Consider the following 124,953-nt stretch of genomic DNA (forward strand, 5'->3'; position numbering starts at 1 on the left):
ATAAGTCAGAGGGGGAGATGAACCAGGAGAGATGATGGACTCTGAAAAACAAACTGAGGTTTCTAGAGGGGAGGAGGGTAGGGGGATGGGTTAGCCTGGTGATGGGTATTAAAGAGGGCACATTCTGCATGGAGCACTGGGTGTTATGAACAAACAAGGAATCATGGAACACTACACCAAAACAAATTATGTAATATATGGTGATTAACATAACAATAAAAAATTAAAAAAGAAACAAATTTCTGCAAATCAATCAATGTGATACAAAACATTAATAAAAGAAAGGACAACCATATGATCCTCTCAGTCGATGCAGAAAAAGCATTTGACAAAGTACAGCATCCTTTCTTGATCAAAACTCTTCAGAGTGTAGGGATAGAGGGTACATACCTCAATATCCTAAAAGCCATCTATGAAAAACCCACAACGAATATCATTCTCAATGGGGAAAAACTGAGAGCTTTCCCCCTAAGGTCAGGAACACGGCCAGGATGTCCACTGTCACCACTGCTATTCAACATAGTATTAGAAGTCCTAACCACAGCAATCAGACAACAAAAAGAAATAAAAAGCATCGAAATCGGCAAAGAAGTCAAACTCTCACTCTTTGCAGATGATATGATACTTTATGTAGAAAACCTAAAAGACTCTACCCCAAAACTGCTAGAACTCATACAGGAATTCAGTAGAGTGGCAGGATATAAAATCAATGCACAGAAATCAGTGGCATTCCTATACACCAACAAGACAGAAGAAAGAGAAATTAAGGAGTCGATTCCATTTACAATTGCACCCAAAACCATAAGATACCTAGGAATAAATCTAACCAAAGAGGCAAAGGATCTGTACGCAGAAAACTATAAAATACTCATGAAAGAAATTGAGGAAGACACAAAGAAATGGAAAAACGCTCCATGCTCCTGGATTGGAAGAACAAATATTGTGAAGATGTCAATGCTACCTAGAGCAATCTACACATTCAATGCAAACCCTATCAAAATACCATCCACTTTTTTTCAAAGAAATGGAACAAATAATCCTAAAATTTGTATGGAACCAGAAAAGACCCCGAATAGCCAGAGGAATGTTGAGAAAGAAAAGCAAAGCTGGTGGCAGCACAATTCCAGACTTCAAGCTCTATTACAAAGCTATTATCATCAAGACAGTATGGTACTGGCACAAAAACAGACACATAGATCAATGGAACAGAATCGAGAGCCCAGAAATGGACCCTCAACTCTATGATCAACTAATCTTTGACAAAGCAGGAAAGAATGTCCAATGGAAAAAAGACAGTCTCTTCAACAAATGGTGTTGGGAAACTTGGACAGCCACATGCAGAAGAATGAAACTGGACCATTTCCTTACACCACACACAAAAATAGACTAAAAATGGTTGAAAGACCTAAATGTGAGACAGGAGTCCATCAGAATCCTAAAGAACACAGGCAGCAACCTCTTTGACCTCAGCTGCAGCAACCTCTTCCTAGAAACATCGCCAAAGGCAAGGGAAGCAAGGGCAAAAATGAACTATTGGGACTTCATCAAGATAAAAAGCTTTTGCACAGCAAAAGAAACAGTCCACAAAACCAAAAGACAACCGACAGAATGGGAGAAGATATTTGCAAATGACATATCAGATAAAGGGCTAGTATCCAAAATCTATAAAGAACTTCTTAAACTCAACACCCAAAGAACAAATGATCCAATCAAGAAATGGGCAGAAGACATGAACAGACATTTTTCCAAAGAAGACATCTAAATGGCCAACAGACACATGAAAAAGTGCTCAACATCGCTCGGCATCAGGGAAATCCAAATCAAAACCTCAATGAGATACCACCTCACACCAGTCAGAATGGCTAAAATTAAGAAGTCAGGAAACGACAGATGTTGGCGGGGATGTGGAGAAAGGGGAACCCTCCTACACTGTTGGTGGGAATGCAAGCTGGTGCAGCCACTCTGGAAAACAGTATGGAGGTTCCTCAAACAGTTGAAAATAGAGCTACCATACAATCCAGCAATTGCACTACTAGGTATTTACCCCAAAGATACAAATGTAGGGATCCGAAGGAGTACGTGCACCCCAATGTTTATAGCAGCAATGTCCACAATAGCCAAACTGTGGAAAGAGCCAAGATGCCCATCGACAGATGAATGGTTAAGGAAGATGTGGTATATATATACAATGGAATATTATGCAGCCATCAAAAGGAATGAAATCTTGCCATTTGTAACGATGTGAATGGAACTGGAGGGTATTATGCTGAGCGAAATAAGTCAATCAGAGAAAGACATGTATCATATGATCTCACTGATATGAGGAATTCTTAATCTCAGGAAACAAACTGAGGGTTGCTAGAGTGGTGGGGGGTGGGAGGGATGGGGTGGCTGGGTGATAGACATTGGGGAGGGTATGTGCTATGGTGAGCGCTGTGAATTGTGTAAGACTGTTGAATCACAGACCTGTATCTCTGAAACAAATAATACATTATATGTTAAAAAAAAGAAGAAGAAGAAGAAGATAGCAGGAAGGGAAGAATGAAGGGGGGGAAATCGGAGGGGGAGACGAACCATGAGAGACTATGGACTCTGAAAAACAGAGTTCTAGAGGGGAGAGAGAGCCTGGTGATGGGTATTAAAGAGGACACGTTCTGCATGGAGCACTGGGTGTTATGTGCAAACAATGAATCATGGAACACTACATCAAAACCTAATGATGTAGGAGCACCTGGGTGGCTAAGTCGTTAAGCATCTCCCTTCCGCTCGGGTCACTAGCCCAGGGTCCTGGGATCGAGCCTGGCATCAGGTTCCCCGCTCCACGGGAAGCCTGCTTCTCCCTCTCCTACTCCCCCTGCTTGTGTTCCCTATCTCGCTGTGTCTCTCTGTCAAATAAATAAATAAAATCTTTAACCAAAAAAAAAAAAAAAACTAATGATGTAATGTATGGTGATTAACATAACATAATAATGATAAAAAAAGATACATGCGGACATATTAGAGTGTTTGCCAGTAGAGGGCACCAAAAGCGATTGAGATATGGGGATGGATATAAGGGAATAAGTTAAATTTAAAACAAGAGATATCTTGTGGGGAATAATGAGCTGAGGGTATGGAATTAACTCAGCCGGTGACACCTGGGATCTGAAGAAGACAGTGCAAAGGTTGTGGAGGATGATGAGCCCCAAATGTAGTAATGAAGTTATCTCTGGTCTTGTCTTGAAAATATATTATTCAATTCCACTCACACACTGAGGCCTGCTGAGACCTGCTCTAAGCAAGGTGAGAGAGGTGTTTAGGACACAGCATCAGACCACTGAGCCTTTCTCAATGGCACCATCGAGATTGGAGGATTAGAACTAGATCATTTTCCCATTAGATATCAGTTACGTAGGTTCATACCATTTCAAGTCCATAAACAGCCTAAAATCAGCTCTTGTGCACCCTTTGGAAAACACCCCTTTGACACATCGAATATATTTCTTCGAAAAGGTTTTACCCTCTTTGGAACACATTGTAATTCAGAATATATACATATTCACAGAGAAATGCACTTATGGTGACTGTACAGCTAGACAAATTGTCACAATCTGAGCACCCCATGTAACCAGTGTCCAAACCAAGAAAGAGAAATCCCCTCCCTGTCCCTCTAGTCACAATGCTCCCAAGGGTAACAACTCCCCTGACTTTTATCTCCCTAGATTGGTTTTGCCTGTTTTCAAACTTCATATCTAGAATCATACATTTACAGTCTTTTGAATGTGGCTTTTTTCATTTAATGCTTTTTTTTTTTTTAATTCATCCCTGTACTTGCAAGTACCAATAGTTCATTGCCTTTTATTGCTGAATAGTATCCCCTGTATGTATGTACCATAATGTACTTACCCATTCTACTGGGAAGGAGCATTTGGGTGGTTTCCAGTTTGGGACTAATATGAATACATTCAGAGCATTTAGTAGACAGAAATGGGGGGATTCCCAGGGACAAATGACTGGATCACAGGATAATCGTGGATAGGCAACAGTCCTCTTTAGGAGATCTTGGCATTGTGACTTTTTAAAAAAAAATTTTTTTTTAGAGAGAGAGAGCACACACAGGTAGGTGGGGGGCTCGACCCCACGACCCCAAGATCATGACCTGAGACAAAATCAAGATTCGGACACCTAACTGACTGAGCCACCCAGGCACCCCAGCATTGTGATTTTTTAGAGGAGGTAATTAGCACTTCAACATGTATTGTTTGAAGACTGGCTTATATAATGAGAAGAAGGAATCGTGAAAGTTAATGTTTGATATCACACTAGAACAGGGCACCTGGGTGGCTCAGTTGGCTAATCATCTGCCTTCAGCTCAGGTCATGATCTCAGGGTCCTGGGATCGAGTCCCGCATCGGGCTCCGTGCTCAGCAGGAAGCCTGCTTCTCCCACTCCCTCAGTACTCTCCCTCTCTCTCTCTCTGTCTCTCTCAAATAAGTAAAATTTATTAAAAATTTTTTAAAAGGCTTTAACATCACACTAGAACAAAATGGATCCCTTTTATGACTGGTGACAGTAATGCCCCATTGATGATAACTTTTTGCTTTTACCAGGCATTTTACACTTGATCTTGCCAAAAGGCTGAGACATTTTATATAACTTCCAACTACTAACAGTTACCAACTATTTGAAAATAAAAGTATTTCATGTCGTTAGCATGGCCCTATTATTACCAAGTTATTTTAGCTAAAGCTCATAAAATGTACTTGACAGGTCATGTACGTTATTATTTAAATTTTCTTATTACTCCTTAATATAAATGTAAATCAACAGAGAAAAACTATCTTAAATGTAAAGTGGATTGGCTAAAAAACAAATGACTCATTTTAATTTTAATCGGAACACATCTCATGTGTTTTATTACCAAGCCATTGTCTTAACACTGAAATTTTAAGTTCCATTTGTTTGCCCATTTCACATGCCCCAAGGGAGCTGCAGCTCAGAGAGAAAATACAGTCAGTGCCTTGGTTCTTGAGAAGTTCTGGGGAAGGACGGGGTGCCCCAAGCCATTTTCACCTGAGGAACCAGCCTTGTGACACTAGGGGGCACCATCGGAGGAAAAGTGGGCCCCCGGGAGCGTTGCTGGTGTCGCCTGGCCTCTTGCTGTACACCAAGCCAGAGGACATCCTTTGCACATATCCCTGCGCTCAGTTCCCACTGCTACTGGGGCGAGTCGTCCGATGATACTCATTCTACAGATGGGCAAACGCACATACCAAGTTACGCAGCCCAGAGGAGGCAGAACTGGGATTTCAACCTCGGTCTCTTTGATTCTGCAGCCTGAAGACATTTCCACCTATGGCTCACTGTAGCCCTGCTTTGTCTGTATGCATGGGTGGGGGGGTACTTTTCTCCCACCAAGCCCATTCCATGTGCCCTCTCTCTTTTTCTAGCACACTCTCTTCATCTCCCCCTCATACACTCATCTGGAACTCCCCTCCCCCACCCATCTCAAGCCACTGTCTCCCTTCAGCCTATGGCCCATATAATCAGCCTTCTGAGCTGCCCTCCCTCCTGCCCCTTCATCTCCTCCCCACCTCCTTGTCTCGGTCCAGCTCTGACCTAGCCTGCTGGGGTCCCTGTCTGGACCTCCCCCTGGGCTCCCAGCCTGAGATGTGGAGCCACCAGCACAAGAGGCAGTTCTGGGATTCAGGATTCACATGAGGATCCAACTTGGATCTCTCCCCTGCTCCCAGGAAGGCCCACGTCCAAAGGAGAGAGATCAAGTGGTGCACTCACCCTCCCAACCCCAGCCTCCTCCACCACCACGGCAGCCTGGGAGCTGGAGGCCTGGGGCACATCACCCTGCTCATGCAGCCAGACATTAGCACAATCTTGAATTTCAGGTCTATAAATCACTTGGGTTGGGGGGGGTGGTGCTCATAAAACTCTTCTTCCATGCTGGTCGGCCTGCTTGACCTCTTGTTTCTTCCTCCAGACACCCTTCCCCCTTCCTGGGGACTGGCTCAAGGAGGGGCCTGGGCATATATAGGGAGCCACTGTGGGAAGAGCTGGCCACAGAGGCTTCGGAAAGAGAAGGTGAGGAGGGGGCTCGGGGGGTCTGGATGAGCAGGGGAAATTGGGAAGCTCTGAGGTACAGGGAGCCCAGCGCTGAGCTCTGGCCAGTGACTGCCCTGCCTGAGCCTTGGTTCCTTCTTCTGTAAGATGGCCCACCATCAGCGTTGTGGGAGGATTCGTTCAGTTCCAGTCTGGGCCCAGCAGAGAGCTGGGAGCATCCCCTGGCAGCTGGGGTGTGGAGGGAGGGTGGTGGGCCTGGCTGGGGCTGCCCTCCCATCCGGCCTCTGCCTGGCCTCATTCCTGCTCATGTGTCCCAGGCAGGACCATGGCATCCGCAGCAACAGAGGCAGAGAAGGGGTCTCCAGTTGTGGTGGGCCTGCTGGTGGTGGGCAACATCATTATTCTGGTGAGACCTCCCCCAGTGCTGGGAGCCCAGTGGGTGGGTGGGGAGGGACAGCCCAGGCCTGGGGGTGGAGACTGAGGGCCCAGGACTCCCATAGTGATGAGTACTAACCATAGTATTTCATTAATAGTTAATTTTTTAAAGTGTGATACCTGTACATGGCTCTGGAGCCAGACAGCCTGGGTTCAAACCCCAGCGCTGCCTCGTTCTACTGTGGGACCTGGGGCCAGCAATGTAACCTCTCTGGGCCTCGGTTTTCTCCTCTGTAGGCGGAGAGAAAATAGGAATGCCGGGAGGATGAGTTATTGGATTCATGGGCTCAGACCAGAGTCTGGCACGTGTGGTTGCTGTCTGTATTGGCCTTAGCAGGAATAGTGCCCTGCAGCGGGTAACAGGGATCATCGCACAGGAAGCTGTTACTAGGACTGACACGGGGCGCGCACACACTACGTGCCCTATGACAATTAGCTTGATTGGGGTCAAAGGTATCCACTGAGAAGCCTTCCCCTCTCCCTGTTCCCCATCTCTCATCCCTATAGGTACCTAGATCTTTAGTTTCTCCAAAGTTCTTTAAGCACATACAAATAGGAACGTATATACCTATTTTCTTCCCTTTTTGTCCCAAATGTAGCTCATTCTGCATCCTGTTCTGTGCTTCCCTGTTTCTCCCGCTCCCATAGTCTGGAGGTCACTCCACGTGAGTCCTCAGAGAGCCTCCCCGCCCTTTTCCACCCCTGCAGAGCACTGCCTTGTGCGGCATGGTGGTGCCTTTGACACGGAGGTGCGGAGAATGACCTTGTGGGTTTGTGATTTTCCTGCACGGGTAGGATTGATTTCTGCAAGCAGCATCGCTGGATCAAAGGGTTGATGCATTTGTTTGTTTGTTTGTTTGTTTGTTTTTAAGATTTTTATTTATTTGAGAGAGAGAGAATGAGAGATAGAGAACACGAGAGGGAAGAGGGTCAGAGGGAGAAGCAGACTCCCTGCTGAGCAGGGAGCCTGATGTGGGACTCGATCCCGGGACTCCAGGATCATGACCTGAGCCGAAAGGCAGTCGCTTTACCAACTGAGCCACCCAGGTGCCCAAAGGTTGATGCATTTGTAGTTGCTCTGGCTCTGGCCAGATTCCCCGCTCGGGAATAACAACACTGTTTGAGGGAAGGCAGGGTGACCAAATGAGTGTCTCCTCTGTTCCAGTCATGCGGTCTGGGCTTCTCATGTGGCATCTCATGGTATCCTTGAAGCGTCAGGCAGCTGGGGCGTGGGCGGGGGGCAGGGATCTAGCTGGGCAGCCCTTCCCTTCTGGCCTCTGCCCAGCCCCGTCCCTGCTCATAGAAGGCGATGTCCTTGTCCCTCGGACATGCCCACCTTACGGAGGGCGGTGGAGGCTCAGGAGGGGAACTTGCTCAGGGAGAGTCCCGCGGCCCCAGCTGCTGTACCCTCTCTAACCTGATGCCCTGCCCAGCTGTCAGGCCTGGCCCTGTTTGCCGAGACGGTGTGGGTGACAGCCGACCAGTACCGCGTGTACCCACTGATGGGCGTCTCGGGCAAGGATGACGTCTTCGCTGGCGCCTGGATCGCCATCTTCTGCGGCTTCTCCTTCTTCGTGGTGGCCAGCTTTGGGGTGGGCGCAGCACTGTGCCGCCGCCGGTCCATGATCCTCACGGTGAGGCCCCAGGGGGAGGGCATGGGGCCGGGCGGGCACAGGGATGGTCACCACAGTCACCTCAAGCGCGGCTGGCAGAGCCGCGAGTGTGTGTCCAGCGTGTGCCGCACTCGGGCCTCGTGGCAGTCACTCTATTTCATCTTTCCATAACCCAGTAAGGCAGGCTCAGCTGTTACCCTCAATCTACAGAGAAAACTGGGGCACAGAGAGGAAGGGAAGGGTGCTCTGCCCCGGAGGACGGCTCTTGAGTGGCAGGACTGAGATGCGAACCTCAGCTAGTTGATCCCCAGAGTCTGTGCACATGAGCTCTGTGAAAACAACAACAACAACAATAATAATAGCACAGCTGCCATTTCAGGAGTGCTCATTATATTCTAAATACTTTACATGGATGGGTGCGTTTACTCCTCACAGCCCGCCAGGAGGTACCGTCAGCATGGTGAGCCCATTTGACAGAGTTGAAACTGAGGCTCAGAGAAGTGACATCACTTACCCAGGGTTGCACAGCGAGTGGGTGACGGCTGGATTTAAACCTGAGCAGTTCAGCTTGAGCCTTGCTCTTCATTTCTTTTTCTTTTTCTTCTTTTAAGATTTTATTTATGGGCGCCTGGGTGGCTCAGTTGGTTAAGCAACTGCCTTCAGCTCAGGTCATGATCCTGGAGTCCCGGGATCGAGTCCCACATCGGGCTCCCTGCTCTGCGGGGAGTCTGCTTCTCCCTCTGACCCTCTTCCCTCTCGTGCTCTCTATCTCTCATTCTCTCTCTCTCAAATAAATAATAAAATAAAATCTTTAAAAAAAAAATAAAAAAAAAAAAAGATTTTATTTATTTATGTGACAGAGAGAGACACCGTGAGAGAGGGAACACAAGCAGGGGGAGTGGGAGAGGGAGAAGCAGGCTTCCCGCTGAGCAGGGAGCCTGATGCGGGGCTCGATCCCAGGACCCCGGGACCATGACCCGAGCTGAAGGCAGACGCCTAACGGCTAAGCCACCCAGGCACCCCCTTGCTCTTCATTTCTGCCAGTGATAACCACCACAGCAAGAACCCACACTTCCCAAGGACGACTCATGTGCCTGGCACTAGGCTAAGCAGTTCAGAAAATGAGCTCCCTCAGTGTCCCCAGCAGCTCTCTGGAATTAGTGCTTCTCTACCCATTTACCAGACAGGAAAATTGGGTCTCAAAGAAGCCAACAGCCCAGGTGATAGGGAAGGCAGGGGTTCCGATCCTGGCCACCCGACATAGAGCCAACATTGTGCGTGGTCCACAATTGAGGGCCTCTTAGATTCCCAGGAGCAGCTGCTTATTCAATCAACAAATGTTGATGGAGCAAGAACCATGGGCCAAATCCTGCGCTAGGCACTGGGGCTATCTAGAGAGAAAACAGAAAAGCCCTTGCCCTAAGGGTAGGATGCCCCCAATGCGACAGTGGACAGTGAGGAGGGAAGGGAGATCTGGAGCTGGAGAAGTGGGAGGGGAGGCCTGCAGCCAGAGAAAGGGAAGGCCTGGGGGAGGTGAGGGAGTGCGCCTTGTGTCTGCAGGAAGAGCATTCCTGGGGGAGGGAACAGCAAGAGGGAGCCAGGAGTCCAGTGTGGCCAGAGCCAAGAGGGGGTGGGGATGAGGGAGAGGCAAGGAGGGTGGAGGGAAGGGGGGTACCGTGGGCGGTGGGCACGGAGGATGAGGGCAGGAAAGGGGAGGTGGGCCTGTCAGTCGGGTCTTGCTAGGCTTGATAAGGACTTTGGCTTTACTGGGAGTAAGATGGAGCCTTGGAAAGGGTCTTTTCCTTCTCTTTTGCTTTCTTTCCTGCATGTAATTCTCTGACATAACAGTTTAACCAAAGCCCTAAAAGCTCAGCCAACCAGTTAAGAAAAAAAAAGGTTTGTGTCTGTGTCTGTCTCCCCTATTGGTTTGTCATTAACTAAGACATGGAATTTAAAAACAAAAAATCTATTATGGGAAATTTCAAACATAGAGTGGAGGAAATGGCATGAACTCTGCGTACCCATCACCTGGTTTCAACAATATCGACCACAGCACAGCCCAGCCAACTTGGTCCCCTCGGCTCCACCCTCTGCCTACCCACATTGTTCTTTCTGGGGTATTTTGAAGTGCATTCCAGACACCAAATCATTTACCTGTAAATACTTGAGTGCACGTTTCTCTGAGTGATAAGGACGTTGTTGAGAGCAGTCAGGCGTGTTGTGCCACATCATCTTAACTTTTGGCAGAGGTGTTGGCATATCCCCATTCCACCCCCTGTTGCTTTAAGGGTGAGGGTGAAGGGCGAGGAAAGAGCTTTTTTTTGTTTTGTTTTTATGCGTAACAACCATGCCACCGTTGAGCCCTACAAAATTCACCCAAGTTCCTTCATGTCTATGTTGCAGTACCTAGTCTGTGTTCAAATGTCTCTGGTTGTCTCAAGAGTGTCTTTTTTTTTTTCCTATAGTAGTTATTTATTTTACTACGTCCAGACCAATAGTAATTTCAGGCAATACTTTACATATTTTGTTGATTTCATTTTTTCCCTAACATTTTGTTATAAAAAAATTTCAAACATACAGAAAAGGTGAAAGCCTTGAACAGGGAACACCTGTACACCCACCACATAGATGCCGCCATTTACGTTGTCCTCCACTTCCTTGAGGGGGTGTGGCTCCACAGGCTTTGCCCTGACTGGGGGGTCCCTCTGTCTCTCCCTCCATCTCTCCCCAGTACCTGGTGCTCATGCTCATCGTCTACATCTTTGAGTGCGCCTCCTGCATCACGTCCTACACTCATCGTGACTATGTGAGCTGGGCAAAGGCCAGGGGAGGGGCATGACTTGGGGCAAGAGTGGCAAGGATCTGGGTCTGAGTCTGGGGATGGAGCGGCGGTCGACTCCCCCACCACCACACGGCCCCACTGGACCCTGTTCTTCCTGGACCTCCACAGATGGTGTCCAACCCATCCCTGATTACCAAGCAGATGCTGACCTTCTACAGTGCAGACACAGACCAGGGCCAGGAACTGACTCGCCTCTGGGACCGTGTCATGATTGAGGTAGACAAGGCGGGGGGATGAGGAGATGAGGTGGTGAGGGGGGAGGGAGGGCTGGAGGACCTGGGGCTCTGACCACAGAGGTAGATAGGGGCCTCCCATTATGCCCACTGGTAGATGATACCCACTCCTGTGGTTCTTCTGGGGGGCGAGGCTGGTCATGGTCATTTTCCAGATGAGTAGACAGGCCCAGAAAAGGGAAAAGGGAACATCACTTGCCCAGTGTCACATGGTTGGTAAGCTGGGATCAAAGTCTGACAGCCTGGATCCAGAGCCTCTGTTCTTGACCATTACAGATACCTTCTTAATCATAATAATGAACATTTAATGAACACTAACTTTTGTTTAGTACTGTTGGAAGCACTTTTAAAGCTTATTTAATCCTTACAACCACCCCATAAGGGAGATCAGCTTTTTAGCCATGAAGAAACCAAGGTAAGAGTTTGAGTGGCTTACATAAGGTCACACATCCAGTAGGTCACAGAACCAAAAGGATTCAAACCCAGGCCACCAGCTTCCAGAAGCCACATTCTTTTTTTTTTTTTTTTTTTTAAGATTCACTTATTTATTTGAGTGAAAGAGAGAGAGAGCATGCACATGTGCGGGGGGTGGGGAAGGGCAGAGGGAGAGGGAGAGAGAGTCTCAAGCAGACTCCGTGCCAAGTGCGGAGCCCAACATGGGGCCCGACCCCACGACCCCGAGATCATGACCCATCATGACCCGAGCCAAAACCAAGAGTCAGACGCCCAAGTGACTGCACCACCCCGGTGCCCCAGAAGCCACATTCTTAATTAAACCCAACGTGATATGGCAGAAGAGAATATTGAGGACCCAAGGGGAAGTAAGGTCCCAATTGGTTTCAAGTCATACCACTAGCCAGGATTGGAACTCATACGTGAAGGAGCCAATGTTTTCATCATTCAGGGCCACTAGTTGTACACCCACAGGGGCCAGAAAAAAGCCAGAAATCCTTTTTTTGGTGTCATTTACCTCAGATTTTGTTGACAGCTAATTCAAAAGAATTTTAAAATGAGTCACAAGTGTGGGTTTGACTCAAACCCCCATCAGCCTCTTGGTGCTGGGACAAATATCTTCTGCTCCTTGTTCACACGCACAGACACTGCCCGCCCCCCACTTCGAGGCCCAGGACATGGGGAAGTCGGCCCCTTCCTCCCTCTGGGACCTCAGGCGAGTGGCTGTCCTCTCTGAGCCAGAGCCTGCCTGATCCTCCTCCCACTTCTCTCCAGCAAGAGTGCTGTGGCACATCCGGGCCCATGGACTGGGTGAACTTCACATCAACCTTCCGGGCAGCCACCCCGGAGGTGGTGTTCCCCTGGCCCCCACTGTGCTGTCGGCGGACTGGCAACTTCATCCCCCTCAGTGCAGAAGGCTGCCGCCTGGGCCACACAGACTACCTGTTCACCAAGGTGTGTCCGCTCACTGCCACTCCCCTGTCTGTGCATCGGTCCAGCCCCTCTGCTCCTTCTACCTCAGCCTCCCTCCCACTTTCTTCTCCTCCTCCCTCTCTGGCTTCTTTCTCTCTCTCCCGTCTCTCCGGCTCTCTCGACTCTCTCCCCTGCTCCCTCTGCAAGTCACTGGGAGGCCCAGGGTCTGTCTGATCCTGAGCTGGCACCTGCCACTTTTCTCAGGTCGCCTGGGAAGAAGAGCAACAGGAATCATAGCAATAGCGTGCCCGCCTTAGTAACAACGTTCATTGAGCCTTTATGTCGTTCTTCGTCGTTCTGTGTCGTTCCCGGCGTTCTTCTAAGGGCTTTAAGTCTTTGTCTTATTTAATTCCCACCACGGCCTGTGAGGTGCAATATTATCAATGAGCCCATTTTAAGGATGATGAAACTGAGTTCACTCTCTAGTGAGCGATGGAGCTGGGACTGGATTTCAGGAGCTTTAACCAGTGCAAGGTGAGTGCAGAGGCAGAGAGAGGAACCAGAGGAGGTTAGACTAGGAGGAGAACCAGTTCCAACGGTCCCTCTGGCTGCTTTCGGCTGCCTAGGGGCCCTTCAGCCACATGTCTTAGATCAGGTGTCACAGGGAGGGGACCTGCGCCAAGCATGACGGCTATCAGAGCCAGACGGCCATTTCTGAAGCCCAACTCTGTGCAGAGTGCACGCATGCGTCATTTCATGGACTCCCCACGACCACTTTCAGAGGCCAGTGCTGTCAAGATTGTCACCTCACAGATGGGCAAACTGAGGCTCAGAGAGCCAGAATCGTTCCCAGGCCCTAACAGCTAACAAATGACGGGGATGGCCCCCAACTCAGTCCCGCCTGACTCCAGGACGCGCACCCTCAACCTTTGTTCGTGGCTGCTTCCAAGTCGAGGCAGGGGTCTACCTGAAGGTGACTCTGTTGTGAGGCTCAGGCCCCACTTGGCCTCCTTCCTAAATGGGGACGTATCAAAACTGCACTGCTCCTAAAGGCAGATTTCAAACCCTTGGAACTTGTGGGCAGTGTGGAAAGCCAGCTCTGCACAAAATCGCCCTCAGACTGTCATAGCCACCGCCAGGGTAGTACCTACTTGCCTGGGGCCTGGGTTCAACATCACATCCCTGGCTCCCCAAAAACCATTCTGGGAGGTAGACACTGCCACAATCCCCATTGCATGGCTGAGGGGAAGGCAGGGACTCTCCCTCAGTGCTAGCCCTACTGGGCATTTTCTCAAACCCCTGTCCCCCCCCCCCCCCCCCCCCCCGCCCAGGGCTGCTTCGAGCACATCGGCCATGCCATCGACAGCTACACGTGGGGTATCTCATGGTTTGGGTTTGCCATCCTGATGTGGACGGTGAGAGGCGGGAAGCCTGTGGGCGAGGGGGGGATGTGGGTGTGGGGCTGGAGCGCCCCTCACCTGACTGCCTCCTCATCCAGCTCCCTGTGATGCTGATAGCCATGTATTTCTACACCATGTTGTGAGGAAAAAGGAGGGAAGGCCACGTGCGCACCTCGGCCGCCTCCTCCTTCTCCCGTTCCGGTTTCCTCCGGCTGAGGTCTGGATGCCTGCCTCACGTCTCCCCTTCCCACCTCCCTTAACCTTCCCTCCTTCCTCTCTTTTACCTCTTCCTTCTCTCTTTTACCAACTTTCTGAGCCCTGCTGAGACTTGGGGGTGCCCTGAAGCCCTTGGACATGTGTACAGGGACCCTTAGCCCTTGACCTCATTTCACTCTGCTGATTCCTGGCGCATCTTTCAGTGTCAGCTTAAAGTCCTGTGCTCAAGGGACCCTTCCCAGATCCCACTACCCACATCACCAATGCCTCTGTTGTAGCTCCCCGAGCTCCTCCCTCATGGCAGGTGCTGCCATTTTTGCTAAGTAGTTTGTGATTGTTTATTCTCTGGTTGACGGAGATTGCCATGAGGGGAGGGACAAGCTCTGTCGTGGTCACTTTATTGTCCCCAGCATCACCCAGCAGAGGGAGGAGCATCGATATTCAATAAATACTGGTTGAATGAATTAATTTGTTTTCTTCTGGGGCAAAGGCGAATGAACAAGAATGGAAGTGGCAGAAACCCAACTGGCACTGACTGAAACATAACATGGAACTTCTTGACTCGTGTAACTGAGTCAACATTGCTGGCTTCAGGCACATCTAGATCCAGGAGTTCAATCTAAGTTTCCAGGAAACCTGCTTCATTCTCAGGCAGGATTCCTCTGGCAACGCCAGACTTACATCTTGATAGCTAAGCCACGGAGCAGCAAGAGAGGCCTCTCTCCCAACAGCTTGAGCCAAGGTTGAGGATTCAATCTCACTATCTTAGCGTCTAGGCCCATCCTTTGGTTGGGGAAAGGAGGGTACCTGAATTATTACTGCTGCTAAGGATGGTGTTGGGAAGTGGGGGTGATTCATCAAAGGAAAATTAGAGTGCAGGGCTGTTGGGCTGGTACAGGTGGCAGATAGCCTCCTTCGAGGGGCTGTAGCTTCCAGCAAGTTCTCTAATGGATGCATGACAGCAAACACTCTAGGAATTTCATCCTCACTGTTGTCCTCACTCAAGCAGGCCAACCTCTGTCCATTTTATAGCAATTAGGCCCTGCCAAGAGGGCCTGACTTCCTTCCCAACCAGATGATGTTTCTCAGGGTCCCCATTTACTCCACTGGTCTGCAGATGGTCTGCAAAAGCTGAATTTAGATTTCAGCTTTTTAAAAATACACTTTTGTTTATTTTTTTAAAGATTTTATTTATTTATTTATTTGACAGAGAGACACAGCGAGAGAGGGAACACAAGCAGGGGGAGTGGGAGAGGGAGAAGCAGGCTTCCCGCTGAGCAGGGAGCCCGATGCGGGGCTCCATCCCAAGACCCTGGGATCATGACCTGAGCCAAAGGCAGATGCTCAACCAACTGAGTCACCCAGGGGCCCCTTAAAATATACTTTTAATAATCTGTAATGGTCAAAGAGGTTTTTTGTTAGGGTGAAGAATTGGAAACATCCCTCAGCAGGGAGTGGGTTGTACGGCTCATGTTCTATCCTTGGCCTGGATTCTCTGTGGCTGTTTAAGAAGAAGATGGAACTATGTGAGCCAATACAAAAAGATGTCATAATGGCATAAATAATTGGAAAGTATATATAAAGATGTTCATTACAGTGACCTAAATGAGCCTCTGTAGGGGACCAGTTAAGTTAGCTATGCTACGTCTGTAGTCTAGAATACCACACATTAGTAAAAGGTACTGTTCTAACATGGAGAAATCTCCAAGAGATGCCGAGTAGAAAAACTTGCAAACCACATGCAGTACTTTTATTCTTGTAGATACATTTTCAGGGCTGGTCTTTTCTTTTTAAAGAAATGGGCCAATGTTTTTAGAATAATGTTTTAAAAAATGGGAAAAAATGGAAATGGAAAAAAAAGAATACTTAAAAAAAAACCAAAATCATTCATAACCCTTCTGCTTAGAGATTATAAAAATTTAGAAATGGAAACGTCCCATATTTCATTCCCCACACCACACCTCCCCAAATCTGGTCCAACCCCCCCCCCGAATAATTAACACATGATGAATGTCCTTTTTGGCTTTTCAAAAGTTTATATTGACACATCTATAGATATTTACATAAGCACAAGCACATGCTTAATAGAATCATGCTTTAAAATATTGCTTTGTAACTTGCTTTCTTTACCTAACTATATGTTATGGTCAATTTTCATGTCAGTATTTATGACATTCACCTCTGGTTTTTTGTTTTTGTTTTTTACTGTTGTAACGCGTTCTAGGGTATAGATGCGTCATAGATCATCTTGATCTGTCGTTAAGTAAACAAGGCAAGGAGCAGGAAGGGGATACATAACTGATCTCATTTTTATAAAAATCATATATATCTTCCCCATGAAGGACTCCATACATATCTTTATAATGTTTGAGAAACTTTGTATAAAGATTATTATTTTTCAAAAACAAGAAAAGTGGTTTCTAAAGTACTGAACAACATATAGTTTACTTTGCAAGCCAAAATTTTAAAATAGCATGTAGATGTGATACACACCATTATTTATTTATTTTTATTCTTTAAAAGATTTTATTTATTTATTTATTTATTTGAAAGAGAGAGAGAGAGGGAGAGAGCACAAGTGAGCAGGCGGAGGAGCAGAGGGAGAGGGACAAGCAGACTTGTGCTGAGCAAGGAGCCCGACTCGGGGCTTGATCCCACCACCCGGAGATCATGACTTGAGCCGAAATCAGGAGTCAGACACCTTAACGGACTGCGCCAGCCAGGCGCCCCTACACACCATATTTAACACACAAGAGCTGCTCCCAGTTAACTGACGTAACTGGCTTTCCTGCAGGCTCTGGAATGAAAATCTCCCTGATCCTGTGCACATATTTGACTGCCTTGTAAACGTGTCAAGGAAAGGGGGGATTCTGGCCTAATCTGCTTTCACATTCAGGTCATGAGCAAGTTCACAGTGACCTCGTCTGTGACTCAGAGTCTCTGAAGGAGGCAAAGAGGCCTCACCAGCTTCTCACAAGCCCCACCACACTGTCTCAGCCACAGTGTGCCCCTCTGTGAAATGGGGATTCCAACAATCCCTGCCTCAGGGCATAGGGCCCCATTCATTCTAAGAGTTCAGAAACTAACAGAATTTTTTATTGTGAATCAGGAATTTTCTCCATTCTGTGTAATCAGAATCAAGTGCAGAAATACACCATCCGCTGAGGCTGCGTGAGTCCCAATTGCAAATGTCTGGGCTCCACCATACCTAATGTACAGAGGCTGACTCACCAAGGTGACTCCCATACTTGTACTTTAAACAGTAAAGTCACACTTGAATATGCTTCGTGCTTTTGCTGAGGGATGCAACCCAAGGGCTCAGCGTACATCAGAGTTAATGATACTTTTTATCTGAGGGTCTTTAAAGAGTGTTTGTGGAATTAATGGAGATTGGTATGCATAAAATCAGGTTTTCCCTTAAAAATCACAGTGCAAAAGAATATTTGTCATGGGAAAATACTTCGGAAATTATTCAATGCAAAAAGATTACAAAAGAGCATGCTAAGTATGATTGCTTTTCTTTTTTTTTCAGATTTTATTTATTTATTTGACAGAGGGCATGAGAGAGCACAAGCAGGGGGAGGGGCAAAGGGAGAGGGAGAAGCAGACTCTCCACTGTGCGGGGAGCCCAATGTGGGGCTCGAACCCAGGACCCTGGGATCATGACCCGAGCTAAGGGCAGACGCTTAACAGACTGAGCCACCCAAGTGCCCCTATGATTACTTCTCTGATAAAAATATAAATATGTGCACATTAGCATTAAAATTGTAAAACAAAGTCCCCCAAGGTTGTCATTGGTTATGAAGGAAGAGGAGATATGTGCAGGGGATTTTTATTTCATTCCTTGGACATTTTGGTATTTTCCGAATATTCTATGATGATTATTGCTGTCCTCCCAAACCAATAAATAAATGTGAATCAAAATGTCACCGTGGGATGTGAGATGTGCACTGAAGAAAGAATGATTCTGCTAAACATTTTCAAATTTTACCTGAGTCGTGAAAACAGGTCAGGCCCTGCCAAATGCTGGGGCCTGGAGCTTGAGCTGGCCTCTGGGAGGGCAGGGAGGCTGGTTTCCACCTCTGTCCCAGATATGTCACTGCCTTCCTTGGCTCCATCTGGTCACATACCTGCAGAATGTGGCTCACTCAGCCAGACTGGCAGCAATGTGGCCTGGTCAAGGCAGACCTCACCTAGCAAAACAGGTATGTCTGTCCCCACCCCTCCACTCAGATGCCTGCTCCTGTAGGTGAGAGGGAAACAGAGAGATGAGGGCCAGGTGAGGCTCTCAGGACTGTTTAAGGGAGAGGTAGCCATTTGATGGCTCTTCCTACCACATCTCTACATGACCACATCTGTCCATGGCTTGATCAAGCCTCTATCCCTCCATGGCTCCACAGTGCCCTCAGGACAACATCCAGCACCTCTGCCTGGCACCGAGGGGCCCTTATGGCCTGTCTCCTTGCCACCTGCCCAGGCTTATCTCCCTCTCTTGCCCCACTGGGTCAGTCTCTCTTTGACCCATCTAAGATTATAGAATGGAAAGAATAAACTGTACTAGCAATCAAGCAGGCACACACCTCTGACTACATCCACTGTTGTTTATATTCCTTACATGAGGGCAGGTTGGCTTAGTCACTAAAATGTAACACTCTCACCCCTTTGACCTCCTGATTCTCCCTCTGGGAACCCATTCTGCAAATGCACTCACAAGTGTGTGCAAAGACCTATGTACACGAACAACTAAAAAGCCATACCTAGGAAACAGCCTAAATCATGTCAGAAGAGAAGGAGTTATATAATTCATGTGCACACCATGCAATACTATGCAGCTAGGTTTAAAGGGAGCCACATTTACATTTGCTGATATGAAACCATTTCCAAGATACATTGTTCATTGAGAAAAATGCAAGGCTCAAAACTGAAGGTATGCTAAATGCAACATGGTATCCTAGATTGGAGCCTGGAAGACAAAATATATTAGTGGAAAAACTAGCATGATCCAAATGAAGTCTGGAGTTTAGTTAATGGTTTGCACCAATACTAATTTCTTGGTTTTGATTATTGTACCATGGCTATGTAATACGTTAACATTGGGGGAACCTGGGTGAAGGGTATACAAGAATTCTCTGTACTGTCTTTGTAACTTTTCCGCAAATCTTAAATTCTTCCAAAATAAAAAGTTTAGGGGCGCCTGGGTGGCTCAGTCAGTTAAGCGTCTGCCTTTGGCTCAGGTCATGATCCTGGGGTCCTGGGATCAAGCCCTGCATTGGGTTCCTTGCTCAGTGGGGAGCTGGCTTCTCCCTCTCCCTCTGACCCTCCCCTACTCGTGCTCACTCTCTCTCAAATAAATAAAAAAAAAAAATTTAAGTTTATTTGAAAAAAACTAAATATTTCTATATTTGTAGAACTCTAAAAAAGGAGAAAAAAAAGGCAAAGTTTGTGTATGCACGGGAAATGTCCTTTTCGGAGTGATTTTCCTTAATTCAGGAATGATTATCCACTTTGAAAACTGATGAATAGTTTAAAAATAAGTTATACTCACACTCGTGTCATGATTTTTTCAGAGTACCTACCTGACCAATGTCATTATTTGAAATATTTTATCTGATGGCATAATTTCAAAATGTCTTCCAATTTGGATTGTAGAAAGAAATTACACATGGTTGAGGACGGAAGTGCAAAAAAGGACACAGGGCAATTCACTAGAAACCAACTCATAAAATGTTCATGGTATCAAATGGGCAACTCACTGAATTTGTCAAAAAATCTTTTACCGGTATTGACCCAAATGGCTTAACACATCGTAGGGAAATGAATTCTTAGTTGCCGTCCCCTAAGAACTGAGCTCAGAGTCCTGTACCAGAGGCAGAGCAGACAGCAGGGAACAGGCTTCCCAGAAGAGTGGAGACCTGGAAGCAATAACAATCTTCAGAAAAATCTGGCCGCTGAAGTCCCTGGCTCCCCAGTGTGGCCTTGCTTATCCTGAGTTAGGGGTGAGCGCCAAGAGTCCAGTGTGGGTTAACATCTCTTAAATGGAAAAGCTTACATTGTTACATAAGTTCTTCCGGAATGGTGATGTAAAGCCCTGGGTATTCAAGGCGCTGCAGAATTATAAGAACCAAATTTTCCAGATCCAGCGAGAACCAATCTTTTTTAGATTTTTATTTGAGAGAGAGAGGGAGAGCATGAGTTGGGGGGAGTGGCAGATGGAGAAGCAGGCTCCCCACTGAGCAGGGAGCCCAAAGTGGTGCTCCATCCCAGGACCATGGGATCACCACCTGAGCTGAAGACAGACGCTTAACTGACTGAGCCACTCTGGTGAGAACCAGTCTTATGCAGACAATGTCACTGATCCCTTAAGCCCCAGGGACTAGGGGCCCAGGAACCTATGTTGATGAGACAAGTTGCATCTGCCCCTGTCCTGAGTGGTAAAATTGTGAATCTTTCCAGTAACATGACTCATTCCAACATTCAAATATTTATTGCTTGCCTAACATGGGCACACACTGGGCACTGGTCTAGATCTGGGGACCCAGCAGGGAACAAATCAGACCTCAATCTCTCCCTTTATAAACGCTTACCTTTTGAAAGAGGAGATCAAGAAAACCAAGAAGGGAAATACACGTGTCGGAGGAAATAAGCGCTAGGGAGAAAAATAAAATTTTAAAACGAGCAGAGAAGAGAGGCAAGCCGTTCCAGCACCACATCCACGTCCTGTCTGGATGTCTGAGTTTCCAGAAGTGGCAAGGCCCCTCCTCTGGATTATTTCCCATTGTCCATTGTTCCATCACCATGTGTGGGGGTTGGAGAGAGCTCAGACTGACAATCCCTGGGGCACGTGCCTGCCTTGGAGCAGAGATGGATTCAGCGCCACCCAACGGGCCTGGCCTGCCAGGGGGAACAGTTGGCTACTCAGAGGGACTTGGGCTCTGAGCCTAGGGAAAGATGAACCGACACTGGGAGCAGAAAGGACCACTATCTTCTCTCCCCATAAACCTTCTCCTGGGGCGCCTGGGTGGCTCAGTTGGTTGCGCGACTGCCTTCGACTCAGGTCATGATCCTGGAGTCCCGGAATCAAGTCCCGCATCGGGCTCCCTGCTCAGCAGGGGGTCTGCTTCGCCCTCTGACCCTTCCCCCTGTCATGTGCTCTCTCTCTCATTCTCTCTCTCAAATAAACAAATAAAATCTTTAAAAAATAATAATAAACCTTCTCCTGATGATTCAGAGATAAATGACACAAAAAGCACTGAGAAGTCAATGTTAGCCATTGTCACGGCTGTCGTTTTCGTTAGTATTTGGGGACCCCATCACTTACTGGGCCAGTTATCCATTTATTGCGTCTTAATCCCAGTATTTGTCAGCAGGCATGAGGTTAGGCCTTGTCAGTAGGGGGCGCTAGACGGACACTGCGAGTTAGTGGCTTCTCTCCAGATTCCAGGGCTTTGTTCCCGTTTCCCCTGGGCTGTGACCAGCAGGTGGCTGTTACTCTTTTCCACATTGTAGCTGGCCACGTCCAGCACCTTCTTGAGCCCAGCTAGGAACACACCATTTAACCCAAGTAAGAGATGTGTTGAAAATATGAAATAGAATAATTTCTTCCTTAACTGACTGCCTTTTCAGATGCTCTGCAAATGGAAATAGAAAGATGCAAAACAGAGCAAGTGTGTGTGTGGTTTTTTTTTTTTTTTTGAAGAGCTACTGCCAGTCCTACTGGGGAAAAGAATGATCAAAAGCTCTCTGGCATTAAAGTTCATCTCATAAAAATTCATTCAGAAAATTGAACAAGTCTGTAAACGGAAGGAATTTTTCAACTTTTTTTTTTTAAGATTTTATTTGAGAAAGAGAGCCCGAGCATGAGGAAGAGGAGGGCAGAGGGAGAGAGAGAAGCAGGCTCCCCGCCGAGCAGGGCCCCTGATGCAGGGCTCCATCCCAGGACCCTGGGATCATGACCTGAGTCAAAGGCAGACGCTTAACAGACTGAGCCACCCAGGTGCCCTCGAATTTGTCAATTTTCAGGATCCAGAATCAAGGCAAGTGATATTTGTTGCCTAGAAACTACTCTGGTCCGGGGTATGTCAGTTGGCTTTTTTAACCACCCCAAACCCAGTGACTTAAAATGATTATTTTTTAGCTCCGGATTCTTTGGGACCATTTGCGCTGAGCCCAGCCAGACAGTTCTTCTGTGGGTCTCACCTGGGTTGACTCTTGCAGCTGCAGTCAGCTAGTGGGGTGGCTGGGGGCTGTTTGGTCTTGGGTGGTTCCCCACACATGTATGGCTGGCTGGCAGTTGGTGTAGGTGGCTGGGGTAATGGCTCTCCCTGGGCCATGTGTCTTTAGCAGGCCAGTTCAAGCCTGTTCACATGGCCGTGCTCGTAGGGTTCCCAGGAAGGTCTCTGTAAAAAAACACCTCTTCCTGTGACTTTGCATGGATCTTAGGAAATGCCAGCACTCCTGAGCATGGCCTACTAGGCCAGGCCCTGCCCACTACATCCAGCCTCACTCCCCCGTGGCCCCTCACTTTTCTGTCTCCACTCCAACAACAGTGGACTTCAGGGCCATGCTTCCTCCCACCCCAGAGCTCTGCAACCTATTTTCCTACTGCCTGGAGGACTCACCCCTCTCCTAGTCAGCTTAGTAATTATTCGTAAAATCTTAGCGCAAGCATCACTTCCTCCAGGAAGCCTTTCGGAAAACCCTGGCCACGTTAAGAGTTCTGTTTTCCCTTCTTAAAGTAGCTATCTCGTGATTTTTCTTCAGAGCACATAGCATAGTTTTAAGTTTTACTTGCAACTAATAACCATAGCCAACACTTAATCCGCCCTTGCTCTGCACCCAGGGCTGTTTTAAGAACTTCACGGGTGTCTGTTCATTCGATTCTCTCAAGGCACAGAAAGGAGAAGAAACTTGCTCCAGTTCACACAGTTGAGGAGTGGTACAGGCAGGTCTCAAACCTGTCAGTCTGGTTGCAGAGCTAACATCTTAACCATTCTTTTTTTTTTTTTAAGATTTTATTTATTTATTTGAGAGAGAGAGAATGGTAGAGAGAGAGCACGAGAGGGGAAGAGGGTCAGAGGGAGAAGCAGACCCCCTGCCGAGCAGGGAGCCCGATGCGGGACTCGATTCCGGGACTCCAGGATCATGACCTGAGCTGAAGGCAGTCGCTTAACCAACTGAGCCACCCAGGCGCCCACATCTTAACCATTCTGCTCTGTTCCCTCCCTCTGAGGTAAATAATACGCATCTCCCTACCAGAATGTGAGCCGGCCAATGGTAGATATTCTGTGTGACGGACTGAACCGCGTCCCCTCCAAAATTCATATGTGAAAGCCTTAACCCACAATGTGGCTGTATTTGGACATAGGGCCTTTAAGGAGGGAATTAAGGTTAAATGAGGTAATAAGAGTAGGGAGGCCCCTAATCCAATAGGACTAGTGTCCTTATGTCTTAGTCCGCTCAGGCTGCATAGTAGAACGCCATGGACTGGGCAGCTTATAAACAAGGGAAATCTACTTTTCTCAAGATCACAGTTCTGGAGGCTGGGATGTCCCAGATGAAGGCATTGGCAGATTTGGTATCTGGTGAGAACCTACTTTCTGGTTCATAGATAGCTGTTTTCTTACTGTAACATCACATGATGGAAGGGGCAAGGGAGTTCTCTGGGGCATTTTTATAAGGGCGCTAATGCTATTCATAAAGGCTCCACCCCTATGACCTAATCATCCCCTGAAGGCCCCTTCTCCAAATATCAGCACAGTGGGGATTAGGATTCAGTATATGAATTGACACAAATGTTCAGCCTATGGCACCTTATTAAGAAGAGGAATAGATACAGGAGTGTGCATGCACAGGGCCAAGGCCATGTGGGCCCAGTGAGAAGGAGAGAGGCCTCAGGAGAAACGAACTCTGCTGGCCACTTGATCTTGGACTTCCAGCCTCCAGAACTGCGAGAAATAAATTTCTGCTGTTTAAAATACCCCATCTGTGGAATTTTGTTACGGCAGCCCAAGTACACATACATTTGGTCTCTTCTTGCTTGCCATGATATACTTTTTTTTTTAAGATTTTATTTATTTATTTGACAGAGAGAGACACAGCAAGAGAGGGAACACAAGCAGCTGGGGGAGTGGGAGAGGGAGAAGCAGACTTCCCGCTGAGCAGGGAGCCTGATGAGGGACTCGATCCTAGGACCCTGGGATCATGACCTGAGCCGATAGCAGACACAACGACTGAGCCACCCAGGTGCCCTGCCATGATATACTTTGTACCAAGCACCATATCTAGCACATTAACAGGTGCTCCAAAAATATATACTCTGGAGCCACCACTGGAAAGTCTTTGTTCACCCTTCTCCCTCTCCCATGCCTGGCTTAAGTGTCCCTTCTGGGCTTTAGTTGCTACACTTTTCACTTGGTTCTGGAAGGATATGTTTTGAGGTCGAATTATTCCTTTCTAGAAGGTTACATCTTTGAATCTAAAGATTTCAGAGGGGCTGAGTCTTCTCCAGGGCTCAGCCCAGATGGTATACGTTGTTGGGAGTTTAGTAAATATTTGAGTGAATGCAAGTCTCCTGAGCCCCACACACAAGCCCTGGATGGAGAGCAAGAAGGTTTGAGTTCTAAGTTTCATCTCTAAATTCCTGAGCAGCCTTGGATCCTGAAACCTCAAAAGTAATCATGGCCTTGCGTTTCTCCAGAGATCAAAGCTTGGGGAAAAGTTATGCTCTAACAAGCATAAAGTACAGGGTCGTTTTTACATCTAACACCTGTGCAGTCGAACTGCACTCCTGAGGCTTAGTAATCTGCCTAGCTCTAGCCAGACTTCTTGGTATATCTCAAACATACTAAGTTCATGCCTGTCTCAGGGCCTTTGCACTTGCTGTCTCTTCTGGGAACACACTTCCTCCAGAATTTTCCATTGCAAATGGCCTTAGTTTACAGTGTTTATGCCAAAGTCAGGGAGGGGTAATGGTGATTGCAAGAAAGCAACTCACTTTCAGGACACTGGAGACAAAAAGAGATGTCACTGTTCTATTAGTTCGTTGAATCTTCTCAACAGTCCTGAAAGGTGTTTACTGTCATTATCCCCATTGTACAGATGAAGAAATTGAGGCCAAGAGAGGTTAAGTAACTTGCTAAAGGTCTCACAACTAGAAAGTACCAGGTCCAGGATAGGAATCCAGGCAATTTGGATCCAGTGTCAAGTTGCTTAAGCACAAAGCTCCCTGCTTCTCAACATACATTGCAGCTTAGTTAACACAGGGTCTGGCATGGGGGCAGTGCTCAACAAGCAACAGTTATTTCTCTACTCCCCTCACTTGACTCTCCTCATCAGTCCAACCCCCAGAACCAAGCCGATAACCCTTCCTAGTCCATCTTGCCAGAGCTCAGAGTCCCTCACTCCACCTTCTTATGCCTGCACATGCTAGGTAGCTAGGTTTGAGGGCTCTAAAGTCAGGTTCTCTGGCTTCCCATCTAGGCTCCAACTTTCACAAGCTCAGTAAACATAGGAATGTTACATCCCTCCCTGGTCTCAGTTTCCTCACCTATAAAATGGGGACGGTAACAATCATTATGTTCTAGAATTACTATAGGGATTCAGCGAGATGATGTGTGCAGAATGCTTCCCAGCTTGCCCGGCTCATAAAAATGGCTCAATAAATTGTAACATTTATGATTAGAGCGTCTCAGTGAGAAGCCCCCCAAAGTTCTGGGGCTGTGAAATACACTGCCCACAACCTTTAGGGCCAAAGTTAGGACCAGATGAACTCATTGTTCGTAGACAAGGTTGGCTGGTGTAAGCGGACTCCTTAACCTGATCCAAGCCAGGATCTACCAGACAGTTACTTCTTAGAGGCAACGTGATTCAGAGGGGTAATCTCTTGGGTCTGATAGACCTGGGTCTGAATTCCAGCTCTGATTTCTCCTCAAGACCTCAGTTTCTTCATCTGTCAAATGGGAAGAGACTAGTGTTAAGATTAAGAATGTGACTTCAGATTCAGAAGGTTATGTGATATTCATTCTACTCCTCGCTTAGCTACAGACCAGCTACATGAGCTGGTATGAGTGTTTTCAACACTATGAGCCTTGGTTGTCTGCTCCAGTGGGTGTTGTCACCAGTCCTATTCCTGGGGTGGCTATGAGGATTTCCCAGGACCATGTGTGCCTACACTCTGCACCCTGTAGCTGTTGGGATGGGAGGCAGTATATACCAAGAGTTAGGAGTTTAGGCTCTGGAGTCAGACTGTGACAGGCCTAATTCAAATTCCAGCTCTGACAATTACTCCTGGTGAGATCTTAGGAAAATCAATTTCTTCTCCCAACCTCAATTCATTTATCTGCGAAGTGAGACTAATAGCAGTAAATGTCCAGTAGGGCTTGTTATAAGAATTCCATTAGCTGATACATGTAAAGCACTTAAAACTGGCTTGGTTCAGTGTGGCAAAGATATTACGAGGACGATTTTTAAAATATCCTTTCCTAGGAGGCAAATGCATTTGCCCAAAAGTTTGAGGACTTGAAAATATGAACGGAGTGAAGCCTTCAGGATCAGATTCAAGTCCAAAACAAAAACAAAAAAAAAAACCCCCTCATTTGTAGATGAGGTAAACCAGGGCCACGTGATCACATCAGACCCCCCCCACCCCACATCTACAAGATCAACCCTACTTAATCATAGTGTAGCTCGAATGCCAGACTCTCACCAGAACGAGGTCAGAGTCCCGGCAATGGCCATTCTCGCCGGGGGACGTGAGACAAGTGAGCCTCAGAGGTTAACCAGCAGAGTAATCTGCTTCCTCGCAGGATTATTTAGCAGGAGTCAATGAGATGACGCACACAACGCGGCACCCCGAAAGGGTTCGGTGAACGGGAGCCGTTGTTACTATTGCTACAGCACCTGTCTTCTCCAGCTTTTTGAGGGGTTCTCCAACCGGCCTGCCACTCGCCTCAGTCGGTCTCCGTCCCGACTTTTGGCTGCAGCTACTGTCCCAGGCCCTCCTCAGGAGGGTCCCCCCGCGCCCGTCCTTCGTCCCCAGCTCCTCGGCTAGCTGCGGGGAGGTGGGCGCCAGACAACACTCCACCAAGCCCCGGAGCCGAACTTAAAGCTCAGGGACAGAAGTCCAACTGCCGCCTGAAACCGTTGGACTGGGCTCCCGCCTCCTGAAAACGCTGATCAATCAAAAGAGAAGAAGCAAGCCCCCAGACCAATCAGAAGTGGAAGCGGTCGAGCAATGCCCGCCTCCTTAAAGCGCCCTAGCTTCTCATTGGATGTGCCCGAGCGCGAACCCAAAGCTAAGCCTCTTAGAAGGGAGTGGGGCCGGCCAATCAGCAGTGCAACCGCAGCCGGGCTCCTGGGACTGGAGAGGCAGTATCAGCTTACAGACTGGCGCGGTGCGGGCTCGCCTCCTGTCCGCACCAAAGCCCTGCATGGACAGAAAGCCAGCTGGCTGAGCTCTTAGCCCTGGCCAGTTAATGGCGAGGCAGAGCAATGGGCCATTCTCTCTACGGTGTGGAGTGTGTGTGTGTGTGTGTGTGTGTGTGTGTGTGTGTGTGGAGATGCCTAGTATGTGAAGTACGCAGTTAACCCTGGTTCATCTGACAGGCGATGAGCATTCGAAGCGTGAGCATCTAGACCAGTCACGGGTCAAGGCACTGCCCCCTCTTGTGCTTTCCCTGTCCCCGCATACTCCCGGGTGAGGCGGGGTGTGTTCTGCAACCAATCAGTGGTGGGCAGGGCAAGAGGCGGGAAAGGGAAGCTGCCCACAGGCACCCAAAGCCTGGCTGGCTCTTGAGGGCCTCCCAACCAATCACAGACACACACTTCATAGACTGTCAAGGGTTAAGACAGAGGTGAAAGGGTTTGCAACGAGAGCTACTTAGGGTGGCAAGACAGCAGCAAGAAAGCGGTGGTATCCTGAACCCTTGCGGAGGGAGCTTCCAAGGCTATTGAAGCGAAGGAGGTTCCGGGCCCAGTCTCTTCACAGAGAGGGTGGGAGGAGGGCAAATTCCACAGCCACTCAGCAGGAGAGGGGGGCAGGCTGGAGGGTAACATCTCAGCCTTAGAGACCTGAAACCCAAGTCCGCGGACCCATCAGACTCCAAGGCCCTGCCACCCCACAGAGCCAGCAGGGTGGGTGGGAGCTCCGCAGCCAACCAGGGGTGGGCGCGAGGTGGGAGACAGCAAGTGGAGCTGCTCTAGGTGTCTCCCAGAACGCTGAGCATGCTCAGCAGGATGCGGCCAGCGCTGCAGCCAATCAGCGTCCGCCTCGGAATCCGGGCACGACCGGCAAGCTGTGCACGCGCCCGGGGCCTCGAGCTCCGGGGCTCGCGCCGCTCACCACTTTCTAACGGCCCCTCGAGCTCGCGCTGCCCGCAGTGTATGTGAGACTGTGGGAAGAGGAACGGGGTCCGAGTCTGTGAGTGCCACGGTTTTTCTTACACTTCTTCAGGCTTGGGACTGGCCCAGGCCAAGCTGGGGTATGAGGGCTTGAGTGGTCCCCGTGAGGATTGAGGGCCTCAGTCCCTGCGGTCTCCCTTTGCTCTGGCGAGGCTGGCAGCGGGACCTCCCGGGCGCCGTTGGGCCCAGGCTGGTCAGAGGCCAGGCCAACTTGCCCTGAGTTGGTCCATGGTCCCTGAGGCTAACTTGGTTTGGAAGCGTATTGTGGGGCAGTTGGAGGCCCTTGGAGCTCTGCGTGGCGTCATTGGCCATGAGGTATGGCCTCTGAAGTGTGACAGGTTGTCTGAGGGCTCTGGACTGAGTCTGGACCTGGTGACTGGAAGGAGAGGCCTGTGGCCCTCCAGAGGTTATCGGGAGTCACTGGCCAAAAGATGAAACTAGTGTGTCCTTGAGAGGTTTTCTGGGGTCTTAGGACCCAGCCTGGGCTGAGAGTGAGAGTTGCCAAGGTTGAAAGCCCAATGGGAAGTTGTCAACGGCCATTGCATCCAGGCTGTGCTGAGAACAGGTGGCTGCAAGGCTTTGGGGCAGTCGTTGGACTCCAGGTTGAGGTGCAGATTTTCCAGTATCGGGTCCAGGTTAGACAACCTGGCCAGGAGGTTAGGCCCAGGGTCTTCTGGAGGTTCTTGAGGAGGGAGTTTCTGAATCTCAGAGGTTGTTTGCCCTCCATGAAATATTTTTGCCATGTGACTTAGAAAAAAAACCAGGATTGGGTCATGTTAGGGCCTTTTGGTCCACTCTTTCCTAAACCCTGGTCATTCCCAGAGGATACCAGGCAGCAAGAATGGGACCAGATGCATAGGGAAAGTAAGAGGTATGTGAGATATCCTGCTCCTTAGGAAATCACCCAGGTTGTCTTTACAGAAGATTTTGTATTCTTATGGGGCAGGGTGTGATATCTAATTTCACTCAGCTGTTCAAGTTCTACATAGTATTAAAGCTTTCAGAGTGCTTTCATGTACACCCAGTGTTCTTAAACCTTGGATAGGGATGCAAGGGAGTGGTCCATGAGTGGATTTCAAGGGGTTTTGAGCTCCTGGAAATCATAAGAAAAACTGTATGCATGTTGTTGGCGGGGGGGGGGGCGGGGGGGGGCATGCAAAGCAGCCACAAGGATAAACAAGGAGTATTTAACCTGTCCAAGGACTGGCTTCAGTCTATGAATCCCTTGTCATTCACATGCACAATGGTATGAGTATCTATAATTTTCTGATGTAAAGAGTTGATTCCATAGCTTACAATTTTAAAAAAAGAATGGCAATCCCTTTAACCTATGACCTTAAGAACCATTGGAATTAAGCAGGCTTCCGTATCTAGGCCAAACTAGAAATGAAGATTTCCCCTTTTCTTCCCACACCTGGTGTTGGTGCACACTTCAAGGCACATTAGTCTGCATGTCTGAGCTGTCTACCTGCCCCTCACATACAACCAGGGCCTGGGGTGTGTACATCAGTCACACAGTTCATCCTCCTGAGTCTAGACCTGGGGTTAAGGGCTGTGTAGGTCCAGTAAGTGGGCCATTTAGGTGAGGAAGTCCAGGGTTCCAAGTTACCAGAGCACAGCCTAGAACTGGGGGACACATGTTCCAGGTGGGCCCTTCCTAGATGCCCTTAGGATCCTTGGCCCAAGGTTGGGGGGAGGGGACACAGCCAGAGGGGGTCAGAGTGGGTTTAACACAATATTGGCATTCAGTACTGGTCTTGAAAACAGCCCCCGTGAGCAAATTGAGGATCTCAGAAGAGTTAGCCCCATATTAGGGCCGAAGAAAAAGGCCACCCACAGAGAAGATGCAGTGGAACCTAAATTTTTTTACTTCTAGTTCTTTTTCCACTTGATTCACAAAAGATATGCTAGGATAGGTTCTCTGTGACCTAGATGCTATGATTATTCTGGTTCTTGAGGTATACGAAACATAGATTTAAGGGAAGAAAGAAACTAATTTACTCCACGGTGTCTCTTCTCTGTGTTGGATGTACTTAACTAGGAAGAGTAGGCATTTGAAAGTTTATGTAAGATTTGGATAATTGGTCTTTATCTGCAAAAAATGCTGTGGGGGAATTTACCTTAATTTGAAGAAAGAGATGTGTTCCTAGAAAAAGTGGAAAGTCCATATAATTTTTCTAAATTGAATCTTGTTTAATTTGGCTTTGGAATACTCACTATTTAAAATAAGTGAGATAAAGGGAGAACATTTTTCATAAAACAAATAGTCATGCCTCTAGTTGGCCTATTCTGATGGTTTAGTTTTAATTATTATTTTTTTATTTTTTATTTATTTTTTTTAAAGATTTTATTTATTTATTTGACAGAGAGAGCGAGAGAGGGAACACAAGCAGGGGGAGTGGGAGAGGGAGAAGCAGGCTTCCTGCTGAGCAGGGAGCCCGATGCGGGGCTCGATCCCAGGACCCTGGTATCATGACCTGAGCCGAAGGCAGACGCTTAGCCAACTGAGCCACCCAGGCGCCCCAGTTTTAATTACTTTTAAAGAGAATCCATACTTGTATTGCTGTGTTGACATTTTTATATCAACCTGGGTTGTACCTGCAGGGGCATATGAAGGAGCTTATGGTCATACCTATCAATTAGAATTAAAAAACAGCAGATTTTAAACTTTATTTAGTAATATAAGTATTGGGACTGAGAGACAAAAATCATACCTCTTTTTCCCACATACTTCCTTCTGGTTATGTCCTAACTAATCTCTCCCACCCACTCTACCCTGTCCCAGGATGCAGGTTTGTGTCCTCAGAACCAATGGTTTCCTGGGTCCACCCCAAGAGACAGCTGCAGGGGATTCCTACAGAGTCATCCTGGGAAGTGGAAGGTGGACAAGGTTTTTGAGACTGTGATGGGAGACTTTTCAAGAACAGAGTTATCAGTTTCCCTACCCTTCCAAGTCAAAGTGCTATTTGCTTGTGCTTCTGCTGTCACTGCTCAATGCAAGATGGCTTGGGCTGTGTAGTCAAGAATGTACGGAGAGAAAAGGGCCTAGAGTATCACCAGCCTCAGGGCTGAGGTGTAGAGGACCCTGGAGATACCTCTAAGGAGGCAGTCTCTAAAAGGATATCCTCAGGTGGGGTAGCTACCAAGTAGGAGGCAAAATGGGGTTTCCCACTCTTGGGGGGCTTTTGTTCACTGAATGGGGAGTCCCCTTGCCCTTCTCCTCCCTATTAGGTTTCCTGAAAGCCTGCTGACACTCCCTGTCAACTATACTTGGCTTATAGAGGACACTGCCCTTTGAGCATAGTCGCCAATATTTTTGATCATCAATGAGCAAAATCATACCAGTGGGGGAGCTGAGTCACAGGCACATGACGTAGGGCTGGGAAGCAAGGCCACTGGGTGATGATGTAATCTTCCAGACCCCTGTACCTTTTCTTCTACACTTGGGGTTTCTCTCTCATGATTTTCCCCACTTATTCCATATCTTCAGGGACTGTATTACTGTGTTGAAGAAAGGATGTTTTTCTCTGTATACATACATATCCAGGATTGGTGCTTTTATATGTCCAGGCCAAGTGCTTTTTATATGGGTGTCTAATGAGTCCCTGGGTGTGGTGGTATGAGGAGTCAGAAAGCTCAGAAATGGAAAATATTTAACGTTCAGAGTAGCACATGAATAAGGCCTGTCCATTTGCATTTTCCCTTTCACTCTGAGTCATCTTCCCCTCTCCCCACCCTATTATTGCCCCTCCACCAGCCCCACCCATTGGCACACCCTGCCTGATCTAGGAAGGGTTAACATCTGTCTATACTCAAGCTAGAACGAGAGAGGTAGAGGGGGAAGGCATATTAAGTCTGGAGGGAGAAAGTAGGGGGCTGTCTGAACATTTTGGGGTCCTGGAGCCAAAGGGAGAAACGGGAGTTTAGGGACATAATATTTGGGTCTAAGAGGGGCCAGGACCTAAAGGACAAGCCTAGGGTGAACCAGACTGTGTCAGGGCACCAGAACAGCCTACCAATGCCTGATTTTTTTATCTTCCAGTTATTTATGGGGCATATATGATATACCAGGCACATATCATAAATGATTTCTCTACGCTTGTTGAATGAATAAAAAAACTGCCACAGGATGAAGGTTAATGGAATAATAAAAAACAGGAAAAGAAATTTGAGTCTCTCAGACCTCATCCTTTCCCAGGTTAACAAGTGCTAAAGTGTGAAAACAGGGGAAATCTCCTGAGAGTTCGACCCTTTTGACAGGAAGTGAAAGAAACCCCGGAGTTCTGATTTCAGAGAAATATCATTTGTCATCAACCCAAGAAAAGGGAGTTTTCTCTTCGAAGACCACCGCAGGCCCTTTCTGGGGTTGCCCCCTTCAGAGCTTGATGGGAGAATCTGAGTCACTTGTACATTCAGTCCCCAGTGGTGGCCCAGATGACAGGGGTCGTTTCCACAGAGCAGTTAAGGCTTCCTAGTACTAAGTCAGGGAGAGGAAGGACAAGGCATGCTTTTGGCTCTCCTTCACTCTCTCCTCAGAATCCAGATGTGTCAGTCCTTTTTACTTCTGAGGTAGTAGAAACAGCTTCCAGCTTCTAGAGCTCCGACACTTCTCAAAAGAACTAATCTTATTTGAATGATGCTATATACTGACAAACCACTTTCACATTCATCATGTCATTTCATCTTCACCCTTACCTCCAAATGAGGTAAGCAAAGGTTATCCCTATTTCATGGATGAGGTAACTGAGGCTCAGAAAGATGACTTGCCCAATGTGGCTCAACTAGTAAATGGCAGAGATGAGGCTCTAAACGCAGGTCTGATTATTCCAAGGTTCTTGTTGCGAGATGAACTTTATTTTTTAAGATTTTTATTTATTTATTTGAGAGACAGCAGAGAGAGTGCACGAGAGAGCGCATGAGTGGGGGGGGGGTGGGCAGAGGGAGAGGGAAACGCAGACTCCTGGCTGAGCACGGAGCCTGATGCATCGCAGGGCTCAATCCCAGGACCCCGAGATCACGACCTGAGCCGAAGGCAGACGCTTAACTAACTGAGCCACCCAGGCGTTCCTTGATTTTTATTTTATTCTTTTAAAGTAATCTCTACACCCAGCATGGGGCTCGAACCTACAAGCCCAAGATCAAGAGTTGCATGCTCTACAAACAGAGCCAGCCAGGCACCCCCTCACATGAATTTCTTTGACTCTAGAAGTTCACAAATGAAATGAGACAGGAAGGGAGGCAGAATATCTTGAATCTGGAAGTAGATGAGGTGGTCTCTCCTAGAGGGGTGAAGCAGAGCCAGGGGTATAAAACCACACCCCCTTGGGGGACTGTGGCAGACTGATACTTGGGACACCCAATGGAAGACTGTGAGGTCAGGGGCGGGGCTAGCTCCAGGGGGGCCCCAGGCGCCCCAACAGCAGTTCAGAGCATGCGGTGTCCAGGAGGAAGCTACAACCGGTGAGTGGTTGCTTCTCCCCAGCTGAGACTTTCCTCCCATTACACCCCTTCTTCTGTCCACTTCCTACCAACTTGTAGCCTTCTCCCTGAGGGGTCCAAGTAGTAATCCTCCCCACAAGGGTCCTTACTCATGGTGAGCCCACACTGAGGAATATGCCTACTGGGCACTGGGACACTTAGGTCTGTCTCTTAGCATCTGGGTTCCCAGCTTTCTTCTTAAAAGTCAGTGTGGTAGTTTTGATGTGCGATAAATTTCTGCCTTGTTGGCTCTTTCTATTCTTCGCTTTTGGCTTATGAAAAACAAAATTAAACCATCTCCTTATCCTAATCTGGAAAGAAAATAGCCTCTCCCTATATATATAGTTCCCATTTTCCTTTCTCCCACTTCCTCAGGGGTCAAAACTTTCTTCAAAATCTCTCTCCATCCTTGATGGGAACCTTCTCTTCTGTGGCTTCTGCACCTGCTCTCTCAACCCACTGGATGGGATTCTCTTCCAGGTCCTTCTCTGAGGACATGTTCTAGAAGTTTCAGCTGTAGGGAGATAATCGACTGATGCCTTAGGGCATGCCCTCCTGCAGCTGTGACCTCAGTCTTACTGTCCTTTCTGCCTCTCAAGACTACTCAGCAAAGTGTGATGGGGTGGGGGTGAAACTAGCTTTCAAAACTCTCCCATGAAGCTGTGTCTTGCTCCATCCCTAACTGCCAGGGCTGACTGGGTCTTATGGTGATCTCTTTGTCTGGAAAGAAGAAAGCCTGGCCTGCTCCAAGGTCTTTCCCTGCAGAAGGGCTTAGAGTAGCAGAAGTATCAGTGTCTGCTCTCTTTTAAGTCAGAGACTGCCAATTGGCAGGACCCATCTATACTAGCCTTAAACCCACTCTTTGATATGGTTGTTAATGGTCTGGTTCTTATTCTTTAAGTCCTGAATATGGTCTAATTTCCATTCTCCTGCCATCCCCACCCTCACCCCTACCCCCTGGTCCATTATGATTCTGGATAAGCTCGGGTCCTCTCTTGGGTTAGTTTCTTTGTTCCATTCAGGGCACAGAGAGCTCTGAACCAGCAACTCACTCTTTCTCCCCTCACCTCCACAGGCTTGAGAATATGCTGTTCCTCCCTCCCCTTTCCACCATGGACCCCACACTGTGGCCTTTCTTTCAGGTCCTCTGAGATTGGTACCCAGGCAAAGCACAATGCCCCTGTTCCCGACGACAAGACTGCCTAGCCCCTATGGCTCTGATCGGCTGGTACGGCTAGCAGCCAGGCTCCGGCCAGCACTATGTGATACCTTGATCACTGTGGGAAGCCAAGAATTCCCTGCGCACAGCCTGGTCCTGGCAGGTGTGAGCCAGCAGCTGGGCCGCAGGGGCCGCTGGGCTCTGGTGAAAGGCATCAGCCCTTCTACCTTTGCCCAGCTTCTGTACTTTGTTTATGGAGAGAGTGTAGAACTGCAGCCTGGGGAACTGGGACCCCTTGAGGAAGCGGCCAGAACCTTGGGGGTGCAGTCCCTGGAAGAGGCATGCAGGAGGGCTCGACGGGACAGGGCTAGAGAACTGGGTCCAGGGCTCAAGGAACATCAGGAGGAGCCAGAGAAACTCACAAGGGATTCTGAGAGAGGACTGGAGGGACATGGAGAGCAGAGACCAGAGAAATTTATTAGAGCTGGTTGGAGAGAACGAGAGATACTGCATGAGCAAAGGCCTTCGAGAGAGAGCCCTGAGATAGCAGAGGCAAGGCAGGAGGGTGCGGGGGAGCAGATGAGATCAAAGGAAAAACTCAAGCAATCCCCTACTGGCTATGGGGGAACAGATGGGAAGCAAGAAGTGATTATGTGGGTGACGGAGAGTCCAGGGGGCTCTGAGGAAAGTCTGCGGGAGTTCTCTGGCCACCTTCCCCCACCAAGTTCCCTCCAAACAAGCGTCATTCCTAGGCCCTGGTGGCCTGAGGCCCCTTGGTTGGGGGAGGGCCAGCCTGCCCTGTGGAGCATCCTGCTGTTGCCACCCAGATATGGCACTCCCTTCTCCCATAGCACCCCCATCACTGGAGCCTGGCAGGAGGTCTGGCCTCGGGACCAGAGGTGAGTGAGGAGCCTAAGGGAAGACCTCCCGGGCTGGGAGGGAGTGGCTCAGGAGAGGCAACAGGGATGGGTAGAAGAGCACCATGTCTCTTATCTCTGCTGTACATTTCCGGAGCTGATGGTAGGACAAGAAGCTTCCATCACAGGGGATTTCAAAGCCCAGCCTCTGAGGAGGACTCATGACACCTCCCTCTCCAGGAAGGGTCTGGCCAGGATCCCAGGTTTTGCCAAGGCTAACTCTTCCCCACCCCATCCCCAGGATCCCACTGTCCCTGAACCCTGAGAAAGGTCTCCGGAACCAGAACCAGTTGGCCAACTCCAGTCCTGCCCCAGGTAAGCCCCTCAGTGCCCTCCCTGTACAAATGCTATAACATGGTCTCTCTTTCCTTAGGCTGGGACTCCAGGAGTCCAGCCTGAGTAGGGCACCTCCTTCACTCTGCTCCCTCCAGGTTCCCTCCCCCAGGGCTCCACAAAGTTCAGCCCTGGGGAGATGGAAGAGTCTGATCAGAGGCACACAGGTGAGTAGGGTGAGGGCACGTTTGCCTCAGCCCCACTGTAGCTCCCGATGTCTTGTCTGGGAGTACCAGTGGTCCAGCTCTGGGATTCCCAGCCCTGCCCTCCTCTGCCTTCTCTGTCCCCACAGGTGTACTTGCAACCTGTGTGGGTCATGTGAGTACAGCAGGCCCATCCCACCAACAACCTCCCCCACCCCCACCTGCTCGGTCTCGGCCCTATTCTTGTTCTGTCTGTGGAAAAAGGTTCTCACTCAAGCATCAGATGGAGACTCACTACCGAGTCCACACAGGTATGGGCTCCCCGCCCAGTGCAAATATTATCTGCTCCCTTCCAAACTCCGGTCTGTCTGCTCCTGAGTCCTTCTCTGTGTGCTTGGCTCCCACACAATTCCCTTGCCCAGTCGCCCAGATCAACCCCTACGCCAGCCTTCACCCCCTTCTTTCCTTTACCGGCCTCCCCCTCCACCTGCCCTAGGAGAGAAGCCTTTCTCCTGTAGCCTCTGCCCCCAGCGCTCCCGGGACTTCTCAGCCATGACCAAGCACCTGCGAACGCATGGGGCCGCACCCTACCGCTGCCCTCTGTGCCGGGCCGGCTGCCCCAGCCTGGCCTCCATGCAGGCGCACATGCGCGGCCACTCGCCCAGCCAGCTCCCACCTGGATGGACCATTCGCTCTACCTTCCTCTACTCCTCCTCTTCGAGGCCGTCCCGGGCCTCGACCTCTCCCTGTGGGTCCCCTTCCTCCACCACCTGACGGCGTTGGTAGCTTCTTTGGCTTCAGCCAACAATACAATTAAAGAATGAAAGACGGGCCGACGGGGCTGGCTAGGTTTCTGATCCAGCACCGCAGCTATTGGCAGCCTAGCAAATTCGGCTCCAAGAAGCACCGCAGGAAAGGCGCTGAAAGCCTTCTCCCAGATGGCCCCGGGCCCCAGAAGTCTGGGCCAGCGAGCCCGTGTGGGGTGTGGGCAGTGAAGTTTGCACGAGTTAAAATTAATTGTGCGGGGACTGGCGATTCCATCAAAATAAAGAGTTTCCTGTGCCCTCTCAGGACCAGAAGCCGAGTCCAGATTTTAGTCTGTGAGCGGGGGAGAGGGAAAGGCAGTCTTGCCCCTTGTCCTGTGGCGGCCCCTCGTGGCTGTGCATCCACTGTTCAGTGCGGGGGCCACCTCCAGCTCCCGGGTCTCCCTGTTCTTCCCCATAGGTAGGGGCCCGCGAGGGCCGCGAAGTCCAGGCTGACTTAGCAGTAAGCCCTGTTGGCGGAGGCTGTGAGAAACCAAGTTATCCGCCCCTTCCACAGCAAGCAACGGTGCGCAGAATCTGAGTCTGGGAACCCCCAGCCCGGGGCTCGAGGAAGGCGTGCTCCACCCTCCTCCTCTCCTTGAGCAGAAGGACCTCAAAGCTGCGGCCTCTCGAGCATCTTCCCTCCATGCTCTGCAGAACGGCAGCCAAGTGGCGCCTCCAACTGAAACTAATCCTTTGCGGCGGCCCCTTTCCCACCCCACGCCTCCTGCAATCGCGAACTTCATTTCCCAGTGTCTCTAGGATTCCCAATGTCTCTAGGATTCCCAGGGTCCAAAGCCCACTGCACCCTGGGAGTGGTAGTTCATGCGTGCCCCGGCCTCGCCAAGAACAATGGGAGGAGTTTGGGGCGAGAACCACACCTCCCGGCGGCCCCGGAGATGGTTTTCTGGGTCCGGCTAGGACCCTATAGTCCCAGCTCTCGCGGCCCCAGCTCCCGGCGGAAGGAGCGAGGCGCCCGGACTACATTTCCCGAAGGTTCCTGCGCGTCACTCCTCTTCGGCCGCAACACGGGGTCTATGCTCTTCTGGCGCGGTCTAAGGGTGACTGCCGACTGGCCTCGGACTCCCGCTCCCGTGGTGCCCCGCGCGTGGCCGGCCCAGCCCCCGGCTCCCGCTAGCCCCGCTGCGGCGCTGGTTGCTGTCGTGAGCCGCAGCCGCCCCGCCCCACCTCTCCCTCCCCTCCCCCCCGGCCCTGCGCACGGGCCGCCCCTCCCCCCGCCTCCCCGGCCCCTCTCACGGTGCCAAGATGGCGGCGGCGGCGGGCGGCGGCAGTTGCCCCGGGCCTGGCTCCGCGCGGGGCCGCTTCCCGGGCCGGCCGCGGGGCTCCGGCGGGGGCGGGGGCCGCGGCGGACGGGGCAGCGGGGCCGAGAGAGTGCGGGTAGCTCTGCGGCGCGGCGGCAGCGCGGCGGGGCCGGGCGGAGCCGAGCCCGGGGAGGACACGGCCCTGCTCCGTTTGCTGGGGCTCCGCCGGGGCCTGCGCCGGCTCCGCCGCCTGTGGGCCGGCCCGCGCATTCAGCGGGGTCGGGGCCGGGGCCGGGGCCGGGGCTGGGGCCTGAGCCGAGGCTGCGTGCCGGAGGAGGAGAGCAGTGACGAGGAATCCGACGATGAGGTGAGGCAGTCGGAGGCGTCCCCAACGCCGGGCGGGGCGGAGGCCGGGGGCTTCCAAGGGTCTGGGTGGCCCTGAGGGGTGGAGTGGAGAAGCGAGGTTCTCAGGGCCCCTGCGGAGGGAAGGGGCCCTGGAAATAGGCCTGGGGGGAGATAGGCTGCGCGGAGCTGTCCGTGAAAAAGGCCTCTGAAAGTATATAGAGAAGCCCAGGCTGCAGCTGGGTACTTGGGCCTGAGGCACGTCCTGCAGAAGTGTCCCAGGCTGATGATTTTGGTAGTTGGCAAAGCTGTTGGGGTAGAGGTTTGAGCGAGAAGGCTATGGGTACTGCATGCCCGACCAGTGGTGGTTGACAGCAGCAGCGTGGCTTTAGTGGACCCAGGCTAGGGCTCTCTGGGCACTTATCTGTAGGCTGCTCCACCTGGCCTCATAATCTCTTGACACATCGCTGGTTTCACTAGTACCCGGATTCCACTTACTTAAAGTGGAGAGATGGTAGCATGATGGAGGGCTTCTTCTTGGGGGCACAGGTTGAAGAAAAATGGAGTAAAGGCTGAGGCTGGGAACTCTAGCAGGTCCGAGTACAGCTCAGGATTTATCCCCAGCCTCTCAGAAAAATCAGGAGAGTGTGGGTTGTATTATTTAGGACAGTTTGTAGTCACCTGAGGGCTCAGAGTAGAGCTTATTACGGTAAACCATTTGAAACACACACACACACACACACACACACACACACACCGTTTGAAACACACACACACACACACACACACACACCGTTTGAAACACACACACACACACGCACGCACACACGCATACCCCGGACTTGAGTGCCCCTATTCCCATCTTCATTCAGGAGGAAACTGCATCCTGAGAATGTGTAAACAGTAGTTCCACCTTTTTCTGAATTGGAGGATGAGGGAGTCTGAGGGTAGTGTCTACTGCCTGGCCTGAGAAGACCCAGTTCTGTTCCCTTCTGGGCCAGCGAACCACTGATGGCTGTGCTGGTGTAGTCTGCTACAGGGGATGGGGGTTCAAAATACCCTGTGCCTCCATCCCTAGGATGAGAGGGAGAGACTCTTTTCTATTCTTCTTAGCTTCCAGTCATAAGTTTTTCTCTAAAGTAGGGGTATGGTAAGGGGGAAACTGGGGGGATATACCTCCATACCTGAGTCTCAGGTGGAACAAGGGCTTTGGCACTGACTGCTGTTTCTCCCCTCCACCCCTGGTCCCCTAAATCAGGAGTTTCAGGGTTTTCATTCAGATGAAGATGTGGCCCCCAGTTCCCTGCGCTCTGCGCTCCGATCCCAGCGAGGTGAGTGACGGGGAAACTCTACCTCTATAGCTTTACAGGAATGTTATTCTTGCTCTTCATGTCAGCTCTTCCCTGTTTAAGTAGAGTCTCCATCAGTTACATAGCGTGTTCTGTGTTCAAAGCTCAAGCTAGCCTGGGCTGCGGGGGATACAGACAAGTAAAACTTAGTCCTTGCCCTCCTGGAGTGCCTTGTTCAGTCTGCAGGGCTAGCTTGACCCATCTCCCCACGCCTATTCTCCTTTTAGGTCGAGCCCCCCGAGGTCGGGGCCGCAAGCATAAGATGACCCCCATTCCGCCTCCTCGCCTAGCAGATGTCGCTCCTACCCCCCCAAAGACTCCTGCCCGGAAACGGGGTGAGGAGGGCACAGAACGGATGGTGCAGGCACTGACTGAACTTCTTCGCCGGGCCCAGGCACCCCCAGCCCCGCGGAGCCGGGCATGTGAGCCCTCCACTCCACGTCGGTCTCGGGGACGGCCCCCAGGACGGCCAGCAGGCCCCTGCAGGAAGAAGCAACAAGCGGTAGTGGTGGCAGAAGCAGCTGTGACAATCCCCAAACCTGAGCCCCCACCTCCTGTGGTTCCTGTAAAACATCGAACTGGCAGCTGGAAGTGCAAGGAGGGGCCTGGCCCAGGACCTGGGACCCCCAAGCGTGGAGGACAGTCTGGGCGAGGAGGCCGTGGAGGTAGAGGCCGAGGCCGAGGCGGGCTCCCTCTTGTGATCAAGTTTGTTTCAAAGGCCAAAAAAGTGAAGATGGGACAGTTGTCCTTGGGACTTGAATCAGGTCAGGGTCAAGATCAACATGAGGAAAGCTGGCAGGGTGCCCCCCAAGGAAGAGTTGGATCTGGACAGGGAGAGGGCCCTTGCTGGAGAAAGGAGCAAAAGCTGGAGGAGGAGGGAGAGAAGGAGACAGAAGAAGAGAAGGACAAGGAAGAGCGAGAAGAGACGGTAGAGAGAGCCGGACCTGCAGAAGGGGTGATGCCAGCAGAGGAAAAGGAAGACGCAAAGCTGCCATCCCCACCCTCCACTCCGCCAGCCCCTGCAGCCCCTGCCGCCCCTCCACCCCCTCCACCTCCTCCACCATCTCCACCTCCTCCACCCCCTCCACCCCTCCCACCCCCCTCCACTTCTCCTTCATCCCCACTTTGCCCTCCACCACCCCCAGTGTCCCCTCTGCCCCCACCATCGCCTCCACCGCCTCCTGCCCCAGAGGAGCAGGAAGAATCCCCTCCTCCAGTGGTCCCAGCTACATGCTCCAGGAAGAGGGGCCGGCCTCCCCTGACTCCCAGCCAGCGGGCAGAGCGAGAAGCTGCTCGGGCAGTGCCGGAGGGTACCTCTCCCCCCACTCCAACCCCCAGCACCATCACAGGAGGCCCTCTGGAAGACAGCCCCACTGTGGCCCCCAAAAGTACCACCTTCCTGAAGAATATCCGGCAGTTTATTATGCCTGTGGTGAGTGCCCGCTCCTCCCGAGTCATCAAGACACCCCGGCGATTTATGGATGAAGACCCCCCCAAACCCCTAAAGGTAGAAGTCTCACCTACTCTGCGGCCTCCTGTTGCCACCTCCCCACTCGCCCCCCCAGAACCAGCACCAGCTCCCTCTCCACCGCGTGCCCCAACTCCCCCATCTACCCCAGTCCCACTCCCTGAGAAGAGACGGTCCATTCTGAGGGAACCCACATTTCGCTGGACCTCGCTGACCCGGGAACTGCCCCCTCCTCCTCCTGCCCCCCCACCGGCCCCGCCCCCACCTCCTGCCCCTGTCACTCCATCCCGGAGGCCCCTGCTCCTTCGGGCACCCCAGTTTACCCCAAGCGAAGCCCACCTGAAGATCTACGAATCGGTGCTTACTACTCCTCTTGGGGCCCCTGAAGCCCCTGAGCCAGAGCCTCCTCCCGCCGATGACTCTCCAGCTGAGCCTGAGCCACGGGCAGCGGGCCGCACCAACCACCTCAGCCTGCCTCGATTTGCCCCCGTGGTCGCCACTCCTGTCAAGGCCGAGGTGCCCCTTCCTGGGGCTCCAGCTCTGAGCAACGGGCAGCAGTGTCAGGCTCAGCTGCAGCAGCCCCTACAGGCCTTGCCAACCCAGCTGCTGCCCCAGGCGTTAGCACAGCCGCCGCAGGTACAGCCGCACTTGCACCTGCAGCCGCCATCGCCCCTGGACAAGGCCCGTACCGCGGCCTCGGGCTCCTTACCGCTGTCTGGTGTGGAGGAGAAAATGTTCAGCCTTCTCAAGAGAGCCAAGGTGCAGCTGTTCAAGATCGATCAGCAGCAGCAGCAGCAGAAGGTGGCGTCTTTGATGCCGGTGAGCATGGCGCTTGGGCTAGGTTTCTGCACCCAGCCGTCCGGCCCCAATTCTCTCCATTCTCTCAATTTTCATTCGCCCCCTGTCTCCTCAGACTCCCTCCAGTATTTCAAGGAACCCTTAGAGCCCGTCCTTCCGTTTCTCAGCTGCCTGTGTCCCTGCCCTGGTCCTGGCCCTGGCCCTCCCCCCATGCTAGTCCCCCCGGCCCTATCTTTTCTCACTCTTCAGCCTCTGACCCTGTTTATTCCCCTACCAGCCAAGCCCTGGAGGGCCGATGGAGGAAGTCGTGGGGACTGTCAAGCAGATCTCGGATAGAGGTTCTGTCAGGCCTGAAGATGAATCGATGGAAACTAAGAGAGAGAGACCGTCGGTATGGAGTGGGAGCAGGGCCCTCTGAAGAAGGCTGGTTGCAGGAGCGCAGGGGGCAACTTCCCACACGTATTCCTGGTTTCTCCTCCCCTAGGGCCCCGAGTCCCCTGTGCAAGGCCCCCGTATCAAACATGTCTGTCGTCATGCTGCTGTGGCCCTAGGTCAGGCCCGGGCCATGGTGCCCGAAGACGTCCCCCGCCTCAGTGCTCTCCCTCTCCGGGATCGGCAGGACCTCGCCACGGAGGGTAGGGGCGGGTGTGTTGTGGGAAGATTTGACAGCTGTGTCAAGTTCGGGGGCGAGCACATGCACCAAGAGCCGAGGAGAGAGGGAGCTGAGTTGGATGCTTGGGGCAGGTGGCAGGTGGGTTGGGGTGCTAGGTCCTAGAGCAGATTTGGGGGCACCTGGGGCCTGAACACCGTGGGAAAGGGAGGGCCAGAAGGCCAATTGAATGAGATCTAGGGGAGAACAGGGAACTGAGGTAAAAGGCCTAATGGCCTTGTGGCTCCATCCTTTTCTCTCCATTGCACTAGATACATCATCGGCGTCTGAGACTGAGAGTGTCCCATCACGGTCTCGGCGGGGAAAGGTGGAGTCAGCAGGGCCTGGGGGAGACTCAGAGCCTGCAGGGTCTGGAGGGACCCTGGCCCATACACCCCGGCGCTCGCTGCCCTCCCATCATGGCAAGAAGATGCGGATGGCACGGTGTGGACACTGTCGGGGCTGCCTGCGTGTGCAGGACTGTGGGTCCTGTGTCAACTGCCTGGACAAGCCCAAGTTTGGGGGCCCCAACACCAAGAAGCAGTGCTGTGTGTGAGTAGCCAGGGCGCAGCCTCTTGTTGCCACCCATGGTTGTCAAGTCACCCAGGCCTCCTGCCCCGCCAGAGCAGTGGGATTGGCATCCTTGTGGAGAGCTTCCTCTCTTCCCCCAGACCACCAGTCCCCTACCCTGGTGACGTGCTGCTCCCCTCCCCAGATACCGGAAGTGCGACAAGATAGAGGCTCGGAAGATGGAACGGCTGGCTAAAAAAGGTAACGAGGTTTGAGGAGTCTTTCTTTACACAACCTTATTTAGATCGTGGTGTGGAAGAAACAGTGTTTTCTTTGCTCTCCTTCCCTTATCTTTGCAGTCTGTTACCTTTGTCATCTCTCCATCCTGTGCTTCCGTGTCTCTCCTGTACTCGTTCTCTTTTGCCCCACTTCTTTTTGGCTTTTCTGTATCCCAATGTCCCATGTCTCTGGCTGAGCTCAGATCCTACTAAGTCCCCTGTTCCCACAGGCCGGACGATAGTGAAGACGCTGTTGCCCTGGGATTCCGATGAATCTCCTGAGGCCTCCCCTGGTCCTCCAGGCCCACGCCGGGGGGCGGGAGCTGGGGGGCCCCGGGAGGAGGTGGTGGCCCCCCCAGGGCCCGAGGAGCAGGACTCCCTCCTACTGCAGCGCAAGTCAGCCCGGCGCTGCGTCAAACAGCGACCCTCCTATGATATCTTCGAGGACTCGGATGACTCAGAGCCCGGGGGTCCCCCTGCTCCCCGGCGTCGGACCCCCCGAGAGAATGGTGCGAATTGCTCGTTGTTTCCCCTTTCAGTCCTGTGTCTTGTGTAGAAGGGGGGTGGGGTTTCCAGGCCAGGGGCTGTATTTGTGTGATAGAGAAAGTAGCTGAGTGCAGAGGAAGAGGTAGTTTGGGGTGGACAGGGAAAATGGGTGCGTTCGAGCCAGGCCTAAAAGTCATCCTACTGGTTAGTTAAAGGCGGCCATGGGGATCCAGGTAACGGGGGGTGTGGAGGAAAGGGAATGGGGCAGGGAAGGAGGGGGACCCTCACCACTTCTGTGTGCTGCCTAGAGCTACCGGTGCCAGAACCCGAGGAGCAGAGCCGGCCCCGCAAACCCACCCTGCAGCCTGTGTTGCAGCTCAAGGCCCGAAGGCGCCTGGACAAGGTCAGCACAGCCCCACACCAAGAACCCTGAGCCCTGTGGAAGGCATGGCTCCTGCCCTTCAGGAGCTTCCTAGCAAGTCAGGGTAACGGGCTCACCTGAGTGCCGTGTTGTGTCCACAGCAGAGGACAGGCCCTGAGGGGTAAGGCAGGTCTGTCCTTCTGGAAAGCAAAGTAGGATCTGGGCAAAAGACAGGGTTGGGCAGGCCGGGGAAGAGAACAGTGTGCAGAGAAGTCTGCAGAGGGCGAGGCCGGCCGCCTTCTGACCACCACCATCCTCCCTAGGATGCTTTGGCCCCTGGCCCCTTTGCTTCTTTTCCCAATGGCTGGACTGGAAAACAGAAGTCCCCTGATGGAGTGCACCGGGTCCGTGTGGATTTTAAGGTATGGCATTGAGGGAGAGGGTCTCGAGGACGGTGTTTGAAAGAAACCTGTTGGTTGTAGCTGAGAAACCAGGGCTTTAAAGATGGCTTTGGCTCCTCTCTGATCCCGTGTCCTCTCTTTCCTCAGGAGGATTGTGACCTGGAGAACGTGTGGCTAATGGGTGGCCTCAGCGTGCTCACCTCCGTGCCAGGGGGCCCGCCGATGGTGTGCTTGCTGTGTGCCAGCAAAGGCCTGCATGAGGTTGGATCCCCGCCTTTTTCCACAGCCCCCCAGGTCTCCATTGGCCCTTACTGCCTGATTGCTTGGGCCCTCTCAGCAGGGTCTCATCCCTTGGCCTCTTGGCCTCACACTGTGCCCATTGTTCACCCTCTCCACCCCCAGCTGGTGTTCTGCCAAGTCTGCTGTGACCCTTTCCATCCATTCTGTCTGGAGGAGGCCGAGCGGCCCCTGCCCCAACATCATGACACCTGGTGCTGCCGCCGCTGCAAGTTTTGCCATGTCTGTGGGCGCAAAGGCCGGGGATCCAAGGTTCGGGCACAGGAGCCGTGAGAGTGGGTGGAGGCACGGAGGAGAGGGGTATGCTTGTGCCGATAGGTTTTGCCATTGCTGTTTTTCTCCCAACTTCCCAACAGCACCTCTTGGAGTGTGAGCGCTGCCGCCATGCTTATCACCCAGCCTGCCTGGGTCCCAGCTACCCAACCCGGGCCACACGCAAACGGCGCCACTGGGTGAGAGATGAGGCCCACACCCCTTGCATTGGAGTTCTAATTAAAGCCGCTACCACCCCCAGGCTGGAAGGTTGGAGGTCCTTGTGAGAGTTTATCTGATAAATAGCATTTTCTCTTTCAAAACTTCACATAGATGAGACTTATGTGCAGAATTTGTACAGAGTGGTTGCAAAACGCAGAAGGGTTCATGCATTCTCTGGTCCTGGGCTCAGAATCCGCTGCCCCTTCCTGACCTCCTCTCCTCATCTTCCTCTGTGGGTCTCCCCTACTTTGGTCTTGCCCCCCCCACCTCTCTCCTGCACCTTTTCTCCTCTTACTCGTCCTTCCTCGTTTGTCTCTCGCTTACCATCCACTCCTCTTTGCCCATCTCCTCCCACTGTACCCCCCACTGCTCCAGCCTGCTCCCCCTAACTTCACCCTGCCCCCCCCCCCCCAGATCTGCTCAGCCTGCGTACGCTGTAAGAGCTGTGGGGCAACTCCAGGCAAGAACTGGGACGTCGAGTGGTCCGGAGATTACAGCCTCTGCCCCAGGTGCACCCAGCTCTATGAGAAAGGTGGGGACCTGTCCGGGAACCTGGACCCTGAGGGACACCGGGCAGTGGGCCAGGCTCGTAGACAGGCAAGACAGACACAGTTTTCTAGCGGCTCTCTGTGCCCTCTCGTAGCCCCGGAACCTTTCCTTCTGTCAGGGTAGTCTCCCGCAGAAGGCTCTCTAGTGCCTCAGGGAGAGGGACGCGGTTCCCCTCAGGGCAGCGGGAGCCGGCCTGCACCCCGTTGTGGCAGTGGTCCCTCACCTGCCTCGGGGCACCTCGAGTCTCCACTGGTCACTTTGAAAACCTGGAATTCCCGTTTGTTCAGGCGGCAAGTTCGCAAGGTTCTTTGGGCGGCGCTGGGGCCGTAGGGCTAGAAGAGGGTGTGTTCTCAGCCAGCGTTTCAAGGGTGGTAGGGACCCGAGACGGGGCATAGCGGAGGCAGCCCTCACAGCAGCCAAGGGGCAGGTCGTGGCCCCAGCCCCTGACTTGCTCTTCTCCTCCCTTTTGTGCAGGAAACTTCTGCCCCATCTGCACGCGCTGCTACGAAGACAACGACTACGAGAGCAAGATGATGCAGTGCGCGCAGTGTGACCACTGGGTGCACGCCAAGTGCGAGGGGCTCTCGGGTGAGCAGGCAGAGCGGGCCGGGCTGCCGCCTCTGCCCCGAGGGCGGGAGCACGGGGTGCCTGTCCTGCCCCGAGCACAGGCTCTCCTGGGACAGGTGTCATCAGTGTGCGTCCTTGGCAATTCCTCTGGGCTGCTGAGAGCCCTCACGTCCTCCCGAACCATTCTGTCCTGTCCCACCCCGGCTATTTTAGATGAAGACTATGAAATCCTTTCTGGGCTGCCGGACTCAGTGCTGTACACCTGCGGACCGTGTGCAGGGGCCACGCACCCCCGCTGGCGAGAGGCCCTGAGTGGGGCCCTGCAGGGGGGCCTGCGCCAGGTGCTCCAGGGCCTGCTGAGCTCCAAGGTGGCCAGCCCACTGCTGCTGTGCACTCAGGTCTGGGGCCGGGGGGTTGCTCGGGAGGTAGGATGGGGTGGGGCCAGGCCCAGCACCAGCCCTGCTGACTTTCTCTCTCTACAGTGTGGGCAGGCTGGAAAGCAGCTGCACCCAGGCCCTTGCGATCTGCAAGCCGTGAGTCGGCGCTTCGAGGAAGGCCACTACAAGTCTGTGGTGAGTGGGACACTGAGAGGAATAGGTGGGCTCCAGGAGGAGGGGGTTGTGGGTGGGGTGGGGGCTCTGATCCTGATAAGCCCCCTTACAGCACAGCTTTATGGAGGACATGGTGGGCATCCTGATGAAGCACTCAGAAGAAGGAGAGACCCCAGAGCGCCGGGCTGGAGGCCAGATGAAGGGGCTCCTACTGAAGGTGGGAACTTTGGGGGATGTCTGTGGAGTGGCTTGAGTGGTAGTGGGGAGGAGAGTGTGGGTCCTTCAGATGCTGCCCCTACCAGCTTTTCCTGGGGGAAGCCAGTTCTTCTCATTCTGTTAACCCACTCCCCAGCTGTTGGAGTCTGCGTTCGGCTGGTTCGACGCCCACGACCCCAAGTACTGGCGACGGAGTACCCGGCTGCCAAAGTGAGCAGGGCTGGGTAACACGAGGGGAACCAGGGAATAAGGGCAAAAGCAAGGGCACCTGGGAAATCCAGGGTCTGGATCCTGGGCTGAGAATAGACAAGGAACAGAGTTAGGGTCTGGAGGGTGGTGGAACCAGGATGAGCATCCTCAGGGGTTCTAGGCCAGCAAAGACTCAGATTGTGCAGTTAGCTCACCTCGTTTCTACTTTGTGCAAGGTAGTGTTGGGGAATAGCAGTGAGTAAGCCATGTTTGGGGGCTGGAGGAGGCACATTAGTGCCTGATGATCCAGATGGTCAGGGTGGTTATGAGAACGTCAAGGGAGCTGTGGGAGCCCAGAGAAGGTGCTTAGGGTTAAGGCTTCTCGGAAGAGATGACATCCGAGCCAAGATGTGGAGAAAGAGTATTCCAGGCATGAGGAGCAGCATTTCATGTGTCATAGGTGGCATGAGGGGTCCTGGCTTATTTGGGAGACTGGGAGAAATGCCACATGGAGAGAGGACCAAGTGTGTCATGGCATGTTAAGGCTAAGATTGTGGGTGGCCACCCTTGTTAGACGTGTCAGATGCTGACCCTGCCTGTCCACAGCGGAGTTCTTCCCAATGCCGTGTTGCCCCCATCCTTGGACCATGTCTACGCTCAGTGGAGGCAGCAGGAACCAGAGACCCCAGAATCAGGGCAGCCTCCAGGGGACCCCTCAGCAGGTACTGGGAAGTGGGGACTGGAAGCCAGGGCCCCTGACTTGGTGGGGCAAGCTCTAGGTCCTGATTCTGGGACTTGCCTTCCCACACCTCTTCCAGCTTTTCAGGGCAAGGATCCAGCTGCTTTCTCACACCTGGAGGACCCTCGTCAGTGTGCGCTCTGCCTCAAATATGGGGATGCGGATTCTAAGGTGAGGGCTACCATGTGAAGCTCCAGGCTGTGGGGCCTAGTCCCTGGGGCCTGCCCTCACACCATTTCTCCTCTGCCCCCAGGAGGCAGGACGGCTCCTATACATTGGGCAGAATGAGTGGACACACGTCAACTGTGCCATTTGGTCAGCTGAAGTGTTTGAGGAAAATGATGGCTCCCTCAAAAACGTGCATGCTGCTGTGGCTCGAGGGAGGCAGATGGTGAGAGCCCGGGCCTAGAGAGGTGGGCAGCCCCAGGGTCTCGGGTAGCCCCCCCAACCCTCTGCAGGGGAAACCGCTCTTGTTTCACAACTTCTACCCCACCATATCCTTTCACTGCTGGTCCTGGGTGCCGTTTTTGGTTGTCCCAGGACTCTGGTGCTTCAGGGATAGTGGCTCTCCCTCCCCCATATTTGGGCCCGAAGCCTGGGAGATTAAAAGTTAGAAGAGCTTCTGTTGATTGATCCTGTGCTGGAGGCTTTCTCTACTGTGTGACGTTTAGCTCCTGCTGGGTCCCCGTGAGGTGAGGTATGGCCTGGGTTAGAACCCCCTCCTCGCCAGTGTGGGACGTGGTGCCGTATAACATCTCAGGCTCAGGAAGTGAGACATGAGGTGATACGTACTGGGGGCGTGGGGGGGTGGTGCAAATGTGAAGATTAAATAAAATGATACAGGTTTTATATTAAAATAGCATGAGAGGGGAAGAGCATGCAACTCTTGATCTTGGGGTCACGAGTTCAAGCCCCACGTGTAGAATGTAGTGATTACTTAAATATATTTTTTTAAATGGTGTGAGAAAGATGGTAGATGTTGCTTGGTGTTAGATGTTATTTTTCTTCCTATTGCTTCAGAAAATCTGAAGTAGTTTTGATGTGCACCTGGCCCTGGATGCAGCTAGGGAAGAGGGTATGTTTGATGAGTGCCTTTGCTTTGCGAGGCTCTGGGCTAGACGGGCCCAAGCAGAGTCTCAAGGACAGTGATGCTGAGCATCAGACGCTGGTCTCGGTCACTGGCTTCTCCCCTCAGCAGCCCCTTCCTCCCGCAGCGCTGTGAACTCTGCCTGAAGCCTGGAGCCACAGTGGGCTGCTGCCTTTCCTCCTGCCTCAGCAACTTCCACTTCATGTGTGCCCGGGCCAGCTACTGCATCTTCCAGGATGACAAGAAAGTTTTTTGCCAGAAACACACAGACCTGCTGGATGGCAAGGTGAGCCAGAACCACGGGGGAGACAGCTCCCTGCTGCTTTCTCTTCCCTTTACACTCGTAGACCCCTGCACCCCCCCCAGCCCTGTCCCCAGCTGCCTCTTAGTGTCTTCCTTGTTTTCCTGAGTCCTTGAGCCAAGCCCCCAGCTGTCCAGTCCCTGCCTCAGAGCCTTCCCTCACATCCCCCTTGCCCCTCACCAATCTAGCAACCCCATTTGCCACCCACCTTCCAGGAGATTGTGACCCCTGATGGTTTTGATGTTCTCCGCCGAGTCTATGTGGACTTCGAGGGCATCAACTTTAAGCGAAAGTTCTTGACGGGGCTCGAACCTGATGCCATCAATGTGCTCATTGGTAAGCCTCTTGCTCTCTACCCTGGTCTTCCTGACCCTGTCTGGCCCACCCTCCTGATCTCTTTGCATCATAGGCTCCATCCGAATTGACTCCTTGGGTACCCTGTCTGATCTCTCGGACTGCGAGGGACGGCTCTTCCCCATTGGCTACCAGTGAGCAGCCCAGGGGGCCTGGGTGGGGTGGAAGGACTCCGGGACAGGAGCCCAACGCCCGAGTTGTCTTGACCCTCTTACCCGCACGCCCACCTGACAGGTGCTCCCGTCTGTACTGGAGCACAGTGGATGCTCGGCGGCGCTGCTGGTATCGGTGTCGTATTCTGGAGTATCGGCCGTGGGGTCCGAGGGAAGAGCCAGTTCACCTGGAGGCAGCAGAGGAGAATCAGACCATTGTGCACAGCCCCGCCCCTTCCTCAGGTACGTGCCTTGGAACTCCCTCATTTCCTTCCCTGAATGTTGCCCTCCCCAAGTGGTTACCCACCAACCCCATTCCCCTCTTCTCTAAAGAAACCCTAGGATGTTTGCTATTCTTCCCTTCGTCATAACGGCAATAACTGATCGCTTAACAGCTTTGCATTACGTGCCGGGGACTGTGCTCAGCGTTTCACAGGAAGTGAGGGGAGAGCCACCTGCTTAGGGAGTGGGGAGCAGCTTCTAGACAGTGTTTATAGCCACCTGACTTGGGACGTGTGCTCCCGAGATGCTCCCCACAGCCCTCTAAGGAAGGCATGCGCTCTACTGTACTGCAGCTCCGAAAGGGCACTTGCTCTGCACATAGTCCTGGCATCGGGGTGCGAGCCAAATCAGTTCCCTTATAGCCATGCCAGTGCTGAGGGATGTCGCTGAGAGCCGGATGGCACACAGCAAAGATTGGGCTTGGAGACTGGTAAAAGGAGAGCTTGTGGGCCAAATAGGAGGAGGAAGATTTTCGGAGTGTGTTTGCAGGGAAGGGGTTTGTGCCAGGTTGGAGCATGACATGAAATAGAGAGGGGAGGAGAGGGTGCAGCTATCCTGGCTGGTAGCAGGAGAGTGTTGGGAGGAGGCGGCAGAGATTTGTTCTCGCAGATTGGGTGGAGTCAGGTAATGGGGAGCTCCAAGCGCCAGGATGTGGCAGATGTGTTTGATGTGGCAGGGATGCGCGGCACAGGTGAGAAAGTGGTAGGACTGGCCCTGCTGGAGAGAGGGCAGTGCCCCTCGCGGCATGCGGGGCCTGAGTCAGAACAGTAGGCAGCCGGGAACAGGGGAGGTGGCAGAGATGCGCGAGGAGGGGTTACAAAGGGCCCCTGATCCAGTTGTGTGTGGAGGCTTTGAAGAAGCCACAGAGGGGTGTGGGACCTGGGCGATGACTGGGAACCGGTGCACGTTGTGACCAGACCATTGGGCAGGGGTGGGAAAGGCTCGGTTGGCTCAAAAGAAGGGAGGGTGTGTAGGGAGAGGCTTTGACAAAGAGCCCCTGCCATTCCTGATGCCGTTCTCCTGCCTCCTCAGAGCCCCCAGATCATGTGGACCCCCTTCCAGATGCAGATGCCCTTATCCCTGGAGCTCCTGAGCACCACTCACCTGTTCAGAACCTGGACCCCCCACTTCGGCCGGATCCAAGCAGTGCCCCTCCTCTGGCTCCCCGCTCCTTCTCGGGGGCTCGAATCAAAGTGCCCAACTACTCACCATCCCGGAGGCCCTTGGGGGGTGTCTCCTTTGGACCCCTGCCCTCCCCTGGTGAGTACCTGGGAGTGTCGGGGAGAGGGGTGGGTGGGTGAGGCAGGAGCTCATGGCTGACACTGACCCTTCCCCCCACAGGAAGTCCATCTTCTCTGACCCACCACATCCCCACGGTGGGAGACCTGGACTTCCCAGCTCCCCCCAGACGTTCCCGTCGTCCCAGCCCCCTGGCCCCAAGGCTGCCGGCATCACGGCGGGCCTCTCCCCCTCTCAGAACCTCCCCACAGCTCAGGGTGCCCCCTCCTACCTCAGTCGTTAGAGCCCTCACGCCTACCTCAGGGGAGCTGGCTCCCCCTGGCCCAGCCCCATCTCCTCCACCACCCCCTGAAGACCTGGGCCCAGACTTTGAGGACATGGAGGTGGTGTCAGGACTGAGTGCTGCTGACCTGGACTTTGCGGCCAGCCTGCTGGGGACTGAGCCCTTCCAGGAAGAGATTGTGGCTGCGGGGGCAGTGGGGAGCGGCCACGGGGGCCCAGGGGACAGCTCAGAGGAAGAGGCCAGCCCTACCCCCCGCTATGTCCACTTCCCTGTGACTGTGGTGTCTGGCCCTGCCCTGGCCCCTGGTGCCCTTCCTGGAGCCCCCCGCATCGAACAGCTGGATGGAGTGGATGACGGCACGGACAGTGAGGCAGAGGCCGTCCAGCAGCCTCGGGGCCAGGGGACTCCTCCTTCGGGGCCAGGAGTGGGCCGGGCCGGGGTCATCGGGGCTGCAGGGGACAGAACCCGACCTCCTGAGGACTTGCCATCAGAAATTGTGGATTTTGTGTTGAAGAACCTGGGGGGGCCTGGGGAGGGAGGTGCTGGGCCCAGAGAGGAGCCCCTCCCCCCAGCACCTCCCCTGGCCAATGGCAGCCAGCCTCCCCAGGGCCTGCCCCCTAGCCCAGCTGACCCCACTCGGACGTTTGCCTGGCTCCCTGGGGCCCCAGGGGTCCGGGTATTGAGCCTGGGCCCTGCCCCTGAGCCTCCCAAACCTGCCACATCCAAAATCATCCTTGTCAACAAGCTGGGGCAAGTGTTTGTGAAGATGGCTGGGGAGGGTGAGCCCGTCTCACCCCCGGTGAAGCAGCCACCTCTGCCCCCTCCCATCCCCCCCACAGCCCCTGCTTCCTGGACTCTGCCCCCGGGACCTCTGCTGGGTGTGTTGCCAGTGGTAGGGGTGGTCCGCCCCGCCCCACCACCACCCCCTCCTCCACTGACACTGGTGTTGAGCAGTGGGCCCCCCAGCCCGCCTCATCAGGCCATCCGCGTCAAGAGGGTGTCCACCTTCTCTGGCCGTTCCCCACCAGCGCCTCCCCCAAACAAGACCCCCCGGCTGGAGGAAGACAGAGAGTCTTTGGAGGATGCTCCCCAGGGTCCAGGGCTTAGTGGCAGCGGGTGAGTGAATGTGCTGAGTCTGTGGAGGAGGGTGAGAGAGGTGGGCAGGAGAAGGCAGCTCAGCCTTCTTGGGGTTCCTCCCCCAGGTTTAGCCGAGTGAGGATGAAAACGCCCACAGTGCGTGGAGTTCTCGACTTGGATGAGCCTGGGGAACCCACTGGGGAGGAAAGTCCGAGGTGAGTAGCCAGCGCCCTTTCCCTGGAGGCTCTGGGACCTCCATCCCTTCCTCTTTCTGACAGGTCTCTCCTCACAGGCTCCTCCAGGACCGGTCCCCTCTGCTGCCACTCCCAGAAGGTGGTCCTCCCAGGGCCCCCGATGGTCCCCCTGACCTGCTGCTTGAGTCCCAGTGGCACCATTACTCAGGTAGGGACCAGCCTCTTGCTCTCCCTGCCTCCTTCCTTATGCTTGCCTCAGCTGGGTGATGGTCAGATGTGGAGTCAGTCCACTTCAAAAGATAGACCTTGTGCACCAGTCTGGCTCTGAGCCTGAGACTAGGTATTCGGAGTTAGATGCCCCCGGAGCTCCTGGCCCATGGCAGAAAAAGGCAGAGAGATGAAGTTTCAGCTCCACATGAGAGGCCCTTCAAAAGTGCCCAAGAGCCAGGGGGTCGGCTTCAGAGCCTGATCTGCCAGGGTCGGAGGGTTAGGTCCCTGGTGTGGGGGCTGTCAGAATTAGAGACGGGATTTAGAGCCGTGCAGCCAGACGAGCACCTGGGGGTCAGCCAGCGAGGATGGAGCTCATCTAGGATCCAGAGGGGCAGGAAGAGTAGGAAGGAGAATTAAGAGGACCCCAGGCATGTGGGGTCTAGGGTTGGTGTACTGGCTGGGAAGGATGTTGTGTCAGGGTCTAGAATTGAAGACAGTGGTTGATGAGGAAGCTAAAACAAGACCCAGGCATCTTGCCGGCAAGCTTGGCTAAGGGTCTGAGAGGAGAGGGTGGGCGGCAGCCCAGAGAGGTTTGTATGAGGGCTGAGTGGCAAAGCCACGGAGGAGGGTGAAGGGGGCTTGTGGATGGAAGCAGACGTGGGAGGAGGCGTGGTGGTTGGATGTGAATAGGGGGCCGCTGAGGTGGAGGAAAGGGGAGGTCAGTGCACGTGCAGAGCCATCCGGACCCAGGATAGGGGTACGTGGAGTGGATTGGGCTGACAGCCTTGGTGAAGCCGGGAGGGCAGTGAGTGCTCTGTTGGTTACAGAGGGCCATGGGAGAGGGGGTAGGCTACAGCCAAGCAAGCTGGTAACTGAGCAGCCTGAGGCTCGGAATTTCTCCTGGCCCCAGGCCTGCCCGGATGTGTGGATTGTCTCATTACGTAGCGCTGAGTTACTGAGCGTGGAAGCGGAGCGAGGTACACAAGAGACCGCTTAACTGAAAGACTGCGTATGGGGGTCAGAGGTGGCGTGAGGATATGGCAGTGACCATGACGGACAGGTCCCCACCCTTAGGGACCACGCCACATTTTGGTAGAGGAAACAGACACGTACGTTAGCAAGTGTACTGCAGCTGAGAACGAGCGCCGTGAGAAAGAAGGCAATGAGAGCGCCCGGGTGAGGCCCCTGTAGTCAGCCTGTCGGGTTCAGGGAACAGAATGGAGGTGAGGATGGGGTAAGGGCAAAGAGGAGGTGGAGGAAGTTGTCAGAGGTGAACCCAGAGGCACTGAGGCCTGGAGATGATTTGGGTCATACAGCAAATCAGGTTTGGAGTCTTGCCTCAGGCTGGGAGGGCACACGGTCAGGTTGGCCCAGAGGAGTGGTGTGGGGAGCCAGTGTGGCCACGTGGGTCCTGCCTCTCCTCTAAAGCACGCTCCACTCGAACTGAGGTTCTCCCCACCCTCCCCCTCCAGACATGACGGTCAGCCCTCAGTCCGCACCCACCGTGCTTGAGCGAGCCGCTACATCTGAGCTGATCCCCCCTCCCACCTCCTTGTAGCACTTCCTTCGATGGCTTCCAACACCCGCCCCTCCCCCCCCACCCCAATCCTGCCTCCTCATTGCCCCAGCCTGTCACTTAGGCATGTCCCAGGGCCCCAGCCTTGACTTCTCTGTCTGTACTTACTCTTGGGTGTTCTCATCTACTTCATGGCTCTAAATCCCATCTCTTATTCTGACAGCCGGTGGATTGGTAGCCAGGCTCCTAGATCCTGCTGCCTGCTCCCCGTCTCCACCGGCAGGTTGCAAGGGCAGGTTTTCTAAGAGGAATTTCGGACTCAGCATATCCGAAACTGAGTTCTCTGCCTTCGCCCCAAACTTGTTCCTCCCTCTCCCTCACCATCTGTCTCATCATCGGCAGTTTTACCATTCCAGTTGTTCAGGCCCCAAACCTCAGAGTTGTCCTTGACCCTCCACTGGCTCTCACATCCCCGTCTCCTACAGCAGCAAGTCCTGTCTGTTCCGTCTTGAAAATCTTTAGCCCCTGAGAAGTCCCTTAAATTGCTCATAACGTACATATACTCGACTCTGTGGGTAGGAGCCTATATAATAAGTTTGCATATAAAAAAATGCATGTGCAAAATATACTTCTGGTACTTCTAATTTTCTGTGAGAGAAGAATGAGGGGTAGATGGGCATTTTTGGTAAAATGGGTTGGAGTGAGCCAGAGTGTCAGAGCGTGTCCTGCAGAGCCAGGGCATTCCAAGCCTCTGTGGACATGCTCATCTCTCCAGGAACTCTCACAGAAAAGGGACCGCGGGCTCTTTAGAGAAAAATGATGTCCATCCTGTAGGGCTCACGGGGCAATGAGAGCAGGAAGAGAGCCCTCAGACCAAGTATCTGTGCTTGTGCAGGGAGAGGAAGGGAGGGGGTGAGGAACCTGGGACCCTGGGGTCCAGGAGGGGTGATCCTCACCTGCTCTGACCTGCTGCTTGGGACCAGGTGAGGCTTCAAGCTCCGAGGAAGAGCCTCCGTCCCCAGAGGACAAAGAGAACCAGGCCCCCAAACGGGCTGGCCCGCATCTGCGCTTTGAGATCAGCAGTGAGGATGGGTTCAGCGTGGAGGCCGAGAGCTTGGAGGGTGAGTCGGGAGTGGTGGTGACGGAGGGAAGGTGTCCGGTCGAGCCTCCCCCCCGCCCCACCCCGGTCCTGACCGCTCCGGCCCTGCTCTCTCCTCAGGGGCGTGGAGAACTCTGATTGAGAAGGTGCAAGAGGCCCGAGGGCACGCCCGGCTCCGGCATCTCTCCTTCAGTGGCAAGTGGAGGGGCTGCCGGCGGGCGGAGAGCTGGGAGGCCTCGGAGAGGATGAGAGGGGCCTCCGACGCGACGTGTGTGTCCTCACCTCTGTCCCCAGGAATGAGCGGGGCGAGGCTCCTGGGCATCCACCACGATGCTGTCATCTTCCTGGCAGAGCAGCTGCCCGGGGCCCAGCGCTGCCAGCACTACAAGTTCCGCTACCACCAGCAGGGAGAGGGCCAGGAGGAGCCGCCCCTGAATCCCCACGGGGCGGCCCGCGCCGAGGTCTATCTCCGGTGAGGCGCCTGGGCAGCCCGGGGGCAGTTCTCGGGCGTGGCGGTTAGGTCTTTAGAGCTTGGGAACCGAGGCTTGGGAGAAGATGCCAGGCTGCCCCAGAAGTACCCCTGGAGTTCCCGGCACAAGAGGGAGCCCCATCCGTTCCCCTTTCACTCCGTCTCCGGGGGTAGCAGTATTTCTCCTTTGCTAGCAGCCCGCCCGGGCCAGAGGGTAGGTAGGTGGCGTCTCTTGGAAGGAATGACTGTTACCCTCTCTCCTTCCTTCCTCCTTCCCTCCCTGCTGCAGGAAGTGCACCTTTGACATGTTCAACTTCCTGGCCTCCCAGCACCGGGTGCTCCCCGAGGGAGCCACCTGTGACGAGGAAGAGGATGAGGTGCAGCTCAGGTCAACCAGGTATGGAGGGCAGGCCGGGGTGCTGGGGCTGTTCTGGAAGGGTCCTCAAGAGGGTGACCAGGGGCAAGAGAGGTCATTCCTGGGTACCGGCCTGTGACACTGCTGACCCCACCAGACGTGCCACCAGCCTGGAGCTGCCCATGGCCATGCGCTTTCGCCACCTCAAGAAGACATCCAAAGAGGCTGTGGGTGTCTACAGGTTAGTGGGGTCGGGGGGGGGAGGATGCCCCTTGGGTGGATGGACAGGTGCCCCAGTGCGGGGCTGCCTTGGTTCTGTCCCCCTGCCCCCTGAGCTCCCCCTGGCCCATCCTCCCCTGCAGATCTGCCATCCACGGGCGGGGCCTGTTCTGTAAGCGAAACATCGATGCCGGCGAGATGGTCATCGAGTATTCCGGCATCGTCATTCGCTCCGTGCTCACCGACAAGCGGGAGAAGTTCTACGATGGGAAGGTGGGCTCCACGGGGCCATGGGGATGAGGTGGGCGAAGCGGCGGGGGGAGGAGGCGGGGGGGGGCTGGGCCGTGGGAATGGAGCACCTGACCGGCCCCGTCGTGGTCCCCGTAGGGTATCGGGTGCTACATGTTCCGTATGGATGACTTTGACGTGGTGGACGCCACGATGCACGGCAACGCCGCGCGCTTCATCAACCACTCGTGTGAGCCCAACTGCTTCTCTCGGGTCATCCACGTGGAGGGTCAGAAGCACATCGTCATCTTCGCCCTGCGCCGCATCCTGCGAGGCGAGGAGCTCACCTATGACTACAAGTTCCCCATCGAGGATGCCAGCAACAAGCTGCCCTGCAACTGCGGCGCCAAGCGCTGCCGTCGCTTCCTGAACTAAGGCCGCGGCTGCCCGACCCCGCCGCCGTCGTGCCCCGAGTCTGGGGGCTCCCGAGTCCCTCCCAGAGCATCTCACCCCCACCCTCCTGTTGAGGGTGGTTGTGGGCCTACAGGTGGCAGAGGCCCTGCCTCCACCCCTCCAGCCCACCCAGCAATCGCCCCCTTCTTGCCCTGGGGGCCCAGGATGTAGATACTGTACAAAGGTTTCTAAATCCCTTCTTTTCTATGCACTTTTTTATTTAAGAGGGTGGGTTCCCAGGTGGGAACCCCCCATAATAAAGTCTGTCAATGTTTGGAGAGGTGGTCTTCCGGTTTGTATGGTGCTGGGGGCAGGTAGGAGCTCCCGTTTCTCCACACCGGTCCCGAGCCGAGGGAAGCCTGGCAGCCTGAGCAGGGGGCGGGAGGCCATCACTCAGAATTACAGGTAAATCGTGGGGGTCTCTTACAACGTCAGAGCAACATGTGCTCTCCGGATTCCCACTTAGAACCCGGCGGGGTCCCTGCGGATGAGAGCCCTTCCAGGGGTAGCAGGGCCCTTTCCCGGAGAGGACCTTGGTTGCCCAGAGGCACCCGAGGCCAGCTCTCAGTGGCGCCTCAGGCCGTATCTGGTCTCGTGTACGTGCTGGAAGGAGAGGATTCCTGTTGGGTCTCGGCCCAATGAGGACTGTATTTCAAAAGCATGCCTTAATGAGGCCCGGAGACGGCAGGCGCTTATTTCACGGGAAACTTTATTGAGAACGAGGCTGGGCAAGGCCCGGATCAGCCAAGTTTGGACAGCACCTGCAGCGCGTCTGCCCGCCCTAGCTGGGCCAGGTGTGTGCCGAGCTGGCCCAGAGAAGCAGAGGGCTCCCTCGCCACCACCATCTCAACCAAGGCCCGCAGCGGCGAGCACCTGGGCCGCAGTGAGTAGGCGAAGGTGGACCAGGCGGCAGGCAGCCCGTACCTCGCTGCCAGGTGTCTCGTGGTGCCACAGGCCGTCCCCCCACCCGGCCCAGGCTCGGGATCCAGCAGCACCACGAGCTCCTCCAGCACCTCCAGCTCCTCCAGCAGGCGAGACAGGGGCTGCGAGGCCAGCTTCGGCAGTTCTGGGAGAGCCGTGGAGGGGTGATGGAGAGGAAGGGCAATCTCCCAGGCCACCCTCTCCCTCCCTGGCCTGTCCCCGACTAACCTCTGCCCACGAGTGGAACCAGAGCCGCCTCCTTCGGTGGGGCCCCTGCCTCGGATGCCTCCTGGGAGCCTGAAGAGGACGAGTGTGCGGGGAAGAGGGTATGGATGTTGGTGTTGCCACAAACCACGCCAGGACATGGGTGGAGGACAACTTTCGCCCGGCGGTGGCACCGCTGGGCGAGCAGGAGGATCACTGCTGAGGTCACCAGCAGACCCAGCACCATGAGAACCAGCACGACCGGCAGGGCAAAATTCGGCAAGGCCTGCTGAGCGACCTTGCGCTCCAATGTCCACGAAAGACTGGAGATCGCCGATGGGCCGGGCTCCTGGGAGCTAAGGACCACTGGTCTCCCAGACTTCAGGGGGCAGGGCTCCTTCGGAGGGACCGACCTCTGCAAATAGGTTGGAAGAAAGCGGGAGGTATGCCCCACTCCCGGCCCCTCAGCCTGAACCTCCATCCTTCTATCCCTCCGTGGGACCAAATCCCCGCCTGATCCAGCTATCCCCCCACGCTCCCCCGCGCCCCTCCCACACACTTTAACCCCCGCCCCCCTCCCACACACTTTAACCCAGGTGGGTCCCCAGATCCTATTATGCCCCCACCCCATCCTCTTCAGTGGGGCTACACCCCCCATCCCTTGATCCAGACCCCGCCCATCCAACCCAAACCACGCCCTCCACCCCCGCTCCGCCTCCCGCAAGCGGCACCCCAGCCCAGGCCCTCCGGAGCCCGACCAGCACCTCTCTGCAGCGCCGCTGTGTTCCGCTCCGGCTCCCCGCGGGAGCAGGGGCCGTGGCTCCGCCGCCACAGGGGCTACATAGCTCCGCATTGTCGGGGTTGCACTGCCCAATAGGACACTCTTTGAAGGGGCGGGACACGTGATCGCCAGAGTCATTGAGCCCGCAGTTTTCCGAAAACTCGTAGTCTGGTGGGAAACAGGGTCTCACGTGTGGCCGCCCAGCCCCTCCTCTCCGGCACTAGTGACACCCTTTCCCCTTTGTCCTATCCCAGCAGGCCCCACCCCTTGGACTCCACTAACCCAACCTATCACCGACGTGCCCACCCTCCCCGCACGAGCCCTGCCAGTCTCGAGACCCTCTCCTCACAGGCCCCGCCCCCCCACTACCCCCACCCAGCTCGGGCACCAAGCCCCGCCCACTCCTGATTTAGCCACACACCTCACCCTTTGAACACTGCCGCGACCCCGCCCAACAGGCAATACCCCTTTGCCGTGGCCCTATCGTAACCGGTACTATCCCTTCCATCACAGGCTGAGCCCCACATCGTCTCATCTGCGTTAAGGCCCGCCGCCCCCTCCCCGAAGCAAGCCTCACAGACAATAACCCACAGACTTCCTCCCTTCCCTGGCTCCTTATCACCCCCTGGCTCCGCCCGAACATACGCATACCCCCGTCCGGGCTCCTCACCCGGGCAGGGGGGCGGCCCAAAGCGCTGCAGGCAGCTGCCGCAGCACCGGTTATCAGGGTTCCAGTACTCGAGGCGCCCGCAGTGCTGGGAGGCCCCCCGAGGCGCCGCCGGGGCCAGGAGCAGCGCGGCAGTCAGGAGGAGGCATCGGGGCCCCCCCATCCGAGCGGGGTCTGCAGCCTCGAGGGGGGCCGTGACCGCAGGACTTCCGACCGCAGCGCTTCTGTCACACTTTCCAGGAAACCCGGGCAGAAGAAGGAAGCAGTGATGTGGGGGCATGGGATCCCCAGACCCCTTTGGAAGACGGGAGTCTACCCCTAGCCCCTAGTCCAGCTCCTGGCCCATTATGAGAAGGGCCAGCAAGGCCTCAAGATGGCTAGAATGAGGAGTCGGGAACCACAATGATCGGACTCATATCCCACCTCTGCCATCTTCCTTACGTCTTTTCTCAACCCTAAAATGGGATGACAGTACCTGTCTCAAAGGTCTATTGTGAAGAATTAACATCATTGCTTGAAGTAAAGCACTTAGAATAGCACCTGGCATATGGTAAGCTTAAGGAGTAGGTTATTTCCAACTCCCACGGCAGGGCAGCTGACATGGAGGACCCAGCCCTCACCCTCTGGAGACTCCCACTCAATTCCCAGTAACCCTACCTTAGCTCCCTAAACCCAATCTCCTCCCGGCTGGGAATCCTCCAACCTGCCACAACCAGGCGCCTCCCCCTTGAGAAGCCGGAGACAGCCGTGCTGAGGTTCCCGGCACAGAGGCGTCCCCACCCCAACCAGTCCCACTGAGGGGTTTCTAGAGCTCTGGGCCCTGAGCCTGCTGCTCTCCCACCTGTTGTTGGGACGTTCTTCAGCAGAAGTTGTGGCCAGAGCCCAGCCCGCTTCCCCTTTTCGTCAGGTGTGGGGGTGGAAGGAAACTCCTGCCCACAGCTAGGCTCAAGCTAACAGGTTCTAAACCCTCAATACAGAACTTTATTAGGGGAGGGGTGGTGAGAGAAGGTCCCTGTGTTGAACAGATTTACATCATGGAGCCCCGGAGCCTAGGGAAGATGGCACTGGGGGGTTAAGGGAGCTTTCAGGAGGGGTCCTGGCCAGGAACATTTATGCCTGTCAAGGGTGGAGATCAAGGGAGCCAGGGTCTCAGAAGCGGCCATGCCGGTGGTCCGGGGAACGTCGTCGGTTTCTTTCTCGGGGACGGTGGCCGGTATGGGACCTCGGGGGCGACCTGGGGACAGGAGTAGAGAGATGAGGGTTAGAGCTGGAAGGAGTACGGCACCATTCCCCGGGTCTGCCTCTCTGCTCTGGGATGGGGCAGGTAACCAGAGTTCCTGCGTGGTATCAGGACAGGTTCTCAGGGACTGATCTCCGGACTGGAGATCCAGACTGGTCTTGGGTTTGGGGCTTTGGAGTCCCAGCTGGTTTGGGGGTTGAGACTCAGGCGCTGGTCTTTGGACGGTGCTCAGAGCTAGTCTTTGGATACAAAAGAGAGACGCTGTTATTGGGGCACAGGATCAGGTCCACCTTGGAGTATAAGGGCCCTTAGGGTATGAGGTATCTTGACAGGCTGGTCCTGAGGTACCTGCGCCTGGGTCCCCGCCCATACAGCTGACGTCGGAGGTTCCGGGAGATGGGCCGCAGGTGCATGAAGTTGCAGAAGCCCCCGCGGGTACATTCCCTGGGTAGAGGATGGATGGATGGATGGATGGATGGATGGACGAGGCTGTTGGCAATGACAGCACCCCAACACACAGGAGTCTGGGACTCCAGGTGCCCATCCCACCCCCATACTACCATACCCCATCTCATACTGCCGGCAGCATGACTCCCGGAAGTCGGTGACAGGAGAGAGCTCAGCATGCACGGCCTGCCCGTTGAACCAGCGGTTATTGAGTTCAGCCACTGCCCGCTCTGCATCCTCTTCCCGCCGAAACTGAGGGCAAAGTCGATCAGGGTCAGCAATCACACTCGGAAGTCTTTAGGGGATTAGTCAGCAGCTCTGGGGCCGGGATGGATTTAGTGATGGACCTCAAGCTGTGAGGCTTCATTGGTGGCCATCAGGCACTGAAATGCCTCCACCTCTAGGCTCTCATGTGGGGACAGGAGGCACCTTGACATAGACATTGCCCACGAGGTGGTCCCCCAGGTTGTCGCACACATTCATCTCTTCAATCTCCCCGTACTTCTCCTGCAGCTCCGTGAACACCTCCTGCGGAAGACCGGGAGGAACTCAGCTGAGCTCCTCTTCCACAGGAAACTCAGCCCATCCCTTGCCAACCCTCACCTCGAAGAAGTTATCATAGTGTTCTTGCACCTCCACGTCGCTCACGTGACCTGGGGAGGGGCAGGGTGAAATCAGCGGGTGGTCTGTTGGGGGCTGTCCGCCCTGCCCCCAAGACCGGTCCCTCACTCACAGTGCGATCCGTCTGCGGTTTGGGCGGTGTTCTGTGGATTCCGGTACAGGTTGAGAAGCACTATGGTCTGAACAGAATTTAAAGGGGGCGGGGCCTGAGCGCATGCAAAGGGGTGAGGTGAGGCATGAAGGCTGGGGGTGACACTTGGCAACAGAGAAGAAGCCTAAGCATCTTTGAGTGCATCAAGCGATGCTTGCCCCTAAGGAAACCAGAAGAGACACCTAGCACTCGGGGACAGCCCAGCGGTGTAATTCGTACGTACGGGGGTAGTGGCCAAGTTCCTGGGAGAAAGGCCTGAAGGAAAGGGGAGGAACCTGCAGAGGCTCGACACGAAAAAAGCCGGTGGTGGGGTGGGGCTTAGAAATCCGGAAAAGGCGGGACCTCGTGGTGATGGCCAACAGAAGGGGAATGGCCGGAAGGCGTTAACCCTCAAGGCTCCGTGCCGGGTCTCACCTGGCTGAAAGTCGGTTTGTTGTGAAGCCGGGAGCACCGGTCCCCGTGCCGGCAGGCCCCGATCTTAAAGTAAAAAGAGCAGTTAACCCTGGAAGAGGTGCAAAGACAGAGGTGAACCGAGGGCCGGGAAGGCCGGACACCCCAGAAACACCGCCCAACGCCTCCCAGCCACCAGGGAACCAAATGTCCCGGTCCCGGCCCCCGCAAGGGGCCACTCCCTGCGCCCGTTCTCACTTGTCCTTTTCAGTCCCGAATATCGAAGCTAAATATTCAGCCATTTTTACCCGAACCCTCCAACTCTCTCTGCTCTTTACGTCATTTCCGTTGCTTAAGAGCATTGGGAAGTGTAGTTCGTCGCTGCCTCCCGACACAGCACGCGCTCAGAAACTGCCTACTGCGCTTGCGGGTTAGAGGCCTGCGCCCTCCCCGCAAAATCACCACCTGGCGTTCCCTGAAGGCGCATGCGTGCAGCGTTGCCGCATCCAAAAAGACTACAAACTCCAGAGATACTTGCCGAATCTCGCGCAAACGTCCGACGTTGAAAGTGGCTAAGGCTTCCAAGCGGAGGAAGTGGACTGCACTGGTGAGTTGGGGGCCGTTCGCGCCCCCGAATAAACATGAAGGGCGTTCGACCCAGTCAGCTTGCTGGTGGGGACCGGGGTACCCTTCTTTCAGCAAACCCACCCTTCAGTTTATCTCCGTTTTGTCGTTATAGGGGCGTGGTTGTTCGCGATCCCTGCATCTGTCACTTGGGGTCAAGGCTTGGCTCCTGCCCTGCAGACCCGCGGGACGACTCGGCCTCAGCGCAACTATGAACTTGGAGCGGGTGTCTAACGAGGAGAAGTTGAATCTGTGCCGGAAGTACTACCTGGGTAAGGGCCGGTTCCTAGGATCCCAGGAGAAGAGAGGGGACCGGACTAGAGCGCCTGAGGGAAGAGAGCCTGGGGGCCTGGATTCTTGAGTCCAAGGGATAAAGCGACTGGGGTTGCGGACTCCTGGGTCTGAGGGAAGGGCCTGGGACCTGAGGAAAGAGGAGGCTGGAGCCTCAGCTTCTGGGTCCCAAGAGACGGGAGAGTTGGGCCGGACTCTGGGTCCTGAGAAAGAGATGAACGAGGAGTCAGATTTTAGGGCCCTGGGGCGGGGCAGGATTTCTAAGTCTCTGATAGCAGAGATCTCCATTTGAACTTGGATATGGGGGAGAGCCTTCCGTCCTCTAGGTGGGAGTTGGGGCAGGGGGAGGGGAGGGAGAGGAGGATCCTCACTGCCTTACGCTCGTTTGGTTTTTTTTCCTCTTAGGTGGGTTTGCTTTCCTGCCTTTCCTCTGGTTGGTCAACATCTTCTGGTTCTTCCGAGAGGCCTTCCTTGTCCCAGCATACACGGAGCAGAGCCAAATCAAAGGCTGTGAGTCCAGCGCACGGATGAAGGGAGGCCATCAGGTGTTGGCAGGGAATGATGGAGGTTCCAAAATCATGGGGTTCTGGAAGAGGAGAGAGGGCCAGCGTGGGGCGGGGCGGGGGGCGGGGAGCAGGTGGAGGCCGGCCTTACCCATTCCTGTTCCCTTTTACAGATGTCTGGCGCTCAGCTTTGGGCTTCCTCTTCTGGGTGATTGTGCTCACCACCTGGATCACCATCTTCCAGATCTACCGGCCCCGTTGGGGCGCCCTTGGTGACTACCTCTCCTTCACCATACCCCTGGGTACTCCCTGATAGCTTCCTCCACACAGGCCTGGGACCTGCTCATTCGCCCAGGATGGGCTTCTCTACTCTAAGCTCATTCTCAAACCCCTAAGACTTGTTCCCATTTCCTATGTTCTTTGCTGACATCCCCCAATAAAGGACTCTAATTCTCTATATTGACTTCCTGGATCTTTTGGAGGTTGAAGCATAAAGTGATTATTACCATTCAGAAATATGTATTGAATGCCCACTTTGTGCCAGGCTTAGTGCTTCACCCATCATGTGCAATCCTTCATTCTCTGCACCCTCTGAAATAGCAACTTTCCTGCTCAGGAACCCCGTTTTCCAGATGCAGAACTAAGAAAGGAATAATGCTTGCACTACTAGGGGCTTTTATCCTGTGCTGGTGGTGTGTGAATTTGAAAACTGTACTTTCCCCCTTGGTCTCGGTATTCTCATCAGAAATGTGGATATCAGTGCTACCTCCTAGAATTTATCTGAGCCAAAACATGCGGTAAATGGAAGTTTCCCGTTTTCTGAAGATGTTGTCCGCAGCAACAGATATAGCCAAGAGCTTTATCAGAGAAGTCTTCCTTGACCATCTTATTTAAAATTCCAATCCCTGCCTTGGTAGTCCCGATGTGCCTTCAGCTTGTATCCTTTCTCATCACATTTCATTTAAAATGCTTCACTTGTTTCTTGTAATCTTACATCCTCCAAAATATACGCTCTATTACGTTTTGTTCAGTGCAGTGTCCCCAGTGCCTAGAAGAGTGCCTGGCCCACTAATAAATACTTGCTAAATAAAAGGTTGTGCCTGAAGAGAGGTTAACAGGTAGCTGGCACCTAGCGAGTGCTCAGTGAGACTGAACCCGGCCTAACTCCAGACTTCTCCTCCTCAGGGACAAGAAGGACTCCCACGGTTAAATAAACGGGTCAACAGCTAAACTGGTGTTACTCAAAGGTTCTAACACTACAAGTTCCAAGAAGCCTCGCGAAGCCCTGATCCTCCATCACCCACCGTGCCTCGCGCGGCGCAGGCGCCGTTACTCTGGCTGCGTCTTGGGAGCTGGAACTACACCTCCCAGGAAGCGCTCCGGGATGTTGTTGGTTTGTTTCCGGAAACGGGGCCTCAGAAAGGTGGGACTTAGACCTGGGAGCCGATGGCGGCAGCTGTCAATTGGTCAGGGACGAGATCGACGGTCGCACCGACAAATGGAAATAAGAAATTGCCAAAGGGGCCCGCCCACAGAAGGGAAACTAGTGGAGGTGGCGGCTGCGGTGGCGGTCGCCGCCGGACACTTCCTCAGCGCGGAGGACTGGGCGCACACAAAGCTTACCTTGACCTCTTCCCGTCTGCCTTCAGCTTTGATTTGTGACCCTGGGCTCTTCTGGGCTCCTCTGACCCAGTTAGCCACACTTCAGACCCAAACCATGTTCCCGGTGAAGGTGAAAGTGGAGAAATCAGGTGAGGACCCCGAGGTAGGGGGCTTTTAGGGGAGCACTGACCGATCGGGGTATGGGAGTCCCGAAAGACAGGATTATCGCGATAAGACGGACCACGCGACTTCTTCCTGCCGCCCACCTGACTACCGCTATGTCAGGCGTGGAACGATTCCTGCCCTCCTCATACCTTCCCGGTTTGTGCTCAAGGTGGCGTTGAGATTGAATGGTGGTGGCTCAGACCGTGTGGTGCGGTAAGACACCGGGATCCGGAGCCGTGTGACTCTGAAAGGGACCCTTCTTGGCTCTGCCTCAGTTGCCCTGTTTCCAGCAGTGGTCATCTCCAGCAAAGGTGCTTGGCGCCTGAAGTGCAGGGAAGCTTTTAATCCTGGCAGTCACTGTACCCCAACAATCCTAGGAAGTAGGAGAAGTGTGGTGGATGGGGAAACCGAGGCTGAGAGAGAGGAAGTCATTTTCAGTTGGGCCCGAGTTGATGGGAAACCAGGACTGGCATATCGTGGTGGGAGAGGCACGGAATCCAGACCAAAAAAAAAAAAAAAAAGCAAAATGATGTGTAGGGTGTTAGATGGTATAAGTGGTAATAAAACAAAAACAGGAGAAGGTGAGATCTGACAGGATGAGGGAGAGAGCTATGGGGATAGGTGAGGGAACAGCAAATCCGACCAAGGAAATAGGTCTGAAGAGGCCCTGAGGTGGAAGACTCATGTGGCCTGTGCAAGGACGGGCGGGGAGGCCAGTGTGGCTGGAGCAGAGCGAGTGAGGTGGGGAGCATGAGGGAATGACGGCAGAGAGCGAGAGGGAGGACAGATCTTGTGGGCGCAAGTTAGGACTTTGGCTTTTACTCTGAGGGAAATGGGGGGCCAAGGGAGGGTTTGAAGCTGAGGAGCGAGTTAATAAAAATGCCCCCCCCCCCCAATGCCAAAAGAATCGTGGGTGGAAGAGTAAAGGCTTGGCCACAAATGGTGGTTGGGGGGCAGGGGTAGGCAGGGTCATGGAGGCCTGTGAACACCGGGCCGAAGAGCTCAGTCCCGGGGCTCTGCCGAATCGTGGAGTGTTCTAAGCAGGAGAGGATCAGGGTTGGTTTGGTTTTCCAAAGAGTCCTCCGGCCACCTTGTGGAGGTTCGGTCAGAAGAGGAAATTGAGGCTGGGAGCCCCGGAGAAGGAAGGGAGAGGACCAGAGTAGGGAGGGGATATGTGGAGAGACACTCAGGAGGCCAAATGGACAGGCCACGGGGTTGGTAAAGCTGGGTGGGGGAGGATGAGAGGTGTCTATTACGAGACCCAGGGAGGGACTAGGGGACACCGGGGCTACCCCCGAGATGGGGGCCCAGGAAAAGGGGTAAAATTTAGAGAGGCACTAACCCTAGTGTGGGACCCAGTAGATGGTAGGGGCCTAGGGGATGTTCAGGGAAAGGTATCTAGGAGACCATGGGATCCCAAGGTCTAAGGTTCAGAAGAGAAGCAGGGGCTAGGGAAAGAGATGTGGGTGTGATCTATACCTTGGCTCCTGCCCAGGGCTCTTTGCTAGAATCTCAGCTGCCCCTAGCCCTTCACCCCTACCCTGTCTCTCCTCAGTGATGTTGGGAATCCCTGTGTCTCCCCATCCCAGGGCTGGCAAAGCATGTCCCCAAGTGTCCTTCCAGGCTTTGAGCATTGGGCCAGAGTGATGCTAGGTACTGGTTGGAGGAAGAGAGCAAACACCTCACAAGAGCAAGAGGAGAATATTTATAACATCATCACCTCCTTAAGTTCTATGATGAGGGGAAGTAAACCCATAGGCTGACAGAGCCGGGAATGCAGGAAGGGGGGCCCAGATGTCATTTCCTGCCCAAAATGGATATTTTTAGGTGCAGTCTCCAAATTATTAAATGTTGTCCTTTCAGATTTAGTTCAGATTTTAAATAACACCACTGCCTCAGCCAAACAGAGCACATCTGGGGGCTAGATTCTGCACCCAGTTTGAGTCTCTGCCTTATAACTTGAGCTGTGGAGCCAGATGGCCTGTGTGCAAATCTCAGCCCTGCAATTTCCTCGCTGTGTGACTTTGAGCAAGTAGCCCAACTTCTCTGTGCCTCAGTTTCATCATACATAAGATGGGGATAATCATATCTACCTGCCAGAGTTATTGTGAAAATGTAACGGGGTTAATGGGGGTGACGTGCTTGGAACAATTCTTGGCACATAAAAGTACTCTGTATAACTTACTTATATTATTACTGTTGTTGCTAAGAGAGTCATACACACCATGGGTTTATTTAAACCTCACAACAGTCCTTGCAGATAGGTGTCATTGGGAGACCTATTTTCAGGATGAGGAAACAGGCTCAGTGAGGTAAGGTGACTTGCCTTTGGTCACACGTGAGCATGTGGGACAACCCTGGGGCCCAGTGCTCTTGCTCATCACATCAGTTGTCTTTGCTCACTGCACCCCTCTGGCTGAAGGCTTGGATACGCATGCCTCTCCCCCCGCCCAGTTGTCTGCCCACCTGCCTTGGGCCTGGGAACTGACTCCTGCTCGGTATCTTCTTCCCCAGAGTTGGAGATGGCCAAGGCCCGGAACCAACTCGATGCTGTTTTGCAGTGTCTGCTGGAGAAGAGTCACATGGACAGGTTGGAACCTGGCCAGGCACGGGTCATAGGGGGTTAGGGGTCCTGGCAAGTTGGACCCTCTTGGTCCTGGGGGGATCTGGGTAAGACCCCAGAGGCTGGCTTAGGGAGCAAGGGGCCCCATGGAAAAGCCACTCAGTGCCTTCCCACTCAGCCCTGGAAACCCCAAGCCCACAGTTCTCTTCTGCTACCAGGGAGCGTCTGGAGGAGGAAGCTGGGAAAACCCCCTCAGACACCCACAACAAGTAAGTTTTGTGGCTGGGATCTGTATCTGAGGGTTTGTGCTGGACAACTTCCTGCCTCGTCCAAGCTTCCTCCACCATAGTCCTAACCACCCTGCATGTACAGAGACCCTGTGGCAGCAGAAGCTTAGGTCCCCTCATGGTTGCCACCTACAGCCCTGGAGGCGTGAGCGGGACACAGGGTCTAAGGGGTTGGTGGGGTCCATGTGAACATCTCAGTATCCCCAGGGCGCCCTTTGGGCGGTTTTGAGTGGGCATTTTTTCGAGGGTCAGCCTGCTGACACCTTGTCTCTCCCCACAGGGATTGTTCCATTGCAGCCACTGGCAAACGGTAAGGTGGCAGGGGCCCCAGCTGACTGACGGGAGGTCGCCAGCCCCCGCCCTGGTCCTGATGTTCTCCTGCCCCACACAGGCCATCCGCCCGCTTCCCCCACCAGCGGAGGAAGAAGAGGAGGGAGATGGATGACGGGCTGGCTGAGGGAGGGCCACAGCGATCCAGTGAGTAGGCAGTGGCTCTAGAGGGCAGGCCGGGTCGGGGAGCTGTGTGAGGATGGTCACACACTTTCCCCTCCCATTACCCTAGACACGTATGTGATCAAGCTGTTTGACCGGAGTGTGGACTTGGCTCAGTTCAGTGAGAACACACCGCTCTACCCAATCTGCCGAGCCTGGATGCGCAACAGCCCCTCAGTGCGCGAGCGTGAACGCTCACCCAGCTCACCACTGCCCCCGCTGCCTGAGGATGAGGAGGTTGGATGTGTGGTGGGCCCCCTCTCAACAGCCAGTGGGTAGATGGTGAAAGATGTCCTCTCCCAAAGCTAGTGGGAGAGATGGGCACAGGTCTCTGTGATTTCTGGATCCGGTGAGGCACACAGATGCTAACCCTTTGGCCGAGGGTATGGCTGGAACTCCCTGAAGCACACAGACATGACTGCCTGGCCGGAGAGGGACAAGGGACAGGGCTCCCTTGGGCAGGTAGATGTGACCTCCAAGATTAGAGGTTCCCAAAAGCTGGGGGGCTTGACAGGGGTCCTTACTGCAAACAGGTGTAGCCACCTGGCTTAGTGGAGCAGGTGGGGGTTACTGGGCTGGCTAGGAGTGATTGGGGGTCCCTGGGCTGGACAGAATACAGGCAGGGATCCCTGGAGCCGACATTTCTTTGACATGGCTCTTAAGACAGGTCCCCGGTGAGACCCTCGTGTCTGCTGTCACTGGGAAAGGCAGGAGGGGTGAAGTGTGTACTGCTGGCCCTCTTCTCTAACTCTCTTGGGCCTGGTGTGGGGCCCTTGTGTCCCCAGAGTTCAGAGGTCACCAATAGCAAGAGTCGTGACGTGTACAAGCTGCCTCCACCCACAGCCCCTGGGCCACCTGGAGATGCTTGCAGATCCCGAATTCCATCCCCCCTGCAGCCTGAGATCCAGGGTACCCCTGATGATGAGGTGGGTATGCAGGCTGGCCCAGGGCCATGGGGCATATGGTACGGGGCTTGGGCATGGCCAACCCCTCCTGGCCTTTGTCCACGCAGCCCTCCGAGCCTGAGCCCTCACCATCCACGCTCATCTACCGCAACATGCAGCGCTGGAAACGCATCCGCCAGAGGTGAGCGTCCCTGAACCTGCTTGTACCCCTATGGCTTCTTCCCCAGCTGCTGAGTCCTCCCTCTGCTTCTCTACCCCCAACACAGGTGGAAGGAGGCATCTCATCGGAACCAGCTTCGGTACTCAGAAAGCATGAAGATCCTACGGGAGATGTATGAGCGACAGTGATGTTCCCCTGCCCACCACATCCCCCCAATAAACATTCCCCTCCTTCCCACCTCCACACTGGCCTCTGCTTGCTCCAGCCCATATTTCCCGGCACAGACATAAAGCAGTTGGCACAGCTCTAGCACATTTATTGGGGGAACGGATAAGGGGCTGGGGTGGCAGGAAATTCAAGGAGGGAGAAGGATTGTGGGGCACCAAAGCAAAAGTGGCTGCTTGGTTGGATCTTGGAGAATGAGGGGAGGTATGTGAAAGGTGGATTACCTGGGATATGTGGTTGGAGATTAGGGGATTATGGCAAAATGATGGGGTTCTGGTTAGAGCTGGGGATGGGGCTTAGGATATCTGTGCAGAGTCTGGGGTGATGGGGTGGGTATCTGTGCAGTCTGAGGTTGAGGGTCCTGCTAGGCCTGGAATAGGTGTCCAAGGGTGGGGGGTCAGAAAAAGAGTTTAAAAGTCTCGGATGGGGGCGCTGGCTGGGGTTTCAAGTCACAAGATGGGTGGGGGGAGTAGATTGTCCAGTTGGAGTGAGGGGAAGGATCCAGAATCTTGAGGACCAGGCCTTGGATGGTCTGGGATATTTGAGGGGTGAAGAGGGATTCTGCTTAACTGGCCTAGGGTGGGGGCAGGGCTGTCCACACCATAATGTAGTGTTGGAGAGGGAAAGGGATTAAAATGGGACGTGGAGATATTTTAACAGATGAGTCAGAAGGAAGCAGAGGAGGGAGTTTTGAGTGGGTTTATATGCCAAGAAAGTGGGGTCAGTGGGGCCGGGAGACTGTAGGCTGAAGGGTTGTCCGTGTAGGGCCTGGAAGCTAGGGAGCTGTCAGGAGTCTGAAAGCTGGAGGGAGTGTGAGAACGGGAGTGTCAGTGGAATGGTCTAGTTACTAGGGAAGAGTCTACGTGGGAAGGGTCAGGGTAGGATCCCAGACTGGGTGGGTGGTTTGGGTGCGCTCGGGACATCTGGCTGGGTGGAGTCAGGTCGGCTTTAAAAGAGGGGGCCTGAGGCGGCTCCCGGGGTTCAGGCATGACGCCTACTTGGCAGCAGCCTGCGGCTGCGGCAGTGGGGCCTGTGGCGTTGTGGGTGCAGCCTGGATGGACAGGACGCCCTCTGGGGACAGCGCGGACGTCACGGCCGCAGGGTCCACGCCAGGCGGCAAGCGGTAGCGGCGGTGGAACTCGCGCGCGATGTATCCATGCTCATCCTGGAGAGAGAGAGAGAGAGACTTGAGTGGCCCCTCCCTTTTCCTATGGACGCCCCGCCCCTCCGGCCTGCGGATCCACCTACGCGTTCTGGCACCACCCCTACCAGCGGGCTCACCGGGCGCTCCTCGTGGCGCGCATGCACCTCCACGTGGTCGCCAACCACCTTGACGGCGATTTCCTCCGGGGAGAAGTGCTTCACGTCCAGCAGCACCGAGAAATGCCCGGGTTCCGTTGGGACCTAAGCACAGCCCGATCGTCATCGGCGGGGCGAGGCTCCTCCCCCCGTCGGTACCGGGGCTGTCCCTGTCGCAGGCCTCCGGAACTGGACAATCCATTCCTTTCCTATTTGTAGCCCCAGAGGATCTCTTCACCCAGAATAACTGGGATCACCCCTCCCCCTGTGATCACTGAGATTCTCTCATCCAGAGTGATGAGGCCCCCTTCCCCTGCAAGATCAGGACCTCAGCTCTCACAGGGTAAGGCCTGCCCCCTCCCCCAGTGTCAGAGTGCCCTTTGGACACTGAATCCCCAGGCCCCCATCCCTCAGAACCCCTGTTGCACTTACTGCACACCGCCCCCCCACCAGACATTGCCAAGATGCCTCTTCCCCCAGCTTCCAGAGTCGTCTTTTTACCCTCCCACTGGAGTCACGGGGCCGCTTGCGCCCTCAACAGTTACCAGTACTCTCCCCCCACTTCTCAGAGTAGCCTGGCCCCCCTTTGTCAAGTCACAGGACCCTTCCTCCCTTCTGTCTCTCCAGGAGGCAGAGGGTCACCACATGCATACAGTCTCCAAACTCTTCCCCGAGAATGACAAAACATTCCCTCCCCTCAGGAGTCCCTGGGAACCCCCATGCCCTTCAGAATAACTGAGCGCCCCCCTTTCCCCAGATTTCCTGGGTCACCAGCCTCCTTCAGAGTCACCTACGCTCCCCTCAGAGTGACGGCCCCACCCTATCCGTGACTCAGCCATTCCAGCCCCTCAGACCTGAGACCCTCCTCAGATGGGCAGGGACCTCCCACCCGCTTCAGTAATCCGGCCTGTGAGATTCCATACTCAGGGAACTCTGGAAGCCCCTCTGAGTGGCCGGACTCTCCACCCTACTCAAAGTCGGGGGACATTCCTCACCCCGCCCCCCCCCCCCCCGGGATGACCGGGGCTCCAAGCCTTGCAAATGGTCGAGTTACCGCCCTCCCCCAGGCCTGGCACCTGGGCGGTAGGCAGCGCCACGCTGGGTGCGCGCAGGTAGTAGGGGGCCAGTGAGGCGGGGCAGAGCGCAGCCAGCTCGGCCTCCAGCAGCCCCTCGCCGAAGCGCTGGTCGAAGAGGCGCCCGGGCAACGGGGCCGAGGCGCGGCGCAGCCAAGACGGCTGCACAGGCACGGGGATCTCCATCCTGCTTCGCCGCCGCCGCCGCCCCTAGGCTCCGCAGTGCCCCTGCGTTGCGCCGCAGCCGCTCTTATAGTACGCCTTGTGTCCGCCCCTCGGCGGGGCGCCCGGGGACATTGGGACCCGAGCCAGCCCCGGCCATTAATAGAGTCTTATTTAGAAAGCCCAACAATGACTTGGCCATTTATTAAGCGCCTGCTGGATGCCAGAGAGGTGATCCCCCGATTTCCCAAAGGGGAAACTAAGGCTGAGGAGGTGGAGCCTTGCCGAGTGGGTAGGACTGCGCGGCATTTGGGACCCAGGGCCCGAAAACCCCTGCGCAGAGTTCGCAGTCCCTTTAATCCACCCCCGCCCCGCAGGCAGCTCTGGGGATGACGCAGATGGCGGTCTTAGGAGCAGATTCTTGGGTACAGGGAATGTGGTAGCCGGCCAGGCTGTCAGAAGGACACAGAACAGACCCTACTCCCATCTCAGCAGGGCCTGGGCCCAGCCCCCCGGCAAGCCGGGCCTAATTCTAGGCCTCTGACTCAGCCTCGGGTGCGCAGGGTAGCGGGGTCTGCCAGGTGAGCAGCGGCCAGAGGGCGCGGGCACGAACAGTCCAGGCTGGCCCCCGAGGGGCCGCGCGACGGGCCCGAAATAGCTCATTTTGATCCCACCACCTCGGCTAGGAGCCCAGGCCTGGCAGTTAGCGGAACCAGCTGCTCCTGCAGCAAGACGGAAGTGGTTAATGACTCCGCGGGACTGGTTGGCTGGCCCGACTGATGGAGGGGCGGCGGTTAGAGACGGGACAGATTCCCCGATTGCCCTGCAACGCGAAAAACGGTGGTTACATTGGAGTCCGGACAAGACTTCCGCAGCAAAAAGGGGGAGTGGCTCTAAGACACGGCAGGAGAGCGAGAGTACTTTATGACCCCTCCTAACCGCGAGCTCACCCTCAGATCCTTTCCATTGGTCCACAGGCTTGCCAATTACTGCTGCACGCTACGGTTCTCCAATCAAACATGCTCTCTCAGTCAGGCCGAAGTTACAGCCAGTTGTGCGACATCTCCCTTTGGCCACTTTCCAATTACTTTTATTTTCCTCTTCATCATTGGTCCCCTTGGAGGCCGCTCTCTTCCCGCGCGGGCACTCCGGGAGAGGGGCGGGCCTGACAAGGCATTGCTAAGCGACAAAGATGCGCGCGGGGTCAGCCCGGTGAGGGAGCGGAGCTGGCGGAAGCCCCCAGGTAGCTGCGGGATGGACCGCAGGTGAGACCGATCCTTCTCCCGGGGACCGCAGGAGGCCTGGGGAGGACTTAGGGTGAGATTAACACAGCGTCGGGTCAGGTTTGCTAGGGTCCGGAGTCTCTTTTTCAACCGCACTGGAACTACAACTCCCAAGATGCTCCACATCCTTTGGCAGCTCCAGCCCAGGACTTCACCATCGGGGTCCCGTAGCGTCTTACGTTCCGCTTTCCAAGTGGCTCCAAGGGCTTTTCTTTTTCCTCTAGGGGTGTCCAGTGTCATCTTGGGAGTTCAATTTCTGAATTTTAAAACTGCCCCCAGATTCCGGTGGGTGTTGGTTTTGACCTTTCTAGCTTAGGCGGAGCCCAGTTACTGATGGGGATTGTAGTCCATTTACCATTTCCTCCTTCGTGTCCCCAGGGCTTATGGGAAATGTAGAGAAATAGGGTTTAGCCCTGGTTCTTAACCCGAGCTCCACTTCAAAATCACCTGGGACGGTGCGAAAGAGATACAGATAACCAGCCACCTTCCAGATATTATGATTTCTGGGCGCCTGGGTGGCTCAGATGGTTGAGCGTTTGCCTTCGGCTCGGGGTCATGATCCCGGGATCCTGGGATCGAGTCCCGCATCGGGCTCCCTGCTCCTTGGGAGCCTGCTTCTCCCTCTCTCTCTCCGTCTCTCATGAATAAATAAAATATTTTAAAAAAATGAAACCTAGATTCTTAAAAAAAAAAAACAGATATTATGATTTCTTTTGGCTTGGAGTGAGGACCACATATCTGTATTTTTAAAAGGCTCTTAGATTGGATTCAGGGTTAAGAACCACCAGTTGGCAGTTCCTTGGTTTTCTGAGACTGCCCCCAAGAGCTGGTGGGAATTGAGCCTCTAGTACCATTATCTTGAATGAGCAGCGTTGCTTCATGGGAATTATAGTTCATCTCTTCCTGCAATCTATGGGAATTGTCATCTGGTTCTGCCCTCCTCTTCCCAACCCCAAAACCTGACTCCACCCCACAACCCCCGAACAGGGGGGCTCTGCCTGCCAACCTCACTCTCCCCTTGCAGTCTGCCAATTTTCTCCATCCAAGACAGCCCCTTTGAGGATACTCCCCTGGATCAAAGCCACTACTGGCCATCCCAAAGCCAGACCTGGCACCCCAAGGTGAGGACACTCCATAGAGAGTGGTGTGTGTGAGCCCAGCGGTGAGGGAGTAACAACTAGAGGGAAGGGGGATATGTGATGGGGGGGGGGGTGAGGGTTAAGAGACAGTCCTTCCTCACGGCTCTGCCCCCACCCAGTCCTCTGTCACCTGGATCACCTATTGTAGCCCCCAATCACTCTGAGTTGTTACCATTGTGGGATATGTTTCCTCCCCTCTTGACTAAGACACACTTCACGTGTGCCTTCATTCCCCTACAGGGATGACCCTTCAACCCTCACTTTCTTCTCCCTACCTCCCTATCTTAGACCCTGAGCCCATCCAGGTCCCGGGGGTCCAGGCCCCCAGAAGCTCCCAAGGCTCTGACCACAGGTCCCAACTCCTCTGAACTGTTTGAAGAGTCCTGGCCGTCCAGCTCAGGAACCCCTTCCCCACCCAGCACCACTGAAGGACAGATGGGAGCCTCCCAACCACCCACCCTGGTTGACAGCAGGGAGTCTGTGGTGGCCAAGTAAGTAGCAGCAGCCCTGGAGGGGAAGAAGGGTTTGGATCAAGAGGTGGCAGGCATCCCATAATAATCACCATAGCCAGAGTTGTTTGTGTAGCACTTTTAGGACCACACTTTATATGTGCTATTAAGAGCTCTGGAGCTAGGCTGCCTGGGTTCAAATCCCAGCTCTGTCACTTACCCTCTGTATGAGCTGGGCCTCAGTTTCTTCATCTGTAATTTGGGGATATTAATAGCTCATATCCCCTAGGGCTGTTTTAAGCTTTCAATGAGTTACTGTCTATAAAGCATCTATAACAAGTGCTATCACATAGTGAGCCCTTGAATTTGTAGGATCCAAGTTCAGCTGCTCTAACAAACAGTCCCAAATTAATTGTGGCTCGAGCAAGATAGCATTTATTTCTCCCTCACCCAAACAGTCCAGGCAGAAGCAACCAGGGCTGATATGGCAGCCCCCGGCTGAGGTGTCAGGGGCACAGTTTGCTTCTGTCTTATTGCCTCCCATCACTAGGCTGTTGTCCTTTCCTTTATGGACCAACCATAGAGGAAATGTGGCTCCCAACCACATCCACTTGCCAGAATCATGTCTCATCTCATAACCCTGCTGGTCAAGAACCTAGTTACATGGCCATTAAACTCTTGGGACCCCTGATAAATATATCTGTAGAAGAGTGGCTATGTGCCCAGTATTATATAGTCTTATATAACATTGCATTACTCTGTAAGAAGGAGCAGATGTTGAGGGACAAGTACTAGGTATTGCCAAAGTACTTGATAAACATCACTGTTGTGATTGTTATTATCTGTTGTTATTATTATTATTATTATTATTTGGCTCTCCTCATTCACTCACCTCCCATTCTCTGATGCTCACAGGTACATAAACCGGTTCCGCCAGGCTCAGCCCACAAGCCGAGAGGAACGCCAGCCTGCAGGCCCAACCCCAGCTGACTTTTGGTGGCTACGGCCTGGATCTCCAGACACCCTGAGTCAACTTGCAGCAGGTACCGGCTTCAGTCCTATCCACTGCTGGCCTAAAACCTTTCCTGATCAATGCCCCCAGCAGAGATTCCTCATGGCCCCCCAAAATCAACTGGGGCTTCTCAGCAGGAGTCAGTGAACCAGAAGGAAGACCGAGCACAGCAGTCCCAACTCTTGCAAAGGTGGCCAGCGCATCTCAGGCTAAGGCTGTGACTCCCCTTAAGGAAATGAAGCAGGTGACATCCTCATCTACTTTCTTCCCTATGTACCTGAACTGACAACACCAGCCCTAGGATAGAATTAGAGTCAATCCCCAATTCAAGGAAGCTTAAACAAAAAAGGAGGATTTGTTGGCTAACGCAGTCAAGAAATCCAAATGTATATGCTTTCAGGAATGGCTGGATCCAGGTGTTTGAACACTATTAGGAGGAACTCAACTCTCTTGACTCTCTGTTCCTCTTTCTTTGGCTCAATCTCGGGCAGGCTTTCCCCTTGAAGTAGTGAAGATAGCCCCAGTGATTCTAGGCTTCTAACTTACATAGTCACTTCAGTGGGAAGAGGAGGATTCTCCAGTAGTCCCATCCAAAGCCCCAGCGCTTACTCTCATTCGTTCATCTTTGAGCCAATGACTGTGGAACCAGAGGACAGATTGTTGTGATTAGCCAGGCCTGGTCAGGAAGGTCGGGTCAACCCTTCTCCCACAATAATGACTACACGGAGGGGTGTACAACCCCAGAGGAAAACTGGGTCCCCCTTCCCTGAGGAGGAGGAGCGGATTCCTTAGAATGGCTTACCAGCATGTGAGGATACCAGGTGGAAGGCAGACCTGTACTCCAGGCCCTCTGTCCAAAGCCCTTTCCCAGCACCCTTTAAGATGGGGGCTAGCCTCTAATCCCTCTTCCCTCGCAGAGCCTCAACACATGGAACTCATCCCTGCTGGACCTGGAGACACTGAGCCTGCAGAGCAGAGCTGCCAGGCTGCTCAAACGCAGGTGCTTTCCCTGCACCCATCCCCACTCCTACAGCTCCACACCCCGCCCACCGCCTCTGAGACCCCCTGTTGCCTCGCTTCTGCTTTCTTCCTACAGCAAGGCCTCCATTTCCTCCTCCTCACTCAGCCCTAGCGATACCAGCAGCTCCTCATTCCCCGTCAGCTCTGATGGGCTCTCTCCCTTCTCCGCGACCTTCATCCCTGACTCCAGCAAGGGCTCTGACCCCAAGGCACACGGTAAGTTCTGAGGCAAGGATGGAGAAGAGACTGGATGTGAATCCCAGCTCTGACATTTACCAGCTGGGTGACCTGGGGCCTCTCTGGGCCTCTCTGTTTCTCCAGCTTTAAAACAGGGGTAAATAAATGAGTTGGGGGATGCAGGGAGCTCTTGCCACAGGTCCTGACGGTACCTATCATTAGTATTACAGGCTCTCTCCGCATCCTGTTTGCAGTTCTGAACACAAATTTCCAAATCAGATGGCTTTTTGCTCATTTGGCCCTGTACCTGATTGGAGAGCAGAATCTGACCTAAAGAATAAGAAGGCTGTTTATCATCTCTATATCTCATTGAGGGTGAATAGACATACTTTTTGCTATGGCTGTGTTACTTTGAACCATACGAAACTTTTGTCTTTGTCAGTAAAAAATGGTTGAATATGGACAGTTTCATATTGTTCAACCAAATACTGTGTTTGAGTCTGGTATACTGAGCAAGCCCCCTGTTGACGCTGGACTTTGCTGAAGCAGGCCGACTATTGAACGCTCAATTCCTGCCACCTGAAGTCTTCAGATTTCAGAGATGGGATTAAGGACCTGGATTACTAGTACTCCATGACCAGGTCCTGGGGCACAGTGGCGCACAGGACAGATGCTGTCCGTGTCTCATGGGGCTTGAGTGAATGGGGGACAGGGAGGCACGGTAAACAGGGAGGTGTCCTGCGTGGTGTATGTGATCCTGGCTGAGCTCTCGCTCGTCTGATTCTTTGCTCCTTTTCGGCTTCACCTCACCTTTTATTCACCTCTCCTTCCTGAGCCTCAGTTTTCTCATCTGAAAAATGGGGATAAGACTAGTACCTACTGCATGAGTTGTCCTTCAGATTAAATTTATTCATTCTTTCATCTAAAAAACACTGAATACTTATTGTGGATGAGGCCCTAGGAGGGGGCTTGAGGATTCTACAGTGAACCAACCATGTGTGGTCCCACCTTCATGGTCCTCACAGTATAGTGAATGTGGGGCAGAAATAGCTACATAACCCCACAAATACATGTGAAATGTAAGCAGAAATGAGGGCCATGCAAGAGAGGATCGTGATGCTGGGAAGTCAGGGAAGGCCTTCTTGGAAGAGGTGCTGTCTAGTGGAGACCTGAACAATGAAGGTGGGGACAAGAGCCCTCTAGCATATACGGAGGACCTGAAGTGGGGGGGAGCATGGTGCAGATAACGGACTAGAAAGGGCAGGGTGGGGAGGTGCGTGGGGGGGTGAGAGTAGTGTGGGGCCAGGTGGAAGAGATTGGCAGGGGTCAGAGTACATTGGGCCATGTAGGCATGGGAGGCATTTGGTCCTTAGCTTAGTACTGGGGAGCCACGGGAGGCTTCTGAGCAGGGAGGGATATGATCTCTCTTGGGTTATTAACAGACTCCCTCTGGCTGCTATGGGCCCCCCCCGTGAGAGACGCTGGTAGTTTCTCTTGGGCCAGAGCCTGAGGAACAGAGTAGAGGGAAGTGGCCAGGTTTGGAAGTAGAGTCACAGGATATAGAGAGGAGTGGGGGGAGAGAGAGAGATCCAGGATGACACCCCCCTTCTCTGCGCAGCATCAGATGGTAGGGCTTCAAAGAGACAATGGGAGCCCTACTGATATGACCGATCAAGTTATGCTCTGGGTGATGGGAATGATGTCCACTCGCCCCATTGAACTGAGGACGGCCCGTGGCCCTGCCCTTGGTCACTGCTGTATCCCTAGCACAGGTCTGGACCCTGCACTTCAGTATAATAAATAGTTCATTTGGCATTTATGCCACAGACACTGATGGCACCAGGCCTTGTTCTTGACACTGCGGATATAGTGAGGGTCAGACAGACGAAAACCTCCTTGTGTAGCTGGCATTGTGAAGGGAGAGCGAAGTAAGCAAAGAAGTACCACACTGAATATGTTAGAAGGGAAAAGAGCTAAGGAGAAACCTGGAACAGGAGAGAGGATAGTGGCTGGGGGCTGTTGCCGTTTTAAACAGAGTAGCCAGGGAAGGCCCCACTAAGAAGATGATACTGAGCAAAGATCTGAATCATGGGAGGGATGGAACCCTGTGCATACAGGAGGGAACAACACAAATGCAAAGGCTTTTGCTTTTTACCAGGACAGGGGAGGGTTCCAATCCTGGCGGGCCCTGATCTGACTCAGGTGTTCCCAGGCTCCCTCTGGCTGCAGGGTGGGGTGGGGTGGGGTGGGGTGGGGGGAATGGGACAGATTGGGAGGAAGTAGAGAGACCAGAGAAGAGGTTGCTGTGGGGTTGGCCCCAGGAAAGGGCAGTCAAGAGAGGAAGAAGGGGACAGATTCTGGAGGATCTGTCTTGTTCACTGCTGTAACCACAATGTCCAGAACAGGGCCTGGCATACGGTAAGAACTCACTAAATATTTGCTGATGAATAAAGAACGGAATGATGACAGGTTGAGAAGCCCAAGAGTGCTCTCTCCTCTGACTCCGCCCCTTTTCTCACTTCCTGCTTGGGAGAAGAGGTGGGACATGATCTGGAGAGCCTGTCTGAATACCTTTCTGGTACAGCCGAAGGGTATATGCACAGGCTGTCCTTGGTTTGCTCATCACCCCAGCCTGTGGCCTTACCCTTCCTCCTTCTACTTACCCCACAGTAACACCAGCACCTGCCCCCATCCCTGCTCCAGCCCCGGTCTCCTCCCAGGCACCCCTGCGTCCAGAGGATGATATTCTATACCAGTGGCGGCAGCGGCGGAAGCTTGAACGGGCTCGAGGAGGGCAGGGTGATGGAACCTGGGTACTACCCCGGACTCCTTCCCTCACCACTCTAGTGAGACAGGGGAGGGAGGAGGCTGAGGGGGCTGGAGGGAGGGATGCTAAGGGAAGTTGGAGGAAGGGGGAGCCAGAAGGGGACTGAAGAACCCTCTGTCCTTTCTCTCCCTTTCAGGTCCCTGCCCCCGTTTGTCTACAGGCCCTTCCTGCCCCTGCAGAGACCCTTGGCTCCCTGGGAACCCAGCCTACCTGTGTCCCACATTGGGCCACTGTGGCCCGACCGGGGCCCCTGGAGGCCTTCTATATGGAGAGGCCTCCTATTCCCCCAGGGTTCTCTCCACACATCTTTTGGGGCCCCAGCCCCCATGGGTTCTTCTGGGCCCCGCAGTCTGGTCCCTGGATATCTCTCGGGGCCATTCCTCCCACGCCCTCTACCCTTGCGCCTCCGGCTGCCACCTCGGCACCCGCAGCCTCCACCCTCCCGCCCCCAGCCGCCCCCCAGGACCCGCCCACTCCTGTTCCAAGCTGCCGGGCGCAGCCCGAGAAGCAGGGCCCCAAGCCTCGGAGTAGGGGAGCCCCAGGCCCGGAGTCCTCTGGGACAGTCGTGGCAGCTGACGAGGGTCCTGGCCCGCAGCTCAGAGGCGCCCTGGGCCAAGTAGTATCCGCTCGGCTCTTCCCGGACAGCCTGGAGGACACGCCCCCTCACCTTGAGGGCCCACCTCTGCCCAAGGCTGGATCTCTGAAAGTCAAGGCCACACACCCCCAAACCAAGATTGCGCCATCTCGCTCAGAGGTCACTCCCCCTCTATCTGGATCACGATTTCCCAAAGCACAGACTCCGCCAAATCGGTCTAAAGCCGAGTCTCGGAAAGCTCAGGCCACGCTCCCCCTAGCGGTGTGGGAGCCTCGGAAAGACAAAGACACTCCCTTGGCTGAAGCTGGGTATCAGCTGCCCAAGGTCCCGCCCCCTCCAGCTGAGGAGGCGTCCCCTGGCCCCGAGGCCCCGCCCCCTCCCTCCAAGGCGGGGCCTCTCGGGGAGGTGGCTACGCCCCCCACCGCTGCTGAGCACGCCCCCTCAGAAGATCTGCTCTGCCAGGCTGCCCGACTTCTGGAGGCGGCAGAAGGTGAGCTGATGTGCGTGGCTGCCCCGATCTGGATGGCAGTCCAGCACCTTACGAGTCGACCTCCTGGCGCTCGCGCTTTTCCCCCTAGACTCTGACGGCAGCGAGTTCCAGGACGACCCGGTACTTCAGTTGCTAAGAGTTCAGAGGGCCGAGCTGAGACGGCAGAAAAGGTGACCATCACCGGGATCTACAACACCCCGTTCCCAGGGCCATCCACCCTCCCAGGCCCCGATCCTGAGCGCATAACCTCAGCCTCTACTACCCTGGCTTTTTTGCAGGGAAGTGGACGCCCAGCTATCCCTCTTACTGGAGCACACTGAAGACTCAGGGACTTGGTCTCCTCCAACCAGGTCGCCCCCCAGGTCCCCAGGAAGGCGGCCGCAGAGGGGAGGAGCTTCTCTTGAGAACAGACGGCGCTGAGTTGTACAAGTTATATTTTTCCCAATAAAATTTTTTTCACGTTACTGATCGTCTCTGAGAAAGTTGTTCTGGAAAGGCTAAGGGTCGTGCTAACTCAGAGAAATAGCTCCCTCCCTCCTCTACCCACCCCCTGCCCCCCACCCCCACTCTAGTTCCTGACAGTTTGGCACAAAATCTCTTCCGGTTTCCCCTCCGAGGAATCCTCTCTGAGGTCAGGACAGGGGTGTGGTTCCAGGCCAGATTTGAGGCAAGACTGGGACTCACCTTAGTTGACTCAGCTCAGAAGTGGATCCTCCTGTCTCAGGGGAGACCAAAGGGCTGTGTTCTGGGCATGAAGCTAATGGGGTCATCAGAGTGCCTGGGCAATGGTCGGTCCGCAGTCCACAGCCTGCTTGAGCCAGCAGCAGCATATAGTGTGCTCATCCCTCCGTCCTTGAAACATTTCCTTCCCCTGCTTCCAGTGTCACACCTTGTCATTGCCCCAACCTGTCACTTGAGCATGTCCCAGGTCCCTGGCCTTAACTGTCTATATTCATTCCCAGGTGCTCTCATCTAGCTTCACCACTCTAACACCCATCTCTATTCTAATGGTCCCCAAATTTCTATCTTCAGCCTAGATCTGGCCACTGAACCTTAGGCTCCTGTATTCTGCTACCTGCCCCCAGAAGCTGCTGCTCACCATTTCCATTCAAAGGCTTAAGAGATGTCTCAAGCCCCACAGGTCTTAAACTGAGCTCTCAATCTTCCCCCTAAACTTGCCCCTCCCTGGTTTTCCTGAGCTCCATCCCGGCTGCTGCTCAGGCCAAAAGCCTCCTGGCCTTTCTTGACTCTTCTTTTTCCCTCACCCCACCTTCAGTTAGTTGATTAGCAATTCCTGTAAAATCTATCCAGAATTTAACCCTTCTTCTTCCAATGCCCTCATCCCAGTCTAGGCTATATCACCTGTCTGGACTTCTGAAAAACCAGTTGTTTTGTCTGTAAATTCTTTGACACACTTCCCATTAAAAAGTAGAGTCTGTGTCCCTTCTCCTTGAAACTAGGTAGAACTTTGGGGACTGCCTCAACACAGAGAATACAAAGGAAATGACACTGCTTTAACTTTCTAAACCAGATTAGAAAAGATTATACAATTTCCACCTGGTGGCCCTGCATCCCCTCTCTTTTGTGTGCTTTAGAGCCCTGGGCTACCGTATAAAAAGTGCAGTTGACCTCCTGGGTAGGGATTTTGGTTACACAGGTGTATGCACTTGTCAAAATTCAGTGAAAATTCTGAATTTTATTGCAGGTAAAGTTGACCTCAAAATAAAAACAAATATTGAACTGTAGTTACAGATATGCATGCTGAAGTGTTTAGGGGACAGCGTACCAATGTCTGTTATTTATTTTGAAATATACCCCCAAAATAGTAAGATTAATGGGATAGAATGAATAGAGTAATAGGTGAATGTGACATAAAGCAAAGTAAAATGTCATTGGTAGGATCTGAGTGGTGGGTATATGGGTGTCTACCATGAAATTCTTCAACTTTGTTGTATGTTAGAAACTTTTCATAATAAAATGTTGGAGAATGTATGATCAGGATTATTTTGATATCTGTATTTATAAAAAAGGAGGATAGAATAGGTTTCTGTTTTTTTTTAAAGATTTTATTTATTTATTTGACAGAGAGAGAGACAGCGAGAGAGGGAACACAAGCAGGGGGGGTGGGAGGGGGAGAAGCAGGCCTCCCGCCGAGCAGGGAGCCCGACGTGGGACTCGATCCCAGGACTCTGGGATCATGACCTGAGCCGAAGGCAGACACCCAACGACTGAGCCACCCAGGCGCCCTAGAATAGGTTTCTGTTAAAAGTAGCTTCTGGGGGCGCCTGGGTGGCTCAGTCAAGCGTTTGCCTTCGGCTCGGGTCATGATCCCCGAGTCCTGGATTTGAGCCCCACCTGGAGCCCCAGGAGCCCCAGGTTGGCTCCCCGCTCAGCAGGGAGCTTGCTTCTCCCTCTGCCCTTCCCCCTGCTTGTGCTCACTCTCTCTCTCTCAAATAAATAAATAAAATCTTTTTTTAAAAAGTAGCTTCTGTATATCATTGACATGGTATATATTTGTTTTCAGCCTTTTTGAACAAACCATACATTTAAATGAAATCAAAAAGAAGGAAATCTCTGTTTAGATATAAAGAGAAATGAAAGATGTTTTTAGTAGCAGAACCTGATCTAGTTGGGGGGGTGACTGGAGCCTAGGATTTCTGAGGAAGTTACACTTAAGCTGAGACAGGTAGGAATTAACTCGTTGACAAAGGGCCATCCTAATTAGTATTGCTGGATTATAAATCAGCCCCAAAACTGTGGCGTAAAGCAATCATTTTATTATGTTCATGGATTCTATGAGTCAGAAATTCGGACAGGGCACAGCTGGGGACAGTTTGTCTCTGCTCCATGATGTCTAGGGGTTCAACTTGAAAGACTCAAAGGTGACGCAACGGCCAGGGGCGGAATCCCTGGGGCTTCTTCACTTACAAGTCTGGCACTAGGGCTCAGATGACTCCAAGGCTGGGTTCAGCGGGAACTGTGGACTGTAGTGCTTACCCAGGGTCTCTCCACAGGGCTTGGGCTTCCTCAAAGCATGGCTTCCTGGACATAGTTGCACTTCTCAAAGCTCTAGAGCTAGTCATTCCAGCGGACAAAAAGGAAGATGCATTGCTTTTTTGCTACTTAGCCTTGGATATCACATAATGTCAATTCCACTATTCTCTGTTGATTGAAGTTGTCAGTCTTGCCCAGATTCAAGGGGGCGGGGACAAAGACTCCAGCTTTTCATGAAAGCAGTGTCAAAGAATTTGCGGTCGTGTTTTAAAACCACCACAGGGGTTGGTGGGGGGTGGGGTGCAGGAATGAGGGGAGACTGCAGGCAATGGGAACATCAGGTAGGGAAGCCCTGTGATGGGAGTGAAGTCAGCAAGTTCAATAAGTTGAAATAAGTCACCCTAAATTGACCCCTCCCTCAGCATTCCCTTTCCCCAATCCCGGCTTAACTTTTTATCCATAGAATTTATCACCTTCTAATTTTCCGTATTTTTGGATATTTTGTTCATTGTCTTCTCCCACCAGCTTTTGAGGCACATGTGAGCACGATATGTTTTCCCTTGCTTTGGTTACTGATGTAGCCACAAATTAAGTGATTAGAGTTTTTGAATGAATGAGTGAATGAATCAAAGTGGTACTTTCTGAGGTGAGGGGCCCTGTTGGGAACATGACCAATGGAAAAATTCTCTTGGAAAGGGCATTGTTATAGTGTTTTCTGGGCCTGGCTCAAGTCGGAGGCGGAACGACTGGGACTGGCTTTATGGGAGGCGTGGTCATGTTCTGGCATTTGGGGCTAAACCAAGTCCTAGGAAAAAGGAGTCAAGCCTGGAAGCCGGCCTGTAAGAAGCAGTAGAGGAGGAGGCAAGGACAATGTCCAGTGGGAAGGGCGAGGCCAAGTCGCAGAGAGCCTAGGATTACGTCCCAGGCAGGGTGTCTGAGCCAGTGAAAACCGTCCATGGGCAAATGCCCTCAGTATTCTGTGGGCAGTGTCAGGGTCGGGACTGACAAGTTGGGGCTAGAGGATTGAGACATTGAAAAGCTGCTTGGGGATGGGAAAAAGCTCTGAGGCCACGGAAGAATCCAACTAAGAAAGTCAAAGGGGGAAAAAAGTGTCAGAGGACTGGTCACTGAGAGTGGACTAAGGGGACGGCCCACGGCTTAGTGTTAGAAGTGTTGGAAGCAAAGCATAAAGAACCTAGGGGTGTGTCTCAGGAGGGTAATAACAGCCAATGAAAAGCAGTCATGGGCGCGGCGCTGTCAAACTTCGCGGGGCGGGACCGAAGAGACCGAGCCAGGGATGGGACCGAAGCCTTAAGCCAATGAAAACCCGCCGGGTGGGCGGGGCGTCGTCCTAAGGCCAAGGGTGGAGCCAATGAGAAGCGGCGCCGCGTCCCCGCTGCCCCCGCCTCCGTGGGGCGCGCGCCGGAGCCACGGGCAGCCGTTAGGGGCGGGGCCTGCAGCCGCCCGCGCGCGGCTCGCGCCCTCCCCTTTGTGTAGCCATGGCGGCGGCAGCGGCGACGAGGACGACGAGCGAAGGATCGAGCGCGGCCGGCGCCTGAGGAGCCTACGCTACCATGGTGGTGAGGGGCCCACGCGGCCGTCAGTCCGTCCGCGTGTCAGTCTGTCCGCGCGCGGCCCCGCCCCGCGCGCCCCGCCCCCGGCCCCGCCCGAGCCCGCGGCCTGCGCCGCCCCTCACCCCTCGTCCAGATCCCTCTCGTCCCCCCCGGCCGGGTCTTGGGCCCGAGCCCTTACCCCGGCCCCGCCCCCTCAGTGTGCATCCCCTTCCACGCCCTGGATGGAGGTGACAGTGGCCGAGGACCCAGGCTTGGGGGGGGATGGGCTAGCCCCGGGAAGGACCCGCACCCCCAAGTGTTCCCCCCCAACCCAGGGACCTGCTGAAGCTTCCTGGGTCCTTCGCCAGCCCCCATCCCACAGCCATCCTCAGCGTCTTCTCCCAATCTCCACCCCTCCCTGGCTAGCCCCCTCCCCCTCCTACCACCAGCCCCTTTCGCGTTCTTGAGCCCCACCCCCACCCGGCTCCATCCTCAGCCTGACCCTTTTCTTCTCATTCTCACTCCGTTCTGCTCCCTCTCAATCAACCCTTCCCACCCCCTCCTATCAGCCTGAACCTCAGCCTCTCCAGCATCTCCCCTCTTCTTACTCCACCCCAACCCCAAGCCAGCAGTGTACCTCTCACTAGATCCTTGGGTCCTTCTCCATCTTCTTGTCCTCACCCTCCCTCCCCACCATCTCCCTTTCCCACCATGCTGCTCCTGCTCATTCATCCATTCATTCCCTCATTCGCTCACTTAACAGACATTCCCTGATACCTCCTGGCAGACCCCATGTTCCAGACGCAAAGAGATTCACCTCCCGTCCTGCCTTGGGGAGCTTCATGGGCTGGAGAGGGACAGAACCGAGGGTGAGACCCAAGGATGAACCTGAGGTTGCAGGGATGTGAAGGAGGGAGAGGCTAGAGCCCAGCCTGGGAAATCCCGATCTGGCAGCTGGTTATTTTATGCATCAGATTTTACCGGGCTCCTGCTGTGTGACAGGGCACTGGGACCCAGAGAAGAATCAGGCACAGCCTTACCTGTGAGGAGCATCAGTTCTGTGCCCAGCTCTGTGCTGGGTCCCTGATCCTGGGGAAGTCACAGTCCAATGGGGGAGAGGGACTTGTCACCAGTGAGATCTCAGAGTGCTCAGGGCTGGGCTGGGAGAACCTCAGGTGATAGCGGAGTCTAGAAGAGGAGGCTGACACAGCCTGGGTCAGGGAGAACTTCCAAGAGGAGGGAATGAGAGATGAGACCTGAGGGATGAGGAGGAGGGAACCTACCGAAAGGATGGGGAAGAGTGTTCCATGCAGAGGGAACCTTTGCAAAGGCCCTAGGAGGAAATGAGAAGATGGTGTTTTTTTGGACTCTTAGAAGTTTTGAGAGCTCTGAGAGTGGAGGCCGTGGGGGGAAGGTGGGGCTGGAGAGGTAAACCGACCTGAGAATTCGGACTTTATCTTGAAGAGAACAGGGAGCCATTGAAGGTCTGTGATCTATGGAGAGACAGGTAGATATGTGTGGTATGAAAATTATACTGGCGCTTGCTGTGAAGAAGCTAGCAGGAGGGGAGAGGTTGGAAGCAGGAAGATTGATAAGATGGGAGCTGTGATTGTCCAGACATCAGTAAAAGGTGTGGAGAGGAACACAGGGGAGATGACTATACTCCGCAGGGGCTAAAGGAAGGCTTTAGACAGGGAGACGTGGTACCAGCATGTGCTCTCCCTGCCTCACCTTCAGGCTCAGGCTCTTCCAGCCCCCTACCCCAGACCACACACGAAGAAGCAGGCCTACCCTTAGTTGCCGTCACACCGCCCCCTCCCCAGACCTACCCTTCTGCTCCATGCTTAGGGCAGCCTGTGGAGCAATTCGGGCCTCTGGGCCCAGGCTCACAGATAACAATGCTCCCGTTGTCTCTCTGCTCCCATCTCTGGAGGCCTCTGATTCTTCTTTCTGCTCTACAGGCTCGCAGCACTGACAGCCTGGATGGCCCAGGGGAGGGCTCAGTGCAGCCCTTGCCCCACACTGGGGGGCCCAGTGTGAAGGGGAAGCCTGGGAAAAGGTGAGAGGTGAGGGTGAGGCTCAGCTTAGGAGGGGGGCCAAACACAGGAGCCACCAGTGATGTGTCACCTGTCCCCCAGGCTCTCGGCTCCTCGAGGTCCCTTCCCTCGGCTGGCTGACTGTGCCCATTTCCATTACGAGAATGTTGACTTTGGCCATATTCAGGTAGGAGGGCTTTGCACCCAGGCGGGAAGGTGCGATCTTACCCAACCCCGAAGCCGTATCAGCCACTGTACCCCTGAAACCTACCTCAGGGACAGCTGAGCGGTCCGTGGCAGGAGCTGCAGGGTGGAAGGGGAGAACGGCTCATTCATTCATCCCTTCCTTTCTTTATTCATTCACCTAACTTTTTGTTAGGTGTCTGCTCTGTGCCAGGACCCTGTACTCTGACTGACACCCCTTAGGGAGGCCCAGGCAGGGGACACAGATCCATCTCTAGATAGTGCCAACCTGGAAAGGTCAGGACTGGACAAAATTGAGGCCCTTAACCTGGGCCGTTGTTTCCCTCTACAGCTCCTGCTGTCTCCAGAGCGTGAAGGCCCCAGCTTCTCTGGAGAGAATGAGCTGGTGTTTGGGGTGCAGGTGACCTGTCAGGTGAGGCCACCCGTCTCCTCATCTGGCCTGACAGGCGGGTCTTCATGGTTCTCAGCTCAGTGTAACGGGCCTACTGCTCATCTCTGTCCCTCCTGATCCCACAGGGCCGTTCCTGGCCAGTCCTCCGAAGTTATGATGACTTCCGATCCCTGGATGCCCACCTACACCGGTGCATATTCGACAGGAGGTTCTCCTGCCTCCCAGAGCTTCCCCCACCCCCAGAGGGTGCCAGGGCTGCCCAGGTAAACTGCTTATTGTCTCAGCCCCCACCTCACCTATGGTGTGTCCTCATGAGCAATGTGTGAAGCCATCAAGAGAGGATAGTGAAATATTTAAACACTGGTATGGCCCAGGTTCCAACCAGTTGGAATGGAGAGGCCCAGAATGAAACTGCAGCAGGGAGGCTCCTTTCAGTTTTAGGAGCATGAGGCATTCCAGGGGATTCGGTGGGAGAGTCAGCATGGCCCAGACCAATGGGGGCCCACAGGAGCTCGGCATGGCCCGTTTACTAATTGGTATGGATATATTTCAGTGCTTACCAGTGGAGAAGCACCCATGCATTCAGGCTGAATTTCAGCCCTGCCCAGAGGTGAGCTAGGGCAGTATAAGAGGGCAGCGAACTCTCTCAAGGTCCCCTCACAAAAGCCCCCCCTCCGACAACCTGCCCTCAGATGCTGGTACCACTGCTGCTGCAATACCTGGAGACCCTGTCAGGCCTGGTGGACAGTAACCTCAACTGTGGGCCTGTGCTCACCTGGATGGAGGTGGGCCCGGGAAGGGGGGCTTGGAGTTGGGAGTGAGCGAGGGCTGTCTGAGGAGCGAGAACCAGTCTGAGAGTGTGTGTGGGCACAGGGAAGAAACAAGCCAGAGTGGAGGAGGCTCTGGTATTTCAGGGTCTGTGTGGGCACATGCCTGTGAGAGAGAATGAGTGTGCGTGTGCGTGTGTGTGTGTGAGCAGGCACTGGACTGTGGGGATGTGAGGATTTCAAGATATATCAGTTAGAAATAGGTTTGACTATAACTCCTAGAACACCTGGCCAACAGTGGCTCAAACCAGTAGGTTTTCAGATAGCAAATGTGCAGTGTCTGCTATGGGGGATGAGGGTGCAGGGGTGCCCTGGGACATGAGAGGGAAAGAGGGGCTTTGTTGGGCAAGAATTGAGGTGTTTGACCAATAGCTCTGACTGACTGAGGCTCTTCGGTAGGGGACAGGCAGTGGCCCCCACCGGGCAAAGAGGAACGCTCTCTGCCTTTATTAATCCCCTCCCTCTGGCCTCTCCCCATCTCAGCTGGACAACCACGGCCGGCGACTGCTCCTCAGTGAGGAGGCTTCCCTTAACATCCCTGCAGTGGCCGCTGCGCACGTAATCAAACGCTACACAGCCCAGGCACCAGATGAGCTGTCCTTCGAGGTGAGGCTATGGGGAAGCAGACTCCAGCGGGGCTCCCCACTTCCCCTGTCCCTTCTGACCCTCCCTCCAATTACCTTCCCGCTCCCAGGTAGGAGACATTGTCTCTGTGATCGACATGCCACCCACTGAGGATCGGAGCTGGTGGCGGGGCAAACGAGGCTTCCAGGTGAACCTTGCTTGGGTGCACGGGTAGGCCAGGGCACCGTGCCAGCTAGGGTGGCCTACTCACTGACCCCAAACCCTCCTCAGGTCGGTTTCTTCCCCAGTGAGTGTGTGGAACTGTTCACAGAGCGGCCTGGTCCAGGACTAAAGGGGGGTAAGTGCCAGGGGGCAAAATGGGGAGGCCTCCCTGCATCCTTTGCCTGTCATCCACTCTTTCCACCCATTGTTCACCCCACAGATGCCGATGGTCCCCCGTGCGGTGTCCCAACGCCCCAGGGTGTCTCCTCTCTGACCTCAGGTAATGGGAACAAGAGGCCAGGCCCCTGCCCACCCCCCCCCCACCATAAGACCAGTGGCTGCACTGACCTTCTATGGCCTGCCTTTACTCCCACAGCTGTGCCCCGGCCACGTGGGAAGCTGGCTGGCCTCCTCCGAACCTTCATGCGCTCCCGCCCTTCTCGGCAGCGGCTGCGGCAGCGGGGCATCCTGCGGCAGAGGGTGTTTGGCTGTGACCTTGGAGAGCACCTCAGCAATTCAGGCCAGGATGGTGAGGCCTCATGTCCACCGGCCCAGCCCACTCCTCCCACCCTGTTGCAGCCTGCCCAGACCTGAGCCCCTGCTTTCTCCCAGTGCCCCAGGTACTTCGCTGCTGCTCTGAGTTTATTGAGGCCCACGGGGTGGTGGATGGAATCTACCGGCTCTCAGGAGTGTCATCCAACATCCAGAGGCTACGGTGAGGGCCCTCCACCAAGCCCTTCCTTCCGCAAACACTTACTGAGCATCAGCTCTATCCCAGGCCCTGTGCCGTGTGCTGGGACAGAGTTATCCGGGTGGGGGCGGATCATAATAAGTTGGGGGGGGCGGAATTGCAGTTTTAAATAAGGTGGGCAGGGAAGGCCGCCTGGGGGAGAGCCTGCTGTGGAGGAGGTGAGGGTGCCGGCTGTGTGGACGTCCTGGGATGAGCTTTCACCATGGTAGGACAGTTAGTGCAAGGGAAAGGCAGCAGGAGTTCACGTCCCAGAAGCAAATGGGCCTTTCGGATGCTGTTAGGATTTTCCTTTTACTCAGAGTAAGGGGGTAACCACAGGAGGGTCTGAGCTGAGGAGGCACAGCATGAAGAACAGTCTAAGGTGGGGAGCAGTGAGGCATGAGCACTGGGGCTAAGAGGTGTGAGGTGACAGTGCGGAGCCTGGGGCTCTGAGAGACAAGGCACAAGGTCACATGAGAGGGCGTTTACCCAAGAGCAGTGGGACACCATCAGAGAGTTTTGAGCAGGGGCTGCTGGGATTTTGGCCACATCTTCCAGTGACCTCTTGAAGCCAGAAAGACAACGTTGTGGAAGGAGCGTGTGTGGTCATGCTCTGTGTCCAGATGGCCTCAGGTAGCGGCAAGCAGGAGCATCTGCCACCTGGGCCTCAGTGTCCTCCCCTGTAAAATGGGGCACGCTCGTTGGGGCACACAGAGTTGTTGGGGGGTTCCGTAAGGTTCTGCCTCTGAAGAGCCCAGCACGGGAAGAGAGTTGCATCCGTGTGTGGACGCTTTGGGAGGTGGAGGAAGAACATGGCCAGGTGGGTCAGCTCTGACCTGATCTTTCTTCTCCTTGACCTGGTGGCCTCAGGCATGAGTTCGACAGCGAGAGGATCCCTGAACTGTCCGGCCCCGCCTTCCTGCAGGACATCCACAGCGTGTCCTCCCTCTGCAAGCTCTACTTCCGGGAACTGCCGAATCCCTTGCTCACGTACCAGCTCTATGGGAAGTTCAGTGTGAGTAAGGGAGCTGGCACAGTCGGAGGGTGCCGGGATGCTCGGCCCAGCCCCTGTCACACCTGTGCATTATCTCAGGAAGCCATGTCGGTGCCCGGGGAGGAGGAGCGCCTGGTGCGAGTCCACGACGTCATCCAGCAGCTGCCCCCGCCTCACTACAGGTAAGCCAGAAGGGGCGGGGAAGGCCTGTGGTGGGGTCCCAAGGGAGCTGAGGCTTAGGTGTCCTCCTCTCCCGCCCCCAGGACCCTGGAGTACCTGCTGAGGCACCTGGCCCGCATGGCGAGACACAGTGCCAACACCAGCATGCATGCCCGCAACCTGGCCATTGTCTGGGCACCCAACCTACTACGGTAAGCTGGCAGCTCACCAGCCTGCCCCCCTCAGCTTCCTTCCACAGGCTGGGCCTCAAATCTGCCCCATGCTTCCCACCCAGAGCCCACCCACCCAACTTTTGTTCTCTGATTCATTTCATTCAACACATATTTCTTAAGGACTCCCTGGGTGCCAGCTCTTGTTCTCAGCACCAGGATCCAGTAATGAGCAGGATCCCGTGCTGCTAGGCTCACATTTTCATGGGGGAGATGGACAATGAGCTATTGATAAGAAAAATAGAGATTATGGTCTGATGGTGATGAGTACTAAGGAGAAAGATTACAAAGCAGGGAAGGGAGATGCACGGGGTCATGGCATTTTGAAATTTTTAGAGTGGCAGGGGAGGCTTCCGTAGGAAGTCTTCCTGAGGCCAGTAGCAGCGTGAGCCCCAGAGGATTTGGTGGTGACCAAGACAGGAGAGCTCTCTGTCCTAAATAAAAGAGGTGGTCCATGAGATGGTGGGTATAAGAACTCTTAGGACAAAGAAAAAAAGAGAGAGAAGGAAGCTTACAATTTTAAAGAAAGTGGGTGGGGAAGACTCCATTGAGGAGGTAACACTTGAGTCAAGACCTGCAGGAGGTGAGGTGGGGACCCATGTGGATATCTGGGGAGGAGCAGACCAGGCCGAGGGAATGCAAGTGCCAATGTCTGGAGGCTGGAAAGGCGCCTGCTGTGCTGGAGGACCAGCAGCGAGGCCGGTGTGGCTGGAGCAAGTGAGCAAGTGGGTGAGCGGTTGAGGGGGAGGAGATGATGACGTCAGAGAGGTGACAGGGGACCAGCCAGAGGAGTGACTTACAGGTCGTGGGTCATGGTGAGGACTTCGCTTCTGCCAGGAGAGAGGTGCAGCCAGGGGAGGGCTCGGAGCCAGCGGGGCCCTGACCGGGCACGGGAGCAGACGGCAGGGGAGCAGGACAGACAGGGAGCCCAGGGAGGAGCTGCTGTGATGTCTCTGAGTGGGAGGGTGGAGGCTGCACCACGGTGGGGACAGTGGGGGAGAAGAGTTTAGAATCTGGAGAGATTTTTGTGGGTGGAGCAGACGGGGATTGCTGAGAGACAGGATGTAGGAGTGAGGGAAAGAGAGGGATCAGGAACAACACCTGGAGGTGTCTGGCCTGAGCACCGACTGAGATGGGGAAGGCAGGGAGGGAGGGGGCTTGGGGAAAGGTTGAGAACCCAGTTCTGGATGTGATCACTTTGGTAAGGTCAGAGGTGTTCCCCACCGTGCCTAGCTGGAACCCGCCCGCTGGGGCTCAAAGCACCTGGCCTCCCTCCCCCTCCTCCCATCCAGGTCCATGGAACTGGAGTCTGTGGGGCTGGGTGGGGCTGCAGCCTTCAGGGAGGTACGGGTGCAGTCTGTGGTGGTGGAATTCCTGCTCACCCACGTGGATGTCCTGTTCAGCGACACCTTCACTTCTGCTGGTCTCGACCCTGCAGGTATGCCCATCCCACCCCCTGATATCCTGGCTACTGCCCCCTCATTGTTAGGGCTGCAGTGGGAGGGCAGGTGGGCTCCCAGCCCTATCCCTACCCCACTGAAGCTGGACCTCCCTCCTGGCTCCTTGAGGACCCCGCCCCCGCCTCTCCCTCCCCTCCCCCCCCTTCTCATTTCAGCTCCTACGCTCAGGATCCCCACTTCTTGGCCCGGACATCGTTCTTCCTTCACCCCTTGTAGCTCCTGGGGGCTCTTGGGGCCATGGGTCCACCAGGGAGGAGGTGGGAGGTCCCCAGACTTGACCCCGCCCCGGCCCCACCCAGACTCCCCGCCCTACCCCGGACCCCAGCCCAATCAGGATTCAGCACGTCGGAGGGCCCACGGGCCCGAGGTAACTGAAGCCAGAGCCGCTGCCCTCGCTGGCTGCCGGGAGCTGCCTCCTCATCAGCTCGTTCTGCCTCACTCCTCCTCCTCACCTGCCTGCTGCCCACCCATTCCCGCCTGATCCGCCCTGGCCCCCTGCCTTGCCAGCCCGGGTGGGCACGCTGCGGGGCCGGGGCTTGGGCTGTAGCGCTTGGCTTTGCCTGTGGCCTTGAGCGGCCCCCCCGAGCTGACAGCTGCCCCCTTTCCCAACTCCCTAGGCCGCTGCCTCCTCCCCAGGCCCAAGTCCCTTGCGGGCAGCGGCCCCTCCACTCGCCTGCTGACGCTGGAGGAAGCCCAGGCTCGGACCCAGGGCCGGCTGGGGACTCCCACCGAGCCCACCACTCCCAAGGCCCCAGCTTCACCTGTGGAAAGGTGAGTGGGATGCTGGGGGAGCACAGGGCCAGCCTGGAGGCCCCAGATCCTCAGACTGCCTCCTGTGTCTCACGCAAACCCCAGGAGGAAAGGGGAGAGAGGCGAGAAACCGCGAAAGCCAGGGGGAAGCAGTTGGAAGACCTTCTTTGCCCTGGGCCGGGGCCCCAGCATCCCCCGGAAGAAGCCTCTACCCTGGCTGGGGGGCACCCGTGCCCCACCGCCACCTTCAGGTCAGAGGCGGCAGTGAGTGGGGGGTGGGGCTGGGAGGGGAGGCACTCTGGAGTGCCTGTGACCATTCCGCCTCTCCCCGCAGGCGGCCGACCTGACACAGTCACCCTGAGATCTGCCAAAAGTGAGGAGTCTCTGTCATCACAGGCCAGCGGGGCTGGTGAGCGCCGGGTGGCTCATGCCTGGGCCCCGGTGGGGCTGGGAGGGCTGGCGGCCCTGAGAGGGCCTCTAAACGTACTTCAGATTTGCCAGCTTGGGGTTGTTTGTTTGGTTTTTTAGTTCCTAATCTGGACACGAGGTACCATCGATGTGTTAGATAAAGCATCACCCTTGGTTTATGGTGTACTGTGATCGTTGGTCCAGGCAGGGTCCTTTCAGGCTTTTATTCATTCCTTTTGAAAAGAAATCTAAATAATAAAACGAACATCCATGAACCCACTGGCCAGAACTTTTTAAAAAGACACCACTCTCTTACCTGCAAGCTCCTCCCCTCTCCCCGTCTGCTGCCTGCTCACCAGAGGCGTCCCCTAGAGTTGACGGGCAGCATCCCCTTGCTCTAAGGTTTTATCACCTACAGGCCTCTGCGTAAATAACATATGGCACAGTCCTAGCTGTTTTGAAACTTTAGAGGTCTCCTAAGAAAGGGGGGGGGGGCATGGTGCTGGATGTGGAACTTGACTTTCTGCTCACTGCCACCCACGTGGCCGAGTGTAGCTCAGGCTCGTTCCTCTTGGCTGCTCTCTGGTATCCATGTGTGGCTCTCCCATCCAGAGTCGCTTGTCCATCCTACTTCCGAGGGGCCTGGGGGCTCTGGTGAGCACTCCCTGCGCGCCCACACTCTGGAGAGCGCTCCCAGCCCCTGGGAGCCGAGGGGCGCGCTGTAGGCCATGCTCACGGTCAACCTTACGTGACAAGGCGAGATCGCTTTCCCAAAAACGGTCGCCCTGATCTGCACTCCCAACAGTGAGAGCCTGGGAGGTCCCGCTGGTCTGCTCACCGGCCGTGTTGTTGTCCGACGTCAGTCTTGCCTTTGGGTGTAGAATGATTCTCATCTTTCCTTTCTCACTGTGAGTCTGGACAGCAAATCCCTGGATTCCCAGCCACTGTGACCCTATATCCAGGGAAGCGCCTCTTCGTGTAACTTCCCCCGCCTCACCCGTGGGGACTGTACCCTGTCCTCACTGCTGTATGCGTGTGTAAAGTTCCCGCCCCTCTCACACCTAACTGCCCCCCCCTTCCAGGCCTCCAGAGGCTGCATAGGCTCCGGCGACCCCACTCCAGCAGCGATGCTTTCCCTGTGGGCCCGGCACCTGCTGGCTCCTGCGAGAGCCTGTCCTCCTCCTCCTCCTCCTCCTCCGAGTCCGAGTCCTCCTCCGAGTCCTCCGAGTCCTCTGGGTCCTCAGCAGCTGGGCTGGGGGCGCTCTCTGGCTCCCCCTCACACCGAACCTCAGCCTGGTTAGATGATGGTGACGAGCTGGACTTCAGCCCACCCCGCTGCCTGGAGGGGCTCCGGGGGCTCGACTTCGATCCCCTTACGTTTCGCTGCAGCAGCCCTACACCAGGGGACCCGGCGCCTCCCGCCAGCCCGGCGCCGCCAGCCCCTGCCTCCGCCTTCCCACCCAGGGTGACCCCCCGGGCCCTCTCGCCCCGAGGGGCCGCCAGCCCTGCCTCGCCCACTGCCCTGGACATCTCAGAGCCCCTGGCTGTATCAGTGCCACCTGCTGTCCTGGAGCTGCTGGGGGCCGGGGCAACGCCTGCCTCAGTCACCCCAACGCCGGCCCTCAGCCCCAGCCCAGGCCTACGGCCCCATCTCATCCCCTTGCTGCTGCGCGGAGCCGAGGCCCGGCTGAGTGACACCTGCCAGCAGGAGATCTGCAGCAAGCTGGCGCTGCCTGGTCCCCGGGGAGCCCAGGGCCAGCCTGGTGAGTCTTGCTCAGCCCACCCCATGCCCTTACAGACCCTGAAGCTGCACCCAAGACCTGGCTGACTCCTCTTTCCACTCCTCTTTCTGTAGGTCCTGGTATGGATTCACCGCTGCTGCCCCCACCGCTGTCCCTCCTGCGCCCTGGGGGGGCCCCACCCCCACCCCCCAAGAACCCAGCACGCCTCATGGCCCTGGCCCTGGCTGAGCGGGCTCAGCAGGTGGCCCAGAGACAGAACCAACAAGAGCATGGGAGCACCCCTTCTGCTCCCCACTCCCCTTTCCACCGCTCACTGTCACTGGAGGTGAGCGGTGAGCCCCCAGGGACCTCAGGGGTTGGGCCGGCCCCCAACTCCCTAGGCCACCCAGGTGCCTGGGTTCCTGGACCCCCACCCTCCCTGCCAAGGCAACAAAGTGACGGGAGCCTGGTGAGGAGCCAGCGGCCCCCAGGGACCTCAAGGCGGGGACTCAGAGGCCCTGCCCAGGTCAGTGCCCAGCTCAGGAGAGGTGGCGGGGGGTGGGGGCGCAGGGGGTGTGGGGATTAGCCAGAGATGGCAGCTCAGTTCCTGTATTCTGTCCCCCCACAGGTTCCTACTCCCGGCTTCTTCTCTTCAGCCCCTCGGGAGTGCCTGCCGCCCTTCCTTGGGGTCCCCAAACCAGGCTTGTACCCCCTGGGTTCCCCATCCTTCCAGCCCAGCTCCCCAGCCCCAGTCTGGAGGAGCCCCTTAGGTCCCCCTGCACCACTTGACAGGGGAGAGAACCTGTACTACGAAATCGAGACGGGTGAGGGAACCCCGTACTCTGGCCCCACGAGGTCCTGGAGTCCTTTTCGCTCTATGCCCCCAGATAGGCTCAATGCCTCATATGGCCTGCTTGGCCAATCGCCACCACTCCACAGGTCCCCCGACTTCCTGCTCAGCTACCCACCACCCCCTTCTTGCTTTCCCCATGACCACCTTGGCTACTCAGCCCCCCAGCATCCCGCCAGGCGCCCTACCCGGCCCGAGCCCCTCTACGTTAATCTAGCTCTGGGGCCCCGGGGTCCCTCACCTGCCTCTTCCTGCTCCTCCTCTCCTCCTGCCCACCCCCGGAGCCGTTCAGATCCTGGCCCCCCAGTCCCCCGCCTACCCCAGAAACAGCGGGCCCCCTGGGGCCCCCACACCCCTCACAGGGTGCCTGCGCCCTGGGGCCCTCCAGAGCCTCTCCTGCTGTACAGGGCAGCCCCACCAGCCTACGGGAGGGGGGGCGAGCACCACCGAGGGTCCTTGTACAGGAATGGGGGGCAAGGAAGGGAGGGGGCTGGTCCCCCACCCCCCTACCCCACTCCCAGCTGGTCCCTCCACTCTGAGGGTCAGACCCGAAGCTACTGCTGAGCCACAGCCGGGAGAGAGACCTTCCTCCCTTCCCTTCGCCCTCACTGATCTTGGACCCATCTAATCGCTTGTTTTGTATTTTCTTGAGCTCCCGACCCCTACCCCAGGTTTCTAACTTTGTAACTTGTTTCTGATGTGGGTCCCTAACCTGTTATGGCTTCCCTACCCTGGGCCGAAGGGCACACCCATCCCCCCACCACCCTCCTGTCCCCGGGGGCTCTCGCACAAATCTGAGGGCTAGGCTGACACCCTGTCTTCCCTCTCCCTCCAGGAGCCCCCAGCTTGTCCTGACCTGTGCACAGGGGGGTGGGGAACAGCTCCTGCCCATCTCCCCCCACACCCCCACTAAACCATCTGACAAAATTAATGAATAAAAACCGTGAAAATACGGGTGCTAGTGTCATGCTGGGGCCAGACTCAGGGAACAAAGAGGCAGAGACAGCTGGGTTACTTTATCACTTTATCACTTCAGCAAGTGCTGCGTGGGAAGTCACTCCTGGGAGGCTCTGAGGGGCGGTGTCTGCAGAGAGGCAGTCACGGGTACTCTAAGAAACGGTGTCAGGAGCTGGGTCGATGCTGGGCTTGTCTCCGAGTTGTCCACCTTGCAGCTCTGCTGTGATCTCCTCCAGCAGGTCCATCCTGGGAAGCAGTGGGATAGGGGTGGAGCCAGGGTCACCGCAGGGATGAGGAAGGGACGGCGGGGGGCGGGGGGGGCGGTGTGTGGGCAGCAGGGCCCATTTCTTACTTCTGCAGGCTGGAGAAGAGACCTCCTCCGATCAGCTCAGGACTGGACTCCTGTAGGAGAAGAAGGCTGGAGCTGCCAGCCAGTAGCCATGGAGCTCGGGATGGGCCTTGGCCGGGGGTGGGGGTGGGGGGGGCAGGAGACAGGCTCGGGGTCCTCTGTCTTACCCACCCTCATGGCCTTCCCTGCCAGCAGCCTCCAGGGTGTGAGAGGCCTCCCTGTGGGTCAGCAGGCAGGGGGTGGGCTCACAGGGCGGGGGCTCCAGCAGGGCGGCCCTGTGTGTGTGCCGCTGCAGCCCCTGCAGGGCTGGCATCTTGGCTGAGTTCCTCTCAAACTGCTCCACAGAACCCTGGGTCCCCAGCAGGGAGGCTGAGTCCCGCAGCCTGGAGTGCAGGGCAGGGCCCTGGGGGAAGGCGGGTTCGTCAGGGGGCACGGGTCAGTGAGAGGACAGTTGGGAGGTCCCTGGTCAAAGGAGAAGCAGCCAGGGAAACTGGGGTTGGTGACAACTGGGGTGAGGGGTCACAGTTTAACAAACGGACAGTCTGGTCACACAGGGCCCTGGGGGGATCCATACTGTCGAGCTGGGCTCCAGACAGCGGTGCAGGCTGACCCGGCCTGCGGGGCTGGAGCCTGGGTAGAGGCTGGGGCCAGGAGTCAGTCTGCTGCCTAGAGTCAAGCTGCTGCCAGAGTCCCAGGCTGGGGCCCTCTGGACTCTGCTGCAGCCTGTGACCTCGGGAGTCTTCAGGGCCTGCAGACACAACGGTAGGAGGTGGCATGGGCTCCCTTGGTCCCCCAGATCCCTGCTCTGGCTCCTGCTGTCCCCATCCCTGTCCCTCCGGTGGCCCGCAGCTCCCTTGGTCCCCCAGATCCCTGCTCTGGCTCCTACCTGGCATGGGGAGGGGCCTAGGGACATCAAAGGGGGCACAGGCCTGGGTGCAGACTTGGCTCTGGGAACCACCTCACAGTACAGTGTCTCTGGGGGGACAGAGCAGTTGGTTGGAATGGGGGGAGGAGAGCTGCGCTCAGCACTGGCTACCACCCGCTCCGTGCCCTCTAACCTGGTAGGAAACCCTGAGACACGGGGCACCGTGCACTCCAGTGCATCGGGGAGCTCACCTCAGGAGCTGGGTCCTGTGGAAAGGAGGCTGAGTATGCGACGTGGGTCCTGCCTAAGGTTCCATGGCTACCACCCACCCGGCCAACCCGTCCCATACCTGGGCCATGGCCTCCCGCAGCAGGTATCGAGTGTTCTGCAGGCTGCCCCAGCGGTCAGCGGGCCCTAGGCCCAGCCCAGCCTGAACCAGGGCCTGGTAGGGGGCCGGCACCAGGGGATCCAGGGACGGGCTCTCACCTGCCTCCAATTTAGCCTTCACCTCAGGCCCCTTTCTCCCAGCCCAGGGCAGCTCTCCTGTGAGGAAGCATGACTGGGGGACCCAACCCGAAGGGCGACCTCAGCGGGGCAGGGTGTAGGATCACTCACTGACCGGTGAACACCTCCTGGGCCAGGATGCAAAAGCTGTAGAGATCTGAGGTGGCAGCAGGCATGTCCCCGCAGATGAGCTCAAGTGGCAGCCATGGGTACAGTTCAGGAGGCGGGGGCAGCCCCGGGCCTGGGCCTCCCCGGGAGCAGCCCTGCTGTGGCCTATGGAGGCCGGGGCAGGGGGTGGGGGGGTGGGGGGGGGTGCTGGTGAGCCAGCAGCCACTGGACAGGGATACAGGGGCAGGCAGGGGAGGCGGGCACTCACCTGGGCTGCAGCCAGCGTTGGTGCAGGGGGCGCCCGTGCTCCAGGCTGCCCACCTTGGCCAGGCCTGGCCGTACTAGCTGCACTGCATGAGAGCTAAGGCCGCCATGAGCGCGCCAGCGGGCCTGCAGGAACAGCAGGGCCTCCAGCACTTGTAGAAGTAGGTGGCCGGGCGACAGGCCTGGCACGGTGCAGGGCCCTCCCGGACTCAGGCCGCGGGGGTGCAGCACCACGTGCAGGGAGCCCAGCCACACGGGTTCGAAGAGAAGGCACAGCCCTGACAGGTCGGCCGAGGGGCTCAGTGCCATCAGCAGCAACAGGTTGGGGTGGTGCAGGGTGCTGGGCGGGAGGAGAGCGGGCCACTCACAAGGAGGCCCCGACCCGCTTGGTGGGGGCTGTTCCTGGGCACAGATCAGCACGTGCCAGGGGTTGACGATCTGCACCAGCCACCAGACAGACGAGAAACAGACCTGGCTCACAGGGCCAGCATCCAGTTCATACTGCATCCGGGGTACCCCTCTCTATGCCCAGCCACCTCTCTGTGGCCCGTAATACAGAGCACACAGCCCTGGGACCCACTTTACAGAGGGGAGGAGGGGTGGTCACTCCAGTAAGAGGGCTCCATGCCAGGTACTGGCCCAGAGGTGAAGACTGTAACCGTGGCCACTGCCAAACTCCCTGGCCTCCTGTTTATGAGACACTTGAGTCCGGAGGGCAGGTGGGAGACCGGTCTGGGGGACTGGGCCAGCCTGGGGGCAAGGCTGGGGGTGGCGTACCTGCAGTGCTGAAGGTCAGCCAACAGCACATCTGGCTGAGTTCCAGGTGCCTTCAGCTGCCGAGCTGTCACGGGGTGGCCCCTCCACAGGAGGCTAGAGAATGGAGAGGGGAAAAGAGCACAGGTCTGAAATGGGGGGGGGGGTCTTCCTATGAGGGAAGGAGGAGAGCTGGACACCTCCCAGACTCCGCTGGACAGCTAGGCAGGGGGTGTGGGAGGGGCTCTCTCTCACTTGGCCATGAGGGTGTGGGAGCTGCTCTCGTAGGTGCGGTCGGGCTCGCCCTGGGCTGGCAGCAGCTCCTTGGGGTCCGCGAGGGGTATGCCTGTTACCAGCCCCAGTGGCCACAGGCTGCTCAGCTGGGGATGGGGAGTGGGACTATGAGGCACAAAGCGGACAGGGGTGTTCCCTGCTCCCCCAACTTCTCCCGCTTACCTGGCCAAACCCCAAGGCTGGGATTTGGGAGGGTCTTCTGCTGTGCTCTGGCCTCGGTGCCCTGGGTCAAACGGAAGGCCAGGGTAAGTCTAGGGCAGCTGGGGGTGGTGGCTGACTGGGCTTCAGGCTGGGGGTGGTTACCTGTCCGCATGCACCAGCCGCGGCAAGGACAGAGAGCCACACGGGCTGTGTCTAGAGCTGGCCTGCAACTGGCCCAGGGATGCATTGGCTGCCAACTCACCGCCATGCACTAGTGCCGATATGTGGGCTCGGCATAGCTCTAACAGCTCCAGCACCTGGATGGGGGCCGTGTGCAGTGAGGCAGGTGCGGGTGCTGGCTCTATATGCCCCCACCCCACCTGGGCCACTGCTCACCTCCCAGCTCTGCTTGGCACCACCCTGCTCTGCCCAGTCCCGAGGCGTGCGACCCTGCTGGTCATGCAAACGCAGGTCACCCCCTGCCTGGAGCAGGTGCAGCATCACCAGGCTGCGGCCCGAGAAGGCGCCTGCGTGCACAGGTGTGCTGCCATCGAGGCAGCGGCTGTATCAGAACAATGAGGACAGAAATGTATTAGGAAAGGGGCGGAACGGGGACAAGGGGTGGCAGGATGGGAGCGCTGAGCGATGAGAGGAGTCACGGTGAACATGGGAGGTGGACAGCGGGACAGGAGGGGTCGCTTGGGGACAGAGCGGGGTCTTTGAGAGGTGAGAGTCTCATTGTGAGCATGACAGTAACCAGGAGAATGGGAGTAGTCCCTGGAGGACAAGGAGGGGTTAATCCAGAGAACAAGGGGGAAGATCACTGGGCATGGAAGGGTCATCAGGATGGAAAGGTGTCATGAGGGAGTGGTCTCTGGGGAGGAAAGCCCTGGCTCTCAGGCTCTCTGGGGTTCTGACCCAGACCCCTGGGAGCGTGGGGGCACCACCTTCGGTCCACTCACTGGTTGGGGTTGGCGCCAAAGGTCAGCAAGAGCTGCACGGCAGAGCTGTGGCCCAGCAGTGCCGAGAGGAAGAGCCCCGTCTGCCCAGCAGAGTTCTCACCATCCACCTGGACAACTGAGGGGCAGCAAGGCTTAGGACTCTCCCTGCCCTTTACTCCAGAGGCAGAGGTCCCGGGGGCTGCTATGCAACGCCTCTGCCAATTCCCAGTCCCCGCAGTCCTTCCTTGCCTGGGTGACCCTCAACTCCAGATTCTATCTGTATGTCCTGAACCCCCACCCTCCAACCACTGGGGACTCTGCTCAGAATCTGTCTCAACACAGTGCTCACCATTAATAAGTCTACAGAGTTGCCACAAGGGGTGACATCCACCTGCCATGCTGCCACCCATCTGCCACCCCAGAAGTGTCAAAAATCACACAAAGGTACCCAGGGGCCGGGGGGGAAGTGGACTTCTCAGGGACCTCAGCTGACAGGAGCCTCGTGCACTGTCCAAAGCTGGCAGCCTCCACCCAGCTCTACTTCAGTGAATCTATAAAGGTCCCACGTGGCCAGCATCCAATTCTTCAAGAAAAGCAAACTCTTTGGATTTTATCAGGAAATCTCTCAAGTTTATTTTTGAATACTGCTTCTAAGAGCCGAATCCAAGTAGCAATCTCCTCTGCACCTCCACTTATGCCAATCTCTTCCCCCCCTCCTCATTCTGCTCAGATCCCCTTCCTAACCCCTCCTCTCCATACCCATTACCCTGAATTCTTCTTCCTCTAGGCCCTTCCTATCTCCCTACTGAGGGCAAATGCAGGGCAAATGCATGGTGTCTTTGTCCTTGCGCTATATCCTAGGCAGATATGGCGAAAATCAATCATGTGCTTGGCCCAACCCAGCTTGGTCTCTGTCACAAAATCTCTCCAAATGTGGTCCTTTAGGAACATCTGAATATCACAATTACTGCACCCTATTTTATCCAGTAGCCCACTGTTTTTTGCAATGGCATCCTAACTGGTTTTCTGCATTTGTCTTGCCCTGCAAAAGGATCTTCTTAAAACACAAATCACTGCATGATATAGATAATCATTACAATGGTAATCATTTCATTTCACGTATAGATAATCCTATACAAGTTGTTCCAAAAGCAAAAAAAAAAAAAAAAGAGAGAGAGAGAGAGAGAGAGGGCAAGGCTCCTTTTATGAGGCTAGTATGATCTTAATTCCAAAGTCAGGTACGTTTCCAGAACCAAAAATGAAATGTTTCACTTCCATTTATGATCATATATGCTAACCCCCTAAAGAGATTAAAAGGGATTATCCAGTTGATTTATTCCCAGAAATCAAGGACGATTCAACATAAGAAAATCAATCAATGTAGGAAAACACATTCATGGACTAAAGAACAAAGATCACATTTGGCTCAGTAAATACAGAAAAAGCACCTGATAAAATTCAAAACTTCCATAAGAGACTCTTAATGACAGAGAACAAACTGAGGGTTGATGGAGGGAGGTGGGTGGGGGATGGGCTAAATGGGAGATGGTTATTAAGGAGGGCACTTGTTATGATGAGCACTGGGTGGTATAGGTAAGTGATGAATGACTAAATAAATAAAAATAAAATTCAATACTTACTTATGACTGACGGGGGCAAATACCTCAAAAAGCGAAGACTAAACAGGAACTTCCTCACTTTATAAAAATTATATACCAAAACCCAAGAGCACCCACAATACTTAATGCAGAAATACAGATTAATTCCCTTTAATATCAAGAACAAGTTAAGAGATGTCCATTGACAACAAGGTTTGGGGGTTTGGGGGTTCTGGCCAACACCTCACACGAGAAAAAAAAAAGCTGAAAGGGCCGAGACCAAACTGTCACCATCTGTGGGTAACAAAAGTAAAAGAATTCAAAAACTACAACTATTAAAATTCAGAAAGTAGCCAGAAACACAATCGACTTAGAGAAATCGATGAAAAATGGAAATTGTAAATTAGATGTTAATTTCCTGCCTACAGCTCCAATGGCTTCCCTCCCCACACACAGAACAAAATATAGCAGAACTCACCCACTACTTCAGAGGCCCTTTCCTGTCTGGATGGAGCTGCTGCCTCTTAGGCTTCAGCCCTCTCCCTGAGTCCCCTCCCCCACTGCTGCTACTTAACAGTTTGACTTCAAGGCCTTTGCAGTGGCTCTGTCTCCCTGGGGTGGGGGTGTGGTTTGCATGACCGGCTCTTATAAAGCCACCCTTCTTGGTGTAGGTACTTCATCTTCACCACTCTCTTAAATTCTCATGATAGATTTCATTCACAATGACCCAGAAGGTCGTCCCTAAATCCCCATCATAGACGACAGAGGCTGGTACACCACAGGCGCCTGGTTCACAACTGTTGAGCGTGTAGAAGTCCCACCTTCTACACGGCCTCTTGAGCTGGCCCCTCACCTCTCCGCAGGAGCCGGGTGAGGCCCCAGCCTGGGCCCCTGGCCATAACCAGGCGATGCAGTCGTCCCACCTGGGTTTCTGGATCCCTAACAGAGCCCAGCTCCACGGGGAAGCGAGAGCGCAGGGAGGGCATCTGTGGGCTCCAGCCGCTCAGCTCCTGGGCACGGATCACCTAGGGGTGTCTCATGAGGGAGGAGGAAGTAAACAGAGGACCTCTTTATTACCTGGGGGTAATAAAAACAGAGCTGGCTGGGAGTCCTGGAGAGCCGAGTGAGAAAGGGAGGGGACTATCAGGAGGAATCTGCTCCGCTGTTCAGGTGTTTGAATGAGAAAAGGGGTGGGATCTGGGAGAACGACAGCCCGGCAGGTCTGGGGTCTAAGGGAGTCTGAGGGCTGGGCATTCTCTCTGGGGGGGGGGGGGGGGCGGTGTAAGGGCTCCAGGGATAGGATCTGAGTTGAGGAAAGGAGACTAGTGGTTTAGGAAAAGGGTCTGGTGGAAGACGGGCCTGAGGGTTGGCCTGAGAAGAGGTAGAGTCTCCAGGCTGGGCGAGGGGGTGGAAGGGAGGAGAGCAGTCAGGGCAGGGGCTGAGGCTCTGAAGCAGGCTCTGCGGACTGAGACAGGGTGTGAGGGTTGGGGACACGGACTGAGGTCCAGGGAAGCCTCTGGGCGCTGGGGTGGGGTCTGTGGGCTACTGGAGGAGACTGAGGAAGGAGGAGGAAGGAGGACGTGTCTGTGGGCTGGGAGCCGGAGTCTCATAGGGGGTAGGGTCTGCCGCACACCAGGGGTGGGAAGGAGCGGGGAGTATGCGGGAAGGGGGCGGTCTGGGGGTGGGGCCTAGCCTGAGAGCCCAGTAAGCTCTAGGAAGATTCCGGGGCCTAGGCCCCAGCTCAGGGGGTCTTTGCACCTACCGTTTAGCTCCCACAGTGATCGCCACGTGACCGCCACGTGACCCAGGCAGGCGCTCGCTCCCACGGCTGAGCGGGAATGAGGGGCGCATGCGCATCAGTGGCTTGCGCTTGCGCAGTAGCCCCCCTTCTCTGAGAGGCGCCCTTCCGGCCCTGAGGTGATGCAAGAGAAAGCCATATCCACGTTCGAGGTACGTGTTATCCCCGTTACGCCTGCCCCAGGACTTGTTTGAGGTGGTGGGCGCTTCCTGATCCCTGTCCTTGGCTGTCTTCTTCCCACGCTTCTTACCACCACCACGGGCTGTCTCTTTTCCCTAACCCCAGCGTCATCTCTTTGCCCCAAACCTGGGGCCCCACAGTGTCCTTGACACCTCGCCCTGGAAATCCTCTGAGACCCTCCCATCCACTGAGTCCCACACTTGTAGTATCTCCCCCAAACTGCATTTCCTCCCAATCGCCATCTCAGGGTACCCCCTCTTCAAGCCAGAGCCTTGGGCCTCGCCCTTCAGTGTCTCCCTCCCATCCAGCCTCTCAGCCCGAGGGCCCATCCACTCAGCCTCTAGATTGTCCTTCCCACCAGCCGCCTCCTCCGTTTGTTACAGCCCTGCCATGCTCCAGCTACCTGCAGGGATTTCTTACTTCAGCTTCCCTTGGGCTCCCAGCCTGTCTCCCCACTCTGGTACACTCACTGCATGGTAGCCAGGGGACTCTTTACTAAAGCCAAACCTGACTCTGTCCCTCCCTTGCTAGAAACTCTCCTGACTCCCCAGGGCCCTTGGGACAAGTCCAGGCCCTGAGATCTGGCATCAAAGATGGCATTGTCAGGCTTGCCTACCTTTTCATCCCTGTCTTCCCACTCCCTAGTCTGTTTCAAACTTTTCTGTCTATGCGCACGCCCTTGCCTTTGAATGCTCTTCTCAGTATTCCTTTGGTTATCCTTATGAATTCTCTGGGAAGCCCTCTTGATCACCAGGTGTCTCCCCTTGATCCACCAGGCTGTCACTGTCTAAAGATAGGTCTGTCTACCCCTACTGGACTAAGCCCTGTGAAGCAGGGCCTGCGGTTGTCTTTGTCAGTGTTGAGTCCCCGGCATTGTTCATCTCAGAGCATAGCTCAGAAGGAACCTCAGTAAATGCTTATTAAATGAAAAAGTGATTTGCCTCTTCCCTCTGTCCCTCCCAGCCTCTTGGTTTCAGTGCCTCAGTGTCTGCTGTTCATCTGGGCATCCCCTGGAGTGAAGAAAGTTCCCACATGAGTCATTGACCGGCTGAGTAGAGCTGATCCCAGGCCCACTGCAGGATAGTCGGCCTCAGGGTTAGGAGTAGGCATCATTAGTCTTTGATCAATGCCCTTGCTATGCTCTAGGGTCAGCTAGTGGTCTCTCTTAAGCTGCAGAGTCCCTAGCTTGGGCTCACTGAGGTGGAGAATAGCCCTTCCCCAAGGAGGAGCTTCAGTGCAGGGCAGCAGCCTGGGCCATAGCTCAGGATCTTTATTAACCACATGATGCTAATGGGGTACCCTCAGGCCCCGCCCCAGCACTCTCCGTCGAAGTTCTTGGCTGAGCAGCTTCTGTTCCCTGCGGGCACCCTGCAGCACACTCCGGTTCTCCTGGGCCCTCCGGATCAGGTAGGGGATCACCTCCTCCAGGGAACCATAAGGGATGGACTTATACACGGCATAGCCGGCCTGCCCTGTGGGGAGAGTGTTGGCAGGGTGTGAACTCATGTGTGGGGAGAGGCCCCATCTGGAACAGAGACTTTCATCTCTGAGGACATGACAGACTAGTTGAGTTGGACAAAATTTCCCACTGAAAAAACGTAAAATCCTGCAATAAACATTTAGAAAAATCTTCCTAAAGTTATTAAAATACGGCCAAAAGAGTAAGGAATTTAGTAATCCAAGCATTAAGAGAAAGTGAGAACCCAAAGAGGGAAGGATGCAAGGAAGCACTTCCACCCTGAAGGCAAAATTTGGTGACCTCACAGAGTTGAGGGGGTGCAGAATTGAGGCCCAGAGCCTGACCAGGGTGAGTTGTAATGGAGCACTTCCTCAAATTAAGCTGCACCCTCAGTGCCAGAGTTAACCAGAAGTCAACCCTCCCACCTTCCCCAACTCACAGGGAATGGTGGCCTTGACCATAAGTGGAGCAGAGAAGAAAACAGAAACTCATCTCTGAGAGATCGAGGCCGTGGATTAGCCTCACATATTTGTAGCTTAAATTTGCATCATGGAGATGCCTCAGGAAACCTCAAGCTCTGAATTTAGGGTAAAGTAATTCTGTACCCCTTAGTACCTGGAAGAAGAAAACATAAATCTTCTGGTCTCGGACCCCGGGAAGCAACACAGTCAAGATAACAGAGCATGAAACAAGACACCATGATCAAGAACCAGCAAAAGCAGCAGACAGCAGGCCCAAAGACAGGTGTGAAAGGCCTTCAGATATGGGAGCAACAGATCTATCTGGAAGAGTCTGGTTGCTGGGCCAGCTGCAGGCTCTGGAGGGGAGCCTGGGCAGGCACTGTTTGGGAGTGGAAGGAGGGATTTGGCTGGGAGGGGATGAGTCTGAGGGCTGGGTGGGTCATGGTGATGGGGTATGGGGAGAATGAGCCATTCACATACCCAGTGCCAAGGAGACGTGGTCACACATCCCTAGAAGTTGTCCAAAACAGACAGGCCCATCCAGAGGAATGCCCAGCTCCCACATGCTATAGAAAAGGCCACATCATCAGTCCAGACAGTGGCTGGATCCAGAGCTGACCGTCAGCCATTATGCACTCATATGGCTATTCCAGTTATTAAAATTTTGAAGTACTTCCGAACTCAGTGATAAATAAACACTGCTCTCAGTTCCCTGAAAACTCCCCAGTGAGTCCCAGCTCCTTCCCTGGAACCCTCAGACCTCCCTGTGCCCCAGCAAGTAAGGAGCAATGTCTTGTTTAGCTGGGACCTACAGGGCCTACAGGTTTAGCGGGGGTTAAATATTTTGGATAGGCCCCCCTAAATCCCTGTGAACCTACTGGCCCCTCACCATCTCTCCCCCTATTCCATGTCCACCACCCTCTGCCCATCCCTGGCATGTGAGCAAGGGGGAGAGGAAGGGAGGGGGCCTTCTTGCGGGTACCCATTTCTCATCCCTCTACGTACCGCTTGGTTGCCTGGCGAACAGATTCCTCATTGTGGGAAGCCACCATGAGATGGCACATGGGGCCACGGTGGGACACCTGGGTCAGCATCAGCTCCAGACAGCGGCTGTAACTTAAGGGAGACGTTCTGTTCAGCTTATGGCACCTGGTGATTAAGGGTCATGCCCCAGGGACTCAGGATTCCTGTCCTTGGGAGGTGGGGTGCTTAAGGGCAAGTACTCTGGAGTCAGACAGTACCCCCATTTCACCCGCACCAGGCGCAAGGGATAGCCCTTCTCTGAGCCTGTTTCCTCTCTTTTAACGTATTCAAGTTCACCTAACAGCACTGTTGAGGATGGAGTGAGATGAGGGTGTCATAAAGCCCCTGACTCAATGGCCGTCTCACAGCAAAGGGCCACATTCCGTGCATGAGATGACATTTACCAAGGTCATTCACTGCAGCATTGGCCACGGAACATGAGGAGCAGTAATGCAATTTGTCTGTCGATGGGGCCTGGCTCAAATGAATGACGGCACACAAAGGATAGTGGAGCGCCAGGCACTAAAGAAGGGTGAGGACACTCTGGGGCACTGATATGGAAAGGTAAACTGACTGGCAAATGCTTTCCCAGCTTGCTGCTGGCCAAATGCCATCCTAAGGACATCACTGGTTATTCTCCATTGCCCCCCAGATCTGTTCTCTAACCTTCTCTGCCCCTCAGGAAGCTGACTTTTATGTTCTGTATCACCCATGGAGGAATGAGCAGGAGATCAGAAAATGGGAGGAGAGGGAGCTTGGGGTATTTCACCCCCTAGCCCCCTCTCTGGCCCATGCTGACTGTCTTGTGCATGGTGACACCTTCCTCAGCTTTAGGGTGGCCCTCCTTCCTCAGCTCTGGAACAGCGGTTGTAAGAGCTTCATGCTCTTAGGGGTTCCCCTAACCTTGCGCACCCTCTATAGAGAGAGTGCATTTTACTACATTTCCTTTAGTTTAACCCCTTTGCTTGGAATTCTCTTTCCTCCAGGATTCTGCCTGACCCACATACATTCACTCAAGTCAGCTCCAGGAGGTAGATGTCCTGGTTATCCTCATTTTACAGAGGGGAAGACTGAAGCTTGTCCCCAGGTCACACAGCTAAAAGTGGCTGGGCTGGGATTTGAACCTAGGCCCTTTGATGCTCCAGAGCCTGGGTTTATTATCATTAGACTATTCTCCCTTTAAAATATGCAATTGAGTGGAAAAGCAAGGAGCAGTGTGTAGGCATGATGCCTTTTGCACATAGACACACACAAATCTCTGTGTTTGCCTGTTTTGGGATAAAGGAACTTAAGAAATGTGTAAGAAACTAACAAAAGTAGTCACCTGTGGAGAGCAAGGAGACTCCAAAATGAGAGGGGGATTTGGGTGGAAGTGAGATATGTCAGTGTATTCATTTCATATCATTTTTATTTTTTATTTTTTTAGAGAGAGCGAGCGAGTGGGGGAGAGAGGCAGAGGGGGAGAGAGAATCCCAAGCAGGCTCTACACCCAGCACAGAGCCCTACGCAGAGCTCGATCTCATGACCCTGAGTTCATGACCTGAGCTGAAATTAAGAGTTGGACACTTAACCGACAGCCATCCAGGTACTGCATATCATTTTTATTTTCTTTTAAAGATTTATTTATTCATTTTGAGAGAGAGAGAGAGCATGCACACAAGCGGGGGAAGGGGCAGAGGGAGAGAGAGAGTCACAAGCAGACTCTGCTCTGAGCACAGAGCCCAACTCAGGGCTCGATCCCATGACCCTGAGGTCAGGACCTGAGCTGAGACCAAGAGTCAGATGCTCAACTGACTGAGACACCCACATGCCCCTCATTTTGATTTTTAATCACATAAACTTATTATTTACTCAGAATGTGTAATGTATGAATGCAAAATGGTGTAGCAGCTTTGAAAAATCATCTGACAATTCCTCAAAAAGTTAAACAGAGTTACTGTATAACCCAGCATTTCCACTTGTAGAGAATTGAGCTTTCAAGAGAATTGAAAGTGCATATTTACAGAAGAATATGCACACGAATGTTCATAGCAACCCTGGTCACCATAGCCAAAAGTGGAAGCAATCCAAATATCCATCAGCTGAGGGGTGGCTAAACAAGATGTGGTACGCCCATACAGTGGAATGGTATTTAGACGTAAGGGACTGAAGCACTGATTCATCTGTCAACGTGGTTGAACCCTGAGAACATTATGCTAAGTGAAACAGGCCAGACACAAAAAGCCATACGTTATATGACTCCATTGATATGAAATGTCCAGAAGAGGCAAATCCATAGGACAGAAAATAGATGAGAGGCTGCTAGGGCCTGAGGGGAGGCAAATGGGGAATGACTGCTAATGGACATGGTTTCTTTTGGGGGGTGATGGAATGTTCTGGAATTAGTGGTGATGTTTGCACAGCCTTGTGAATATACTAAAATCCACTGAATTGTACACTTTGAAATGGTGAATTTTATGGTATGTGAATTACATCTTAGTAAAGAATAATAATAATGGTGCCAGTGATTAAGCCTGTGGGGCACAAACGTATGTGGGAGCCCTCCTGGGCCTTGGATGCAAGCCTAGCTTCTGGCCATGGTGTGGCCCATTGCCCTGTGAGCTTGGGTCAGTCCCTGTGGCTCTACAAACCTCTCCTGGATCCAGTGTGAAATGGAGGTAGGTTTTTTTTTTTTTAAGATTTTATTTATTTATTTGACAGAGACACAGCGAGAGAGGGAACACAAGCAGGGGGAGTGGGAGAAGGAGAAGCAGGCTTCCCGCCTAGCGGGGAACCCAATGCAGGGCTCGATCCCAGGACCCTGGGGTCATGACCTGAGCCGAAGGCAGACGCTTAGCGACTGAGCCACCCAGGCGCCCCTGGAGGTAGATTTTTTTTTTTTTTAAGATTTTATTTATCTATTTGAGAGAGAGAGAATGAGAGATAGAGAGCACGAGAGGGAAGAGGGTCAGAGGGAGAAGCAGACTCCCCGCTGAGCAGGGAGCCCGATGTGGGACTCGATCCCGGGACTCCAGGATCATGACCTGAGCCGAAGGCAGTCGCTTAACCAACTGAGCCACCCAGGCGCCCTGGAGGTAGATTTTTAAGCTCTACGGGGACAGGGCCTGGGGACGACCTTTAGTTGGGAGTGGGACCAGGGTCCAGCCCAGGTCCTGATCTAAGTCAGGTGATCAGAAAGTATGTGGTAAAGGAACAGTTTCCTTCTTCCCAGGGTCATGGGATGGGGGCCCAAGGAGCTCGCCCATATTTTGCTCCCAGCACAGGGTGATTTGAGGTGGGTAAGAATGCAGGTTCTAGAGTCAGTCTGCTGGGTTCAGAACTTGGCTGTGCCACTTACTAACTATGTGACCTTGGGTAAGTGGTTCTACCTCTCTGTGCCTGGGTTCCTTCCCCTGTGAAATTGGGCAGGGGGTGATGATAATAGTACCTACTGCTTGGGGGTTGTTTATGTGTTCAGCAGATCTGTACCGAGAACCTGCCTCATAGCAGGCACAATTCTAAGCACTGGATGCTCAACAATGAACAAATCAGAAACCCCTGCCCTCCTGGGCCCACGCTCTAGAGGGGGAGACAGACAGTGTGCAATTGAATACGAAAGTGTATAGAACCTCGGGTGCTGGTAAGTGCTAAAGAGGAAAAGTAAATTTAGGAAAAGAGTAGTGTGGGTGTTCTAGTTTTTGATAGGGAGGGCAAGGAAGGTCCCCTGAGGAGGTAACAACAAGGAGGTGAAGGATTGAGCCAAGCAGCTGTCTGGAGGGAGAACGTTCTAAGCAGTGGGAATAGGAAGTGCAAAGGCCCTGGGGATCATCAAGGAGGCCTGTTTGGAGGAACAGAGTGGGCGGAAGAGAAGTTGAGGTGACAAGACCTGATTATGTGGGGGTGGGGGGCTGCTGTAAGGATTTTGGGTTTATTAAGGGGCAGTGGGAGTGAAGGAAGGGTTTTGAAGAGGGACAGGATTTGACTTAGATATTAACAGGCTCCCTCTAGCTGCCTGTGGGGTACAGATTGGGGTGGTGGACAAAGGAGGGAGCAGGGACCCCAAAGAGGAGGCAGGAAGTGACAATGTCCTGGACCAGGGAGAGGAAATGCTATGTGGACATACACAGGATGCTTAGCATCATGGGCAGTGTGCCAGGTTAGATCTTATTTATCTCCGAGGCCTGTCTGGCCCAGTCCTACCTCTGACTGGTAGCCTCATAGTCCGGCTGAGTGGGGTCTTCTGTCCCATGGTGCCGAGCCACCTCTCTCTCCTTGTCCAGATATGCCCCTCGTACCAACTTGACTCCGAAGGCCAGGCCAGCCCTGTCAGCGGCCTCCGCGGCCCGCCTCAGCCGCTCATGTGTGTCCTGGCGGGGCACCCCGGCAGCTTCGGGTCAGGGCCCCCGGGACCCCAGCCCGCGGTCCCCCCACAGTTCACCACACACCTTCAGATAGGCCTGGTAAGTGTTCCACACCCAGGGCCCCCCTTCCCCGGGGCTGTTCCAGCGCATGGCCAGGGCATCCACCAGCAGAGAGAGAGCCGGGTTCAGGAAGGTATACTCGGCGTCCACCAGGAGCCTCACGTGCTGGGCCCGGGCATGCTGCGGGTGAGAGGGGCCGCGGTCAGGCCTCAGGGCGCCCAGCACGCGTGGTGGAGCCAGGCCACGGCAGGTGTTACCTTGACTACCCGGTGCAAGCGGCTCAGAGAGGCCCGGAGATGCTGGTTTTGCTCGGCGTTGAGGCAGGAGACCTGGAGATCCTGGAGGAGCAGCAGGGGAGGCGAGAATGGCTCAGGTGACCGGATCCTTCCGGGGCCTGTGTCTCCTCTCCGCCATCACCCAGAAGGGAGAAAAGTTCAGAAATTTTTAGAAATAGGAAACGTAGCTGTATCACATAGATACTATTTATTGAGGTGAATAAAGTGGTTAAGAGCCCAGGATCTGGGTTTGAATCCAGACTCCACCACTTACTGTGTGGCCTTGGGCAAGCCATATCACCTCTCTGGGCCTCAATTTTTGTCTGTTTTTTCAACGATTAGAGGATAATGGCATCTCCCTCATGGAGTTGCTGTGTGGACCTATAAGACGTGCCTGGACATAAGAATGGGATGGGGCCAGCACATGATAAGCACTCGATATATGTTGTTATTATAATAATAAGTGACTACATATGCTGTCTTATTTATATAATCTTCGCAATGATCGTGGTACACAGTTACTCCAAGCTTCCTTGTCCAGTGAGGAAACTGAAGCTCGGTGAGTGAGGAGACTTAGGAATTAATACGTAGGAAGTGCATAGAAGAGTAGCCAGCTCATAGGAAGTGCCAGAATTGTCATCTGGTATTAGGTCTCTTAGGACCTCCATATTTTCATGTAAGGCCAGAGCCTCATTGCAGCCCACGAGGCTCCACCCATCTGGCCCCTCTGCTCTCATCTCCTCAGCTCTCCCAAGCTCAAGCTCACAGTCTTCCAGCCATGCTGGCCTCCCTGCTAGTCTTTCAGCATGCCTGGTACCTTTCTGCCTCAGGGCCTTTGCTCTGGCTGTTCCTTCTGCCTGGACCACTCTTCCCCTCGATGTCCACTTACTTCACTCCGATCTCTTCTCCAGGTGTTTTTCTCAATGTCACCTTCTCAATGAGGTTTTCCCTGGTTCACATTTGCAACTCACTTTTTGGGGCTTTCCCTTCTCCTTCCTCAGCCTTATTTGTCCCTACAATGCTTATTTATACTTGTTACTTAGTGGCTTTGGTTTTAGTCATTGAGTGTCTCTTGTCCCTCCCTGACTAGCAAGTGAGTGCCTCAAGGACTGGGAGTTTGTCTTGGTCATCATTTCGTACACCCCTGGGGGAGCACAGTGGAAATAATTGCCCCTAACTTACGTTCTTGTTATGGACATTCCATAGGTGAATATGAGGGGCTGGCGACTCAAGGAGTCCAGCTGGGTTCAGAGAAATTGGGGGGTTCAAGAAGGAGGAACAGGTGGGACTTAGTTCTACCAGATCCAACAGAGTCCAGATGTAGACACAGGCCTAGGTCTGCTAATGGAATGCCCCAGGATCAGGCTGTGGCATTCCCCCCCCCACCCCCGCCTTGGCTTAGTGGAGAAAACTTTCCAGCAAGAGGGAAGAGCTGGGGTACCTGCCCAGTTATCTTGTCCTCAGAGAATTGTCTCCCTCTGGCTGGGGGTGGAGTCTTGGGAGAGTTCTGAGGAGTAAGTAGCTGGTGAAACTCCCTACATATGATGGCCACCCTCAGAGAGGGCCTACTTGGTGCCTGGTGCTATTTTGGGTACCTCACCAAATATTTAACTCAATCTTCACCTTCCTCTAGGGTAGGGACTGAGACAGGGGATGGGAGGGCTGTTTCTGAGATGGGGACAGGAAGGGGGGCAGGTTTGGGGAGACACTGAAGCCAGGGTGGGACCTGGTAGGTGTGAGGGGTCTGGAGGATGTCCAGGGGCTCAGGGGAAAGGCTGGGTCTGGAGACAAATGTGGGCCTCATGAGTACCCAGTGGGGAAACTGAGGCTGCAGCGTGGATAAGAAGCCCCCATCGAGGGGAGTAAGGAGTGAGGAGGTGGGAGCCACGACCTAGACTTGGGAAAGCGCCATATTGAAGAGACAGGCAGAGAAGAACCTAACAGGGATTGAGAATGAACTAGCAGAGATGGAAAAGGAAAACCAGGTGTTTGTATTAGGGATGCCAATGGCAGGGAGGGTAGCAATAGTATATGGAAATAAAAAGGAATGAGTGAATGAATGAATGACCAAACCAAAACCCCACTGGCCTAATCATAACTTCCAGTCAGCACACAACATAGCTGAGTTGATTGACCAAATACTGATTACTCTTTTTGAGTTGGTAGAGAACTACTGTCTCACTCCCTCTTCTGTGAACTCCCAGCCCCCAGGCCCTCGCCTAGGACCCCCAGATGACCCATATATTCCATCCATTCCAGCCACACCCCAGGGCTATAGCCACATTTATTTCTGATTGTTCTAAGCCTGGGGAGCAGCAGTAGTTACATAGTTCGAACATCCTGCTTACAAGCAGGTGCCAGGCGGGTGCCTGCTACATCCAAGTATAGAGAACTCTGCTCGCGCCCACTTCCCCACCAACCACCCATTCTCTACCAGCCTGAGTTCCTTACCCGCCCAGAGTCCATGGCTTCAGCCAGCCTCTCAGGACTCAGCTCCAAGGAAGCCCCTGGTTTTCTGATCCATGAGGTTAGCTCCTTCTGGAATGAGGTGGTGGGTGGAGTGGTGAGGGGGACCTGGTAGGCAGCCATACCCTCCCTCCCCCATCTTGCCCGTCCCTTACACAGAGCCGAGCACTGGTCAGCGCCGTCACCTTCAGTTGCATAAGGATGTTCCCAGTCGGGCCAGGGGTCTCCAGCAGGCCTCGTGACAGGTCCACACACCGAAGCATAGCACTGAAGTTCCCCTCATACCAGGCCTCACTGCCCAGCCAGCGGGCATTAGCTTCTGGAGCCCACCAGTCCCCTTCCTGCCAACCTCCCAGCCTCCCTGGGCCTGGCCCTTACTCACCCAGTCTTGACAGCTGAGTCTGGCTCCTCCTCGGTGGGTACTGCCAGCAGGGGCCGAAGGCCTAGGGTCTGGAGCTGTTGGACGCAGCCCTTCACCTCCTCTGCTGTCTCACCAGCCACAAACTGCCCATAGATAGATGCTCGGAGAAGTGCGCCTGAGAGCCGGGAGCCCAGGAGTCGCTGAGACCAGGCCTGGAGCTGGAGTGACAGAGAGCAAGGGCTCAGAGCCCAGTCTGGGGATGCCCAAGGCCAGTCCCCAGGGTCCCTGCTCACCGCCAAGCCATGTGTGACCAGAGGGGGCCAGGCACACAGCCGCAGCACCAACAAAGCTCGTGTCAGTTCTCCTGTGCCTTTGAGGTGAAAAGCCCCACCGTCAAAGCTCAAGGGCTGCCAGCCCCCAGCGGAGGGTCCAGCTTGGGAACAGAGCACACGACAGGTCCGAAGCATCATGAATCCCTAGCCGCTTCTAGAGCAAGTAAAGGGGCTTTGGAGGCAGGAGGTCTACCAAGTGCCCCTTGAGCGGCCAGGGACAGTGACTGATTAACCAGGCAGTAGCCAGGGCAAGGCAAATCTTTTAGGATCATAGGCTCCTTGGGGGGCAGTTAATTATTAACTGATGGGGACAGAGTTCATAATAATGGGGACAGGAATGGAAACCCCCAATAATAGCCCCCAACAACCCTCAGCAGAAGAGCTCACAATTGTTGTGTAAGGGAAAGCATGGGCTCTGGAACTAGGATCTCCGGGTTCAAGGCCATTCGGTTTTGTGATCTTGGGAAAGTTACTTAACCTCGCTTATTGCAATTACTACATTTTCAAATAGGAAAGATGGCAGTGTTACTGAGTCAATTTGAAAATGCACATAACCTGTAACCCAGCTATTCCAGGCTGAGCATACATCTTAGAGAACTGGGACGTGGCGGTTGGGAAACAAGTAGAGGAAGGAACGTTCACAGCCGCACTGTTTGTCACGGCCACAAAGCACCCAAATTTCCATCAACCGCAGAACGGGTAGAGATATACTGTGGTCTCTACAATGGCATACTATATGGAATACTATACGGCAATGAAAAAGGAACAGACTACTGATGTGTCCGACCCCATGGTTAAATCTCACGTGCATAGTAGTGAGTGAAAGAAGCAGACACCGAACAGGACACGCTGCATTATTCCATCCAATACACTTGAAGGCAGGGAAAATGAAACAGTAGTGTTAGGAATATGTACGTGGGTGGCTGACCCATACAGAAAAGACAAAAAAGGAAATGATTATCTCAAAAGTCAGAGGTGGTTACCTCGGGCGATGGGAGGGGCTGTAACTGGGTAGGGGCTCCTGGGGGCTTCCCTGTCCTTTTTTCTTAACTGGATGATTCACAGTTGTTCACATTCTAAGTATTTTTTAAAAGATTTTATTTATTTATTTGAGACAGAGAGAGAGAGAGAGCGCGCGCGCGCTAGCGGGGGGAGGGGCAGAGGGAGAAGCAGGCTCCCCACTGAGCAGGGAGTCTGACGCAGGGGTTCAGTCCCGGGACCCTGGGATCATGACCTGAGCTGAAGGTAGACACTTAACCGACTGAGCCACCCAGGTGTCTCTCTAGGTATTTTTTTTTAAAGATTTTATTTATTTATTTGAGAGGGAGAATGAGAGATAGCACGAGAGGAAAGAGGGTCAGAGGGAGAAGCAGACTCCCTGCCGAGCAGGGAGCCCGATGTGGGACTCGATCCCGGGACTCCAGGATCATGACCTGAGCCGAAGGCAGTTGCTTAACCAACTGAGCCACCCAGGCGCCCCCCTCTAGGTATTTTTTTAATGCCATACACCTATATTTTATACTGCTGAATGTACAGTACATTTCACAATAAAATAAAAAGGAGACATGAATCATAGTATCAGTCTCATGGGGCTGTTATGAGGATCCGGTGAGTTCATGAGCTCACACAGGCTGGTCCACAATATGCGCTCAGTAAGTACCGGCTGTGATCATTAGGTACTGTGTGTGCACAGTCTCCCTGGTGCCTCTGCCCCCGGTGGGGTATACAGTGTTCATCACTCCTGTGTTCGGGGATCCCCAAAACCACTAGTAATTCACTAGAAGGACCCACAGAACTCAGAAGAGCTATTTTACTCACAGTCATGGTTTATCCCAGGGAAGGGATATGGATTAAAAATAGCAAAGGAAAGAGGTCCATGGGTTCCAGGTGGCTCCAAGCACAAGCTTCTAGTCATTCTCTCCCAGGGCCACTGAGCAAACAGCACTCAATGCTCCCAGCCCCAGTGCGTGACAACAGGCCCAGCAGACTGCAGTCAGGGGCCCTCACATGAGCCTTGGTGTCCAAGCTTGCAATGGGGGGGGGTCAGTCACATAGTTACAGCTGTCCTCCCATGTGACTGACGTTAGTCTCCAGCTCCTCCAGAGTCAAGCTGACACTGCATGTCCCAGGTAAACAAAAACACTCTTTCCAAGCAGGATATTCCAAGAGGTTACCTCCCAGGAACTGGGCAAAATTAATCCTTTACTGTATAACCCCTAATTCACAGGTGTTAAAAGCAGAGGCTTAGAGAGGTAGAGCTACCGACCTGAAATCACACTGGCTAGTGGGTGGCTAAGTGTGGGTTTAATGACCTTGTCCCCTCAAGATTTTAGCCATGCAGGGCGCCTGGGTGGCTCAGTTGGTTGGGCAACTGCCTTCGGCTCAGGTCATGATCCTGGAGTACCGGGATCGAGTCCCGCTTCGGGCTTCCTGCTCGGCGGGGAGTCTGCTTCTCCCTCTGACCCTCTTCCCTCTCGTGCTTTCTGTCTCTCATTCTCTCTCAAATGAATAAATAAAATCTTTAAAAAAAAAAGATTTTAGCCATGCAGCCTCTTTCTGCAGTCTTTTATCAGTACCCAATTCACAGAACATGTGACTAGAGTCAGACTATAAATCCAGCAAAGCTTGAGCTAAAGTCTTTAAGCTGTTTTTTTTTTAATTCCATGCACAGTTCATATTTAAAAATTAAAACAATACAGAAGGGGGCAGAGTGAAAAATTAGTCTTTCTCCCACTCCTGAATTTCAGCCCCTCAGTTTCCTCCCTGTAAGGCAGTGGGCTATCCTTGCAAAGACAGAAAATGCACCTATATATCTTCTTTATTTATTACGTAATGAGAGGTTACTATTCATTCCTTTGCACATTGATTTTTTTTTAACTGAATCTATTTTGAAAGATCATTCCCATCTCAGCACATATAGTTCTGTCTCAAATTTGAAAAGCTCTATGTTGTTTCTTCCTTTAATCTTTTTTTCTTTTTTTAAGATTTTATTTATCCATTTGACAGAGAGAGAGACACAGTGAGAGAGGGAATACAAGCAGGGGGAGTGGGAGAGGGAGAAGCAGGCTTCCCACTGAGCAGGGAGCCCAATGCAGGGCTTGATCCCAGGACCCTGGGATCATGACCTGAGCCAAAGGCAGACGCTTAATGACTGAGCCACCCAGGTGCCCCCTTACTTTAATCTTTGATAGAATCCACCAGTAAAGCCATTTGGGCCAGTTGTCTTTGTGGGAAGTTTGCCTTTTTTTTTTTTTTTAATATTTTATTTATTTATCTTGCGGGAAGTTTTTTAAATAATGAATTCAATTTCTTTAATAAATATAGGGCTCTTCCTATGTTCTGTTTCACAAGCTTTCATTCCTTGTGTTTTTCAAGGAATCGTCACTTCATCTAAATTGTCAAATCTTAACTGCAGAATTTGTAGAGATAACCTCTTTTTCACACTTGATATTGGTCATTTCTGTTCTCTTTTTTCTCTTCATCTGTCTAGCTAGGGATTTTATCAGTCTCATTTATCTTTTCGAACAACCAATTTGGGCTTTGTTAATTTTCTCTATGGTTCGCTGATCTGTCTCATTTTTAACGTTTGCAGATTGTTCTGTTGTATGGATTCTCATCGTTGATGATTTCATTTTCTCTGACACTTAGCCTAAAAATTTGCAAACACAGTTTAAAGAATGACCACAGACCACTTACACACCTTCCACCTAGATCCAATAACTTGCCATCTTTGCTTTTTCTCTCCTCTTTCCTTATCTCTTAATATAAACATGTGTCCCATATCATTTGAAAGTAAGTTATAGACCTTGTGGCATCTCAGCATGCGGGTTTTAAGAGTAAGAACAGGGGTGCATGGGTAGCTCAGTCAGTTGAGCATCTGGCTCTTGATTTCGGCTCAGGTCATGATCTTGGGGTTTTGAGGTGAGTCCCGTGTCGGGCTCCTTGCTCAGCAGGGAGTCTGCTTGAGATTGTCTCCCTCTTCCTCTGCCCCTTCCCCTGCTCATTCTCTCTCTCTCACTCTCTCTAAAATAAATCTTAATAAAAAGAACATCCTCCTACATACCCACACCACCGTTCTCACATCTAAGAAAATATCAATAATTCCTTAGTATCTACTATCACATTCATGTTCAGATTTCCCCAGTTGTCTCCAAAATGTGTTTATAGCTGTTGTTATTATTTTTTAGACTAGAGTCAATCCATGTTCATGCTTTGCATTTGGTTGTTATGTCTCTTTAGTGTTTTGGGTATATTTTTGGTATAGTCCTCATGGTATTTTTTAAAGATTTATTTATTTGAGAGAGTGCGAGCTGGGGGAGGGGCAGAGGAAGAGAGAGAGAATCTCAAGCAGACTTCGTGCTGAGCGCAGAGCCCAACACAGGGCTGGATTTCATGACCCTGATATCATGACCTGAGCCAAAATCAAGAGTCGGAGGTTCAACCGACTGAGCTGCCCAGGCGCCCCATGATTAAAAAACAAACAAACAAACAATATTTACTTCCCAAAAAAGCCCAGGCCAGATGTCTTGTAGAATGCCCCACATGCTGTATTTGCCTGATTATACTCATGTGATGTCATCTAATGTGTTCCTTTACCCTATGTATTTACTGTAAATCCTGTGTTTTGGTCAAGAGCCATAATTTAGTAGACCAGCATCCTACTGCTGACCATTTAGGTTGACTCCAGAGTCCCCAAGCCTGGTCTCTTAGCCACCATGTTATTAGGGCCTCCTAGGCTCCTCAACAACTCAGAGCAGCCTTGACCAGGAGGATAGGAGACAGGTTGAGGGGCTAGGTTCAAAGCCTTCCCAGACCTGCCATTAGGGGTTGAGAGGACTAGAGTTCAGGGAGGAATAGGGAGAGGAGAGAAGCCAGAAACAAAATTGCAATCTCTAAATACTCCTTTCTCCTTGCCTGGTAGGAGGAAGGAGTAGTTTAATTTTTGTCTTGCTTTGTTTCCCAGGTATAGGCAGCACAACTTAGGTGCTGAATAACTATTGAATGAATTCATGAAACAAACCAGAGTATGTCTCATCCCTCTGGTGCCTTCAGACCAAAGAGTGGTCTCCCTGGACCAGCCTCAATGTATGAATCCTCCTGGGGGTTCCCATCCCAGGGATGCCCCTCTCTTGCTCCCCATGGTTCTGAAGAGAACGAAAAACTCCTTCAAATGGTCTTCAGGGCCATCACCAGTGTCTCAACATTGGCTGCACATTGAGATTACCTGGGGAGATTTTAATTTTATTTTTTAAATTATCATACCATAAAAATAAATTTTTTCTTTTTTAAAAAGATATTTTATTTATTTATTTGACAGAGAGAGACAGAGAGAGGGAACACAAGCAGGGGGAGTGGGAGAGGGAGAAGCAGGCTTCCCGCGGAGCAGGGAGCCCGATGTGGGGCTCGATGTGGGGCTCGATCCCAGGACCCTGGGATCATGACCTGAGCCAAAGGCAAACACTTAACTACTGAGCCACCCAGGCGCCCCATAACTTTTTTCTTTTAGTGTACAGTTCAATGAATGTTAACACATGTATAAATTCATTTCACACACACACACCCCCATTGCAATCAAGATAAGAACAGTTGCATCCTCCCAAAACACTCCTTTTGCAGCCGCACCCTCTCCCCACCCATAACTCCCGATGACCAGTGTTTTTTTCTAACATCGCTGTGGTTTTGTGTTGTTGAGAATGTCAAATATATGCAGCCATACAGTATGTAATCTTTGAGACGGGCTTCTTTCACTTAGCATGATGTCTTTGAGATCACGTAAGTTTTTGCATTTATCAGTAGCTTGCTCCTTTTGACTGCTGTAGTATTCTGTTGTGTGGATAAATCTTAGCTTGTTTATCCATTAACCTGTTGTTTCCAGCATCTGGTGAGCTTTTAAAATTCCTGACGTTTGGGCTTCTACCCCCACAGAGTCTGATTTAATTGTTCACAGGCATTGGGAATGTCACCAGCTCCCCTGGTGATTAAATGTGCATCCCAGCTGAGAAGGCTGGCCCCCCACAGTCTGGCCTCTACACTCCTCTGCCTTAGCTCTTTTATCTCCCCTAAACCCACCCTCTTTTACTCCTTGCTGTCCCTTGAACACACCACGCTTCTTCCTGTTCAAGGCCTTTGCACTTGCTATTCCTTTTCCCTTAAAACTCTCCCCTTTCTGGGGTG

The 124,953-nt window shown here is 54.1% G+C and overlaps 12 protein-coding genes and 1 long non-coding RNA gene across 43 annotated transcripts; 7 read left to right on the forward strand and 6 right to left on the reverse strand.

The window, feature by feature from the left end:
- The first annotated feature begins 6,379 nt into the window (after positions 1 to 6,379).
- Positions 6,380 to 14,415, forward strand: UPK1A (uroplakin 1A). 3 transcript variants are annotated; one of them, XM_027617925.1, is made up of 7 exons: positions 6,380 to 6,460; positions 7,923 to 8,123; positions 10,834 to 10,908; positions 11,053 to 11,160; positions 12,405 to 12,584; positions 13,874 to 13,957; positions 14,041 to 14,415. In XM_027617925.1, the coding sequence occupies exons 1-7, from the start codon at positions 6,380 to 6,382 to the stop codon at positions 14,083 to 14,085; spliced, it is 774 nt and encodes a 257-aa protein (XP_027473726.1). In that variant the 3' UTR covers positions 14,086 to 14,415. The 3 variants fall into 3 exon arrangements, with proteins under 3 accessions (XP_027473726.1, XP_027473725.1, XP_027473724.1); XM_027617924.1 differs by having other exon boundaries at positions 13,874 to 14,415; XM_027617923.1 differs by lacking the exons at positions 13,874 to 13,957; positions 14,041 to 14,415 and having other exon boundaries at positions 12,405 to 12,831.
- Positions 14,416 to 17,945: 3,530 nt separating this feature from the next.
- On the reverse strand, positions 17,946 to 22,859 carry LOC113935674. Its single transcript, XR_003524090.1, has 3 exons — positions 22,355 to 22,859; positions 20,743 to 20,804; positions 17,946 to 18,401 (listed from the first exon to the last, which is right to left on the reverse strand). It is a non-coding gene; the product is annotated as an uncharacterized LOC113935674 (long non-coding RNA).
- A 5,636-nt stretch (positions 22,860 to 28,495) lies between these two features.
- Positions 28,496 to 37,425, forward strand: ZBTB32 (zinc finger and BTB domain containing 32). Of its 6 annotated transcripts, XM_035725019.1 has the most exons (7): positions 33,631 to 34,015; positions 35,176 to 35,261; positions 35,945 to 36,091; positions 36,351 to 36,424; positions 36,541 to 36,609; positions 36,735 to 36,896; positions 37,082 to 37,425. In XM_035725019.1, exons 2-7 carry the CDS (start codon positions 35,245 to 35,247, stop codon positions 37,357 to 37,359), a joined length of 747 nt encoding a protein of 248 aa, XP_035580912.1. In that variant the 5' UTR covers positions 33,631 to 34,015; positions 35,176 to 35,244; the 3' UTR covers positions 37,360 to 37,425. The 6 variants fall into 6 exon arrangements, with proteins under 6 accessions (XP_027473654.1, XP_035580912.1, XP_035580911.1 ...); XM_027617851.2 differs by having other exon boundaries at positions 33,858 to 34,015; positions 35,176 to 36,091; XM_027617853.1 differs by lacking the exons at positions 33,631 to 34,015; positions 35,176 to 35,261; positions 35,945 to 36,091 and adding an exon at positions 28,496 to 28,574.
- A 1,099-nt stretch (positions 37,426 to 38,524) lies between these two features.
- Positions 38,525 to 58,670, forward strand: KMT2B (lysine methyltransferase 2B). Of its 7 annotated transcripts, none has more exons than XM_027617621.1 (37): positions 38,655 to 39,017; positions 40,251 to 40,323; positions 40,569 to 42,628; positions 42,885 to 42,998; positions 43,092 to 43,242; positions 43,529 to 43,808; positions 43,972 to 44,027; positions 44,275 to 44,553; positions 44,839 to 44,933; positions 45,215 to 45,313; positions 45,440 to 45,553; positions 45,695 to 45,841; positions 45,946 to 46,041; positions 46,478 to 46,595; positions 47,087 to 47,200; positions 47,393 to 47,577; positions 47,662 to 47,751; positions 47,843 to 47,947; positions 48,083 to 48,156; positions 48,742 to 48,857; positions 48,954 to 49,045; positions 49,128 to 49,265; positions 50,089 to 50,247; positions 50,478 to 50,598; positions 50,672 to 50,750; positions 50,851 to 51,011; positions 52,083 to 52,310; positions 52,392 to 53,688; positions 53,775 to 53,864; positions 53,942 to 54,051; positions 56,553 to 56,690; positions 56,789 to 56,863; positions 56,963 to 57,140; positions 57,427 to 57,534; positions 57,650 to 57,733; positions 57,855 to 57,984; positions 58,099 to 58,670. In XM_027617621.1, the coding sequence occupies exons 1-37, from the start codon at positions 38,655 to 38,657 to the stop codon at positions 58,372 to 58,374; spliced, it is 8,193 nt and encodes a 2,730-aa protein (XP_027473422.1). In that variant the 3' UTR covers positions 58,375 to 58,670. The 7 variants fall into 7 exon arrangements, 4 of the variants coding, with proteins under 4 accessions (XP_027473423.1, XP_027473422.1, XP_027473424.1 ...); XM_027617623.2 differs by having other exon boundaries at positions 57,855 to 58,012; positions 58,099 to 58,240; XM_027617622.2 differs by lacking the exon at positions 43,092 to 43,242 and having other exon boundaries at positions 38,525 to 39,017; positions 43,529 to 43,806.
- A 426-nt stretch (positions 58,671 to 59,096) lies between these two features.
- Positions 59,097 to 61,863, reverse strand: IGFLR1 (IGF like family receptor 1). 3 transcript variants are annotated; one of them, XM_027617885.1, is made up of 5 exons: positions 61,807 to 61,863; positions 60,969 to 61,197; positions 60,282 to 60,466; positions 59,542 to 59,932; positions 59,097 to 59,458 (listed from the first exon to the last, which is right to left on the reverse strand). In XM_027617885.1, the coding sequence occupies exons 2-5, from the start codon at positions 61,126 to 61,128 to the stop codon at positions 59,133 to 59,135; spliced, it is 1,062 nt and encodes a 353-aa protein (XP_027473686.1). In that variant the 5' UTR covers positions 61,129 to 61,197; positions 61,807 to 61,863; the 3' UTR covers positions 59,097 to 59,132. The 3 variants fall into 3 exon arrangements, with proteins under 3 accessions (XP_027473686.1, XP_027473684.1, XP_027473685.1); XM_027617883.2 differs by lacking the exon at positions 61,807 to 61,863 and having other exon boundaries at positions 60,969 to 61,686; XM_027617884.1 differs by lacking the exons at positions 60,969 to 61,197; positions 61,807 to 61,863 and adding an exon at positions 60,725 to 60,954.
- An 18-nt stretch (positions 61,864 to 61,881) lies between these two features.
- U2AF1L4 (U2 small nuclear RNA auxiliary factor 1 like 4) lies at positions 61,882 to 64,201 on the reverse strand. Of its 2 annotated transcripts, XM_027617920.2 has the most exons (9): positions 64,073 to 64,201; positions 63,839 to 63,926; positions 63,386 to 63,452; positions 63,256 to 63,305; positions 63,082 to 63,180; positions 62,771 to 62,904; positions 62,554 to 62,649; positions 62,295 to 62,444; positions 61,908 to 62,199 (listed from the first exon to the last, which is right to left on the reverse strand). In XM_027617920.2, exons 1-9 carry the CDS (start codon positions 64,174 to 64,176, stop codon positions 62,115 to 62,117), a joined length of 873 nt encoding a protein of 290 aa, XP_027473721.1. In that variant the 5' UTR covers positions 64,177 to 64,201; the 3' UTR covers positions 61,908 to 62,114. The 2 variants fall into 2 exon arrangements, with proteins under 2 accessions (XP_027473722.1, XP_027473721.1); XM_027617921.1 differs by lacking the exon at positions 62,295 to 62,444 and having other exon boundaries at positions 61,882 to 62,199.
- A 62-nt stretch (positions 64,202 to 64,263) lies between these two features.
- Positions 64,264 to 65,689, forward strand: PSENEN (presenilin enhancer, gamma-secretase subunit). Its single transcript, XM_027617988.1, has 4 exons — positions 64,264 to 64,421; positions 64,554 to 64,710; positions 65,135 to 65,239; positions 65,406 to 65,689. Exons 2-4 carry the CDS (start codon positions 64,650 to 64,652, stop codon positions 65,543 to 65,545), a joined length of 306 nt encoding a protein of 101 aa, XP_027473789.1. The 5' UTR covers positions 64,264 to 64,421; positions 64,554 to 64,649; the 3' UTR covers positions 65,546 to 65,689.
- A 770-nt stretch (positions 65,690 to 66,459) lies between these two features.
- On the forward strand, positions 66,460 to 71,649 carry LIN37 (lin-37 DREAM MuvB core complex component). Of its 3 annotated transcripts, none has more exons than XM_027617894.2 (9): positions 66,467 to 66,983; positions 69,514 to 69,589; positions 69,781 to 69,831; positions 70,130 to 70,159; positions 70,241 to 70,326; positions 70,412 to 70,578; positions 71,127 to 71,267; positions 71,354 to 71,427; positions 71,513 to 71,649. In XM_027617894.2, the coding sequence occupies exons 1-9, from the start codon at positions 66,617 to 66,619 to the stop codon at positions 71,592 to 71,594; spliced, it is 1,074 nt and encodes a 357-aa protein (XP_027473695.1). In that variant the 5' UTR covers positions 66,467 to 66,616; the 3' UTR covers positions 71,595 to 71,649. The 3 variants fall into 3 exon arrangements, with proteins under 3 accessions (XP_027473696.1, XP_027473695.1, XP_035580913.1); XM_035725020.1 differs by lacking the exon at positions 66,467 to 66,983 and adding an exon at positions 67,060 to 67,212; XM_027617895.2 differs by lacking the exon at positions 69,781 to 69,831 and having other exon boundaries at positions 66,460 to 66,983.
- A 56-nt stretch (positions 71,650 to 71,705) lies between these two features.
- On the reverse strand, positions 71,706 to 74,322 carry HSPB6 (heat shock protein family B (small) member 6). The gene is made up of 3 exons (XM_027617951.2): positions 74,007 to 74,322; positions 72,913 to 73,035; positions 71,706 to 72,796 (listed from the first exon to the last, which is right to left on the reverse strand). The coding sequence occupies exons 1-3, from the start codon at positions 74,187 to 74,189 to the stop codon at positions 72,626 to 72,628; spliced, it is 477 nt and encodes a 158-aa protein (XP_027473752.1). The 5' UTR covers positions 74,190 to 74,322; the 3' UTR covers positions 71,706 to 72,625.
- A 665-nt stretch (positions 74,323 to 74,987) lies between these two features.
- On the forward strand, positions 74,988 to 83,611 carry PROSER3 (proline and serine rich 3). Of its 4 annotated transcripts, none has more exons than XM_027617691.2 (11): positions 74,988 to 75,430; positions 76,473 to 76,569; positions 76,876 to 77,078; positions 77,952 to 78,079; positions 78,183 to 78,292; positions 78,966 to 79,048; positions 79,145 to 79,284; positions 81,916 to 82,091; positions 82,209 to 83,157; positions 83,246 to 83,327; positions 83,436 to 83,611. In XM_027617691.2, the coding sequence occupies exons 1-11, from the start codon at positions 75,090 to 75,092 to the stop codon at positions 83,575 to 83,577; spliced, it is 2,451 nt and encodes an 816-aa protein (XP_027473492.1). In that variant the 5' UTR covers positions 74,988 to 75,089; the 3' UTR covers positions 83,578 to 83,611. The 4 variants fall into 4 exon arrangements, with proteins under 4 accessions (XP_027473492.1, XP_027473494.1, XP_027473493.1 ...); XM_027617693.2 differs by having other exon boundaries at positions 81,916 to 82,058; XM_027617692.2 differs by having other exon boundaries at positions 78,186 to 78,292.
- A 3,983-nt stretch (positions 83,612 to 87,594) lies between these two features.
- ARHGAP33 (Rho GTPase activating protein 33) lies at positions 87,595 to 100,191 on the forward strand. Its single transcript, XM_027617630.1, has 23 exons — positions 87,595 to 87,731; positions 88,468 to 88,573; positions 89,666 to 89,763; positions 89,843 to 89,927; positions 90,276 to 90,356; positions 90,461 to 90,598; positions 91,028 to 91,120; positions 91,646 to 91,768; positions 91,857 to 91,934; positions 92,018 to 92,084; positions 92,169 to 92,228; positions 92,325 to 92,477; positions 92,561 to 92,663; positions 93,549 to 93,693; positions 93,772 to 93,854; positions 93,936 to 94,043; positions 95,354 to 95,499; positions 96,139 to 96,292; positions 96,377 to 96,522; positions 96,606 to 96,680; positions 97,762 to 98,442; positions 98,535 to 98,926; positions 99,029 to 100,191. The coding sequence occupies exons 2-23, from the start codon at positions 88,547 to 88,549 to the stop codon at positions 99,812 to 99,814; spliced, it is 3,822 nt and encodes a 1,273-aa protein (XP_027473431.1). The 5' UTR covers positions 87,595 to 87,731; positions 88,468 to 88,546; the 3' UTR covers positions 99,815 to 100,191.
- A 66-nt stretch (positions 100,192 to 100,257) lies between these two features.
- LOC113935564 (inactive serine/threonine-protein kinase TEX14-like) lies at positions 100,258 to 107,853 on the reverse strand. 6 transcript variants are annotated; one of them, XM_027617704.1, is made up of 16 exons: positions 107,787 to 107,834; positions 106,878 to 107,059; positions 104,448 to 104,562; positions 103,882 to 104,047; positions 103,648 to 103,802; positions 103,507 to 103,567; positions 103,306 to 103,430; positions 103,075 to 103,167; positions 102,302 to 102,637; positions 102,041 to 102,198; positions 101,771 to 101,964; positions 101,615 to 101,687; positions 101,443 to 101,531; positions 101,131 to 101,304; positions 100,560 to 100,609; positions 100,258 to 100,453 (listed from the first exon to the last, which is right to left on the reverse strand). In XM_027617704.1, the coding sequence occupies exons 2-16, from the start codon at positions 107,008 to 107,010 to the stop codon at positions 100,360 to 100,362; spliced, it is 2,016 nt and encodes a 671-aa protein (XP_027473505.1). In that variant the 5' UTR covers positions 107,011 to 107,059; positions 107,787 to 107,834; the 3' UTR covers positions 100,258 to 100,359. The 6 variants fall into 6 exon arrangements, with proteins under 6 accessions (XP_027473505.1, XP_027473502.1, XP_027473508.1 ...); XM_027617701.1 differs by having other exon boundaries at positions 100,284 to 100,453; positions 101,131 to 101,531; XM_027617703.1 differs by having other exon boundaries at positions 100,313 to 100,453; positions 100,560 to 100,631; positions 101,131 to 101,531.
- A 531-nt stretch (positions 107,854 to 108,384) lies between these two features.
- Positions 108,385 to 119,009, reverse strand: PRODH2 (proline dehydrogenase 2). Of its 5 annotated transcripts, none has more exons than XM_027617860.2 (10): positions 118,741 to 119,009; positions 118,469 to 118,665; positions 118,242 to 118,380; positions 118,072 to 118,158; positions 115,603 to 115,683; positions 115,370 to 115,525; positions 115,125 to 115,291; positions 110,928 to 111,038; positions 110,403 to 110,488; positions 108,385 to 109,474 (listed from the first exon to the last, which is right to left on the reverse strand). In XM_027617860.2, the coding sequence occupies exons 1-10, from the start codon at positions 118,915 to 118,917 to the stop codon at positions 109,290 to 109,292; spliced, it is 1,386 nt and encodes a 461-aa protein (XP_027473661.1). In that variant the 5' UTR covers positions 118,918 to 119,009; the 3' UTR covers positions 108,385 to 109,289. The 5 variants fall into 5 exon arrangements, with proteins under 5 accessions (XP_027473661.1, XP_027473664.1, XP_027473662.1 ...); XM_027617863.1 differs by having other exon boundaries at positions 109,245 to 109,474; positions 118,272 to 118,380; XM_027617861.1 differs by having other exon boundaries at positions 109,245 to 109,474; positions 118,072 to 118,155.
- Positions 119,010 to 124,953: the final 5,944 nt, after the last annotated feature.

This window comes from Zalophus californianus, chromosome 17 (assembly GCF_009762305.2).
Source record: "Zalophus californianus isolate mZalCal1 chromosome 17, mZalCal1.pri.v2, whole genome shotgun sequence".
NCBI classification, from domain to species: Eukaryota; Metazoa; Chordata; class Mammalia; order Carnivora; family Otariidae; genus Zalophus; species Zalophus californianus.

Bases quoted from the DNA above. Each gene is read 5' to 3' on its own strand.
- PROSER3 (XM_027617691.2), top strand. From the start codon at position 75,090: ATGACCCCTCCTAACCGCGAGCTCACCCTCAGATCCTTTCCATTGGTC. The intron at 75,431-76,472 runs GTGAGACCGATC...CTCCCCTTGCAG, and splicing joins AGCTGCGGGATGGACCGCAG to TCTGCCAATTTTCTCCATCC. The intron at 79,285-81,915 runs GTAAGTTCTGAG...CTTACCCCACAG, and splicing joins CTCTGACCCCAAGGCACACG to TAACACCAGCACCTGCCCCC.
- ARHGAP33 (XM_027617630.1), top strand. From the start codon at position 88,547: ATGGGCTGGAGAGGGACAGAACCGAGG. The intron at 89,928-90,275 runs GTAGGAGGGCTT...TTCCCTCTACAG, and splicing joins TTGACTTTGGCCATATTCAG to CTCCTGCTGTCTCCAGAGCG. The intron at 92,229-92,324 runs GTAATGGGAACA...TTACTCCCACAG, and splicing joins TGTCTCCTCTCTGACCTCAG to CTGTGCCCCGGCCACGTGGG.
- PRODH2 (XM_027617860.2), bottom strand. From the start codon at position 118,917: ATGATGCTTCGGACCTGTCGTGTGCTCTGTTCCCAAGCTGGACCCTCC. The intron at 115,684-118,071 runs GTAAGGAACTCA...CTGCTCCTCCAG, and splicing joins AAGCCATGGACTCTGGGCGG to GATCTCCAGGTCTCCTGCCT. The intron at 111,039-115,124 runs GTAGGACTGGGC...GTCTCCCTTAAG, and splicing joins TATGAGGCTACCAGTCAGAG to TTACAGCCGCTGTCTGGAGC.
- PSENEN (XM_027617988.1), top strand. From the start codon at position 64,650: ATGAACTTGGAGCGGGTGTCTAACGAGGAGAAGTTGAATCTGTGCCGG. The intron at 64,711-65,134 runs GTAAGGGCCGGT...TTTTCCTCTTAG, and splicing joins GTGCCGGAAGTACTACCTGG to GTGGGTTTGCTTTCCTGCCT. The intron at 65,240-65,405 runs GTGAGTCCAGCG...TCCCTTTTACAG, and splicing joins GCAGAGCCAAATCAAAGGCT to ATGTCTGGCGCTCAGCTTTG.
- UPK1A (XM_027617923.1), top strand. From the start codon at position 6,380: ATGGCATCCGCAGCAACAGAGGCAGAGAAGGGGTCTCCAGTTGTGGTG. The intron at 8,124-10,833 runs GTGAGGCCCCAG...ATCTCTCCCCAG, and splicing joins GCCGGTCCATGATCCTCACG to TACCTGGTGCTCATGCTCAT. The intron at 11,161-12,404 runs GTAGACAAGGCG...ACTTCTCTCCAG, and splicing joins GGGACCGTGTCATGATTGAG to CAAGAGTGCTGTGGCACATC.
- HSPB6 (XM_027617951.2), bottom strand. From the start codon at position 74,189: ATGGAGATCCCCGTGCCTGTGCAGCCGTCTTGGCTGCGCCGCGCCTCG. The intron at 73,036-74,006 runs GTGCCAGGCCTG...GGCTGTGCTTAG, and splicing joins TGGCGCTGCCTACCGCCCAG to GTCCCAACGGAACCCGGGCA. The intron at 72,797-72,912 runs GTGAGCCCGCTG...CTCTCTCTCCAG, and splicing joins CGCGCCACGAGGAGCGCCCG to GATGAGCATGGATACATCGC.
- KMT2B (XM_027617621.1), top strand. From the start codon at position 38,655: ATGGCGGCGGCGGCGGGCGGCGGCAGTTGCCCCGGGCCTGGCTCCGCG. The intron at 42,629-42,884 runs GTGAGCATGGCG...TTCCCCTACCAG, and splicing joins AGGTGGCGTCTTTGATGCCG to CCAAGCCCTGGAGGGCCGAT. The intron at 43,809-43,971 runs GTGAGTAGCCAG...TCCCCTCCCCAG, and splicing joins ACCAAGAAGCAGTGCTGTGT to ATACCGGAAGTGCGACAAGA.
- ZBTB32 (XM_035725018.1), top strand. From the start codon at position 35,208: ATGCCCCTGTTCCCGACGACAAGACTGCCTAGCCCCTATGGCTCTGAT. The intron at 36,092-36,350 runs GTGAGTGAGGAG...CCCCATCCCCAG, and splicing joins GTCTGGCCTCGGGACCAGAG to GATCCCACTGTCCCTGAACC. The intron at 36,425-36,540 runs GTAAGCCCCTCA...TGCTCCCTCCAG, and splicing joins CAACTCCAGTCCTGCCCCAG to GTTCCCTCCCCCAGGGCTCC.
- IGFLR1 (XM_027617883.2), bottom strand. From the start codon at position 61,245: ATGCCCCCACATCACTGCTTCCTTCTTCTGCCCGGGTTTCCTGGAAAG. The intron at 59,933-60,281 runs GTGCTGGTCGGG...ACCTATTTGCAG, and splicing joins CACAGCGGCGCTGCAGAGAG to AGGTCGGTCCCTCCGAAGGA. The intron at 59,459-59,541 runs GTTAGTCGGGGA...CGGCTCTCCCAG, and splicing joins GGTTCCACTCGTGGGCAGAG to AACTGCCGAAGCTGGCCTCG.
- U2AF1L4 (XM_027617920.2), bottom strand. From the start codon at position 64,176: ATGCTCTTAAGCAACGGAAATGACGTAAAGAGCAGAGAGAGTTGGAGG. The intron at 63,181-63,255 runs GTGAGGGTTGGC...GGTCTTCCGCAG, and splicing joins ACTATGATAACTTCTTCGAG to GAGGTGTTCACGGAGCTGCA. The intron at 62,650-62,770 runs GTATGGTAGTAT...TCCTCTACCCAG, and splicing joins TGCCGGCAGTATGAGATGGG to GGAATGTACCCGCGGGGGCT.
- LOC113935564 (XM_027617701.1), bottom strand. From the start codon at position 107,010: ATGCCCTCCCTGCGCTCTCGCTTCCCCGTGGAGCTGGGCTCTGTTAGG. The intron at 103,803-103,881 runs GTGAGCAGTGGC...GCCCCCATCCAG, and splicing joins GTGCCAAGCAGAGCTGGGAG to GTGCTGGAGCTGTTAGAGCT. The intron at 103,431-103,506 runs GTAAGCGGGAGA...CCCCATCCCCAG, and splicing joins CAGCCTTGGGGTTTGGCCAG to CTGAGCAGCCTGTGGCCACT.
- LIN37 (XM_027617894.2), top strand. From the start codon at position 66,617: ATGTTGTTGGTTTGTTTCCGGAAACGGGGCCTCAGAAAGGTGGGACTT. The intron at 66,984-69,513 runs GTGAGGACCCCG...CTTCTTCCCCAG, and splicing joins GGTGAAAGTGGAGAAATCAG to AGTTGGAGATGGCCAAGGCC. The intron at 71,428-71,512 runs GTGAGCGTCCCT...CCCCCAACACAG, and splicing joins TGGAAACGCATCCGCCAGAG to GTGGAAGGAGGCATCTCATC.